The sequence below is a fragment of the Ammospiza caudacuta genome, chromosome 11, assembly GCF_027887145.1.
Source record: "Ammospiza caudacuta isolate bAmmCau1 chromosome 11, bAmmCau1.pri, whole genome shotgun sequence".
Lineage (NCBI taxonomy): Eukaryota > Metazoa > Chordata > Aves > Passeriformes > Passerellidae > Ammospiza > Ammospiza caudacuta.
In genome coordinates this window covers 9930392-10074570 of record NC_080603.1, presented here as the reverse complement: position 1 = coordinate 10074570, position 144179 = coordinate 9930392, and positions in this window count along the sequence as shown.

The window sequence follows — 144179 nt, the reverse complement described above, 5'->3', positions numbered from 1 at the left end:
TCAAGAGCACTTTAGTTCCATTAAGTGAGATACAGTAATAGACTGGGAAAAGCTTATGAATGATTTTCCAGTTGCATTCCTCTCACTGTCACATTTTCTCTGCCAAACCTGTGATTCTCAGAAGAGGTCTTTACTGACAAGAATCAAGTCCCACTGCAAATGACAACTGCATTTTCTCGATTTCATTAGTGTCTCCAGCCAGCCAGCAAAACTGGCCACTTTGTAGTTTGTCATAGTCTTGGAAACTAATTTAATACTGCCCTGTGAAATGACCCCTCGCTAGAATGTACTGGATAACTCGCATGGCACGTGGATTTTCCATCCCAGCAATGGCAGAGATCATATAATCATAGAGGAAATAGTGAGAGTAAAGTCATGTCAGTCACGGAGGTTATTTTAACTCGCCAAAAATGCATTGTGTCTCCAAAAGAGAGGAGCATTTTGTCTCTCCTTGGACATAAAAGAGTCATTGGTTTAAAAAGAAATCAATTATACACACCCACTGTTCATCTGTTGTCACCTCATCACAGGGTGAAAATTAGTTTTAGCAGTTCACTCCAATTGGGTGGAGGGCAGGCTGCAAGGATTTGGAAAAGCCAGGGAAAGTAAAACAGATAAAGGCATTAAAAGGCAATGTATAGAGCCACAATCTCACTTCGGTTTGGGAAAAGTGCTGCTGTTTGAGGGAGGCATGTTTGCAGTGGTTGTAAATAGCAAAGTGGGACAGGAAACAGATGCTTGATTCATCCCTACATTTGCAGAGAAATCCTGAAGCTAGCTTGAAAGTTTTTAAAATTTCATTTTATTTTCTTGAGTACAGTGTTGCAATGCAACACTCATCTAAAATGTTGTACAGTTATATCACTGATACAAGAAGATAGCAGGGGGATTTAACTGGAATTCTGTAGACTGAAAAAAAGATAATTAGGCAGTGGTGTGAATGTTTAAAATGCTCTATAAGATTTGGCATGTAAGTGAAAATGAAGATTTGCTAGAGATCGATTATTTGAATATCTCATGGTACTGTCAGTGTCATCAATAACATATATATTACTCAATATTATTACATAAAATACAATGATATAAAATATACTATTATTTAATTTTCTGGACAAGTTTTCAATAGAATCCTGAAAACCTATGAATCAAGCATCTATCTTTGTCTTGCTTTCTTTCTTTTTAATTTGTTATTATTGAGGCAGAGAGGAAATATTCTGTGCCCATTTCCTATTCTCCTGGTGGAAAGGAAAAGCCTCATGTCAGAGTCACTGTGCTGTGCACAACAGGTGACTGTGTATATCTAAGGTCCCATGATATTAATTCTGTATTGTAACAAATAAATCTTATACTAAAATATCAATATATCTTTTCAGATGTTGTGGAATCGGGTTTGTACTCTATAAAGGACAACTGATAAAATTATTCCAGCCAAAGGGAGAACTGCGCACTTCTCCAGTCACTGCTACTTTGTGGATGATCCAACAGGTGTTACCTTGTTGTAAAAATGTGCATTTTATTAAATATGTGTTTCACACAGGAGGTATTGGACTTCCTAAAAGGTCAAAGTGGTGAAGAGTCAGGTCTCAGTAAAATGCCAGTCAGCATTTCTCTGAAAGCTTTGCTGATACACACTTGAGTGTGAGTACACTTGGCACTGAAGGAGAGAAAGATGGGAAGTGGAGTCAAATCTCAAAATGTTCAAAGTTTTAAGAAGCAGATGTGCAAACCTGTCCTAATGATATAATTTGTACTAGAAAAGAGAATGAGGTAGGTAATAATAATAATTTCCTCTCCACTTGAAAATGAGAAGATCTTAATGATGGTGAAATAAATGCTAACTGATGAGGCCAAGATTATGAGTATTTTGATAGATTAATATTAGAAACTTAAAACCAGTTTAGAATGTTTACCATTAAGGAAGACAGCAGCCAGGCAATAATAGGAACTACTTAGCAATTCTTTCCTATAAGCATGTAAAGGAGTATTGATCTCTGTCCAGGAGTTATGTGTGATTTTGCATTAGCTTGTCTGATCCTGTGTTTCATTACAGCAAATTTTAACCCCAGGACACTGGGGTATAGGGAACTACTGATATTTAATAGGGGAAGGGAGGGGGGAAAAGGAAAGCACAGTATGTTCTCTGTGAGCTTTGGGAAGCAGAAAATTCTGACTAGAGTACTAGAGTAAAAAGAATATAATTGCAACTGGGAAAAAAAAAAAAAGCCTGACATCGTTCAACGAATTCTATTCTATTCAAATACTGCTACAAGGCTGATGGCATTGAATAGAGTTTGATTCTCTCTGAAAGCCAGGAAACCCACACTTCTAAATCACCCAAGTGCTTTTGAATGCCTCCACTCCTGTGATTCCTGATTTCTCAGTGATCTGCCTGAGGCTTCAAAAGAACTTCTGTAACTTTCTGAGCAGAGGGCGAGTCAGGCCTCTCTTTGACGAGAGGTGAACTCCTTTCAGACGAGATTAGAGCGCTTTGCTGGCAGGAGCTGCAGAAGAGAGAGATCCCACCCCACCCACCCTTTGTGATGTGCTGCTGTATCTGCCCTGCGGGGCAGAGTCGGGAGCAGCCGAGGAGGGAATCAGCAACAAGTCCTGGCACAAACAGAACTGGCATTTCAGGCTCACACACTGGCTCGGAATTCCGTAAAGCAGAGACTTCCACTGACTGAGCGAATCATGGAAACCATTCTCACTCTCAGTATGCAGGAATCCAAACTGTTCGAAACCTGACAACTAAGGTCAAATTCACCTTGATGATTCCACAAAAAGGAAGGACTTCTATTCAGGAATAAAAGAGGCTGTTGGACACAACCCTTGAGACTATCTGAGAAGTGTTAGAAATATCTACCTGATTAATTTTTGGAGAGTTGCATTACCACTGAATCAGGTCTCTCTCACACTTCTAAATAGAAGCAGATGCTGGGGAAGCCAGCACAGGGAAGGCATAAAGAGAACTGCAGTGAGACTTGCCAAAGGTTCATAAAGGTTGACATCATTTACATATAAGCAACCTTTTTTGAACACATCCATGAAGTGCTCAAAATCACTGTATTTGTCCAGGTCTGATCATCTCCTCCACTATTACACCAAAAGAGCTGAGATGGTGCAGAACACACACACCAGAGATTTATGTGGTCATTGAAAGCAAGACATTTAGGAGTTATTTTCTTTTGTTTTGCTAAAACCTCAAATGGGCTCAGAAAAATATTTCATTTTATGGATACATATCACAGATGTTTCATATGGCTATAGATTAAAGAGAATCTTACAAACAATATGGGCAAATGGGCATTTTTTGATTTTTGCTATTTTTCCCTAGGAAATATCAACTCAGACATTGATTAAGGCTTAGACATCCTTACCTTCTTCCTGGGAAAGCCCCTTCTGACACTGGTAGCTATTGCCTTTCAAGTCTCAAGACTCAAACGTTATTATGTGTGCTGTGCTTTAAAAAACTTCCTAAAATCAAGTACATATATTTAAGCCTTTAAAAAAAGGTTATTCTAAAAGTATAAATAAAATAATGATTGCTAGACTACACTAAATTTTTTCCTGGCATTTGCTATACCTTGTGCAGTTTAGTTAACCTTTCCTTTATTCTGAGCAAAGCTTTTGTTTGGACTTAGCATCATTTAACTAGCCTTTACTAATAATTCTCTATTACAAACCTTTCTTCTTTTTTTTAATCCACAGAGAAGGCAAAAGTAAATGTTATCAGAGTCAGAGTACATGGTGAATAGTCTAGGATACTACAAAACCCAGGAAATATGCAATTTACTCCTTCCAGACTCTTTCTTCCTTTAACTCTGGGTTTGGGCAGAATTTTATGCCTTCCCCAATCCACACTAATTCTGCCGGGGACTGAACCTTCTTGTGGACACCCAGTAGGGCAGGGTGGTGTTCACTCCTCAGCTGCTCTTTGCTCCTTAAGACAACTGGAAATTTGGTAGTTTTTTTTTTTTTTTTCTTTTCTTTTCTTAAAGCTTTAATAAATCTTCAAATCAGTTTTGGCAAGAGTAAGAATGTGGTGTGCACCAGATATTTCTGTGATATCTTGATCACAACCCCCTCTCACAGTTGGGTGCCCTTCAAAACTGGACAGAATCTCAGCAGTGTTTGGAACTGTGAGGAGTTTCCCTGTAAAGCAGAACTAATGCTTTGAGTTCATCACATTTAGGAAAATTTAGAGGGAAAGTGAGTACATCAGCTTTTGTTACCACAGTTTCATACAAGTAGCTGGCACTCAAATAGGAATTTACTGTAACTTCTGAGTGTGGTGATCTGAGTTCTTATAAATATTGAAAAATATGGAAAAGGATAAGTAATTGATTTAAGAGGTGAAATGAACATTTTTTTGGTCATACTCAAAAGAATGGCACTGAGGCCTTGAATTTGTGTTCTTGGTTTCTCACAGCAGAGGACAGAAGATTATTGGAGTTTGGAACATAGTCAGAATTAGGAAGGGTGGAAACTAGGTTAGAAGTGTCACAATTCAGAGGTCTGGATGTGGGTCATCTGTCTGATTGCTGCCAGACTGGTCTCCATGTCCCAGGCAGCCCTTCCCCACCGTGCTGCAGCAAGGGGTGCAACCACCCGTGCTCACTGACCCTGCCCTGTGCATTCTCTCTGCAAAACAGGCTCTGCACAAGCTGGGGTGAGAGCACTGTATTTTGGGAACAGAGGCTTCTCTATCTTGCCTACACACTGCTGTCACCTAGAGTTCAGGAACATCTGCTTATCTCCTGGAGGCCTGACTCAGCAGGCCCAGTGTGTCTCAATACTCTGAAATTCTGAGCACAGAAAGCACACAAGTCAGCAGAGTTTCATTCTAAAATGCTAACTGAGGAATTACAAGTACACTTCCATGGCATAACCAGCCAGCAAAGTGGTGGATATGTATATGAGCCTCTTGCAGGCCTCCCAGAGCTCAGCCCAGGTTTTCCATTGCTCAAGAAGAGTGTCCTAACCTGGAGTTTAAGGACAGCTCAGGGATCTGGGATTTGTTTTGGTAGCAGAAAAGATGTCTGCTTTTGTTAAACTCAAAGAAAAATCTCTGCAAGGACCAGACTCCAGTCTTTCCATGGAGATGGAATTCAGACTGTGATAACATGTAGCCTTCACCTCACCCCACTACCATGTGAAAATCATGGGCAGAGGTTTATCCTGGGTGACCTGGCTGATGAGGCAGAGTTTGTGGTCCTGTAGCTATAACATTGCCAAGGCCTGACCTGGTATCTGCAATGTTTTGATGCACCTGTTGAGGCTGGTACAGCCTGCTGCACTGGGCTCTAATTAGCTTCAATGAGAAGCTAATTTGATGATAATTATCAAAGCATTGTCTTCTCAACTCTAAGAGCAGGACACACTCATGGCTTCCACATGAGCTTCCAGATCTGATCATTCCCTACCTACCTGGGGGCCTCGCTTTAACCGTGTACCACAAAATTAAATAAAGTGGTTAATAGTGCATAAATGGTATATTCAGCTCCTTAAAAATGCTCAGATCTATGTTCAGGAGAGTCCATACAATTGCATTTCCAAAGCTGTAACCTCTACTCCCTGTGAGTGCCTCAAGGTGGAGGTGGCATTTAAATTCTACTGTGAACATATCGTTTTCCCCGAGGCCTAATGTGTAAAACAAAATCTGTGGGTACAGAGCCAGAATTGAAAACCAAACCCCAACAAGATGATTCTCAGATCCCAAACAGTTTGCAGAGCTCAGATTGGATACAGTCCCAAGTTACTCAAAGTTCTCACAGGTGACTCTGCTGGGAGGCAGAGGTTGATGGAGATCTCCTGAGAGGTCTTCACCCGCCTGAATTGTGACTCTAAACATGTTTGCCACGGGATCCCTGAGAAATGGTAAATATTTACTTGTCAGAAACAGTTTTACATTTACTTTTCAAAGTAAAGTTGCACGTCAAAATGTGCTGTCCTTTCCCTAAGTACAATTTCCCTACATCCGCACATCATTGGGCGACTGAAATAATTACCTTCTACTTTCAATTAAAGTCTAACCTATTCAGCACTCTTCTCTGGAATACAACTCAGACACAAACTGAAATGAAAACAAAATATAGGGAAACAATATCCAGTGGTGGCACAGAAGAGAAATATACTGAGCCTCCCAATCCTTCCCCAGAGCCCTGTTAAAAGTTCAAGGCATAGAACCACTACAAAATAAACAAGCACTACTTTGCAGTAGGTAGGACCATCTGGACCCAGGTAATGTCACCCTAAACAATCTGCCGTCCAGTTGTAACTGGGGAGGAGATAGAAGTCATTTGTGACTCAGAGCTAAAAGGCTGAGATGACAATGTCGCTTGACTTCCTGATCCCAGTACAGAAAATAATTCCCATTTGTTATTTTATTATTCCAGATAATGCCAGTGGAGATGGTCAAGCAGCTTCTCCTCTGCTCACCTTGTCTGAATTGTGCCATGTACTTGAAAAATGCCAGCTGAACCAAGAGTTTTGTGCTGGCTTTCTCTGCTATATGTCTGCAGAGCAAGCAAAGCACAGTCCAGCTTTTTCCCTGGCTTTCGTGTAGAGCACTGGAATGATCAGCAAGCACACAGTGTTCTGTGCCTCATGATCTGTTCTAGAGACAGGACATGGATGGATCTGCTTGTGCCCTGTGAAAATCCCTCTCTCCTTCTGGCAGAACTAAACACACCACCCTGAATGAGTCTGAGAGGGAGCTGTAAACCTACAGTGAAGCAAAGCAGAACAGTTCTCAGCACCCAACCATGGGCATGATCCAGTCCCCTACAGCTGGCAGTGTCTTCTGATTTTCCATTCTTAAAGTACTCCTTTAAAGTGCCCTTTGAAGGGCAGATAAAGTCACTGTTGAAACATTTAAGCAGGAAGCCATAGGAGCATTACCAAGAGCGAGGCTTGCTCACACCCTGGAGTTTTAAGAGCAATTTTGAAAATGTTCTGAGCAACATTAGGAAATAACACTTAACTTTCCATGCAAGAACTGTCTTGTTGGTGTCATTAAGTTTTACCACACATAAATTATTACCAATTAGGGACTAAAGCTGCTTCAAACCCCCCAGAATCCTGACTGACTGGTGGGAAAGCAGGTAATTCATTTGCAGCAACAATAGAAATACTGTAGGATTTATGTGGTACCTTGCTGCACTGGTCTTTCAATTGTGTGATTCATAGTCAGAATTAGAAATCACTAAAGAACACACAAAGACAGAGAACAATGCCAGATATTCATCTGCTGTCAACTGATGCCAATTCACTGTGTTTCCTGCTATGAGGCAGTGCTACATGAAGATAGGAATGTTTGCAGCAGACCCACAAAATCAATGTACTGTATGAACCTGGACTGTTTCAGATTGCAGGTCATTTGTTTCTCAGATTGTGTGGGTGTTTTTGGGCACAAATTAGAGACTCTAAGGTTTACTGGTATAAAGTATTCTGAAAGGAATGGGGAAGCATGACTGCCTTTGCAAGATCTTCCTGCTTGCTGCTTAGATTATACTGCTTTGATAAAAAATACTTAAGCCCTAATGGGGAAAGCAATTCCAAAAGTATTATAATAAAAAGATAGTACTTTTACCTTGAGAGAAATGGTAATATTAGTGAAGACAGGAGGTAAAAGCAGCAGGTGTCAAATCTATTGCAAACAAAAAAGATAAAGCAGTAAATGAAAGAATTGAAATAAGGGTTTCATTATGTTCAGATTGCAAGGGTGAAAATTTCCTTTTTCTGTACAGTCTCAAGAAAAAGTCCACTCTAATAATCTTCCCAGCTAATCACCAAAGCACATTTCACTGCTTCTACCTTCTCCTTTGACTTTTTCCAGCCCAATGGTTGAAAATGTACACAATTACCTATTTAGTTATCTGCTCAAAGACATTGGATCCAGTCAGTAAGCTTCGACCACATTCACTGTTAGAAAGCTGCAGATGCCTCTGTGCCTTGGCTGCTGCACTCCATTTGTGAGCTGGCACACACAGGGTGCAAATAACAAAAAAATCCAAGAGATACTTTGAAATAAAACAGAGAGATCACAGCACAGTGTGTGCATTCCTGTCTCCTCTATACTGCCCACTTCCTCTTTGCATTCAGGGAACTATATTCCCCTGGATTCTTAGTTTATGATAAATATATAATTGGACAAGCTTTTGTTTTGACTGCAACTTGTTTTTTCTACAGTGTCCCCTGCAATTATAAACTTATCATTATTTTAACTTTAATGATATGCTAATTTATTTGTAACAAATAAAAGGTAAGGAGAAAATTACTGTTTCATCTTAGACTAGTTAGAACTTGCACTGTGTGTCCCTGCAAGGATGTTCCCTGTGTTTCATTGCCCATATCACAGGCACTAGAAGATGCAGTACCTCTATTTTCAGTTCTCCAGTTGTCACTGGGAAAGAAACTCCCCAGGCTCCTCTGGCAGGTGCACTAATTCCAGGGTTACAGAACCATACTGGAGATCTTTTCCCTTGCCTTTTTTCCCTGAGAATACTAATGGCCTCAGATGAAGGAGAATACACAGACTGCTCAAGATCCTGCAGCAATTCAGTGGGAGTGGTGTCTGGGGAAGCAGGAGAACAGGTTTATATCCTTATCTGCAATCAAAGAGATACAGTATTGTACACCTATTTCATAAATTGCTTATCAGGTTAGGACAGGGGCTGTAATTCTTGTATCCTCTTTTGCAGTGTTATCTTCTTTTTGAAGTTCCAAAGGGACAGTCTGTAATCAAGGCTGCTTAGGGTTTAATGGCTGAATGTTTGAACCCAGGGGCAAGAATATATGTTGTTTGTACATGTATCTCTATAAGGATAAAATTTCAGTTTTCCTGGTGAGATCTTTCACGGAAATCAGCCTCAGTTGGCAGTAGAGCATCAGCTGGACAGACTTGGGCCTGAAAGTTTTAGGAACTCTTAATGCCAAGTATCTTGAAAGATCCATGTTTTAATTATTTCCTTATTTGATTCTTTAAACATCTAAGCATGTTAGGTAAATATTTTTGTGCTTAATCTGAACCTTTCTTCAGTTGTTGTCTGCAGCTCTTAATGGTAAGGGCTAGTCCAGGCCATAAAGGTTATTCCTTCTTCCCATCACAGATATTCCCTCTTGTTAATTAACCTTATATTAAAGGATAACTACCAAGTGGACTTGTAGTTCTTTCTCCTCCTGTCATATAAACACTTGTTTTTTGCATTCTGATGCATTTCTCAGAAATACCAAAATATTTTTATTTGAAACTTGGAAGGCCAAATTTTTTTCCCCTTTGAATTTGGAGCACCAGGAAGGCTGAGCATCTGAATACCTGCCAAGTTTACCTGACAGGACACAGCCAGCGCTAAAAAATAAGGAAGCTGCATTATCTTGAGATACTGAAACAGTACCATCTCTGAGATACTGAAACAGTCAAAACCACACAGTTTGTGCAAGATCAAGGTCCAAGACATGCCACGTGGTCTGTGTAACACCTGAAAACTTGTGAAAAGCGGCTTGAGCCTGCACATCCAGGCTTGCTATTTGTTGTCTTTCCACTGCTGTTCCTCAAACAAAACTCACCTCTAAGCAAAAACCTAGAATGTTACATAGTATTTGATATGAATGACTGATATAAATAATTTATATAAATATTTGACATAAATAATCCTTTTATTTTTCAAAAAATAAGATATAATTAAAAATGGAAATATTTGGGCTGTTGTGCTGTTGTTTTGGTGAGTTGTTTGTTGTTTCATTTCTTCTTAAAGTCAGGTACAAGAAAGATATTACAACTACTTCCAGCACTTCAGGCGTTGGATTTAGTCCAAATTTATGAAAGATGCAGACCATCATCTTAGCCAAAACACTGCCTAATTTTGTCTTTTTGCTAAAATGAGGCCACCTAGAAGATTCAAAGCTTTCTTCTTTGTTTCTGCCTTAAAAAACATAATTACACCCTAATTTAAAACTCTAATTGAGTGCACTTGTATTGGTGAGATGTTCTTTTTCCCTTTAGGGACAATATTCCTATTAGTCACACAAGCTGTCTAATCATTTCATGGTCTGTCCATTTCCCCACCCTACACCTCCATTATAAATGAGAAAATTAAAGCATCTTTTTTTTTTTTTTGTTTTTAAGAGTATCTCAATTATATCCCCATAAATTCAGCAACTGAACATTTCCGTTGAAATAGTAAGCCATATCTTTAGCCAGTGTAAGTTATCATTACTCTGCTGATTTCAATGAAGAAAAGATAACTTGCATCAGCTGAGACTCTGACCCATGAAGACAAACTCACTGAAAAAATCTAAAAGTAAATTATTTTTTCAAGCTTAAGAACTCGTGTCCTGCTATACATGCACACCAGGTGCATTATTATCTTAAAGTTATTAATGTTACAAGTTTTTTTTACATTAAGAATGATTGATGAAGTTGCACAAAATAACACTTCACTAAGTACTATGATTACATCTTTCCAATCAAGGAGAGAATAATTTTTAAAGACATTACCTTTCCTTTGTGATGCTCTTTGAACTTTGATTTTGCAATCAGATCAAGGTGAACACTTGACAGTCATTCTTTGCCCATAAGCCCATCTTTGCTATATTTTAGCTTAGATTTATAGATCTCCCATTTAACCAACTGGTGATAGTGGGATTCTATAAAAATATGTCTTTGAAATCAGATCTTAGATTTTACCAAGTGCTTTGAGATGGCCATTTCCACTTTGAGTCAGAGGACCATTTTAATGATGGGTTTTTAGGAAACTACATTGTTTATCTTCCACCAAATCACCCATAATTCTGGTAAGGCTTGGGGAAAACAAGTATGTGAATATTCAACTGATTTTCTAAAGCCTAAAAATTACCTCTGCCTTCTACAGCCATTGCATAGTCTTTGTAAAACAAAAGACATTTTAGCATCTAAGGATTAGCTTTTATTATTTTCCATGCTATGCCTTCAGGCCTTCATTCATAAACATTATCTTTGTTCTAGGTTTAAAACTTGTAAGAGAAACAAACTTAATTACATATAATGTATGGAAAATGTGGAGTTTAACCACTAATTGGGATGGAAGGAATTCAAGGCTCTGAAGTGTCATGTTTCTCATGCTTGTCTGCATTGACTACAAGAGTTCTACTTCTTCTCAATGAAAATCATAATTTGCTTAAATAAAAGGCAAAGGAGTGAATCTTAAAAGTTTTTGAAATCTGTATCTTTCTTTTGCAAAAATCTATCTATACATACTTCAAAGAAAAAATTAGCAATGAAAGATTTATTGAAATTTATTGCTGATAAACATTCATTTCTCACTATTTTCTACACTGGATGAATTAAAAAAAAAGGTGCAGATCACTGTTACTTCTATTAATCCTGCTTTCATTGGTTTTTAGGTATAGAAACAAAAGATAAACAGAAATACACTTCAGTGTATAGGACCATATGATGTTGGTAAACATGTCCATAACTCAGGTAACATCAGACTTCTTGCACAGTTTCCACTAGCTGAGGATCTAGTTCAGGAAATGTTACTTTTCCAGTGCCAGTAATCATTATCCCTCTTTCTGCTCTGTCAGATTTGGAAATATTTGGTCTTATCTTAAACAAACACATCTGGTGGTGAATCTGAAAAGATAGCTTATTTCAGACCCTGAACTTCCCTTCCTCACATTCATGGACCCTGAGGATGTTTAATACAATTAAGGAAAAACTCCAAGGCTGCAAGAAAGGCTCAAAATGAATATTATTTTAGAACTCTAGCCCAAGGCTGCAGTATTTAATTGAATTTGTTAAATTTCAGCTAAGTAGGCAACTACCTTTCTGACCTGAGGGAGGCCTGTATGTATTAATAACAGCACTGTTATTAGAAAAAGCACTAACAAAGCACTGGAGACACCACAGTAACTTTTATATCTGTAGATGAAGAAACACCTCTGATCTCTGTGATGGGTCACTTTCAGCTCAGTGCTGTGACCTTCCAGTTCTGCTGCAATAAATTAATGGACACAGTGTGTACCCTGTGCCAGTCATCACCACACCCACAGTACAGGGGCTGCTTGTCATCTGACTGTGCTTAATTAACAATACAGAATCCTAACTCTACATCCAGCTCTGATTGCCTGAGTTCATGAGGAATTATTTGCTTTTTAGCTGTTATCCTGCTGTGCTAGTGACTGCCTGGCTCTCACATTAGAAGAACTGGCTAAAGCACGTTGGGTGTTTGTGGTGTGCCCCATGCACAAACTTAGCAGAATGGTTAGTAATTAAAAATGTTGAAATGCCACCAATTAAATATCATTTGGGCATCCACAGGCTCCATAAGAGCCATTTAGAGGAACAGTTTAATTTTCATGTGTGAACACACTCCTCTCAGAATTCCCTTGAAATCCACAGAAAGTATTTTTTAGATTAAGTTTGATAGAGGATGAAATACCAGCTGAGCTTGTGTCAGAAGCAGCACTGCGTAGGGAATTTATAGGGAAAAGATAACACGTTCTAATACTCTGGAATATTGTATTGTTTTCCTGTAGTTATCCACAGAAAATAAAGTTAACTGCTACAACCAGTAAGAGCACAAAAGACGAAGTCTGGGTCTCCTTTTAAATACAGCTTGAAAACTTGCAGGTACTCTCTCCCTATCAGCCCTCAAAAAATGCTTTCCAAAAAAAATACAGTGCAAATGCAGCGCCTCGAAAAACTATTGTAAAAAACACCCAAAGAGCTCCCCACCAAAATTCTGAATTGGCAGTAAAAGAAAACAACAAAGAACGGGGGAAAGTGGACACTTGTGTGCTTCTATCTCAAGCAGATGAAACTGGCTCACTCAGTGTTGGACTCTCAGCCACATCTGTCTCTGCAGGTTTTTTTGAGTTCCAGAGGAGCAAAGCTCCCAGCTAAAAGTGAAGACCATGGCACCAACACCCACAGTGCAGCCAGCCCAGAGAGCAGCACACACAGGGGGTCTCAACTACACTGCTTCTACTACTGAAAATCAGAATCCTTAATAATAGCTATATATGGCTTCCCAGGCACACTTATTATCAAGAGCTTATACTTTCCAATGTTTCCTTGGATACAACAATGAAAACTTGGCTTGGATTCCATGAGTAGGAAGGGGTAGGTGAGAATAATTTGGAAACATAAGGAGCAGCATTAAGAGGGGTTTTGACACTGCCTGTTCCTATGTTGTTCCTGTAACATTAGCAACCCTTTAAAATAACCACAAATAGATTTTCAGGCTTGATCTTCTGGCAAAGAGGTGGCAGTCCTGTCATTTTTTCAGACTGAACTGGAATTCCTAAGGCAAATAAAGTTCCTGTAAGCCTGGTAATGGCAGAGGCAGAGCATGGAGGGGCAACGCTCCCCCCATGCCAGCTTCAACAGACACATCACAAATCATGTGGCACTGGGGCTGAGTTTTTCTGGCATCACCTCTCTCCTCACTTAGGCAGCTCTCAGATGGATTCAATGCACCTGGTTAACATCTATTTATCACTGTTGTGATGGTACAGAAACACACTAGCCAGTTTGGCACTGGCATCCTTGCTCACCACACAATATTTGTTAAAGCCTTAAAATTTATCAAAGAATCTGTCTTAAACTGCCATATTTGCTCTACACAGCAGACAATGATTTCAGAGAGCAAAATAGAACTTTTCATTCATTTAAAATACACAAGATTTCGTAAGCAGAGATCATACAGCTGAGATCCTAAAGGTTTATGCTGTACGTGCAAAGCTGCATTCCTGCATATCTGAAACAAGACTCAGCTTTAAGTTCTGTGCTTTATAATATCAGAATACTGTAACAGTATTGAAAAATAGCAAAACTGTGGCATTGCCTTCATCATGTGACTTCTGTGTGTTGAAACTGAATCAAAGAATAAGGGATTATTGTGTCAAGCAGATACAAATTTCCACCCCAGAGGTGTGACATTCAGTGGAAGTACTGGCAGTGTGACTGCGTCTGCTCAAATCCACTGTACTGTGAGGGCATTCAAATGATGGGCAAAAGGAATGGCTGTGCAAAAACTGGGAAAGAGGGTGGCTTCTGCCACAACCCACTCCATACTACTTTTGTTTATCCTGCAAAGAGCAGACACTGTTTTGAACAATATCATTAATGCAAAGTGGGACACACACACTGCAGTTTTGGTATGGTTTTGGTGGTGGTTGTTGTTGTTATTACTAATGATCCAGTCAAACTTATTAGATAATTATCAGTGAGGCTAACATTTAATATTTTAGAGCAACAATTGGCCAGTTTCTAATGTTATTCCTTTGACTGTTTGTTCCTCATGATGTCCAGTTAAATCCCACCGTGGCTTTACTGTCCCTCTGATGGCCTGGGACAGAAATTGGGGGCAAAGAACACACTGTAACACACACTGCACTTCCCAGATGGATTTGAGCCAGAATGATTCACAGCTTTGTTTAAGTTGCTTTGGAGAGTCAAAGCATTTTCATAAACCTGCAGCAGTCATTCATCTCCTATCTAACAACAAATAAGTAAACATATAACCACAAAGGCAGGATTTGGATATCAATCCTGAAAGTATTGTGAATTGTTTTTTACCTTATTTAGCCAGTCCTCTCTGCATGAAGTTTCTTTATAAATATTCCTCCTGTAAAAATGAAGGACCAGCAGTTAGTCACAACTATTCACATTTTTATTAGCTTTAGAGCTTTGACTGATGCTTACATATTTGTGTATAGCATTCTCCCCTGCATCTGCACAGACACATTTCCTGTGATTCATCAGTGTAGAGCAATCTGCCTCCTAAAATAATTGAAATTACTAACTCAGTGTTTCTGATTCAGTTGATATGCTATTTTTGTTTTGTTTATTGATATTTTCATACCTTTTGAAATAAAGACAGGCTAATAAAGTAATTATCTTTTTTGAGATAATTGGTAGCTTGCTGTGATTTTTTTCTTAATTTGTTTGCCAGAGCAATATTTCCTGTAAAGATCTAATTCAGCAGTTTGATTTCTTCCCTCGATCTCAGGCTAGTCTGCAATGCTGCCAGAACAGCATGACTGGGATTACTAATTCAAAATTTTCCTTTTCCAGCATCAACCTAAGCAGGCAATCTAGGTTCTGTAGAACAGCCATATTCCTGAGCTGCTTGATACACTAATGTATTTTCATTTAGTTCATACTCTTGCAAAACACCGAGCCCACATGCAAGGCCACCTAGTAAAAAACTCTATGAATTTAAATAAGGCTAGAGAATAAGGTTTCTGAGAAGGAGGGTTTAATAACTGTTCTTTCTGTGAGCAAGTAATTTTTAAGCAAAGACACTTTCTGTTGTAAAAATGCTTTTAAATTTTTTAGGAACTTTAAAATAAATTCTGAAGCTTGAGCTAGTTGTTAATCACTCTTCAGTTTAGAGGGATTTTGACAAAGGTGGCAGTGGTCAAAATTTGGTCCTGATCTCTTTCATAATGAAAAATATCTTGCTTGATACAGCACATCATTAATTTATCTCTTTTACCTCTCCTTGATGTCAAGAAATTACAAACTTTATTTTACTTGTGCTAATGAAAACAAAAAGTAGTAGAGTAAAATTGTCAGCAGCTTTCAATCTGCTAGTGAGAAATAACAATCTCATTATTATCAATATTTCAAATTAAATTTTCCATTTGTGGGTTAAGAAGTAAAATAACTACAAAGCTATAAACCCAGGTATAACACTGCTCTTCTTAGAGTGACTCCAAACAATCTTCTAATCTCCATTTATGTATTCACATCTCAGGTATAAAGTACACAAATTACTGACTTTTTTCTCCTGCAAGAGTAGACTTTGTTGCATTATGCTAAAGGAATTCCATGAAAACTACAAGAGAGTAATAAAACTATCATTAAGCATTGACAGCCCTGAGATATCTGAATACCTTTACAGATTATCAATATGTAATGTGACTGAGGGTCGAAGCAGCACAGGATGGAAAAATTGCACCAAGAGGAAAAGAGATTGTTTAGACATCAAACAAACCTAGCAGATTTATCACATCTAAATTCCCTAGTGAGAAATAAGGGAATGTCTTCTGTAAATGCAACCAAGGAATAAAATTGATTTTTTGGGTTTTACTCTTGTGTTTTTTACTAAATTATCTTTGATCTATAGCAAATTAAAACACAGAATGAGAACACTTGCACTGAAAAACCATATAAATACATACTCCTGGTTTATAAGACAAGCTCTCCTTCTTCATATATATTTTGGCCATTTCTTGTAACTTTCTTGAGACCTAAACCAGTACCAGCCAAAATTAATAAAACCAAACCTGAATATCATCTTACTAGGGTTGAATATGAGAAATAAATATTATAAAATAGCTTCTTAGACAGTTATTAATACGTCCTTTACATCAGAACTCTGAATATCTTGTTTCTTTTCATTTGAGCTTAGGAATTTGGGGCTAGGTTTCTAGAGCTACCTGGATACTTCACTGGGTACATTAATCTCATTAGATCACATTGAATCCAAACACTGCACATGGTTGTTTTCTGTTTTCTGAGCTTCCTTTTTCTTGTCTAGACAGAACTGGACGTCTTAATAGATTTCTAATGACTGCAACTCCTAATACTAGGCAGGCTGCTTGTTTAAGAACATAAACTACCAACACTGTGTAAATTTCCTCATTTCATGAACAATCTAGAATCACTCATTTGTATTTCTATTTTATGCAACATTTCACAGTGCCCTGATTCAGTGATGCCTCCATATTCCTGCACTTTTCTCTTTTAACTCAAGCATCAGTTACAGTCCAAAAAAATAAAAACTATAAAAAAAAATCACAGATGTCTTAAATGGAATTTTTCTGTGACTGTTCCTATCTCCTTGCTCTGACAGCCTCACCAAAACCTGTTGAAATACACATGGGCACTTCCTTTTAGCCACACCCCTCCTTCTCCCCAAGGAACATGGGCTCTGGATAACCACCAAGATTACATTTTGGATCACAATGTGATTATTTTCAACTGGCAGAGTCCCTCCCAGTCAGTATTGCCATCAAGTTGTTACTCAGCTGAAACCTCTGCTTCAGATTTTAACCAGTGCAAACTGATGAAATCCCATTAATGTGCAAATTTAAACCTGCTTAGAATTTATTTTTGGGACCACTGTGAGGAAGAAAACCATCATGACTGAAGCCCAAGGTATGGTAATGGAAATAGTGTGAGTGCTTTATAAATAACTCAAGTTAGAATTGTGTTGTTTTATAGCAAACACGTTTACAAATATCTATGGAGTAGTGGTGTTGTTTTCTTTGTTTTTGTTTTTTTACTTTTTAGCCATATCTAGTAATCACAAACACAAACATTTACATGCCTGAGACATTTTTAAAATATAGCTGCATACAGATTTTACAGCTTACTCAGTGTTCATATTGTTTGTCTTAGGTCTGGTTCTACTCAAGTTCCTTTGGAATTTACAAATCACATCCCTCCCTTAATCAGATGACAGCATGAAATAAACTAATTCTATATTGCTAACTGTGATGTTTAAAAATCAGAAATGAAACTCAAAGGTATGAAATTGGGGTGTGAGACGCAAATAATTTAAATTTGTGCATATTTCAGGGTAGTGTTTTAAATGCCCTGGGGCTGTGGCTATTGAAGCCACAGGCTGTCTCAGGAGCAAAGGGCTACCCCCACACAACAGAGAGCACAAATCACCCCTGCTCTACTTGTACAGGATTTAACCTTTTGTACCTTAAAATAAACTCTGGAAACAGTAAAACCTCAATTCCATTACTATCCTATTTGCTTATGGAAGAGTTCAAAGAGTGACTCTATCCTTCTGAAGTTCTTGAGGTTTCAGCTGGATATTTTCTTTAAGGAGTAAGAGAAATTGTTTATAGAACAGATGTATTCATTTTCTGTACCACTGTTTCTTCAAGTTCTACTTGTTTTTTGCTGCTACTGTAGAGATATCACTCATATACAAACCACTGTCAAAATATTTTTCTCCAGATATAGCGATGATGAGGAGAGCAAGTGGTTTGAGAAGGCAGAGGAGAATTGTTTAGCTACATCTGCATTTGTAAACTCCTGCACACTGTGAAACTCCTTAGGCAGCTGAAGGGATCAGCGAACTGAGAGAGATCTGGGTAGGAGTAAAGCAAAAAACAAAGACAAGCAAGAAATTCACATCTAAATGGAGAGGGTTTGATGGTAGCATAATGAATGTAGCCATCTAATGGAGATTTTATAGCAAGGGAAAAGCTGTTTGTGCGAGTGAGAAGATAATTCTGACAGAAAAAAATGGGGAAAATTCTTCATGATGAAATGCACATATCCTTTTTGGTCTTAGCTACTCTAATGGATTCTAACCCAGATATTCATCTCCTCCAGGGTCACGTGTAATTCTTGTGTCAGTGTGCGTGTACACACATATGTGTGTTTGTGCATACATACACTTCTGAAAATAAATATACTGGGTTAGAAAGTTACAATTTCTTTCCTTTATTGGCTCATGCTGGCAGATACTTAATGTTTAAAGGTCAAGCTGCTGGAAGATACAATGCTAACAACAGTAGCAGAAACTGCTGAGATAGCAGAAGTTACTAAAATAGTTCTCTAAATGCTTCTATTTGTTACCCTGTCTAGTACACAAAAGGTTCAAGAAAATCTCAGAAAGATGAGTGTCAGAGGAAGGCAGCTGGTGTGCAGGGATGGGTGTTTGAGGCTCTGCTCTGGATACAGAGGTGCAAGGCAGAGAGACTGGCAGCACAACAAAGCGTATAAACCTCTCAGGGACTGATCCAGCCTTATACACTTGTTCCTGACACACACTTTTTTCCCAGCATCTCTTTACAGCTTTAGGATGCATTTTCTTTCCCCCAGCACAATGTCTGTTTCTGTCTGGTTCACAGCAGGTGCTCTAAACTCAGTTTAGAAGTGCTCAAAATCACAGTGTCACAGGATGGTTTGGGTTGGAAGGGACCTTAAAGATCATCTATTTCCAAACCCCTTCCCCAGGCAGGGACACTGCTCATGAGGCCAGGCTGCTCACAGCCCCATCCAGCCTGGCCTTGAGCACTGCCAGGGATGGGGCAGCCACAACAATTGAAATAGGTCACCAAAGTGAACATATTACTGCAAGGCAGTTCTCTTATTTTGGAGGAGATTCGAACCTCCTCTAATCTCCTCTAATCTCTCCAATTCCTTTCTGGATATAATATAAAAAATCACAACCAACCAACCCTAACTGAATGCCTATTTCTTTTGCCAATTGTTCTAACTTTCCTAAAGACTTTTTTCTTCCCTCTTTCTTTCATAATATGACATTATTTAGATAATTAACCTGGGGAAAAAAAGGTCATTGTTCAGAGCACTGTACTCTGATAGGCTGAGCCCTTGTGGAACTAGCATTAAAGCCTTATTTCATAGTCATTCACAAAAATAAATGTTTCAGAACTTTCTAGAATTGATGTAAGAATATATAAATATCCACCTAAACACAAAACTATTGTTTTAATATAACTGATAAAAGAATAGTCCTGATTGCTATAGAAATACTACATGGAAGACTAACAATGTATCTGGGTCTGAATAATAGGAGAGGGTCATCTCTTTCAGATTTTGCATTCTTAAAATTATTTAGCATCTCCAGGTTTGGACTTAGGAAAATTAATGAGTACTATAAATAAATCTGTGAATTTTTCTTTCTTCTTCTGCACTATGACAAATATTGGTAGCACTGCACATTGTCAGCAACGGCTCTGAAACTCATGATCTTTATAATCCTCTTTCTGACCTTTAAATGAATGAAGGATTCAGGATACTTCCTAGAAAATCTGGTTTAGGTATCAGATAAGTTCATAAATATTACAATGCATTAACAGATCAGATAGTGAATTATAGAAAAAAAACCCATTCTGAAACTATGTTAGACTTCCTAGAGCTCAACAGAAACTTTTCCTTTTGCAGAAGCCACTGAACTTTTATTTTCTTTTAAACTTCTCCAATTTCCTTTGCTCATTGCCCTCTTTGAAAAAACTTCCCAGCTTTTTACAAATACTGTGGAAAAAATGTTTCTATTGGATATCTTTTAAAGTGAACACAGAAGACATCTTGAGAAAAAGAAGAAAATAATTTAGCCAGTAGTAATTTTAAATACATCTGAAGGGATCAAATAAGATACTTGATATGAACCTAAATGATTTCAGCAAAGTTTCCTGAAACAATGAAGAAATCCCTATGTTAAACAGCAATCTGGAATTTCAAATTATATGTTCCCAAACAGACCTAATTCTCCCAGTTCTAAAGCAGATTGGGATTTGATTCAGCCTTTAAACCAGTCCATTTTCCAAGAACTTTTTGTTCTGCTTAGGTAAGGATGGACCTAGCTATGGAAAAGGTCCAAAGATTTACAAGATCCAACAGAAACTAAGGGAATTCCAGCTTTAGGGTAAGGGCTCTACCAAAATCGCATAATGCAAATAAAATGGTTTTCTTATGCTGATATACAATCTATGATTCTGCATGCATGAATATGTATAAACTAGTCTTAAGAATATTGCTGTTCTGGGTAATTGATTTATGTCAAGAAGAAAACAATTATTTATAAAAAATGTTTAAATGGAAGAATTTAGTTATTTCATTTACAGCTGGTAGAGCAAAACTTTGCTGACTACAGGTTTTTAACTCTTTGTTGTTAGTTTCTCTTGGACAACGGAACAATTTATTTTACAAAAATCCATTTAACTGATCAGTATGTAAATCAAAAAAACATTTTATCCTCTGAATTCTAAAAGCAAAGGTGCTGCCCCATGTTCTACAGTGCTGTAAATCTGAAATAGAAAATGTTTGCTCTTTGATTGCAATTCTTTCACAGACAAAAAATATGGTCTATTAAATAATGAAAGGTATTGGTACAAACAAAGTGGAAATTAATGTTTTAAAATGGTATATGTTTACCGATGAAACAGGTTTTATTTAATGTCTATTAAAAATTTATTCCATAAACAAAACATGATAAGTTTGCATGTTTAATTATTGTGAAAAGCATGAATATAATCCTAAATCTGAGTGCTGAAATTTGTTTTGAATTATTTACACTGTCCTTGAAACATCACTATGCTGCCTTTCAAAGAATAACACAAAAAATGGATGTCCTTTCAAGATAATTTTACATTTTGCAAAAATACTGCTGAAATCAAATTACCTATTCCCCAGTCATTTGTCATAAAAATATGCATGCACACATTGACACACAGTCTCTACATATGTCATAAAAAATAAAAACGTCATGCTGCAAAGCCTGGTAAAACACAAAGGGACTGCATTTTCAGTGTTACTGTGAAACAATGGGTTCAACAGGACAGGAATTAGCAGCTCAGAAAGACCAGATGTAAGCTGCCTTTATCTGAATGACTCTTCTAAAAAAAGTACTTGTAAAACCAGACACAGCAGCCATCTCTCCCTCTAACTGGAGGATTTAGGAGGCATCTTATCCATAAGTGTCACAACACTGTGGGAGCATGGGCTGCAAAGTGAGGAGAGTTTTATTATTGATTTTATTGGTGTTTTTTCCAGCATTTCTTCCAAGCTTTGCTACATGGCAAAAAATTGAACAATCTATTGTGCATATACAAGTGTGTTAATAGTTGTTAATAAGGCAGTAATAAAGAGAAAGGGCAGTGCTGGAGGTATTCCCATATACATATATGGATACACATCTCTGAGCACAGGACGTGCCCAGTGACACCCTTGCCAGTGTCACAGAACCACAGACTGAACAAGGCTGGAAAAGACCAGTGAGATCATCAAGTCCAACCTATGACCTCACACCTCCTCTCCAGGTAACCCACAGCACTGGGTGCCACGTCAGTTTTTGATAAACATGCCCAGGGAGGTGAGTTTAAGGGTTTGTGCAGCTACAGGGGCAGAGTGTGCATGGGCAGCCCCTCCACTGCTCCATGAGCTGAGTGCCCAAGCAAAACTGCTGGGAAGCTGCAGTCCCCTGTCCCTGGCAGCCTGCTGTGCTCCCTGGCCACTCCCTTGGTGTGATGGGAGCCAGGATTGCAGCTCAAGCTCCAGAGGAACACTCAAGTCCCCACAGGACCATCAGCTGGGTGACACATCACTTCAGCTTTCCATTTGGGATCTAAGTGTAGATAAAGCCCGCAGCCCCCGATTCCAACAGCAAAACACCCAGTCTGGAGTGATCTCTGAGGAATTTGCTGGTCAGCAGGAAGCTGCAGGGGTGATGAACCAGTTGCACTTTGGTACCTTTGCTCAAGACTCAGGCTCTCCACAGAGTTAAGGTACAAACAGCAGCACTGCCTGGCACAGTGACTGCAAACAGCAATCTTAGGAGCTCTATCCAGTCTCTGGCACTTTATCCTGTCAGAAAATCCTTCCCAAGGCTATGAAATTAGTCAGAAAAAGTTAGGAAATTTGATTCTGCCTTCCTGTACAGACACAGTATTAAAAATCCTTGTACTTCTGACCACATCCTGTCTTTTCTTACTTAAATCAATTCACAGGATAGTCTCAATATTCAACAGATAATAAGAACACTAATTTATTCTTCCTCCTCATCCTCACTATTCTGATATTTCACCTATTAGAGAAACCCACCACAGGTCATCTTCCAGTTTTCTTGCATCAATTTTTAGTGTAAAATCTACTGAATGGTGTAATAAAGCACATATCACTATAACTGTAAGCATCAGAGCATGACATTACATGCATCTTAAGCGGAATGTGCGCTCTGACAAGCAAATAAAGACTGTGTTCACTTTTCACTACCCACTAAAATGTTGTTTAAGTGTTTCCTATTAAAAATAAACTAGTTTTTAATGAAAAGATATTGTAAATTATTGATAAGGTCTATGGAAGAGCTCCTTGGACAGGGTAAATATGAAAATTGACAGTTTAGAGGAGTGTCTTTGAAGTATTCAGATTATTAATTAGATAATAAAATAACATATAATCACATTATATGTAATTATTAATAATGTTTCCCCACCACCTTTTTTTTTCCACTTCTAAAAGAAATCCTGAGAGGGTAAAATTTTTAGAGAAGTAAGGAAGACACTAAGGCACTGAGCATTGTCAAGTAGTATCTTGGAAATATCTGGATTTGCTCTTCTATACAGCCCCCCAGTGACTCCCCTCAGAGGGATATACGTCCTTCTTAATGTGAATAATCTTAATCTACAAATAATAAAGACAGTGTGAGTGGCTACGGTCAGAAAGTCACTTTTATTTCTCTCTCCAGATTATGTCTCCTTCCCCTTTCTTACAAGGGGGGAAACAGAAAACAGAGAACTCCAAAGGTTAAAATTGGTGTAATTTTCCACAAATTCTTACCTGTTTTTTTCCAGTCTCACTTTTTATTTACTATTTTACCATTTTATGCTATCCCTACCTTGTGAAGAGATTCCTGGCCTAGGTAATTGTTAAAATACCAAAATGGGATTAGTTGGACCTGAGAACGCCACAGTCTCCAACATTAAGTGAATTTGAGTTCAAAGATTTTCTATTGGCAAGACACACAGGAGAAAAGTGAAAGCACATTGACAATGCTTTGGAATACATTGATTTTACTTGCAAATATTTTCTGCTGTGTAGCCTTTAACACCTTTCAAATCTAATTCAAATCTTACTGAAGTTAATGGGAATTTCTGCACAAATATCATGCTTGCATTCAGCCATTCATAGAGCTCACTAATTTACTGCATCTGACCCTAAGGATTTTAATATTTCTACTTCTCTTTTCAAGAGCAGATATAAATTGGGGAAATTCATGCTTTAAATGTGTAATTAAGATGTTCACTTAAGGTTCATGTCTTTTTTTTTAATACAGTGATCTCCATTTAAGAGCATTTGTCAATAATTACAAATGTAAATTTAAGAAATACATTCTTTTCTCATTCTTTAAATATAATTCCTGCTGAATCAATGGAGGCCAATTAAGAGAAAGCATTATTTTAGTTCTTCTTTACTAGAATTTCTTCAAAAGTGTGGAGTCTATTTAGTGGACTAGATTCAGGATATTTTATGTTATGGCAAATTTATGAACTTAAGCAGAGATGCACTGATTTAAACCAGTTAAGGTCTCTCTCTGTCTTGCCATTGACTTCCATATGTCTGCCAATAAAAAAGAAAATAATGACATTCCAAAATATGGAATATTTTTATATTCCAATATATTCCTGTCAGAGTTTCAACTTCTCAGAGGAGGCTTATTCTTATAACTTATCCAGAGTATCTTCTAATCTTTACCAAATGTAATCATAAAGATAGAGTAGTGCCAATACTCCATAGGATTCACTTCTAAAAATGGCAATTTGCATGTAATTACTGACTTCTGACCCATGCTTGGAACTGGAAGGTGAAGACTCCTTGTGCCTTCAAGCATTTTGCTCACTCATACACAGCTAGGAAGAGTCTCACTCTGAACACTCCTCTTGTTCATATTCTTCCATTAAATGACAAAATGTTACTTTCCAATTTTCATATATGCATTCTAAATTCAGGAAGTGATAAGCTTAAGAAACAGCAATGGAAATGGAATTTTGGTTCCCCGAGGGTTAACATTTATGGTAACATAAAGTGAAATTAAAATGGGTCAAATCAACTGCTTAGGGAATGATCGTGCCTTTTGAACAAATATAAAGGAAATAGACTTGTTTATTGTCTAATGAGAAAAATCAGTGTGGTCCACTTATTTCAATCAGGAATGTGAGAATAGAACCTGGGCTGACACTGAGATGACTGAGGCAAAAAGCCGCTAAAAAGTGAAATCAGAAGAGCTAGATATAAGGAATAGTACAATTAATTTGCATGTGAAACTAAGACAACTAAGAAAGAAGAATGATGTATGAAATGAAATTAGGCAGCCCATAGAGTGGGATCAAAAGACCCACCAGATAAGTGCTCTCCTGAAAGGCCAAAAAAGGGGAGTTGAAGCATGGATTTGATGGATGAAGGCTTGCAATGGAGAGGCAAGTGCAAGGTGTAGGAGAGTGAAAAGGAGATGGAACTCAGAACGTTGAGTACAATAAAAGAAAGAGATGAAGAGATAAAGATCAAAGAAAGGGACAAGGAGAAAGCATAACTTGGGAGACCAGGATCAAAGAATGAGGCATTAAAAGGAAATTAATCAACTACAACTCACCTGGAAAATTTAGTGACACCTAGATGTACAGATGATTCAAGAGGAAATGACAAGACATTTATCTGAGTAACTTCCATGCTAATATGAAAATATGGAGAAGACAACTGAGGAAAGTCAGTGAATTAAAGACACTCCAGATGGATTGTCTAAGTGAGAAACTTAATTTGAGAACTGAAAAAAACTTTGTAAAACTGAGTAAAGTCTAGTAATAAGATATATACTGATTAAAAAGACTAAAGAAATATGAATTTAGTACATAAAGAATGTCTGGAAAACATGAAGGAACAAAACCCAGGAAGGACAGAATATGGTTGAGCGGATGTAGAAAAAATTATATGGTATAAAAATATGTACAGACTAAAACCTCTATGAAACTGGTACAAATCTGAAAGCAGCAATGATTATATTTGGGTCTGCAATAACCTTTGGACTGCTAGAGGGGGTAGAAAAAAGAAAATAAACCCCTGCAGGAATGGGATGCACAGGAAACAAAGTTGCTATCTTGTCTAGACTTTTTCTTTCATTAATACTGCGGTAAGCACATTCACCAAGATCCCCCAGCAACCTCACCCATTCTTTACCCTTCTGCAGCTTCAGGAACAGATTAAAAGTAAAGAAAAAAAAGGCAAAGGATTTAAAAACCTGAAAAGTTCACATCTAACATGCTTATATCATTCAATGATTTCCCTAGTGGCCTTTAAGTTCACTCTGGGTGGCATATTTTAAGTTGAGGGCAAGTCTTCTGCTGGAGGTCAGGGCTTTAATTTCATATTGTGGCTCAACTCAATGTTCAGTTTGGCTGCTTTGCTGTGTAATCTTCTGCTAAGAGCACTGTATATTGTTAGTGTTAAAAAATATGTTACTCATGGATATATAAGGCATAAAATTCCTCTATAAATGTCTCTTTTGCTAAAGGTGTTGAAAATGCAGCCCAGTTTGTCAAAAACACAGCTGCTTTCCTTGGAGTTTCAGAATGCTCATAACAAATAGACTTTTTATGAATTTGTGAGAACACCCTGAGGAAAACAGCTGCATTATTAGAGAACCCATGAAACCTCAGACGAGTCTGAACTATTGTATTTTAAAGCACTGCTACTTACAAGCCTTTTTAGTTTTCAAGTAATAGCATTATTTTATTTGACTTCTAGAAAGATATTTTAAGGAATATATGGTGGTGATTCTTTCTAGTTGACTGGGACAAACTGTTAACTCTGAAAAATCTCGACTGTTTGAATGGAGACAAAGGAATGCGCTACACACAAAAAATATATCACACAGTGGTAATTTGAAGAATCACTGAATTGTTTAGGTTGGAAAAGACCCCAACGATCATCAAGTCCAGCCTTTGACTGATCACAACCTTGACAACCAGGCAATGGCACTGAGTGCAACATCCATTGATGACTCCACCACCTCCCTGGACAGCCCATTCCAATGTTTAAAAACCATTTCTATGAATAAATTCCTCCTGATGTCTAACCTCAATCTCCCCTGGCGCAACCTATAGGCTATGAGCAAGATGATAAATATTCAGGAAATAAATTAATGCTATTTTACTTATATAAAACTTATTTAATTAATTTACAGCCAGCAGGAGAATTAAATATCTGTAGGTCTCCCTGCCTTGTCAAACATGAAATTTATTCAAGAACGGTGATCCTGAGTCTGATTGTTAAAATTGAATCAACTAGATATCATATTGAGCTGTTACAAAATCTGGCATTCCATTGCCTTTTTGTGCTGAGGTGCTTATTTAATCTTTGATACCAAATACAATATAGATTTGGCAGGTAGATTTTATAACTAGCACAGCTGAAAATTCCATGACCTAAATTTCCATTGTAATTCATTGCCTTTTTTGTTGTTGTTGTTTTAAGCCTATTTTTTTTACCCAGTCACAGATTATTTTGCAAATATATCTTTGCAGATCATTTTTTGGTTCCTAGAATGGTTTCAGAATGCAAAAGTCCAAGAAGTTTCTGAACAGAAGAATTTGTTGAAGGGAACATGGTGGGCAAATGCCCTGAAATTGTTTGAATTTTCCTAGAAAAATTCCAGGTCATGGGATTCTTACAAAACGCACATAACACAGAAATCTTAGAAAGTAATAAGTAACCTCAGAATGGTTCCAAACAGAAGTCCTAAGAAAAAGCTTTAAAATCCTCAAACACAATGAGAAATCCCTCAAAAATGCACTGAAATTCCTAAGTTGTTCATTCGGTGAACTTCCCAACAACCATTCAATGACTTTTAGAACTGTTCTAGAATTTGGAACTGCTAGAGAGCAGTGGGAAAATTCCAGAAATGTTGTGGACAGAAAAAAAACCCCTCAAAAGTATACGGAAATTCAAAGAGAAAACAAGGCACATTTCCAAACTAATGTGTTGAAATGGAAAATTCCTGAAAAGGGCTAGGAAATGCCTAAAAAAAAAAATAGATAGAACATCTAGAAAATAGAGAGAAATTCTTGGAAATCACAAATATCTATAAAAGTTCTAGAGAGGAACTCATAGAAAATGCTCAGAAATTCCAGAAAAGACTCTGCATAGAAAAAATTTCCCTTGAGTCTCCTGAATCCTGGCCTTATACAGCATTTTTAGTTTCACTGCTTCTTCATTAGTGGGTACATATATATTAGAAAAGTTCTGAGACTCAATTAAATGGAATTATCCTCAGAGACTTTATCACCTGAAGGATTTTTAAGATGGTTCCTTTTTTGGACAAGGCCTTTGTACAGACACATTCTCTTGGGTAGCTGAATTTAATCAGAGTTTTATCAAGTAGACAATAACTATTTTGTTTAATTATTTCTTTCCATGCCTTATTTAGTTAAAGATTTATTTCCTTACAAGGTGAACACTATTAAATTGTAAAAACAGAGTAAACAGCACTACCTAGAAATAGACCTATCTAGGAGAGGGGTGAAGGAAGACTGTCCCAACTCTGTTTGTGCCATGGAAGTGATAATCCAGTGGAGGAAACAGTGAGCTGAGAGGAAGGCATAACTTCAGTTCAGAATGTCCAACAATTCCCTGAATCTCTTGAGCATCATGATCAAGTACTCAGGAAGACAGACAACTTTGAGCAGTTATCAGTTAAAGAACTGTTAAAGAACAATTTTAACTTAATTCTACCCAATCTTTTTCTGTCCTTTTTAAGAAAGATTGTCCAACAAATTTAATTTCTAACAGTAATCAAATGCACCATTCCTGCTATCTATGTCACACTTCTGCAGGCAGATTAAAAACCTCAGTCAAGATCTCTGATCTTTGGCACAAAAATGAATTCAGAAATAAAGTATTTTATTAGTTTTAATGAATGGAAGTGCAGAGAGGTCAGGTGATTTAGAGTGCCTTGCCTGCACAGTGAACAGCAGCCACTAACCTGGGGAAAACATTGCTTTGAGAGCTGTGAATTTAAGACAAGGATGCATTTTCACTGTTGCAATAGATGCTGCTAAATTTCCAATTTCTGCATCTCTAAGGGTTCATAGCCATGAAATTAGACAGGTGTGGCATTCCAAGATTCCCTGGATGTTGTCTCTGGCTCTTTCTCTGCCTTTCTTACAGACTTTCACTTTAAACCCCTCCATATATGACTAAAATCCAAATGGAAGATATTTGTGCACCAGCAAGCATTCAAACTTGTATGTCTGCAATAAATCTACAACTGCACAGCACTAAAAGCCATGTCATAAATCTTCAGTGCTTTAATATCTTCCCACCCTGGTAAGGACATGGAATTCAGCTTTAAGCCCTTACACAAGTTATACTTTGTTTTATTTTAATACCCTTTTGTGTCTGAGTAATTTGTGGGGAACTGCCTATTTCTTTAAATCCCAACACTGCAAATATTCACTATACTGAGAAACCCTGTGTGTTTTGCAAATATATAATTGGATTTCATTTATTGATAGGATACGTACAGAAGGCAGAACAGATATTAAAAAAGCATGCAAACAAATCTAAATGTAGCCATTCTGCAAAGCATTTTTGTAGAGAAGCTGTGCAGTGATAGCCCTGTATCCACATGTGCTGATCTGTTACCAGGTTTTTCAGAATAGAAATGTAATTTTTTTAGGCAGAGTTTAACTGTGTCATTTCAGCAAATATTTTCCTCTTCACTTTACTGAGTTGGATGATAATGCTTTAATTGCATGATATTATCTGTTTTTCACATTTATAAATCTGATAGAAATTTATATTATAATTCTCTTCATATTTTTCTTTTATTCATTATCTGCTGTTTGTGAAATTCATATTCTAATCAGTAAACTGGGTTTATTTATTTGTCTTATTGTATAATTTGTATAATTATATTGTTTGATGTATATTATATTTTTATTGGTCACTGTTAGTGTAACAACTGGCATTCAGTTTGATTTTGTACATATCATAAAACTGTCAGGTCACCTACTGGTAATTGGAATTTCTAGTTTTGGGGAAATTTGTCTATTAAATATAGATTTCAGATGTACGTAAGAAACGTAAACACAACATGTAAAATTAAATAAATTAAATTTTTTATGTATGTAGAAACACCATAAACAAAACGTAAAATTAAAAATCTACCTTAATGTGTCTATATATACATACAGTGTATATTTACATACAGTATGTAACAAGAACTTTCCTGCCTCCACTACAGGCAGTTCTATAGGAATTTCATAATGCAAAACTTCATGTACTTACAAAGAGTTTTGCCATAAAACTTGTACTCATTCTTTAGTGTATTCCAAGTGACCAATAAGAATATCAGTTATCAGGCTGGAATAAGGCACAGAAACAAGGCTGGAATTTGAGGCATTCAGGAGGAACCTTTGGAGTTTTCCAGTGGGGGATCAGAGCTCTCAGTGCAGGGCAAGCTGGCCTGGGCAGTTTGCCCACTGTAAATGTCTGGAAGGTAACCAAGTGGCCTGTGTGCCTGCTTTCCATCATAAATGCTAATTGATTCAACACATTCCAGCAGAAAATTTGCCCTTTGACTTTACTATATGTAGGAATCAAATGGGAGGATTTGGTAGATGCTGTGTTACTCAGTCTGTGCAGTTTCACTATAGCACTGAATATCCTCAATTTTTTTTTTTTTTTTTTTTTTTTTTTTTTTTTTTTTTTTTTTTTTAATTTTTCCTTGGGGGAGGGAGTTGTTCTTAGATTCTGTCCATACACCTAATTCAGACAAAGACCTGGGCTGGTAAACTTGGTGTAGGAATTGAAGGGAGGTTATTAGAAAGAAATGAACATGAGGGTAAGAGAAACATTTTTTTCCTCTAGATTTCATGCCAGCTTTAGCCTTATAATTTCCCCCAAAAAGTACTCCTGAGACAAAAAAAAGCTCATGATTAATATTATTGTAAATTTATGGTTATACAGAGCATCTTTTCCTCCATGGCACGTTGAATCAAAACCTAAACAACCCTTTAGAGAACTTGACAAATAACTAAAAAATTAATTATGTTTTCTCAGTTGTCATTCAAATAACCATAAGGTTTCAAAATAAAAAGTTAATTAATGTGAACATGGCCTACACTGCTGCTGTGGGAATAGAAGTAGCATAAACCTATAAAAAGTATGCTGACACCTCTCAGTGCCATTCCACACTCTGCCTAACCCAGCAGCAGACTAAACAAGGCTGTAGAATTAATTCTCACTATGAAGTTTATCTCTCTGTGGAACTCAGGGTCCATTGAATTCATGGAGAAGTTAGAGGACTGTTTGCAGCTTCAGTGGGATTCCCAGACACCTGTAACTGATTTAAGGGCACAGGTCCCTTTGGCTTTTAAATGCAAGTCATGCTCTAAGTCACCCGGACATTTTGTACTGACCTTCAATCACACTCAGATCAAGCACAAAAAAATGATGAAAAGCATAAAAATCCCACACCCAAAGGAACTGCACAAGTAACTGAAACCAGGTGGAACCCTCTATCTGCTCTCCTGTTTAGTTACAGGATCTCATTTCCACGTGCAAACATGAAGAGTAAATTGACAGAGCTGCAGGCTGAGGATTGCTGGCACACACAAGAGCCAGTTCCCGGGAAACCTGGGGCTTCCAGGAGACCTCCAGCTCCCCAAAGACTCCTAGTTCTGGAGGTTGCATGGGATGAGAAAAGGGACCTTGTAGAATATCTTATAATATTACACGAACTCTACATTTTTGAACTACACATTTATTATTAGTATACTATCATCCTCTCTTAAGTCTACTGGTTCTTTTTAAAATACACAGCAATTTAACAGTAAATCAAAAGCTAACAAAATTGATGGAGACTTCTTGCAGGGCAGAAAGAAACTTATTTGTCAAAAACTACTTTAAAATAATTATTTAAAATAATATTAAAATGTTATTTTAAAAGAACCAGGTACCAGTCCACTTTCAGTAAGCCTCTAGTTTAAAATATTTTGGGAAGGAAATGAAAAAGAAAAGAAAAAATGTAAAGACTGAAAAGAATCGTTCTTGATTTTTTTTTAATGTGAAAAGTTTATGTGGGACTCAGACTGCATTTGCATTCAAAGTGTGTAAGATATATGATAAAACAGTAATAAAATAACATTAGAAATAAAAAAGAAAACTGAAACTTCTCTCCTTAGAAAAAGAGCTGGATTCTTCAATCCATTTTAATTCACCTGCCTGAATATCACTCATAAAATATCAGGATTTCTTTCCCCAACTTGAAAAAAAGGCAGGAGGAATGTCAGTCAATAACTCTGACAGTTATTGCCTCCCAATATGTCTCAGTGAGTAAAAATGTGGGACAGTATTTTCTACTATTTGCTCATATAGGTCTGTAAGTCCGTTTTTGAATGAAAATCAGTATCCTGAAGTATCCTGAAGAAAAATTAATCTTCATTAAAAAAGACTGACTAATGGCAATAAAACCAGGAGCTGACAGCAAATTATTTCAACCCAAGAAGCTCTACCAGCCCCATCCATGCAGTGGTAGGGAGTATAAATTAGTGTGAAACCAACAGATCCTCTATTTTATCCTTTATATCCCTTCATGAAGTTTTCTCCAGGAAGAAATTACTGAATTTAAATTTTTTGTCCATTGTTTTCATCTTGGTCAGCATTGGTGTAACAATCCAATTGTTTGCAGACATTATGAAGGTGTGACATGGTTTAGTTTTATGGAAACACATCCTTATGAACAAATGTGGTGGCAGAGCCAGAGACAACCTGCCATTGCTCTGCACTCAAGGTATAAATTTATCTTTTGGAGAAAACTCTTTAAGATGGATGCTGCAGGCAAAGAAACCTCAAATCCACCAAGGAAGCACATGAGAATTTGGCAACTATCAAGACATCCTGTGCTTTATAAAAGACATGGACAAAGTGATTAACTAATCAATAAATTACAGTTAGCTTGGTCCAGTTAGAGAGGAAAGGAAACTTCTTAAAAATGGTGGGAGAATGACTGGGATAGAATCCCAAATTTCAAATGTTTCAAATTTAATATGTGAAGAATGAGAGCTCCAAAGAAAGCACACTGTTTCCAGAGGTCTCTGTTAAGACAGGAGAGGAAGCCTGCCACTCCCCAAAACCATATTTCATTGTAATTCTTTTCAGTCTGTCATAATTATGTGACAGACTGTAAGGCAAGTTCAGGGTCAGTGATCAGAAACACTCATGAGTTATGGTCCCTCTTGTGCCCTTGCTGGCCTTAATTTCACATGGCCTCACAGTCACATTCCCCAAACACTTAACTTTTAGCCATCCACCTCAAAAGATAGAGCCATTAGTGATTAAAAAAAGGGAAGAGAGAACGGATGCATTCCAGAAACATCTGGAGGAGAGGCAAATCTCAAGAAGATTTGCAGACATTGGGATGTCTCAGATGAAAAAGAAAGAAAAAAATATGGCTTTGATTTGTATGAAAAGAAACTTTTTAACAAAACCAATTCTATTATTTAAGCAAAGTCTTTCATATCAATGAATCATAATGCTGTGTTTAAAAAGTTTTACCTTTGTAGACAATTTATGACTTTGATACATATTTTCAATAAATTGCTGAAAAAAATTACTGAATAAAGTCATATCTAATAAAGGGGAAAAAAACCCTTGTTAGTTCATTAAATATCATTCTCTGCATATGCAGATTGTCCTTTATACTGAAATACACTTGTCCACACTAAATTTAGGATTTAGGACTTCCATTACTTTTTGGGAAGGAAATATTATTCTATACTTTTCAATCTACAGACAAGTTTTGTGATTTCTTTTTATTGCATATTTATCATTTTCCATTAGTAATTTCCATCAGGTTTTCTTCTCATGTGTTACTCTTATTTCCCCTATCATGGTACTTTTTTTGAATTCCATCCAAATTTTTATTATCTTGGCAAAAATGCATCACAAAGGTGTGAGTCAGTCCAGGTATGATGGCACTAAAACAAAACTGTGTGATACTGCCTCATGTTCTTATTGCTGCTGACTATGCATTATTCCTGAGAAATTCACTGATCAGCTGAAACTTCCGGTTCCATTTGAAATGTCACTGCTGATAGTGCAGTGACCAACAAGATTATGGGATCACATGTTTCAGTATTGCCTAGGTCAGGCATTAATTAATGTTAAAATGAAATGCTAAACAATTCTACACAACTTCGTTTCTGGACAATAAACAGACTCATACAAACATGTTCTGATATGATTCACCTGAGTATATGCACAGTGCAAAAATCTCCACAATTTAGCTCAACTCTTTGCTCATAAAAAAACTGCTGTTTGTATTGTTGTGGAAATTCAGAAGGAAAAGCTTAAATTAATTTTTTTTTTTTATTTGGGTCAACAATCATTTAGAAAGAAAGACATTCTAAAGAATTTCTACCTTCTTTTTTCCCTGGTTTAATCCTAGTAGGTTTTTCGACTAACAAATACTTGCACTGAATTTTCCAACAAATTTTTATTTAAATAATTGGAATATTCTCTACATTTTGTTCATATAAAGCTTGGCTCTAGAGACGTTGAAAAAAATATATGCACCTTTTATGTTTGTGTATGCTGAATCTCAATAACAATTTTTTCAGACCACTAGAAATGTAGGGTTTTATTGCAGCTGTCTTTTGGGGTTGCAAATTGTTAACATCTGCCTTTTAGTATCATTTTTTACAATAGTCTGCTCTCTCGATATCCTGTTAATGACTGTAATTTTCTAGTCAGCTGCTATCTGTCAAGGTAGTTTAAAGGTCACTTTTTGCTATGTATTAGAGAACCTTGTGTAGAAAGTGGGCCTGGGCTCTTTATAGCAAGCAAAGCTTATGCTTGGATTTGCTTTGTGCTTGAAACCAGGCACTCAGCAGCCCCAGGTCACACTGATCTTTCTGTTTCTCTCTTCTCTGTTGCTTTAATCTTTGGTCATACCCTTTTCTGTATGCATTTTTTCTAGTGCCAGTTTGCTTCCTCTTTTGTTAGCCTTGCTGTATTGATAAGAGACTCCTTACCCGTCTCTGACTGTGTTAAACCAGAGACAGGTTTCCCAGCCATCTTTCCCTGCACAAGTTTGTTTTCTGGAGTTTTTTATTCCATTACAAATGTCATTGGACACATGCAATCTTTTCAGTGGTATTTACCAATGTTATGCCGTAAAGTAAAAAAATGAGTTTGTGTATTTCTAGCTTTTTTATAAATCTTGAATTCAACTTTTCAGTGATAACTAAAAGAATGATTGCACATGTGCCTTGGAAAAAGCATTCCCCCATCCCAGATATTTGCTAGTATGGCTCAAACTGAAAGAATGCATTTCCTCCACAGCTAAAATTATACAAAGATAATGAGAACACATCTAACCACCTTTACCAAGTGCAAAGGCTGCCTTACATCAGGGATTTCATTCACATTTGAGGCATACTTTGGGGAAGGAATCAGGACACTATCCTGTCTGAAAACATTTAATTGAATCATGGAATAGTTGAGGATGGAAGTTGTTGTGGTGTGTTGGTATGTTCTGTTTCTTCCCCCCCTTTGTTACGATGGTTCTGTCCTCCCAGTTTTCCCCACCCTAGTTTCTGTCTATTACTTAGTTGCTATGGTTGCCCCCATGTCATGTAATTTCCCCACCCTGTATCTCCTAATATGTATTATTTTCCCTCCTCCCTGGGCCCAGTCAATCACTCCCCACCACTCCCAGTCTTCCAGAATGTTCCTCTCAGTGGGAGTAGTGATTGGCTGAGGTCCCGGGGCCCCTCCTTTATAATGTATCGATTAGTTCTCCCTTACAGTCTATTATGTTAAGCACGTCCCCTGACTTCCCCTGATTGGTTTTTTGTAAATCCCACCTCCAGTTACCACCTCCCTTTATAATCCCATGCCCAACTTTTTTTTCGCGCGCGGTCACTCCCTGCTGGTCGCCCCCCGGGACATTAAACTCGTTTGACCCCAGAGAGTGTCCGGCTCTTTTCTGCTCCGCCCTATTCAGCAGCTCTACCCCGAGACCTCGTCCTGCAGGCACAGCCCAAGGCTATTACTGCCGAGGAGTGCTTGAAGCTGCCAGCCCTGGGGCCTTGCCACCGGGGCTGACACCCCCTGCTGCAGTGGGACTGTTGGCCACCTTCTCAGCTAGCCAGGTCACAGGGTCTCCGGCCAGTCATCGCTGCAGATTGGCGCCCACCGCGTGGCCCTTGCTCGGACCCCGTGGACGAGGTCATCGGACCTCTGGACACTAATCTACCACCGGTCGCAGCAGGCTCCATTATAGGAGCAGCGCTCCCGGTGGACCCGGAGCTACAACTCCTCTCACCCAAGGAGAGCTCCGAGGGCGGAGTTCTGCCTCTACCGGATCTTCTTTTCGCCGTTCGTCTGATTGGTAAGCCCCTGCCTTGGGGGTCTTCCCTCCCACCTTTTTAATCTTCCCGGGACCTGAGCCCTGCTTTGGGGACAGCTCCCAACCCCTCTTTTCCTTCACTTTCCTGCTGTCTTGCTGTTGGGGGCTCATGCCTGCTCTGGGACCAGTCTTCTAGGCAAGCGGCAGCGTGGGAGCGGGCGGACGGGCAGTTCTTGTTTTAGTTGTTTTTTTTACTTCGGTTTAGGCAGTCAGTGTCATCAGAGGAGTGCTCTTTTCTTTACTTTCTCTGTCGTTTTCTTTTAATTTACGCGATGGGTGCGCGTCAGAGCTCCCCTCTAAAAAGAGCCTTTCACCAGGTTAGAAGTTTGTTGCTTGGGGGAGGTTTAGATCCCCCGAAGGTTGCTTTAAAGAGTTTAGTAAAGTGGATTTTTTCTCAGTTCCCCAACACTACCCCAGAGCAAATTAGAGACCCTCTCTATTGGAAAGCTGTTTTAGCAAAATTAGATCAAGAGGTCAGCTCTGGGGAGGCAAAGCTTTACCCGGCCGCTTACTGGGCGGGTAAAGTTTTGCAATTGTTGTCTCAGCAGAGGGAACTGCGAAAAAATTCATCAGTGTCGCGGTTGAATCCCAGTTCCCCCGGTTCTGTTGTCCCTACCCCGTCTACCTCACCCCGTGTCCCTCGGTCGGAGCCCTTGAGGGGGGTCCTCAAGGCCAACCCACAGCAGAGGCTCCATCTTCCCTCTGCCCCCTCTCGATCGGTCCGACCTGGCCCTCCAAAAGGAGGACTCCGAGGAGATCCTGGCCAGACTCCTCGGAGCAGGTTTTCCTACCCCTTTTCCCAACCTCCCCAGTACCCGGTTGACATTCCCAAGAGTGTTCTGTTTAATGTCCCCCCGGTTAATGTCCCACCGCCTCCACAAGATGGCTCCTATGGAGCCCAAGATGGGGGCGGCCACGTGCATTTTCCCGCCGATTTTTCTTCTCCTTCCCATAATCCCTTCACCCCTCAGTCAAATCCTTTCCTATCCCAAGATCCACCCTTTCCTCCCCTGCCTCCACCCTCTGTTCCTCCCTGCGCTCCACCCCTCAATAGCTCCTCCTTCACCCTGCCTCCTGTCTCCGCCCCGCCTCCGGACTCCACTTTGGAGGCGGAGAAAACCCAGCTGCCACCTCCAGTTCCACCATGCCCATCAGCTGACCCCTCCCAGATGCCAGGCCCCGCCTCTGCCTCCCTCCTTTCCGGTTCCCACGCCTTCCCTTCCGGTTCCCACGCTTTGTGTTCCCGGGGGGGGGGTGTGGGTAACTGGAAGCCAGGGCGAGCCCCTGTTTTTGAAGCTGCCCCGGTTACCTACCGCCTGAGCGGGGAGGGGAGCTCCCAGGCTCAGTGGGTGCCAATTGCACAAGATCGGATCAAAGATCTGTGCAAGGCCCAGAGAGAGTACTCCCGGGAATCGGAGTATTTCCGGGGACTTCTCTGTTCGGCCCTTGCACCGGGAGATCTGATCCCTGCTGACCTGAGAGCTCTCTTTTCCAGCCTTTTAGGACCTATGGAGTTTAGGGCCTGGGCGGTAGAGTGGGGGAGGGAAGTCGCGGAAGTTCTCCCAGCTCTCTGGGAGAACCAAGCGACTGCACATGACGCAGATGGCCAACTGATATCCACGAATCATCTGGTGGGTACAGGGGCATGGGCCAGTGGGGCGATTCAGGCGCGGGTGCTCTTCCCGACGCAGATCACCGAGTCCTGTCGGGCTGCAGAGAGGGCCTTTTTCAAGCTCCCAGCGGTCTTCTCTCAGCAAGACGAGGAAGAGCCCCAGCAGGGGCCACACGAGTCCTATTTACGTTTTTTAGAAAGACTTTACAGATACGTGGAGACTCAAGCTTCCGAGGAGGGAGAAAGAGAAAACCTGTTGCGGCGGATGGCGTTCAAGAACGCAAACTCTGAATGCCGGAGAGCCATCCGAACCCTCCCCCGTAGTCCACGACCTACCATCGAGCAAATGATGGAGGTCGTGGCACGAGAAGTCCCACTGCCAGGAGCGCCTGACTCCAAGCTGAAGAACAAGAGGAACTCAGTGGCGTTCGCGTCGACCTCCAGCGCCGATGAGGAGGATTACAGCGCGGCAGCAGCTGGAACGTCTACCCCAGGAGCTGCAAGGAGACATCCAGAGACCCACCCGTGTCATCTATGTGGAAAAACGGGGCACTGGATGCCTGACTGCCCACTGCGGCAAGAATTTTTAACATTTAAAAGGAAGGAGTGTCCTGCTGGGAAGCAGGAAGTAAAACAACAAAAAAACTAGAAAGCGAGCGCAGCCCCTCCCTGCGCCATGATACAAATAAGGCGGGCAAGGTTGCACCAGGCAGGGAGGAGGGAACAGGGAGAAGCCCGCCACATGCCTCTACTGGACTTGACTTTTCCTTACCGGACTTGACTTACTGTACCTGTTGGCTTCAGCCTCAACCTGCTTTAACCACCACCTCTTCGTTTTCTCCCTTTAGGCTGCAGCTGACCCGCGAAATACATCTCCCGGACACTGATTTCCACCTGGTGACTGCCGACATTCAACATCCCGGCAGCTGGAGGAGACTTGGACGTAGCAGGTGGATCATTGTTGGGGACACCAAACACACACCATTCAATCTTCACATAGTCCCGGGGTTAGTAACAACTGACCGGGACAGATTTGCATTAGGGCTGTACTGCGTCCAGCCCCCGCTTTCTCTCCCCAAGGGCCAAATCATCGCCCAAGCCATTCCAGTGCCGGAGGAGGTACAGGATTCCCAGTCATCTAAGGGGTCCTCACCTCCAACGGTTGCTTGGGCCCAAGTTGTGGGAAGAGAAAAGCCCAGGCTGACATGTCAACTGTCCCTGGGTTCAGACCGTAAAATCGTGCGGGGGTTACTGGACACAGGGGCAGATGTGACGATCATTCCCTCTAGGGATTGGCCGTCACATTGGGATTTGCAAAACGCAGCCGGACACATACAAGGTGTAGGGGGTCTAAAATTGGCGAAGCAGTCAAAGAGCATTGTACAAATTACGGGGCCAGATGGGCAATTGGCTTCTGTACGCCCATTTGTTTTAGATTACACCGAGCCCCTGTGGGGAAGGGACCTGCTAGCCCAATGGGGAGCCAGAATTGACCTCCCAAAGGCTCCCCAGGTTTTTCGGGCAGTGGCCACTGAGGAGCGCCCTACCTGGAAGCTGGACTGGCGATCAGATGAGCCAGTACAGGTAGTGCAGTGGCCACTTAATAAACAAAAATTGAAGGCGCTCAATGAGCTCGTTCAGGAGCAGCTGCTCAAAGGCAACCTGGTGGAGACCATGTCACCTTGGAACTCCCCAGTGTTTGTTATCAAAAAACCTAATAAAGACAAGTGGCGGCTCCTGACCGATCTCCGCCAAATTAATGAACAAATAATTGACATGGGTCCCCTCCAACCAGGGATGCCATCCCCTACAATGCTCCCCCAAAATTGGAATTTGGCTATAATCGACATAAAAGATTGTTTTTTCCAAATTCCTCTGCATCCTGATGATGCCCCGCGTTTTGCGTTCACGGTTCCCTCCATCAACCGTGAGTCCCCGGCCAAGCGCTATCACTGGAGAGTTCTTCCGCAAGGATTAAAGAATAGTCCTGTGATCTGCCAGTGGTATGTTGCTTCGCTGCTGTCTCCTGTCCGTACAGCCCTCGGGGATGTCATCCTGTTACATCACTATATGGATGACATCCTCATCTGTGCCCCAACAGATGATCTACTTGCCCATGCGCTTGACCTGACAACCAGTGCGTTGGTTGCTGCAGGGTTCGAGCTCCAAGCAGAAAAAATTCAAAGGATGCCACCTTGGAGGTACCTGGGCCTTGAAATCACCAAGCGGACCATTGTTCCGCAGAAATTGGCCATCCGGACGAAAGTCCAGACCCTAGCGGATGTTCACCAACTGTGTGGGTCTTTAAATTGGGTGAGACCCTGGTTAGGTATACCAACAGAAGACCTAGCCTCCCTTTTCAATTTATTGAAAGGGGGAGAGGAGCTGAGTTCTCCTAGGGAACTCACCCCAGAGGCTCAGGTAGCCCTGGAGAAGGTTCAGAAAATCATTTCGGCCAGGCAGGCCCACCGCTACCATCCGGGCCTGCCATTTAAATTCATTATTCTGGGGAAGCTGCCACATCTTCACGGCTTGATCCATCAGTGGGACAAGAGTTTAAAGGACCAGGGTCTGGGCGACCCCCTCTTAATCATAGAGTGGGTGTTCCTCAGCCACCACAGGTCCAAAAGGATGACAAGGCCACAAGAGCTGATGGCCGAACTGATCCGAAAGGCAAGATCTCGGATCAGGGAGCTGGCAGGCTGTGATTTTGCATGCATTCACCTTCCAATTCAATTGGTTTCGGGCCAACTCAAATTAAAGACCTTTAATGAACTGCTGGAAACCAATGAAATGCTTCAATTCGCATTAGACAGCTACACTGGCCGCGTTGCGGTCGATCGGCCGGCCCATAAACTTTTTAATTCGGAGTTTAAATTATCAATCAAGGGAATTCAGAGTAAGAAGCCTCTAGATGCTCTGACAATATTTACCGACGCGTCCGGGGCATCCCACAAGTCTGTAATGACTTGGAGGGATCCTCAGACTCAGCGGTGGAAGGCTGATGTTGCCATTGTGGAGGCCTCTCCACAAGTAGCTGAATTAGACGCAGTCGTCCGAGCATTTGAGAGGTTTCCTGGTCCCTTCAATTTGGTCACAGATTCCGCATATGTGGCTGGTGTAGTATCTAGAGCGGAATCAGCAGTTCTGCAGGAGGTCTCTAACCAAAAATTGTTTAATTTGCTCTCAAAACTCGTAGAATTAGTCTCCCACCGAGAGCATCCGTTTTTTATAATGCATGTAAGATCACACACTGATCTGCCAGGGTTCATCGCTGAGGGCAACCGTCGGGCTGATTCTTTGGCCGCGGCTGCTGTCACGGTGGGCCCGCTCCCAGATGTGTTTGGCCAGGCTAAGATCAGCCATCAGCTCTTTCACCAAAATGCACCAGGCCTGGTCAGGCAATTCCATCTCACGCAGGATCAGGCCAAGGCGATTGTGGCCACATGTCCCCAATGCCAAGCCCATCAAATGCCTACCATCGCAGTTGGGGCAAACCCCAGGGGCTTGGCGAGCTGTGAAGTGTGGCAGATGGACGTGACACACATCCCATCCTTTGGGAGGTTGTGTTACGTCCATGTCTCCATCGATACCTTCTCAGGAGCTATCTTTGCCTCTGCCCACACAGGTGAGAGGGCGGCGGATGTCCAGAAGCACTTGCTTCTGGCATTCGCTGTCCTGGGCATCCCTAGGGCTTTAAAAACTGACAACGGCCCAGCGTATACCTCCAAGGAGCTGCGGAGCTTCCTGCAACAATGGGGAATAGAGCATAAGACCGGCATCCCCTATTCCCCGACAGGCCAAGCCATGGTGGAGAGGGCCCACCAGAGCCTGAAAAGGATCTTGGAGAAACAACGTGCGGCAGTGAAGGTGGAGACCCCCCACGTCCGGTTGTCGAGAGCTTTGTACACCTTAAACTTCCTAAACTGTTCTTTTGACAACCTGAATCCTCCAGTTGTCCGGCACTTCGGCAGTCACCAACAGCTGCAGCCGAAGGCCAGGCCTCCGGTTCTGATAAGGGATCCGGAGACCTGGCGGATGGAAGGGCCATATGACCTGGTTACCTGGGGGAGGGGATACGCTTGCGTGTCCACTCCCTCAGGGCCGAAATGGATACCATCAAAATGGGTCAAGCCCTTCCTCCCCAAGCAGGCAAAAACATCCGAGACTGTGCCACAGGTGCAGGAGGCATGTTGGCGGCGGAGGAGGAAACCTCTCACTTTCTCTCACCTTTATTTTCTCCACAGGTTCCCTCCGACCGGGTCCCCTTCCTCTCCACCATTGATTCGCGCCCCTTTTCGAGTCGTTCTTGATTCCCGACCTTCCTCCCCTGTCTCAGATTCTTCCCCCGAACTTAATTTACTTTTTGAGACAGAACCATCTCTTTAAGAAAATATTTAAGTTATAACCATGCTTGTTTTGTTTTTTCAGTTTGTCTCCCTTTGCCTGGCCCACACCACGCCAGAATGGCCCAGCTCAGCCCTCAACTGTGGCAGCGCCCAAGCGCTCCTTTACATCTCCTGATTTTCTGCCTCCTCCTTCCACCCTGGGCAGCGTGGATCGTCCCTCAGCCAAAGGTGAATGTCTGGCGTACCTTGGCTCAGGCGTTAGGGCAAGATCATATCTGCCTCGACGCAGCATCAGCAGAGGACCCGATGTCGTCGTGCCTTGTGGGGATCCCTTTCTCTCCAGGTGAATTCCCCTCCGCTTTTCAGTCAGCCCTTTCCCCGATTTTGGCACGGAGTCTTACTATCCTTCCTAGTTTTGATTCCAGCAACGCTTGGAGAGACGGAGTGGTAAAGCTGGATCCTTTGCCCTCCGAGCCCACTGAACTCCACCTGCTCGGTTCCGCCAATTCCTCTATTTGTTTTCAATTTGAGTATACCTTTTCCTCTATTGAGAAGGGCAGTGAGGTGGTGCAACAGAATAAAGCTGAATATCAAGCCTACCAGTGGTGCAAGGCCATTTTAAAGATCAGCGGCCCCACCACCACGGGCCGCACCCCATACGCCCTTCCCAGGGGAGCATTCTTAATTTGTGGCGACCGAGCGTGGGCAGGCATCCCCTCTGGTCTGATCGGAGGGCCGTGCACATTAGGCAAGCTGACGCTGTTTACCCCCAACATGACTCAAATTGTGAATTGGAAGAAGACTAACATCACAGCAGAATTGGCCAGGTCCAAAAGAGATCTTAAAGATCTCCCAGAAGACTGTGATGATGAAATTACACATTGGTCCCATTCCAAAACCGTCGCTTTTACCATTCTGTTGCCGTGGGTATCAGTGGCGAAGTCTCTAGGTGAATTGGGCCGCCTAGAGTGTTGGGTGGTTAAGCAAGCCAATTTGACTTCGGCTGCTATATACGACCTCCTCACAGACGAGGAAATAACAAGGAAGGCGACACTCCAGAACAGGGCAGCAATAGATTTCCTATTGCTGCTCCATCATCATCAATGTGAGGAGTTTGAGGGCCTCTGCTGCATGAATTTGTCATCAAGAGCTGAGAACGTCAGACACACCATCCTGAAGATGAAAGACCAAGTCCATCGGATGGAGCAAGAAACATCAGATTGGCTGAGGGACATTTTTAAGGGCTGGGGCTTGGGCAGTTGGGCCAGTTCTGTTCTAGAATCGGTTATGAAAGTTGTTTTAGTTTTATTTTTACTTTTGATTTGCTTTTCGCTGGTCCGTGGGCTGGTCCAAAGACTCGTTAATAAGATCACAGCTCCAAGTGTCAACCAGGTGGTAGCGGGAGAATCTGCAGAGGGAGACACCTATCCTTCGGAGGCAGAGGAAACCGCAGATGAAGAAGAGCTCGCTGCGCCTCCCTTATACCACCAGGAGCTGTGTTTCGAAGAAGAAGACGCCTGGACTGATCAGCCCCGGAATCCAGCCTTTTGAACCTTTTAGTACAGATTTTTCCGTTCTTTTCAATTTTATTTAACAAAAAACGGGGAGATGTTGTGGTGTGTTGGTATGTTCTGTTTCTTCCCCCCCTTTGTTACGATGGTTCTGTCCTCCCAGTTTTCCCCACCCTAGTTTCTGTCTATTACTTAGTTGCTATGGTTGCCCCCATGTCATGTAATTTCCCCACCCTGTATCTCCTAATATGTATTATTTTCCCTCCTCCCTGGGCCCAGTCAATCACTCCCCACCACTCCCAGTCTTCCAGAATGTTCCTCTCAGTGGGAGTAGTGATTGGCTGAGGTCCCGGGGCCCCTCCTTTATAATGTATCGATTAGTTCTCCCTTACAGTCTATTATGTTAAGCACGTCCCCTGACTTCCCCTGATTGGTTTTTTGTAAATCCCACCTCCAGTTACCACCTCCCTTTATAATCCCATGCCCAACTTTTTTTTCGCGCGCGGTCACTCCCTGCTGGTCGCCCCCCGGGACATTAAACTCGTTTGACCCCAGAGAGTGTCTGGCTCTTTTCTGCTCCGCCCTATTCAGCAGCTCTACCCCGAGACCTCGTCCTGCAGGCACAGCCCAAGGCTATTACTGCCGAGGAGTGCTTGAAGCTGCCAGCCCTGGGGCCTTGCCACCGGGGCTGACACCCCCTGCTGCAGTGGGACTGTTGGCCACCTTCTCAGCTAGCCAGGTCACAGGGTCTCCGGCCAGTCATCGCTGCAGATGTGACCTCAGGAGGTCATCTGATTCAAACCCCCTGCTCAAGCAAGGTCACCTAGACCAGGTTCCTCAGCACCTTGTCTTCTTGGGCTTAAAGTATCTCCAAGGATATAAAATCCAAAACCTCTCAAGTGCTCAATCTCCTTTCCAGTAAAAAAGTTTGTCATACGTTTAGAACAAATTTCCTGCATTTCAATGTTGTCTAGAGAGTCACAATCATTTAGAGTTATGCAATAATGTAATCAGCAGTCATTAATAAGCTAGGGTACAAAATACAGGAACTCAGAGCCGAAAGAACTCTATTCAGCACAGTTCAGTTCCTTATGCCTTATCAGCAGGGAACTAATCCAGGTGTCTTTCCTCTTCAGTAAATAGAATTCACCTGAACCCTTTGTGCAGGGACTAAGCTGTGAGATGACTGAATCCTACAGATGAAGGACATGACAAATAAGGGAAGGGAGTATGGAGTTTTGTTTTTTAAAAAAACACCAAAAAAACAACAACCCAACAACTTTAAAACTACACCAGACTTCTAAAACTCTGAACATGTAGTTAAACAATGAAAAATCAATTGCCTTAACCTCTCTAGAGCAAGCTCAATAGGTATGGGATTCAACCCTTTGGCCACAGGGCTGACACAGCAGGTTGAATCCCATACACTGAAGGGAAAAGGAAATAGAGAGAGGATTTGATCATATTCACAGCCTCACTGTGCATTCTCGGAAAATTAGATTGAAATTGGAACTGGTCCAAAATAAGGTGGTCTTGGAACCATCATATTACATTTTGGTTAAAATCCTTAAATTGGGTCTATATATCTGCTATCAAGAAAATAGGAAAAAAGATTTAATTCAAGCTCCTTGAATTCTATTCAATACCTTGAGACTTCTGTGCTTAAAAACTATTTCAGAGAGTCTCTATAGAGGTGGACATAGAAATATGTCACAACTCATAAAAGGAAAGATATATTTGCTATACAAACACCTCTATTAGAATGAAAGGTGACAGCACAGGCAATTTCTAAAGGAAAATCAGTCACTGTAGAGGACAATCAAGGTAATCTAAGACAAATTATCACCAGAAAGAGAATCACCTCAGAAGTGTTCTTCTGTGGGCTCCTATCTTTCTGGAAGCTGATTCATGTAAGCCACTGACCAAACCTTTCAGCATTACCAACAGCAGCAGTATGCAGAATTCTTTTCCCAGCAGTTACTGGAAGTGATGAACAATAATACATTTTGCATATTGAAACTAATATATGCAGGGGTTGGTGCTCTGGGACTCAAATGAATTGCATAAAAATGCTCATTTGTTAGAAGAATGGCATTAATGCCTGACCTCCTTAATCCATATTCAGGAACTCACAGATCAGAAAGGTCATCCCTAACCCCACCACCTATTCACATGTATATTCTACATCACCCTTACAAATGGGGTTGTTGTCTTCAAATTACAGAAAACCAACAACAATGACATCATTAATTCCCTGAATACACTGTCTAGAGAATGATACAAGTTTTTAGCATAATAATAAGCATTTGAATACTCCTTGCAATAGCAGCTACAGCCTGCAAAGCCCACTCAGTGGAAAGCAGTACACTGAGTTTTGTATCACAGAATGCTCCCAGTAAAAATACCAGCTTTCAAAGGCAGCATTTTACTAGAGATTTAGGGGAAGAGACATATTACAGCGACCTGAGTGGGCCGCTGCTGGTGAGAGAGAGACGGTGAATCTTGTATCTTGATCAGAAGGCTTGATTTATTAATATATGATATAATACATTATAGTTATACTAAAAAGAATATAAAGAGAGGTTTGCAGAGCTGCTAGCTAAGCTAAGAATAGATAGAAAAGAATCCACAACAAAGTTGTGTCCAGGGACTCAGTCCCCTGGCTTGCACTGATGATTGGCCCTTAATTATAAACATAGAAAATGAGCCAATCAAGGTGAATCCTATTGCATTCCACAGCAGCTGATAACAATTGTTTACCTTCTCTTCGGGGGCCTCTGGCTCCCAAAGACACAGAAATATGAAAGAAAAGGATTTCTGTGGAGAAATGTCTGCGACATCTCACCTTTCTAAATTGTATAAAAATAAAAGAAAAATGCTGATGTGGAATGAACAGGAAATTCCTTCACCTATAAAATATAGAATACTAACAATTCACTAAAACAATCCTACAATATAAGAAAATTGCCAAAAACAATGCAAAGGAAATTGAAGTCCATGCAGCTGAGTTTCAGGAACAGTCCAAGAGCCGAAGTTGTTTCCCTTCGAATATCTGAGAGTCCTTTTGGTCCTGAAACAGACTTCTGCAAAAGAGTTCCATCAATAGTTATCAAAAACCATTGACAGTCTTAATACAATTTTAAACAATTTGAACAATTTTGAAATGTCCTTTCTGCTGGCCTTTCAGTGCTTCAACGCTCCAGAGCTGCTGCCCAGTATTTTCAATCTTTTTTATTTAATTTTTAAATTTTTTTTTTTTTTTTTTGATCGAAAAACAAAAGAGCAGCAGCCGGGCAGAGCAGTGCCAGAGAAGGAAAGGCCCTGGGGGCCCTGGCCCATACTGGACCAGGAACCCCAAAACTCACACAGGGGGACCCGGACCGGTAGGACAAACCACAATCCCCAAAAACGTCAAGAGGCCTCGCAGTGGGCCCGGCCCAGGAATTTCCTGAGCCCAGCATCCCAGGCCAAACCCATAAGGAAGGCTCTGCATTCCCGCAGGCCTGAACCCTGCTGCCAGCACAATGGCAGCACGGGTAGTGAGACGCTTCCTTTCCCCTAAACCACTGAGGCATGCCAGCAGCAGGGAAATAGAAGCTGCCCCGAGAATCTTCATCTCGGGTCTGGGAATGTTTGTTTCCCACAGCAAACCAGCTATGGTCTCCTCCAACTGTGCCCTCTCCCTCTGCAATACATCGGGTTTGTCTCTCATCCGCCCCCTGGCTTCATCCCCATCCCCTCCGGGCTGGGGATCAGAGGCAGAACTCTCTGGATGCACCTGCCCCCCCATGCCACTAGGACACAAAAGAGGCGGCGGCCTCCATGGGACAATCCCCGAAAAACCACCCCCCAAACCGCCGAGAATGCTGATCTTAAAAACAGGCAGCTGGACTGCCACAACAGTGAGCTGGCGGGCAGCCCCCGCTCCACGGAAGGAGAGACCCCCTGCCGGAGCGACTGCTGGGACGTCCGGTGGAAGCATCGGGGAGGGAGCCGGAACCGGGGGGGGAACCGCGCTGAGCGTGGGATCCGCCGCGGGCTGCTCCGAGGGTCCCGCAGGTTCAACGGCGTTTTCAGCCCCATCCTGAACAGGAACTGTCTCGGCTGGAGGCGGCGGCAGACACGGCACGGGCACCAGCGGATCCTGGAGAAGCGGCGGAGCGTCGCCGTTGCTTAGCAACAGGTCAATCGGCGGAAGTGCTGTCTCTTCTGCCTTCTCCGACACAGGCTCTGGCGGGGGCAGGGAGGCCGGTGAAACCGCGGGCGGGACCTCCTGGAGAGGCGGAGACGGGATCTCCTGGAGTGACGGCTCTGGCAGGGCCGTGGAGGAAACCTCGGAGACCGGTGCCACCCCCGTTTCTGAAGGCGGAGTCTGAGAGGCCGGCGCTGGCTTGAGCGGCCGCTCCCATCCCCCCGGAGAGAGAGAAGGGGGGGAAGGAGAAAACTCCATCTGAGCATGCTCCAGAGCAAGAGTAAAAAAAACTTCTTCGCGCCGCGAAGTTTCAGCCCCCCCCGCCGCGAAGCAGGGGGGGGGAAAAAGCCCAAAGTCCTCCCCCACTGGGTCTTCTGCCAAGGGTGGTGGAAACGGAGCTTGGCCATAACAGTTAGATATCCATTGAAAACAAGCTGCTCTGCGTTTCAGGACAGGGAAAAGCTTTATAAATGCTGGGTAGATAGAAGGCAACACGCGTCCCTTACTGAAGACGCGCTGGATAATCGAGTCCATGCACTCCCAGACAAAAACATCCAAAGCATACAGAATATCAGTAAAGAACCCAAAAAGCTTTGCCCATCGAAAGAACCCATAGATATCTGTTTTTGACAAAAAGCAACCATCTTCTCTGCACCAATGTTTCCAGAGGGCTATGATTTTTTCCTCTGCAGAGGAAAATTGAATCTCTTCTGGCAAGGCATGGGTCTGCCATACAAACAGCCACAAGCTACGAAGGGCTGGTTCATCAGGGATAGAAAAGTGAACAGTACCTTTTGAAAGAGTCCAGCTTGCTCTGGCCAGCTCCACAGGTCTGCTGCTCTTTTCCATCATCTTTCCTGATGGTTTTCCAGAAGAAAGATTCTCTTTGTGGTCAGCCTTGGCTGTGAACTCTGTCCAAATCAGGATCTTCGGTTCTTCAGCTCCTGGCTTGAATCCACTTTCTGAGGTCACTTCAAAGCAACCCTCAAATGCTACACATACAGGATTTTTACCCAGTGCAGCAATTTTGCTCCTCTGGTCTTATCAGATTAATTTTTGCTCTGACACGAGGGGTCACCAGATATTACAGCGACCTGAGTGGGCCGCTGCTGGTGAGAGAGAGACGGTGAATCTTGTATCTTGATCAGAAGGCTTGATTTATTAATATATGATATAATACATTATAGTTATACTAAAAAGAATATAAAGAGAGGTTTGCAGAGCTGCTAGCTAAGCTAAGAATAGATAGAAAAGAATCCACAACAAAGTTGTGTCCAGGGACTCAGTCCCCTGGCTTGCACTGATGATTGGCCCTTAATTATAAACATAGAAAATGAGCCAATCAAGGTGAATCCTATTGCATTCCACAGCAGCTGATAACAATTGTTTACCTTCTCTTCGGGGCCTCTGGCTCCCAAAGACACAGAAATATGAAAGAAAAGGATTTCTGTGGAGAAATGTCTGCGACAGAGACACTCATTAAAGCATAGCATTTGGATATGCAATATGAAGCAGCTCTTAGTAAAACTGCTCTTTCGGCTTTAATGTAGCCTTCAGTTTAGTGAGTCATAGAATTTCAAGAATAGCAAACAGACGTATCCTGAAGTTCACTATATTACTTGATACCACTGATTATTTTACAGGTAAACTAAAACAAGTTGCAAAAATGAGGAAATAAAAATAGAGATTTAAGTTATTGAAATAAGTGTTCTATATCAGTGCTATAAATTAATTTTTTTTCTCAGCAGCAAAAGGAAAAGATGCATAATATTAACAAATTTGAAAAAATCTGAACAGCTCCAATAGATAAATGTAAGTAAAAAATGATGGTATCTTTTAAACTATCATAGTGCAAAGGCAGATTAAAAGCAGATGTTTATGGGTGAAACAACCCTTCATAAGAAGTAGCTATTATGTTACCTAATAAAATTGAATTTACCATGGCTGTAAACTTGGCAGAAGGGTTTTTTTTTTTTAGTATAGAAATAGGCTGTTATTTATTGATATTTAACCTGAGAATGATAGACACTTCATAAACCATTAGCCCAAATTCTACAGTCTATGTACCAGAACAGTGACTAATGAAACAAATATAATTCAGACTGAAGAGAATATTTCAGACCTAAAAGATGTATGACACAGTTGAAAGAAAAGTGCCCTTCAGCCTCCAGCATTTTGTCACATGGAATGGCCCCCTAAATGTATCTTCTGGGTGCCACCCTTTCTCACAATGGTGTTTGTCATGAGATCAGAGTGATGCTGGTTTGGTTTTTGCCTTTTTTCCTTTTATATGTTCTCTGTGTTCTTCACAGATATATTTGTATGTAGCCTATTGTATTAGTTGCTAGTTTTCCCAGTAATTTTCCATTACCTTTCCCTAGGCAAAAAGAAAGACAAATTCCAGAGCTCCAAGCCCCAAGGGGTACAAGGCTCCTATCCTATCTTGGCTCTTCCAGGGAACCAAGCCTGAGAACAACTCTTCCAGATACATTCATGGACAAAGCTCAGCCAGTGCCAAGGGGGGACTCCAGAGAAGGGGCTTGACCTGGAGGGAGTTCCATCACCACTTGTCCTCCTAATTCATGCTTTTTGTCAATTATGCTCATATGCTAAATGCATAATAACTGTATTCATCCCGTGTGCGTGGGCTTTTGTGGACCTCTTTCCATGACTGTTCCTGAAAGTTTTCGATAAAGATCCACTTTTACATTACCTCCAATAAAGATCCATTTTATATTACCTCCTCTCTAAAATTACCTCGGGTCTCATCTCCAAGGTGGGAAAAAGGCAACAAGAGGAACTTGGATGCATGGATACATAGGTTGGTGGACAGGGTTTGCTCTCCAAATAAGGAATTTAAGCTTTAAGTTTTATGCTGTTATTTGTCTTGTGAATTCAATGATTGTGTATTAAAAGTGTGTATTAAACATAGAGTAAAACAAGAATAGATTTAACCCAAGTTTGAGGGAGGGATGTCTTCATTATTAGAAGATTAGTGTAACATGGCTGGTTAGTATCTGTAATAAGATAATATGTTGAAGAGCACTCTATAAATATAGAATTCCTTACACTCTGCCATTAAATACTTGGATAATATTCAACATCTTTTATAATGACATCTAGCTATGCACATAGTACTCTGCTGGTCCAGAATTTTATTAATCATCATTTCCAAATATGACTCTTACTTTACTTTTTACTTATAGCAGCATAAGAGATATACTTAAGTATATCTCTTATATTGCTATAATAAGCCAGCACAGGGTGAAAATCCAGTCCCCATTTGACTTTTGCATCAAATGCAACACAAAGTGGGTTCCAGCATTTTTCCTACCCAATCCCTTCTTCCAGTGGCTATGCCAAGGTGTCTTTCAACAGAGCAAGCTCTCTGTGGAAAGCTTTTTTCCTCCTATTGGGGTCCATTATCTTTCTTCAGTAGACTTTCTAATGCTTTGTAATATAAGGAAATGAAATTTATTCCCTCTTTTACAACTAGAAAAGAAACTCAAACCGTGAACATAAGTTGACCAACACCACCTAAAGAATTTCTGAAAGAGAGGTGAAAGATATTTGCTACAGCTGCATGGTATTTATAGTATTAAACCAGTATACTACAAGATTATGGAATGTGAGGATAATTTCAATAAGACACAACCAGATGTAATCAGTAAAATAACATAGGCAAATATGTAAAAGTATTATGGATATGATAAAAGGGGGGGGGGGAAGGGCATAAATTAATGGTGTTTGTGGGAATTTGAGCATCTCCAGGAGACAGAAACTGTTCTGTCCCTGCCCTTTTGCCTGCTTTCAGTAACAGTCTGCACCAGGCACAGTCCGTCCGTGTAACATTTTTCCCTTTTGGTTTAGAAAGAGAATAACAATCTGTAGTGTCATCATATGTCTGGCAGAGTCCCATTGTTCCAGGCTCTGCTACTTCCTATGAGAGAAATGAAGCAAGTGCAAAGGAGCATGACTATATTTTGCAGTGCTAAACAAATGATTCAGACATCAAATCACTGTCAAAACCTTCTGCCTTTTTTTTTTTTTTAGTTCTCTGAGTTGTCCAACACAGCCTTCAAAAACCAGATTTTCAAAAATATCAAACTCCACATTTTATTTTAGAATTTAATTTACTATTTTCTATTTTATAATTGAAAATCAAGATTAGTCAAAAGTATGCATTGGCTTTTGTCACTGCTTTTGCAAACACAGTGTTAAGGAATGATTACCAGCACTTATTAGAAATTAAAGACTTTGTCTAAAACGTTTGGTGCATCAGAAGGAATTTAATAAAAAACCAGATGCCTTTGATTTATTCTTATTGGAAGTTAGAGATTACTTATTTAAAAATTTTTGAAATATTAAACAAACGTCCAATCAAGCTGTGTTAACTGTAATTTTTGCAAAATGTTCAGGCAACCAGCACTGCCCAGCCCATTGGAGTAAAGCAGTAAACAAGAAAACAGGATTCCTGTAATGTCTCTCACTCAGGCAGGTAATTGCAGCTCCCTGCACTTCTGTTGTACATTACTGATGTTGCTGATTTAAACTGAGATCATCTGCCTTTTGTTAGCTGTGTCTGTGGTATACAGCAAAACAAGGTAACAGAGTGAGCAGTTTTATCTGATCTACATAAAAAGTGATAATGTAAACAGAGACAAATTTCTCCAAATTGCTCACTGTCCTAAGAACAATGTGCAAATAAAGATAAAACCTAATTTCTCACCATTTAGCTATGGAAATATGTATACAACACTACAGTTTCAGAGTTTAAAGTATACTCCAAGCATGAAATTCATGGAGACAAATAAAATATCCAGTCTTACAGCCGACTGAGTTACTTGCTGTAACTACTTCTTTTTAGAACAATTTTTCTTCCATATATTTTTATTTCATGACTATATCACTATATAGTTTAATATTTTCCAGTGAAAAATGTATTCCGCTATTTCACTCATTACCCAATCAATTTCTGAATAAATTATTCATGAAGAGAATTAGTATCTTTGACCTTTGGAAGATGGAAGATACATAATGACCCAAATAATTAGGAACTGCAATTAGGAATATGGCTGAAATAGAACATAGTGTGATTGTACTTCATAGGCAATAAACTGTTTAGAAACAAAAAGTTCACATTTGATTTCCTTTCTGCCACTGGCCAATTTAATATTTACAGTAACATTTCACTCATTGGTGACAATTTGTAATTTCAGTACACCTTTAATTCAGAAAAACAAATCAATAATCAGCTATTTTTTTTTTTTTTTTTTTACTTTATCAGTCAAACTTCAAACAAATAGCTGTACTTCCTTTCTAGACTCAATTCCCAAAAGAAATGGGACTAAGGTGAAGAAGGGCAGAGTGCTGAAAGTCAAACAGGTATTTGTACTGGAAAGCTTTGTACACATTTCTCTTTTCTCATTCTTTACATGTCTACTTCTGAAAGAGTAGAAAACTAAAATGGTGATTTCTCCAATTCAACACTAATCATGTGGCAAATTTTACAAACTGCATATGGTGGAGAAGGTAATGGGCTTTCTCAGAGATCACCTCTAACAGTCACAAAGAAAATCCCATGCTGCTGGTCCCTTCTCCCTTTTGCCAACTGCCCCAAATGGGAAATGTCCTCAGCTACTTTTGCAAAGCTTTCTGAAACATTACAGTATTAAAATAATCAACCCCTCATGGCTTGTGGGGCTGGATAGCAGATAGAAGTTAAAAGTGTGTCAGTCCAAAGGTGCTGAAATGTGAAGGCCAGTGGAAGTTTCCTGAAGGAAATGTCATCAGCATTAGAAGTTAAATTATGGGCTCCTTTTCTTAAAGAGTAGTCAGTCTAAATTCACTGACAGGCTGGGGGTTTTAACATGGTTTTGGATATCAGAGTTCTTGACTGAAAAGCAGGAGAGCATCTTTCTGGATTGTCTGGTCAATATTCCACTTGAGCTGAGATACTTGCTGCTAGTTATTGTACCTCCTGACTAGATTTTACTGCTTCCTGCTTTGCTGCTTCCTGTTTAAACTGTGCACCTATCTAATGTAAAACCAGACACAAAAAGATGTGGACACTCTTTTATTCAGAGATTCTAAAGCATTTTTGACTGCTGTGTCTATGAAAAGGTTTGCCTCATAAGAAACTAAAAGGGACTGAATTAATCCATGGAGTAATTCAGAAAGAAAAGAGCAATGAAATTCACTTAGGTCAGAGCTTTCAGGTGTGATTTTCTTTGTTGCTGCAATGTTTTGGAAGATAGAAAGATGACCTCAAAGCCCACAGCTGGGTTTCAGAGGGTCAGGAGCTAATCTGGCCCTCATTTGGACTAATTCTGCTAAGCTCCATTGAGGGGCTAAAATGACAACAACTGAGCTGCTGGGTGCCAGTTCTGCCAGGGCCTTAATTTTCCAGTATCATTTTGGGCACTTGAAAAAAAATGACTCCTGCCTCCAACTGCTATTCTTTAAACAGAGATATGATTCATGGTGAGCTCAAGGTACAGAACAATGTTTACTTCACTAAGGACTCCCTGCTCTGAGAGTAGAAAACTCAATCTATGGTTAAAATTAAGGCAAGGTCCATCACTAAGATCAGCCAATAGCAGAAATGTTGGTACATTACATTGTCAATATGATAAGAAGCCCCTTTTGGAGAATCAGAATTTAATGAACAAATTGATACCAGTACCACAGAGACCAGCACTTTCCTGCTTCTCACTGTGTAAACTGGGAGAGGTAGAAGTGGGATTGCTTGAGGATGGGGCAGAATCAGGAAATTAGACAGGGAGATATCTGAGTGAGAAACCTTGTTTTGTAGTGAATTATGCAAGATACAAGATTAAGAGAGGAGTTTTGCAGTGTTCTTAAGACAAACAGGAATCCTGTGTTTATATCATCACTCTGCTGACACCAATGGCTCTCACTGTGTGAGGAGCCTGCAGGAGACTAAGGAAAATGCCAAGAGTAGAAGAACTCTTTAAGTTATTGTACTTGAGTTATTCTACTTATTCCTCTTGAGAAGAAAAGAGAAATATTAAAAGCAAGTGGCTGGTGAGGTTAGGGTTATATTCAGAAGCACTAAGAAAAGCAGACAACAATTGCTTTGTCAGGAGAGCTAACCAGCTGCAAAATGTTCTTCTCTGCTCAAAGCCTGCCATGTGGCCAGCTACAGGTTCCAAAAAGCTTTTTGCTCTAAGTCCAAAATGAATTTTTGCATTTCCAAATGAATCAATAGATGCTGGGACTCCACTGGACTAGATTATTTGCCTGCTGTAATAAGCATGCTTGATTTTCAGGGGCTGCCATTCCAGAGGCCAAATTAAAGATATTATATTAACTTCTTTCAATGATGCAGCATCCAAGGCAAGAGAAGAATGCAAATAAATCAATTCTACATGCTTAAGCCCATCTTCCTTTCATGTGTGCCTGGTGATGGAAAATGGGCTTTTTTTCCACCCTGCCTTATCATTCTGAGGTTAAAAAAAAGAGATTTTGTTGCAGTAATGAAGCACAGGAAAAGAGAGCTTGTTATAAACTGCTTGTAGTTTAGCATGAAGTGCAGGTTTTCATTAGCTTTGTTACATTGAGCATCATCTCTAGACTGGAGAAATTACCACAAAAAACTTCATAAGAGAAGGTGGATCCAATGTACTATTCAGGAAAGCAAAATGCCAAGATCTAATGATCAAAAAAGAAAAACAGAAATTCTTCCCTCATGCGAAGCTCAAGTTACACCACAAACAAATGTTAAACTGCTCTGTTAAGAAACTCAGGAAGGAAGTCAATGTCTTATTTGAGTAATACAGAATTTATTTTGGTTGTTTCTTGCTGCAGTTAGTTATTCAGCCTTTGTTTCTCCTAAATGTCAGGCACATACATCTATTTTCCCATCCACAATTACTCAAGCATTAGTAGTAGGGATACAAGCTACACGGGTGGTTTACTCAGTCAGAAGTACAGTGCACACAGCTAAACTTGGCCTTGGTGAAACCCCATGCATTTATTTGCTTCCACAAAGTATTCTTTGTGGAAACAAATAACTAAGAACTTTGTCTAAAATAAACAAAAACTTTGTGTAAACAAATGGCTACAAATTTTATTTCTTTCCTCGTGAAAAGACCAAACAAAAGATCTTTATCTTAAATACTTGGAAGAAAACGTCAAAAAAATTTGCTTACTCAGAAATATTAGAGAATTTCCTAAAGGACAAAGTGTTCATAAAAGGAGAAGCAGTTTTCTATAAAATAGATTAAAGGCTGTAATGATGGTATCATTAATTCTCTTACAATTCAATTTCATCTTTATAGAAAGCACCAACCCTCTCCACTCTATTATGTTTTAGGACCTGATTTAAGAAATAATCCCAGGATATTAATGATGCCACAGGTAACAGTTGTAATATTTCAGGTGGTTTACAGCATTGCTCCAACGATGGAGCACATTTAGTTTGAACCCCATTGCACTTTATTGTGCAATACTTGCTTTGGGGAGCACTCAGGATACATACATGGCTTCAGTTACAGTACTTCATAAATCCCTTTCCTCCACAATTTATCCTGTTGCTCTGCTCTCCAGTGGCTGCCCTGTACTCTTCTCAGTCTCCTTTTTACACACATATTTATCTTGCTGCATATCTGAAGAGAGTCCATACACCAGATGTCTTTCTCTAGATTCTTTACCACATCTCCCAAATTTTTCTCCTCTTTAATGATACTCTACAGCGTCTTTTCAAGTCTGGTCCTGTGTATGCTGATTTTCTACTCCACATAAACAATTCCAAATGGCATTTTATCCTGACTCACCTTGAAAAGCTCTAACCTTAAAGTACAGCACAGTTAAGTTCAGAACAGCTAAAGGGATGATCTTGATTATGTCATGTGCTTAAATACCCTTCATTACACCTAAATATTCTTACCCACCTTCTTCCCATCTCTCTCTCTCTCATAGAATGATAGAACAATTTGTTTGTTCACTAAAGAGGCTGCTGAACAAAATTATATCCATTTGCTCAGTACATGCATGTAGCTGGAGGACCTCCGTGCTGGATAATGCACTTTGATGAGGCAGCAGTCTGAATCCTTCACAGTAGAAGTTATAAAAGCTAAGATGTACAGTCATTAAGAGGGCAGACAACTTTAAAGTTTGAAATTTCTTCCTTTTTTTTTTAAAGTATACTTGTCAAAACTAATTTTTTTACTCTTGCCTCAAGACTTCTTCCATATTCTTGTGTAATACAAATACCCAGACAGGCAACTACATTCAAACCTGAACTCTTTTTACAGGAAGAACATGAATAACACCAACATTGTCCAAAGCAATACCTTTTGTCCAGTGAGTTAAGAACTCTATATGTCTCAATTAAGCCTCAATCACTCCCTTAGTTTTGAGAAACATCATCATATTCAAGATTTGTAGTTTAGATCACCAGAAGTGAATTTAGCAAGAGAAAAGATCTCGATTCTGAATTTATCAAGTGTGATTTGGTTAGTCAATGTCCAGCATAGAGGGATTTCTATCAGCTTGTGCACCCACTGGGGACTAAGACAGAAAAGCACCCACTGCAAAGTGCAGTTATGCATTTGTTCATTTCTATCTGTTTTCACTTGATTAACAACACCACACTGCTTGTAAAGCAAGAATTTGAACTAATGTTGGTAAGGATAAAGTGAGAGATTAAGATCCTGTTTATCACTAATACTAAAATTTGCATCAAAGTATTTTTGAAAGACATTCTAAAATAGTCAATACAAATGATCACACACATGGTCACCCCATTTTACTTGAAAAACAATTGAGAGAAAAAGTGTTACCTATTCTTCTACTGCAAGTTTGCATGATAAAACCTCTGTACTGATTGCCACAGACATCCTCTTTCTTCCTACTGCTGAAGAATCAAGTTCTTAAAGGTTGCTGGAAGAATTTAACCCCAATAGATCCTGCCATCAAACCTCACTTTTTCGTGGTTTGTTATTTCTACTGTGCTTGACACTGTGAAAGCAGAGGTCAGGGTCCTATTAAGACAGGTTATGGAAAGCTGAAGGAAAGCGAATTCATACTACCATCACCATTATATGCAGTGGCTGAACTGGCCTCTCACTGCTTATTGTTTAAATCAAAGCTTGACCCAACAGGAAAAAAATAAGAAATTTTACTTTTTTCTTTATTTCCTCTGATGGAAAAGACAGCCATGCCCTCTATTTGCAGTGTCATAAACCTCATATCCATTACAAAGAATATTTTGCAAAACATAGACCCTAACATTTAGACCTGGATTTATCATATTAGGCAAAAGTACTCATAGCCATGACAACATACCTGAGAAACAGACTCAGTGTCCACTTGCATCTTAGAAAAGAAAATATTAAAGGCTGGAATCCCTTCATCAAGGTGTCTAGGCCTGCAAAACTTTGCCACTGGGTGTGAAAGTGGGACACAGTTGCACACAAGGTTTTTACTTTTCTGTGTTATAATAAATACTCTATTAACCAGTCACATGATTGTCTCCAGCTCCCTATCCACAGCACAGCACTGACCTGCACCAGAAAATGCAGATTATCTGGGCCTTCTCCTTTCTTGAGCAAAAGAAAAGCCAGAAGGAGACAGAGAACAGGCAAACCAAGACACCTCAGCAAACAGGCTGAGGATCAGCTCCTGGGCCAGTATTAAGGAAGAAGAGGAATATGCATCCTTAAAAGGATAAGGGGGAGGGTGAGGAATTGTAATGAAGAGAGTAACTCAGATATAAGCAGATCTCCACAACCAGTTTCAGGGCATGGAAAACATGCAAAGAATTTACTGTGAATTCTGAGCAAAAGGAAACAAAACAGGTAATACAGTGGAAGTAGGCTGCAAGAAGCTTAATTGGGGTAACGAGAGGAATTATTAGTCAGCTGGAAAGATGGGAGGCTCAAAGGCTTCCTTCTGCTTCTTTGCAAAAGATCTTCTCATTGAGTTCCTTGTACAATAAGGCTCGAGAGCCCAGGTGCACATGGAGACCAAGGAGCAGAGACCCATCAGAAAAGAGAAATGGGGGACAACTGGAATGGTCAAGACAAGACTGAGGAAAGGAGGTGTCAAAGGAGATGATATGTTCTTCTTGTTCTCCTGAGTTACTTGAAATAAATCAGCCTTTTTGGTTTGTTCAGCTGTGTGATCTATGGCATAGACACACAAAGTTTAGATGCAAATCTGACAAAACTGCAGATGGAGGTGTTCTATTTACAGAACTGCCATTCCAATTAACCAACACGCATTGCCAGCAGCTTGAAATCAGTCCTCTAAGATTAAACAGAGTCCCAAGTAAGCATATCTTGATCAAGTATAGGGCGCAATGCAAGTATTTTAATATTATACACCTGTAGGTGTTTTGAAGGGTTCAAGTAAACAATTCCTAATTAAAAAAAAAAAAAAAAGAAAACTCCTCCATAAGGATCAAAAATAGTGTAACAACTTGATGCTGTTTCATTTGAGAAAAAGGCATTGAAAGAGCCTGCTGATCAAGATGTGCATCTGTGAAAGATTTACCATATACAAAATAATGTCCTGACAGTGGCAGTATTGGCAGATAGTACTAACAAATTAGTGCTTAACATGTTGATTTATTAGATATTACTTGTAGCTCTCAACATTTTTCAAGCATGAAAGATTTGGAAAGACTCTGGACAACAAAACCTCCATCATTTTATAAAGATATTGTGATTTTATTATTATGTCAATGCAAGTTATTGTCTCTCTCATTTTCATATGCTACTTCATATTTTCCTCTTATTTTCTCTGCTGACATTGATTATTTTAATTTATTTTCACAGCCAGATCACTAGGAAGAGCATAGTATTTATAGTACAGAGATAAAGAGATCTGAACCCATCCCCTTTGCCAATCACTGAGTAAGGAAAATAGATATTTCACCTGATGCACAGATTATAGCCTGGGTTTAATAAACCAGCAAGAAATGTAATGACCTTTCAGCTATCATTCACTGCAGGAGAAACCAAGAAGGCCTTAAGCCTCCAGCAAACCTTTTATAAACAGTAATGTTCATTTCAGATAACTCAAAAGGCAATGCAGAGCATAATCCTTAATAGCTTGAGTAAATGGAAGCATATAAATCATGCTGTGTATATTTTAATTTCTAAATAATTATTTAAGGCAATTTACATAAGAATTTGGACTACATCTCAATTCTCTACTGCAATACAAAATAAATTGACATAACATTACCGGCATTGCTATTTTAAAACCAACATTCATATTGAATTGGGGCAATCATCCTCTAGTCACCCCCAACCTGATTAAAGATTCTCCAGTGCTCTAGTAACCCCCACCAGCTGAGATGCTCCAGTTTGGCACAGACCACTGCTGTTCCATCATTATGCTGCATTTCACCACTCACTGAGTGAACAATTTCACATCCAGTCAGCAATTCCACTGAGAGAGACTTGTTCATGTTTCTGACCACACCACCATTTTAGGAATGGCTACTTCCATTCTTAAACTGAAAGAACTCCCTAATATGATCTGCTGAACTGGACCCTACAGAAGCAAAATCACCTTGTCAAGCCCTTGATCTCATGGGCCATGATTTCTTCCCCTTACACCAGCCTTTTCCCAGCATAAGTGCAGAGCCTCTTTGATCATAATGACGAAAATCTCAAAAAATAGAGAAAGTTCAAAGATATCTAGAATAGAATTTAAACAATATTTACCTTTTCCATAGGAATAATACCCTCCCTACTAACTGCAATTCTGAATCCCAGTTCTTGAAACAAGAAAATGTTTTCAATTTCTCTGATAGCAAAAGAAGAGAATGCTGACTAAACCTATTATCTTCTCTGTGTGCTTATTTTCACTTTGATGTACAATAAATAAAAAATGAACTGACGATTCCAAAATATGAAGACACCATATCATTGTCACTGTGTTCTTACAAATCTGACCCATTCATGCTGTTTAAGCTGCTGAAACCTTTGAAGTTGGAAAATGCTGCCATGAACTTCTAGCACTGGTAATTAAGACATAGTGTGGCAAATCAAAGAAGACGTGCTACCTTGCATCTCCAGTTCCTTACCAAAAAAATGCAAGCTGAGAGTCACGATAATAAATCAATTGGTTCTGCTTTTCAGTAGGAAAAGACCTGTAACTTGTTATATTATAACTCAATTCCATCTTGTATCCAAGATCAATTCCTCTTTCTCTTCATGCTTTATGATCATTGAATTTCTTTTTCTTAAGGCTAATTTTTCTTATAGAAAGCGAGGGAAATACTGCAAGGTTTGAGGAGAAAAAGAAAAAAGAAAAAACAAAAGTCTCTCATCATTTGTCTTCTCAGTGGGGAGAACAGGACCATTTCCTTTTCCCTCTACTATCACATTTTTCTCCTTCAAGCTGTTGTTGTTTTCCCATAAATTTCAGCAGCTTGAGCTTCTGAGGCTGTGCTAAAGTTTGGGCTGGGGAAACACAGCTTATAAAGGTTTATTAGCACAACTGGGTTAAGCAAGATGTGTGACTGTGAGGGAGCCTTGTGTTCTGGGTAGCAGACTCCTTTCACATTTCATAATGTATTAAAAACACAAACTATGAAATATTTCAACAAAAATAAATCAATATGAGCTCCAGTTGGAAATCTCACTGCCATATTAATTTGCTTACTGCATAAACCAAATTCCTACATACAAGGTATGGAATTGCCTGGGCTTAACTCATCGGTTTCACTAAAATATTTCATTTTTTCTACCTCTATTCTATTTTATAGTTAAGTTTTTGCTTCAAAGTGGGTAGCAGGATAAGGACTTATTAAAAATACATTAATGCCTAAAGGGCACTGAGCAATTTGTTTGATTCTAAGAAGCAAAATAAGAAAACCTTCTGCATAATGATAACATTATTCAACATTTTCAAACATGTGGGCTTTTACATGGCCTTTCCCGTCTGTTTTCATCACTGATCTAAAGTTTTTTATTCCTTCCCAGAGCTGTGAGCTCCTCCAGCTACTCTAAATCAGTGTTATCCAGCCCAACCCAGCAACATAGACAAATTTTCCAAACCTAATTGCAAATGTAGGGATGAGCTCATGCTGGTCATTTCCCTTCTCTCCACCTGCTTGTGCTGCAGTGGCAAAGCCTCAAGGACAGATCTAAAAGTAATCAGAGAAACTTTGACCATGTACAGCCACACATGCAAAAGGCAGATCTCATACACACACTCTATCCATTATCTTGGACCGCTTTTAACATTTATCAGCCAACTGCTGTGTAGCTTGTTAGCTTTTTCTTACAAAACCACATAAGGGAAAGGTGCAAATTCCTGCTGCTGTTCATGGGTACTCTCTGAATTGCCCTGAACTTTGCTGTCGTGGCTGTGACACTTCCTGAATGATCCTGCATGAATCATTTGTCCTCCACACCAAGGAAATCACCTTTATTGCTGTCATAAGACACTCTGAGCACACTAGGTTCCTCATGACACATTTATACAGTGGTTTTTGCACCCTGACTTAACGATGTTATAAAAATAAGTATGGAAGCTCTGTCCCCAAATGTTGTGCACTTTGTTAGTCTTCCACCACAAAATTTGTCTTCTCTTCCAGCACCATCAACTTCCTTGTTTTTATTTTTCCACAATATCTGAATTAAATTCTCCCAAAATGGCAACAAAAGATTCTCATTTCTCTTGACATCAGAGCAATGATAATAAGTACAAAAGGTTTCTTTCCAGTGGCCAAATATCTCCTTATATGTCACATAGGAAATACATAGAGCAGCTGCTACAGGAGTCTGTCACTAAAAATCCTAAGGGGCAATAGCTGTCATCCTAATTGTAAAACATAAGCATGATTTTGAACACTAGTAGTATTTAAAAAAAGAGTTAAACTACTGTCATATTTACATATAATCCCCCTAATTTTAAAACACAAACATGATTTTGAATACTATTGGTACTTTAAAAAAAGTTAAAATACTGTCATATATTTATATAACATATAGAGATTCAAGTATAAACTAAAAACACAAAAGAAAAAAACTTTTTTTTTTTTCCTTAAACCTATCCCATTTCTGATGACACTTTGTCAAGGAGACAGTGAGACTCTGCAGAGAAATGAACCACCCAATCAAAGCCCCTCCAGTGCACAGAAACAGCCACAGCATCCATCCAGGTGAGTGTGTCTGTAATAACACACATTCACTTTGCTGGCTGGGCACCACTTTCAGCCCAGATTATTCCTGCTGCTCATAAAGGGGGAAGTGCATGGGACTCACTCCCCACATGTTCCTGGGTGAGATACTTGACCATCCTCCACAGCTACTCTTGGATAGACAAATTTAGAATGATATTTCTCAACATAAACAAGACCACTTTCCCACTGATTTAACTAGATTTAAGGAAAAAAAACCCCACAGAACACATTAACTTAAAGAGACATTTTGAATTTATATTTGGAACAGAAAACTTCATCCCTTGCGCTTTTCAGGTACCTTCCCAGCCCAGAATTAAAGAATTTTGTTTAGCAGTGAGACTTATTCAAATAAAAATAAAACAATGATTCATAACTAATCAGGGAAACTCACAAAACAAATGAAAGAATGTGTTTCAAATTCAGCAAAGAGACTGTAGTGATGTAAATGTTTCCAATTTCTGATTAATAACTGGTAACAGCAAGCTGGTCATTCAAGCTTCCTCAGCTGCACTCTGTTTACCTCAAAGTCCTAAATAAACTTTTAAGGAAAATGACAGGAGCACTTTTCTGTAAATACAGCAAATACAAATAATTTTCAGCTAAAAGTCAGAAATAAATCCAATGAAGACCTGTGATGCCCATTCAATTAAAACACATTAGTACTTAATAAATCAGTGAAGACTTACTAGTCTTATGTATTTTGTGTTGAAAATTACTTATCCTAGTTAAATTTTATCCCATAATTCCCAAAATAAAGGGATTTTGTTGCATCTGAAGGTGAATATATGCTCGCACACAGATACACATCACCGTCATTCATTCACCAAGTCCTGTGATTTTATGAGTCAGAGATTAAAACCTATAAATAGGAATAATAAAACACCTTTAGTTTATTTTTCCTCAGTAATGCCATAAACTTAGATTATATTTGTGAGATAAATTTGAATTCAGTTGGTTAATAGGATCAAAAAGACCCTAAGATTTTGAAGGCCATATTTTTCTCCAATACACCTTGAAAAGGGTATGTAGGTAGATTTCAAAACCTTGAAAATTTTAGAGTGTTTGTTAAGAGAAAATATTTCTAACAAAAACTATTATTAGGGTTAATTTGAATTAAAATGAGAACCTTGGTCAGATCTCTGGTTTTCTGATTTTTTCAGCCACGGTGGAACAAGCTCAATCCTAAAATCACCATGACATAAAATGAGGCTGTGTTTGAGTGAATTTCTCCAGCCACCAGCCTGATTCTCTCATCACTTGGGAACAACTGAGAGGTGGCTGCCCCTGATACTCATTTTAAGGCTTTCTTAAAAGAAATCCCATTTTCCTGATTTTCATAAATAGTTTTGGCGCAAGCCTTATGTATACAAAAATATCAAAATGTTGAAAACCGATCTTCTTTTTTTAAAGGTAATCTACTTCGCTCCCACTTCTAGAAAAGTATTTTTCTTTAAAAACAAAGATATTGCTACAAATACACATAAAAGAGCATGGTATAACATGCCACAGATAATAGAGCCTCATCATAGTGAAACTGTATTCAGCACAGTAAGAAAAAAATCCTTAGAGAAATGAGTCACTAAGAAAAAGCCCAGTGAAGGCCATATAGGTCTCCATATAGGTCTCTGGAAGATAATATTCAGTCACAGCATGCTTTGAGAGATGACAGCACTTGTGAGTAAAAAAAAAAAAAATAATAAATCAAGGCTGCAAACAAGATGAAAGAGAAGAACAAGCCAGATTTAAACACATTTTAAAAATCTCCTAAACCAGATAATTGCTCTCACGAAACTATGTTTAATATATTATATGGAAAAAATATCTAATTCATTACAAAGATTTACTGTGATCCCAAACCAAAAAGGGGAAAACACCCACAAGCACTCCAAACCAAACAAAGTTGAACTGTTTCATTACCACCATCAATTCATCTCAGAACTTGTGGAAAAAATTCATTCAGAAATTGCACAGAAGGTCTTGCAGCAACACGTGTTTATGCTTCCTTCCTCTCTGGTTGTGAGTAGAGTATTGTATGCTCAGGCACTTGCAAAATCAGATTCTAAAATAAGAAACCTTCACTGCACCAAACTGAATTCTTCTGTGCCTATTCAGCTCTTGCCCTCCTGAGCAGCCCCCATTTGATCTTTCATATGCCACTTTTTACATAAAAGGACTCTCTAAAATGAGAAAGAAAGATAAAAGGACATCCTCATGATTTTCTGATCCCTCTTCTCTTCCCTATTTACAAACAAGGAAATGGATCGATGTGGGCATTAACAAATATCCACATTTTTCCACTCAACTTACCAAGATCCTCCCAAAATCACAAGTTGGGGTGTGCATTTTTTTCAAATCAGTGACCACCCCCAAAATATTCACAGATATTCCCTGCCCCAGTGATTCACTACAATCATTGATGTCTGTGCAAACTCTGGAGAGTCAGAGCTGCAGCAAGTCCCTAAGTTTTATCCTGGAGTTCAACACAGCTAAGCTCAGCCTCATAAAAATATTTCTATTTTATTAATACCACATAAATTTTCTAAAATACCCGTGGCTTTGTGGAGACAGGCTTTGTCTAAATTCAGAGGATGGTTATTTATTGAAAAGAATAAGGCTCAAGTTTGCTGAGCTACTTCCCTAAATGAAGTTAAATAAGAAAGTGCTTTACTTGCTTTCCAAATCTAGAGCCTAATCAGAAGCATGATGTAGGAGGAAATCCTGCTTAACAAAACCCAACAAACAGAACAGCTTTTTAAAAAATCTTCTTTTCCTGCACTGGATACTGATATGAACACATTCAGGATGTACAAACAGGAACAAGATCCTTTAAATGGCTTCCTAGATACAGAGGAGAAACCAGAGAAATGAAGGTAAGATATGTACAATTAGAAAAGAGAATAGGAACAGTGAGGATTACTTCTAGTCTGAGGAGATATGAGAGAAGCAGAGGGAAAAGTTATAAAATAATCTGGGGAAATTAGGAGGATGTCTCTTTGTAATGACAATTCAAAGAGACTGGGATTTTTTTTATCGTTATTATTTTGGAAAAGGAGCTTTTTTAAAGATGTGGCTGTGAAGGTCCTACAGTTTTGGCAATTAGTGCTCTGCTAATTAAATTGCCACATCAAAGAGATAGACATTATAGGGTAGCAGGATTAAAAGACACCTATAGTAGTGGACTTTTTTTTAAAGATGGCCAAGCCTGGAGCATCTCTTGAATAAATGCTGCAAATACCCCTGAAAAATACTTGTCTCTACTTCCTCTCAGTGGCACAAAGGCAACAAGCAGAAGCTCAAATCTGAAAAAATATAAATGGTTTGATAAGAATCTAATATTGTAAGGTTGCATTATGGTACTGAATATTATCTTGTAAATACAAACTGATTTTCCAAGTCCTCAGTTGTCACCAGCTTGGATGAGCTCCAAAATCCAATTTTCTTCCAGAATTAAAGACTACCAAGTATACTAAATATAGAGAACAAAGTTTTTTCAACTATAGTGATATTTTCTTAATTTCAGAGACTGAGCATTGATAAATAATACCATTTAATGGGCTCTGATACTTCCAGAATTGACTGCAAATTTATTATTTGCATCTCACTTCCATACAATACAACAAAAATTTCACAGTGGGCAATTCAGACCAGGTAAGACAGGAAAAGGGAGAAGGAAAGGGAGAGAGAAGCAAAGTGAAAATAAGCAGGAGGGAGAAAGAGAGCAAGAGCATATGAGAGGGAAAATGCAAGTGTGGGACAGCACATGTGAGTATACGAGCAAGAGAACATGAGTGGGGAGAGGAAAGAGCAAAGAGAAACAGAGAGATGTGGGGGAGAGAGAATGAGAGAAAAATTTTCTTTTTGCCACATCTTGAAATGTGGCCAAGTGAAAAAGCTGGTGAAATGGACTTAATGAAAGGAACACCTGCTTCTAATAGATGAAGTAGGATGATTTTTGTATAGTTGATTTATTGTGTCAGAATTGCTGGTAGGAAATTGCAATTAAGAGCAGATCAAAAGTGAGGGGTGGTGATTTCCTCCATTCTCCCTCCAAAGGATTATGTATTTTAAATAGATTTTAATCGTTACTAGGATAAACATGTCAGAAGTGTTTAGTTCTAGCAAGCTTTATCATGTGGTCTGTGGTGTGAGGAGCTCCACTGAACCTCTATGGACACCAACCCTCACTTTTTCCACCCAAGATTCAATCTCCTGTACCAGAATTGCCAGCTGATGTGCATGTCCATGTGTCACACTTTTCACTTATCTGTTCAGATAATTGGCTTAAAATTAAATTCACTTTGAAAAATTCATTTACAACTCTATAAATTCTATTTTTCCCCCACACCTTTTTGTACAGAACCAAAATTCAATCTCTTTTTGCTAAAACTTACTTTGACACTTTTAGAAGGATACAAGCATGATTTTTTAAGTCTTTCCCTAGGAAATGCAGGTACTCTGACATATTTCTACCTCTGGCAGGGAAGGGTTTACCCCTCAGAACAACCCTCAGGGGCTCCCATTTACATAATGAAACTAATATGCTACAACACACTCCAGCAATTCTTCTGGATCAGATACTCCACATTTATTATGGTATTTTGGTGTACTTTTAGCAGGGCAATTTAATTAGAATTATCCATGGATAGTTTAAAAACTGAATCTGCAGATCATTTATTACTGGCCTGTATTTACTGATGCAGCAACAAACCCATCTGGTTAGGGCTTATTCTTTAATTAGTTCATTTAACATTTTTGTCCAAAGTGAATCGACTACAACTTTATACACGGCACAGGGCATAAATCAGCCTCACATAGCGAGTGACTTAATGGGGACTGTTCTCATTGAGGGCAGTTTTTATACATTTCATTCATTGTGCCAGAACTGTCAGGGTGAAATTGTGACAACAGCTGGCTAAAACTGAGGGATTATGACCTTCTCACAGTGATTACATGGTAAAAATTAATTGTGTTTCCCCCCCAGCACTGTGGCATTGTGATTACTCCAAGCGGAGAGCGTGGGTGGGCGTGGGCGAGATGCGTGCAAGAACAAATAGATTACAAGGCACACAAATCAATGCTTGTTATTGCTAAGTCATAAAAAATGGTTTCTAGCTAACCAATACTGAAAGAAAGAAACAACAAGTTTAATTTAATTACCAGTATATCTGTTTTGTACTCTGGAGCAACTGAACTAAGATAAATTGTGAGACTAACATTCATCTGTATGTTATATTAAGATGCTGGTACAGCCATATCTTTCAAAGACGTGAGTTTACTCCACAAATCATTTTTAAAAAATACCTCAGTCTTTTTTATGCCATAAGTAATATAGTGAATCTTGTTTCTTTTAATGTTACAGCATCTCTCTTCTTGATGCTACTTCTTTTGCCATCATTTGCTGCAGGAAATATTGATCTCTGCTTCCTCAAAATGAGTTTTCCTTGTACTCTTTTTTTATTCAGTGGACCCTACAGTTTGTATGGTTGATATTGCACATTCTCTCTCTGGGGAAAACTGTTCTGCCACTTTGCAGTTTCTTTAAGTAGAATTCTTTTCACACTTTAAATAGCATTGCTCTGTGCCAATTGTGAAAAACAAAACAAAACCAAACCCGACCAAAGCCTGTTTGGTTCATTGTATAAATTTAGTTACACTCAAAACCATAAGCTGGGAGCCTGAAGGCCAAATCTGGCATTAAAATATCTCAGATTTAGTCATATACTTTCCCAGAGCAGTATGGTAGGCTAATACAAGAGCTTCAAAGAAGTTTCACATATTTTTGCAATGATCAAAAGCCTATGAAACATCTTAATTTGCAAGCTTGCTCACACCCACAGGTAGCAGAATTAATATGGGGAAAAAAAGACTTTTGGGCCAAAATTCAACACAATATATAAGGACATTCCTAGTAAAAGCACATAGCTACATCTCTGTACTTTTTAAACATATATTTCTTTATTATTTCAGGCACTTCTTTCAATAACCCTTCATTTTTGGGTTCAGATCTCTAAGATCTATGGGTGATCTCCATCTATGATTCACAGATGGTGCAGCTCAGCAATACTGTTACTTCCTATGGATTGAAACTTGGCTTTTTGCTCAGTACAGAACAAGCAAAAGAAAAAAACCTGTAAATTATACACACGCATTTCTTCATCTGACCACCGAGGCTGGTGGTTGGAAATATGGCTGTGAACACTTGTTTTGGTTGAGGAGAAAGACATTTTTTCCAGTTGCCACATCCTATTAAACAATTGTCTTTATTTTCCAACGTCTGCATGTTTATTTTCTTTGCTCTCAGCATTACATGAGCTGCTTTCTAATGTGTGACTTCTAAAAAATGCCCAGTCAACACATTTTCCATGACATCAGTGAGAACTGCTGCTCTCTGAACTTTTCCATATTTGTTTGCTTTTCTTTAATCAAATTAATTAAACCTTTAGGTCCCCATTTTAGGAATGTTAGTAATAGTACTATCTGTGGGATCTTTTTCCAGCAGAATGAAACAATAACAAGTTTCAGAGCTCCCCTTTGAAGAGGTGTGCTCTCAGTGCCTCATCCAGCTGGATTTCCACTGCCTGTGAGCACATCAGTCTGTCCAAGCAGACCAGAGACAGATTATTTCTTTCTTTCCAACTCTGAGAATTCTAGTTTGCCTTTTTATGATAATTTAAATTAGAACTCAAGGTGGACAGAGCATTTTTATAAAAGCAATTATTTTGTTAGTTTTTTTTTCTATCAGGCCACTGGGGAAGGGAATAGGGAAGCTGAGTTATTCCCTATGATTAAAAAATAAAAAGTCATTTTAAAAATTTGTAATTGAAATTACAATAGAAAAATCCTATGAAATATTGAAAAAAAACCCCCAAAAATATTTAAGTTCACTCACAATGTTCTTGAATCTTCTATTTGAAGAAATACTAACTAAAATACTTTTATCAGATCAATATCCTGACATAAAGCAATACAGCTTTATTAACAAGCTCTGCAAAAGCATAAAATTACCCATGAGGGTTATTTTTTTTCTGCTTTAAGAAAATATAGTGTGCCTAAAACAACTATTCTCATCACCCAAATTTCAAACTAGCTTTTAAGCAAAAAATATTCCCAATTGCCAGCTGGCAAACTAATTCTAGTCATAAGAAAATTAGACCCTATAATGATTGTATAAGGTGGCATATTTGTACTTTATCTCATTATTTATTTTGCTGGTTATCTGTTTTTTCTTTACAATTGGTAGAATGAACATTACCAATTTGAAATATTGACATGTTTTAATGTGGAAGTTTTTTTACTTTTTAAAATAAAATTAAATGGTTTTAGATACTTCCCCTATGCCTCCATTTAATGTCTGCTTTTATAGTTCTAAAGTAATTATATTTTTATATCTAGTCATTAAATTCTGAAATTATTCCATGTTTAATCTTTGCTGGATTTTGCTAAGCTAAGTAGTAAAGGCACATGAACATTCCGCTGTACCTCAGTGAGTCTGCTTGGGCTACATAGGAAGAAATGAAAATACAAGATACACAGCACAGCCATGTGCTCTAAGTAACATGTTCCCTGATCTGTTATTAGCAATGTCCAATTAGTGGTGTGTATCTAAAAATTAATTTTTCCCCCATTCTACAAGAGGAATGAGTTTAAGTACTAACCCATGGAGGAGAAAAGGGAAAGAAGAGGGAAAGAAAGAAGAGGGAAAGAGAAATTTCCTTTAAAAAAAGACTTTTTTTGCAAATATGAAATTAAAACCAATGCAATTACAAAATTACAATGTCCTAAATGCACATCCACGTGCCTATACTAGTGACACAGGAGAATAGCTGCGTGCCATTGACTTTTGTAGGAGCCTGCAGGCACCCATAAGCATGAACGGCCTTCCCACAGTCAGTACTGGGCAGATTCCTGCGGGACAGGATTTGGGTGCAGCTGAGTATCCAGGCCATGGCTTTTGCAGTGGGACTGTCCCCAAGCCTGCCTGTGGCTGCACCTCTGTCTGTGGCTTTGTCCCTGGCTGTGGCCGTGCCCCTTCATATCTGTGGCTCTGTCCCTGGCTGTACCCGTACCCCTGGCTATGCCCCTGTCCCTGGCTGTGGCTCTGTGGCTCTGTCCCTGGCTGTGTCCCTGTCCCTGGCCATGCCAGTACCCCTCACTATGCCCCTGTCCCTGGCTATGCCCGTGTCTCCCTGGCTGTGCCCCTGTCCCGGGCCGTGCCAGTACCCCTGGCTATGTCCCTGTCCCTGTCCGCAGCCGTACCTGCCCCATCTCCCCAGCTGTGCCCCTATTCCTGTCCATATCCCTGTCCATGTCAGTACCCCATGGCTGTGCCCCTGTCCCTGGCTGTGCCAGTACCCCATGGCTGTGTCCCTGTCCCCAGCTAAGCCCTCTCCATCCCCCAGCCGTGCCGGCCGGAGCGCAGCTGCTCGCTGCCTTATCTCCCATCTCCCGCGGTATCAATGGAGGCGTGCCGGGCTCCAAGACCGCACAAATCACCCCGGGCGGAATAATAATTGCACTTGTACCCGCAGCCAAGCTATTTCACGGACATGTGGGGCTGGCAGAAAAGTGAATCAATTTATAAGAGTGTGCAGCGTTCGTTAAAGCCCAAGCCCTGACAGCTTGATCTGATAGGTTCAGTTTGTTTTTTTAGAAGTGAGTAGCCCTGAGGCTTTTTGCTGACTTTTATCGAATAGTCACTTTATTTTAAGCAACAACAGAGGTTTAATAGGAGGGAGGAACATGCTGAAAGGTCACCTGTAGCCAGGTATTATCATCTGAGCAAATGCAAACTGTACGTCATGGAAACCTCTCTACAAACTGACAATAAGCATTCATCTCCTAGGAGTTGTTTCATCCCTATGCTGAATTTTCTTCCTTAGATATGATTTTGATATAACTGACATGGACATAGTAAAAAGATATACCATAATCAAAAAGAGAGAATAAAAGAGAGTGGAATTCAGTTAATTCAGTAAAGTTCTTTCATAGAGCAATATATTTTAAGATAATCTCTGGAACAGCAAATTAAACAGACATGGAAACAAACTTCTATACATCTCAAAATTATTATGATCACACAAAGTAATTACCACTAGATGCTAATTTCATATACTGCCAGAAAAAATCCTTAATTAAACATTGGAGATGGTAGAAAAGATATGAGAAATGAAAGGAAATTTCAGAAGTTTTAGGGACTATTTTCCTCGGGTTTTTTATCCATGCAAATGGTAAGAAGTTCAGAGTTAAAGCAAATGTATTTTGCATTTAATCTAACTACAGAAGCAGAGATCCTTAGTTCATTGAGCCAATCCACAAATTATATGAGGAAAGCTGGAAGACAAACGACTGCAAGAGCATTCAAAGACCCTTTCATTGCTGCTAATTTCAGTTGCCCATTTCATTACAACAACAAATGTAGAAACACTACACAGAACTGGTGGTATGGGGAGGATGCATTTCAAGAACAAGACCATGATTTGTCCTGAATACCATCACAGCATTGTTCTATTACTTGCAGAAACAAGTCAATTAATAATTATAAGAAGATACACAAAGACTATGTTTTACCCATGAGAAGATACTCAAAGACTATGTTTTTCTTGTAGGCTAGAAAAAAATTCCAAGCACACAACAAAAATATTCTGTAAATTATAAGTGAAGGCCAATGTTTTAAAACTAAAAACACAGAGGCTTGCATCTCAAACAATATTCATGAATCAACATGAACTTACTTTAAGAAGCCACAAAAATTCTAAGCAACTAAACAGGGATTTTTTTAAGATTGATGAAAAATAGTGATCGATGTTTAGGAAACTACAGTTTTGAGACTGGGTCCCAAGAACTGTTAAATTTCTTGCACACTTCTTTGGAAAGTTTGAGGTTCCCATGGGTAAATACTCAACACTAATAAGTTGCTTCTGTTTACTTGTGTTCGAGTCCCCAGGAGCCCCAGAGACCAATCAAAGACAAATTCTTCTGCTGTGTTTCCTCACATATCCTTCTTTAAAAGCTGTGCTTTTGATGAAAGATTTTTATTTGTCTCAGTGCCATCCAGATCCTGTCCATGTGAGGATCGTATTTCCACTTTAGAAAGTTAAGAGAATTAAGATTAATAATAAGTATCATTTCAGACTCTGCAAAAGCATAGGGATACCATCACTTAAGTCAACAATAAACACTTCAGATTTCTATTCAATTTAATCTAAAGATCTAAAAACATTTCAAAATGTAAGAGAGTTGTGCTTTCTACTCCTCCCAAACAATATAACTGCATTTACACATAGAGAAAGTAAGGGCAGATGGGAAGGATGTCAGCAGTGCTGGCAGAGCAAAGTCCTGCTCTCCTCATTCTAAACATGCAGTCCTTGCACCCCAAGTTCCAGGAAACCTGAGCTCTGCAGTGCTCCAAGTATTCCCTGCACTGAAGAATTTTGAGCTGTGCTGTCAGCAAAGACACACAGCAAAGGATCTGTACCATAGACATGTGGAAGGAGCAGCAGAGTTGAGTCCCTTTTGTCTCTCACAATACAATGAGCTTGGAATATTTTGTTTACTTGGTATCATTGTGCAGGGGATTATATTCTTTACAAAATAAAAAATGTGTCTTATTTTATTCAAAGACAACCATGCATTTATTTTCAGGTATCTTAATAGAAATTCAAAGTATTACATTCTAAGGATTACATTGCATCAATTACATTGATTACTATACTCAAGAACCTAAAGAGGATAGGGAGGGTTAGATTTTTAAAATCTGATTTAACACATTATCTATTCAGAAGAATAATTTAAATATTCATAGAAACTCTTTATCTTTAAAAATCAAATTTCTCATTGGGTGTGGGGGGTGGGCATAGGGCAATGGGAAACACCACAAATCTCAATTCAAAATCCAATTTGTCAACATGTTCATTTTTTCCCCACAAATATGCCAAGACCCATGAACTATTTAGGTTGTACTTTTTGATACCCATCTCACACTTTCTCAATGTTGGTTATCCATTAGCTATGAAACACTGCAGCACCTCTCCCTCTCCAGGACCTGCCAGCTCCCTCCATCAGGAACCAAGTCCCCCAGAGGAAGGGACTCTATCAGCACCCTGCCTCCAAACAATCCCCAGTGTGAGCTCACTCTTTCTGCAGCATTGAGGTGCTGCTGTCTGCCACAACAGGATTCTGAGCTTCAGCAGGAGTGATGCACAAACTCAAACCCTGTTTGATCCATTAATTGCCCAGATCTAATTACCTAAGTTGTCAGAATGATATATATATGTAGATGACTAGAGCAGCCCTGTTCATTTGGAGTACAGCACTGGATTTTGTGATATGCCAGTGCACTAGAGTGGAAAATGAACAACATCCTCAACTGCTGAATAATTAATTATTTTACTGAATTAAATATGAAAATAGTACATGTCATTTAGAATTTCTTATACTTTTTAATAATAGTCTCTTCAAAACCTATCACATTTCTCAACTTCATATCAACATCTATTTTATTTACTCTCCATTTTTAATATGCAGCACGCTGCAGTATTTTGTACAAACAGCCATATAAAAATATCAGATGCTGTCAGGTAGGAAGTGAACGTTTTGATACTACTGGGGTGCCTCAGAGACAGCTTGGTATTGTGGGCTAGGCTTCATAGTTCAATTTCCAGAAGTGAAGGTAGTAAAGTAATTAACGAGAATATTTATGTAGTAAAAGGGGGTTCTTGGGGAAAAAGTTGTTTGCATATGCATGAAAGTATATGCATCTGTCCCTACTTCTCAGCACTAACAATAGGGTCCTGCTGCCTGTAGAATGAAGAAGGGAAATAACCTCACAACAAACACTCCTCATCACAACCAAAGCCAGACAAATGCTGATTTTTTTTTCAAGGAAAAAGTAAGCTTATTTAAGTCTGAGGCTCCTGCATATATCCTCATTAGTCTCACAGCACAAAAATCACTTTTTCTGAATGATGAGTTGAATCTGTCCTTTCTCCCCAAGCTTTGCTATGGGAAGAGCTGTCTCATCTATGGATGTGGCAGATTTACCAACAATGGAAGTCCTGCTTCTCTAAGCAGAACCTGCTCTGAACACAACTACTAGGACTCACAGAAAGTGATTTGATACAAGGCGTCCTAGAAATCTGCCCCCTGCCCTCAGTTTACACATTTTGAAAATATTTGGTTTTGTACAGAATAAACCGAGCACCACATCTCTCCACAACTTGACTCATCCAGGACCACAGGGAGTCTGCTGGGGAAGATTTAGTAAACAGAACTATTCTTCAGAAAATCCAAGATGAGGTAAAATTAATTTCATTCCTGGAGATATTAAGGAGGGTAATGCCAAAAAATTTAAAAATGCTTAGATTTGATAATACAACAGGGCCAGCTATAACCATGCAAGTGCCAAATTTAAGATTTGCACAATAGCCCATTTCCATCTCTGAGAAACAATTATTCAATATTTGCATAGGGGCAAAGATATAAGACATTTAGACAGAATCTCTTACAGGCAGGAGGGGGAAAGTGCCAGCTTAGAACTTAAAAACTCTTTTCTTTATGAAAACTTGAACACTGTAACTTGCTATAAACTGTCGTCAAACACTTTCTATTTTCTTCCAATTCATCCACTCATATTTCCATTGAGAGTTTTGAGCTTTTGATGATGGTCAATTAAACAACTATTATAATATAGTTGTTTATGCAAATAACAAACACCAGAACAGCATGTATTTGATGGAATTCATATTATTTTCCCTTATGATCAAAATACCTTTGTCCTTAAAAACAAGCAAAATAACAGTAAAACAAAACAAATGATGTTCAAGTGATCTTTAAAGGATGAAGGTCATACTTCAGCAAAAAAAACAACAATCCAACCAGCCCTTCTGCAGTCTTTACAATTAAACTGAAAGCAACAAAAATGTTAGCAATGCAATGAATTCAGGCTCTCTCTGCTTGAAGTTGAGAATCTGCCAATTCATATAAAAAATTTGCATTTCAAAATGAAACATAAAATCCTCCTTCACCTGCTTGAAATGAAAAGAAATCCCAGTGGAGCTTGCGAAATACATGCCCATTGTTTAACGACCTTCTAATACCAGTGAAAGAACATCCAAGAACATTGCAGATAATTCTGGTCTAATCAGGTTAATGACGGAAGCCAAGGCCAGGACTACAGCAAGCTGTTCGTTAGCATTTGATATTTCTGGCAAATAAACTCACTGCTGTTCATCCATTAAGTTCTCATCCAACAAATGGTAACAACTGCTCCTGACATTCAGTACAGAATATTCTGCTCCCATATCAAATCCTGTTGCTCTAAAGATGCCACCAATGACATGAAGGAGGAGGCCAAGCTTCTTCCAATGGTTTCTGTTAAACCAGCACAGCAATAAAGTTCCAGCTGAACAGGGCAAAAACAAATAATAATTTTTTACTTTTTCTCAGTGTGTGAAGAAGTATCTGGGGAAATTTTGCTCTTCATTGAGATGCAGGACAGGGGAAATAAAACAGAATCACATATTGTTATGTTCTCAGCCTTCATACTGAGATCATGGTCCTGTGATCACATACTAAACATGATATTTTTCATAAGTACTGTTCAACCTACCATGTGCAAGATTCCAGATTTCTGCTGGCCTTTAAATCCCAGTTTTATGTGTCTCTCACAATCAGTACTCACTGGTGAGCTACATGGACATAATCAAGCTTGCTCCAGCTGATTACTGACCAGCTTTAGAAGGCCCTGAAGAGCTGTTTTCTCCATCTGGAATGTTGATTAAAGATATCTCAGCAACATAGAATATACAAGCATTCAGTTTCCAGCCATTCACCTAGAGACCATCCAAAATGCAAGATTTGCTGAGATCAAGCTTAGATGTGTATAAAACTAATAACTTTGGCCAGAAGGGATCATTTCCCTGTTCACCAAAGGGGTTCCTGCTCTGCCAGCCAGCAGTCCTCATCACAGGTTGGAGCTGTGAAATGCCTCTTCAGTGTCCCAAATCCTTCTGCATCCAATACAACCCTGAAAGGCATTTGTCACCAGCCACTTTGGGGAGCTGCTCAAGTAACTCCTAATTCCTCAGGAAGGGATGGACTCTTCCCCTTTCATGGGGAGATCACTGAGGAATTGGAATTACTTTCTTAAATCCATCTGAGGACACCACTGTGCCAGTGCCTCAAGAAGCTCTGAGCTGCCTTTCCCTCCCTGGAGTTGCTTTCCACTGTAACAGTCATCCTGCTGATCTGTCCTCATGTATTTTTCTGCTGTCTTGAAAAATATACTGGAGGTAAGCACATACACAAATTCAGAAATTCAGACAAAGGTTTTTAAGAAGAATCTTAAATATTACTCAAGAGTTTGCTTGATTTTTCAGAAGAACCTGGACTCCTCCTTCCAGCCCAGGTGGAGGCTGGACATGGAATTCAGCTGAGCATATCAAGCAATATCTGAATTTCAGAAGTTAACAAGACTCATAGAAAAGATCAAGACTTTCAGGTCAGCTGAACCATAATTAAGAGCTGTAAAAACTAATGAAAGATAACCATCAGCCAACAATAGATATCAAAAAGCAACAGTTCCTGAGGTAAGAAAGGAAGCCATTTCCTCACAGCTGGTTGTTCCCCAAAGACCTCTTGTCTGAAACCTCAATTTTCCAGGAATGAGCACTTACTAGAAGATGGGGTACAATGTTTTCATTCTGCTAAATCTCATCTATTTCCAAACCACTGAAATGTTCTGTTTCTTGAAGTTTCCTTGGCTGGCAAATATTAACTCAAGCTGGTCTACCAAAGAAGGTGATCAACTTTTTGCTTTTCCATTTCAGTGCTCCAAATAAAGTCTGAGTACAACACAGAGGATGGCTGCACTGTCCAGGGAAGGACTTTGTGAGAGGATCCCACTAGATTCCCATGGAGGGCAAGACTGAAATTTCTTTGGGATCCAAGCTGTCACCTCTTTAAAAGTGACCTATTTTTTTCAACTACATGATATGATTTTTGCTAGTTAAAAAGACACATTCAGGTTTTTCACTGACAGTTGCACATCTGTACAGTCTTACAATTTCCTTTGAGGACTCCTGGATAGTCTTTACTACACATTTTGAGTGGTTACAAATATTAACTCTCTAAAACTGCAACGGTTATGTAGCCAACACACATATAGAGGCACATATAACAAGCAGGTGAAAGACTGGGAATCTAGGAGAAGACAAAACACCACAGCAGCTCTGACTTTCTCCATGACAGCTGTAAAAAAGATTAGGAATTATTTCACATCTACTTAGACCATGCTTAGATAAACTGCAAAGGTCAGCTGATATTTACAGCTCCAGCTCTCAGTGAGAGCAACCTGGCTGCTCTGAATTCAACAGTCTGGCTTGGATCCTCAGGGAAATATGGTCCAGCCATCTCCTGCTTCCACTCCAAAGTGATGGATGTACTTCAGCAGTTGCTGAAGGAGAGATATGAAAAAAATTACCAATCTATTTAGAAGAGCCCATCATGGGGTCTTTTATGTGTAAACATTTCCTGATTTGATGACAACTTATAGGATAAATTGTCTCTCGCTATGTTTTTAATTACTCAGTCTAGACAAGATTAATTGCAATTTATTTCAGTTGAGGTGAGCAGGAGTATCAACATCTCCTTTTGAGCACACATCTCCTATGGGGATAGTCTGTATCCTCTTTGTCTTCTCTCCAAACTCAATGGATACAAATTATCTCCTGCTCAAGGTGCTCCTTGCTTATCATCCCCAACAGCTTCTTCTAACCAAGTCCCATCAGGGTTCTGAAAGCCCTGAGGCCTAAAGAGCTCAGTCCCATGGGGCACTTTTTCCACTGTTTCCAGTCTGCACTTCGATGAAGGAGGCACCTCAAAATGTGGAGAGGGGAAACAGCCTGGAGCTCTGAAAGGCTGCTCCAGTTCCCCATGCCAAGGCACTGACAGTGCAGGTGGGAAGGGAGCAGCGCAGAGGCAGAAAGCAGAAATGATGGAGCTGGCACTGAAATCAGGTGAGAGTAGCAAGACACAAGACCACACACCGCTGCCATTTTAGAATGAGAGGTAGGAAACGTGACTGGATTGTAAAATTAACTGATAGCAATAAATAAAATAAGGTAGAAAAGGCAGATGGAAGTAGCAACATACTTGGGTACATTATAAGACATTCATTACAAGACCGCCTGCAGCAGAGGCTGAAACCTCATTAGTCATATGTACTTCTCTGCACCAAATGTGTGATATTTACAGTTATGATTAGTTTATAGGCTAGTTGTAATTTGGACCAATGCCTGGGTTTTGTTCTTTCAGAAGCACTTGAACTATCTTCAGGGTAAACAGATATAACAGAAAAAAATATATAATGTAGAGTGGCTAAGCAGTAGCTCACAGAGCAAAGACAAAAATAATCTGATATAGAGATAGAAAATCAGTATGAAAATAAGAGATGAATGCGGATGGATGACAAGCACTGCAGGTGTATGGGACTCATTCATATCCAGTCAGGCAGTTAATGAAATAACCTATAGAAATAGGACTGTCTTTTAAAACAAAAATTTCTGCCTGATATCAGCTGAATGATTCACTCTCCAACTTGCTGGAGATTTAAGCAGAACTGCAGTGTACACAAGCAATAAGTCTCTCTTAATGTTGATTTTATGGATTACCATGAAGAAACTGGGAAATAGTGGGCCACATTGAACCCTAATCAGATTTTAGTATTAGGGGAAAAAAAGAAAAACTTAAATTCTTTAAAATATTTTCCTAATGTAGCTCAAAGCATTTGTTCAGTGAAGAATTGTTCCAAATAGTAGAGTTTTAGACTGCTGCTCTCACCAAATCATATATGCACAAACTGGCAGAGGCTTCTCAGTTCCAAACAGAAAAAAGCATCAAGATTGCAACTGCAGCAGGGAGAGACTGCAAAGGAAGGGGCATTGGAAAGGTAGAATAAAAGGGATCAAAAGAGATCATCTGGCTTCTCAGGGGAAGAATGAGACCAAGATACAAAAAGTGAAGAGTGATGAGTTGTGAGCAGGATGAATATTGGTCTCTCTGTCCCTCTCTCTCCCTCCCTCCTTATCCCAGCTCGTCTCCCTTGACTACCTAGAGTACAAACCTGCATTTGCAAACTCCTACATCAGGACTCCTGCTTTGCTTCTCTCCTTCAGCCTTCTCTACTCATCTCTACCTCACTAGGGAAGAAGAGACCAAGTAGGCAGTCAGTCTGTGCCCCAGCAGTGCAAAAGGCAAACACTGCAAAACCAGAGGCAGGGATGAGCAGCTGAAGGTGGTCCCAGGGAAGGGCTTTCTGCTCTTTCTTAGAAGCTGAAGCACACTGTTGCTGGAAGAACACGACCCCTGGAGTACATTTAATCATTTTTTCACTGCTGGTGTGGTGGATAGAAGAATCTCACTGTGAGGACACATGAGTGCCAGAGGGGCACCATGAAAGGGACCATGGTAAGATCAAGAATGAGCCCAACTACCCCTCAGCAGCACTGAGCTGCTGGATCAGCTCATACTGGAGCAAATGCTGTCCACCCGCACCTTAAATTTGCCTGCTGCTCCCCTTCCAAAGCTGCTAAAAATGCAGATTTGATCACAGAAGGCTAAAACTGCTTAGGTGAGACCTGCCTGTGCTGAAAATCAGCTCTCTTTTGAGAGATTTCTGATTGAATGCCTTCAGCCCTTTGGATTATTACTTTTAGGAGCAATTGTCCCAAAGATTATTAACTAAAACTTCTCCTAAGTCTCAGTGAGGAGTTAATTAGTTTCTGTTAGACAAACAAGTGTCATATTGCTAGAATCTTGCCAACCCAACACAGAGCTCAGTGCATCCTGTGAGAACAACCATCAGTTCAGCTAGTTTTGAAAAAGACACTCTAAATTATCCCAGGTTATCTGAGTTGAATTTTATTTTTTACTGATTTATGACTGACCATTATTCCCATGCATTGTTTTATATCAGCATGTGGCAAAAAATTGATAGGTTTTTACTTTTTCTCTCTTATATTTTCCTTGGAATGTTTCATACAACAAATCTAATAAGGTGTTCAGAAAGTCAGCTGATGTATGAAGACATCAACAATCTGAGGAATATCAAATTGCTTGGAGACTGAAGAGCTAAACAAAATAAGGAAAATTTCTTGGGAACAGATAAGCACAGAAGAAAATATAAAATTTGCAGAGGTCTACAAATTACTTTAGCATATGTGTGTATATTTATGTTATTTCCAACAGAAAATGTCAAAGGAATTTTCCACAGCTCTGCTAAATGAACACAGACTTTTCTACAGGTGAATACTTCTTAAGAGTTCAGGAGTCTTAAATAATTATGTACCCTGTTAAAACAGATGACATGTTCCATGCAATCCTGGCAGCCCTTAAGAGAACAATTACAAAGTTTATATTATCTTTTTTAGGTTCTATTTGGTTGTTTCTATTGGATATATTCTGAATTTCTTCTCTTTAACAGTGAAGACAAAGGGGGTCTACATGTACAGAAATAAACCAAATAAATCCAAAATGTTTAAGCAAAAGTAAATCAGTGTTTTCTGTGTGTATAACAGCAAATGGACACCTGAAAGAATTGATGGGGATGCTGAAAACAAAATGAAATGGTAAAGTCTACTACAAGAAGCTACTGAAGACAAAAATTGAGATTCAAAAGTATTACAAACATATATGTGGATAGCAGATTATTATGTACAGTTGCTCTAATTGAGAACGATCTATATATTTTGGAAGAAAGATTACAACTTGAGTAAGCCCTGAAGAAAAATCCCTGGTGAGATCAGGATTTAGACATAAATGGAGATGTGCCATAGGGTGTCTGCCTGTTACAGGCACTTTCAAAGAATCTGGGTTGGGGCACTTCATGGATGAGATATTGGATTGCCTGCCTTTATCCAGCATGAAATCTCTGTGTTCCTATAAATGTCTAAACCAAATCATAACTTTTGCTTGAGGACAATATTTTTGAAATTATTTACTGCATCCTCTTTATGTTACTGTTTAAACACTACTAAAACAATTGGTATATGCTTATTTTTACCAGGGAGCCATTTATAAACTCAGCTAAATGTAATTCATGCCAAATATTTCTTCTTTTATTAATTGAATTCAATGGGTTTGAACTACACAAATGCCTCAAGCAGAATTATAATCTGCAACTCCAAGAATTTATGATAGTTGTTAATGCAATTAACAAAAAGTGTTACTTTCCCTGTTTTATATTTTCTAAAATCTTCTATATTTCACTCCTGAAATTCATATATAAATCAGCTACATATGCTTCTGTGTTCTTTTAAGACAGATCAGCAAACAAAGATGTGATCTTAGAGATGCACCCTCAAATGCATACCATAGGTATTAACAAAACAACCAACCAACAAAACCGAAACAAACAGAAAGCCAAGAAAAAAATCATTAATCTGAAACCTAATCATGCTGGGTTCAGGACAGTCTATATTTTCAAAATCATGATCCTGAGCAACACATGCTGTAATACTCTGAAGGCCAACTTGATCTTTCTACTTATACTTGATAATTTCCCCCAACCTCAGTTTCAGTCACCCAGCAGATGTTTACCAAAAAATAAAGATGACTTAATATGTTCTGACATGAATTCTATGTCAACCAGTTCTACCTGTGCTCTGCTTCACATGGTCCCTTCCAGTGTAATTATTCCATATCACTTCACTAATGAACAATGCCCCTCACTGTGGAGCACAGAATTTCAAATCAGTTTTAGAAGGTCTTACAGCAAACTTTTCTTTGCCTATATTTAAATTAAAATCATTACACTGACACAATTAGCAGGATGAGCAGTTTGATTGACATGATGATCAGGTTGTTTTTTTGAGCCAGAGTAAAAAATAAAAAAGAGAGCAGAGCAGTACAGCACAGCTATCATAACATCCCACTGTCATACAAAACCTGACAAAGTGCAGGCTTTGAAACAAAAAAATCCCAGAACACCACCCTATGGAATGTCCAGTATTTCACTGATTTTTCTTTTAATCATATTATCATAATGCAAGAAGACTACTGAATATATTCTGTACTATTTTAGTGCCCAAACACATTTCCAAATGATTATCAAGCTCAAAACAAATTGATCCTTACTTGCAAAAATTTTATAAACCTGGTTTAACATTGGTGGTTTAGTGAATACAGAGTCATCCATCCTCTAGCATTAGGCTTTAGGGATAGGAAGAAAACCATACAGATTAACATCAGCCAGTGCTCTCACCTTACTGGAAGTTTAATGTCTGACAAATATATATGAGGGGAAATAGATGTTTAAGAATGTTCTGCAGGAGTTTTTGGGGACCAGCTCCCAAGAATTATGTCCCAATGAGACAAAGTTACAACACACTTAAATTTACAGTCATATTGACAAAGGAAGAGTGATCAGATTCAAAAATAAATAGTTTGGTATGAACAAATGAGGATAAGTTGGGTGGGGTGACAATCTTGAAAGTGAGGACAAGTGACTTCTCTTTGACACAACAGAAAATCATTGGAGAGATATGAAACCTCAATGATGAGCTAGAAAAATGAATTTATACAGATATGCAGAAAGCAAGATTGCATTTCTCCAGGCAAGAGAAAGGGAGTTTACAGTAACCAAGATGCAATCTGATGAATCTAGACCACTATTTTAGTATGAACTGACTGAAAAGGTATAAAGTTAGAGCTGCAGGGCAGAATGGGACAGCATGGCCAAGGCATTCGGAGGAGGATCTGCAGAAATACCTAGAGATGATGGCTGTGGTTTTCCAAACTACAAAACCTCAAAGTCCTGCTTTAAACTGAACTAATTTTAAACAGAAAAAAACATATTAAGGAGGAAACTGAAGAAGGGTAGTAGACCACAAAAGATATGAGATGTCAAATGGAATTCTGTGGCTCTCTCTTGGAGCAGACAATGCCAACTTTCAATCAGTACTAAGGTAAACATCTCTCTTCCTCCTCAAAAAAAAAAGCACAGAAGAATTGATATAACCAAAATAATTTTTAAAATAAGAAATAATTTTTAGTATGTGCTGATGACTTGCTGCCTTTTATATACATATGTTTTTGCTATGGCAAGACCATGTTTTTCAATTAATGTGACAGTGTGATTCAACGTAATCCAATCGAGGAACATAAAGAGAGCTGTGTGTAATCAGAAAAGTACTAAAACAGAACTCTTCTGAAAAGGCATTTGGTGTGATGGCGAAACTTCAGGAAACTGAATCAGAAATCTGAAGCAGGAAACAGAAATCTAAAACAGTGCTACAAATCCCTGTGGGACAGCCATTTGTAGATGTGAAGTATTCCCACCACAAATCTTGGTATTCGTGCGTTACATAAAAGTAAGTGTTCTTCTGGGAACAAATAGAGGAGAGAAAAGAACCTTAGATTGTTCTGAAACACTGGAGCACTATTATTCATTCCCATGTAGTTTAAAATCTCAGAGCATTCCTGGTTTGAACCTTTAGTTTTAGGGATCCTACCATCAGGCTTCACTATGCACGTTTAGTTGCAATTTGGAATGCAAGGTATAAGCCCAGAAGTGAAATTATTTTAGTTAATTGAAGGGGGAATGTAATCAGTCAGATTCTTTTTTCTAATTAAAAACTGCAAAAAATAATTAATTCCAAATGCTTTCTTGCACAAAATAGCTCCAAATCAGATAGGGATTTAGGATGCATAATTGAAGCTTGAATACATGGTTGAAATACTCTCCAGAAATTTCCAGGGTATTTGCATCCAGATTTTGGACTGGGAGCAGTTTTTGTTCAGACATTCAAAAAGATGTAAAACAAGATGGCTATATAAACTATACATACTGTACATATGTTCTGATTCCTATAGGGAATTTGAAATTACAGTCTGAGTAACAGACCCAGGGGCTTAATTTGGATTTGAAAGATCCACAAAATTACAAACATATCAATGTATAACTACTTCATCCACATAACAAAAATACAGACCATAGCTGCAAGAGGAACTTTGAGAGGTAAAAACAATTTAGTCAAATGCTCCATAACAGTTTTCACTTGGAAGTTTTCCTTGGTCTCACTTAAATCTTCCTTACTATATTTTAAGATCATATTTTTTCATTTTACCCATCCTAGACAGGAAGAATAAGTTCCCTATGTCTCTGCATACTCACTGGAAAACATTTTCGCATCACCCCCTTGTTGCTAAACATTCCTATTTCCTTTCTTCCTTCTTTCCTGTAAAAAAATTGATGAGTTCCTTTTCTGTTTGTTCAAACAATTTCTATTTCCCTGCGCTGGAGCGCCTAGAGTTGAACACAGTAGAGTCTTCCCAATGTTAAATACAATGGAGAACAATTTCATGGCTTTCCTGGGCTGCAAAATATACCATGGCTCTGGGCACACATACATGCCCTTACTGTGATATATTGTACGGATACTTATTCCCTTGTGACAACATGATATTTGTTACTTGTGATTTATGTGTGATTTCTTATAATTGTCAGGTCCTGTTCTGAAAGATTTCCAATTTTACCTCTTTTGGTGAATGAACAGCTTATTCCTATCAAAGTGTTGTACACTGGCTTTCAGTGAGCACAAATGCAATGTATTTTTAATCAATATTTTGACTTTGCTGTTTTGAGCACAAAAATAGACTAATGCTTTCAGTGCTTTTACAGAAATTGCAGTTAAGCTGACTCCTTTATAACTTGCCTCTCTTCTCCCATTTTTTTTTTAGCTTACAAAGTTTCCTAAAATTCTGCTGTATAACCTATGTTCTACACATTCTCAAGATTAGGTGTTCATCTAAAAACCTCATTTGTCCAACTGATTTAAAAAATCCCAAAACCAACCAAACAGTGAAAAAAATCCAAAACCAAATAAATCCAGTGAACGTTCTGGGGAGATATTTTGTTAGAGGTATTGTTCTTTGCACTCTGCTCATAGCAATTGCTTGTGATCTCTTAAACTAATTTTGCTCCTTATTATTGTTGCAGAAGTGACTTTACAGGAAAAACATCAGAGGTACTGCAATAATTAAATCAGGAGTAGGATTTCTATCACCATTTGGTTTTATTGTACTTAACAGTATGGAGGATGAGAGATCAGTATTCACCCCTCTAGAAATTTCCTGGTTGTGTATCCCTGAAGGAAGCAGGACATTGTTTACAATTACTTGTTTTATGGCAGATTTTAAATGTCTCTAATACCAACAGACCTGCATTGTGCTGCACTGTCATACTTTGAGGCAACTTATGACAGACATTCTTTGTAGGCTGTTTTTTAAAAATTGTTCTAAAAGATGATAGGTCACTTGAGTTGGTTTCCACAAAATTCTAGTCTGACACATTTTTTATATATCTTTCAACTGACATTTGCTTTTACCACTATTTTCAACTCAACTAGTCTGTGGAGGTGGCTACAATGCTTCTACAAGTAGATGTACTAAGATTTTTATTTTCATTACACAAGTACATTTAAGGGTTCCCATTTCAGAGTTAGCACTGTCACCTGAAAAAAGTCCAAGTGATAATGTTTCTGTGCAGCTAAAGCCCTGCTTAAAGCCCTGTTTTGGAGGCAGGCAAAAGTATTTTGGCCATGAAATAGCATTGCTAAGCAAATAAATGCATTGACAACCTCACGCCAAAGCACCAAGTCATCTGCTCATGAACCTACAGCACTTTCCAATAGCTTTACTCCCTCTTGGTGGCATCATGTTCACAATGAATCATTCCCTAGATAATCCCAAATCTGCACTGTGGGATCTCAGCACCTCAGGATGGAGGTGCAGAGTGGCCGAGACCACCCTTGGGGGGCTCGGGAGTCCTGGAATGTTGCCAGAAGTGTCTGGTGGCAGGGCTTTGATCCTACACAGGAGATGACACCTGTATGAGGACTGGGAGGAATTCACTGGGTGAATGGTGAAGGGCTAAGTTAATTAGAGTGTAAAACACAGGGTTTAGGATTTTGGTACAGGGGGGTCTAAAGAAGTAAGATGGAGGAATTGGGGCGTGTCCTGTCCTTCTTCTTCTTCTTCTTGGCCTCCATCTTCTGTGGTGATGGTGGCACTTTGGGATTGGTTATTACTAATGCACCGGTTAATAAGGGTAGAAGGTATTGGGGAAAAATGATAAATATTGTACACGTAACTTCGGGTATAAAGATAAGTGACCGCCCGGGGGCTTGCGGATTGTGCCCATGGCTGACTTGCTGTGCAGACCTCTGTCGGGCTGAAAGAAAATCTTTTAGATAAACAATTAATAAACACCAAGACCGAGACAAGATCAGAAGTCTCTCCTCGTCCTTTGAAGCGCCGGGCTCTTCAAGGCCATCCCTGGGCCTTTCCAGGCCACCTAAACAGCCTAAACAGCCGAGAAAACTTACAAGTGGCATCCCTGAGCAATCTCAGGACATAAATCAGCAAAGAGAAACATGAAATCAACACTGCACAAAAAATACTGACTGAATCCAACCCAGCAATGCTTGACAGGAGTTCGAACAAACAGCCCTGGTTGTCATTCTCCATGGATCTAGGTACAGAGCTCCAGCAAGGTGAAAATCTGACAATCCCAGACTACAAAAGACATTGAATGAAAAGTATCCAATACTGAAGGTCCAAACATTGAATATTCGAATCTGAAAAAAGCCCAGCAAAGGGACATGCAAACGAGCAGTCACTGTCTCAAACACAATCTTTGGAAGTGTGTGCTGGGATTAAGGAATTTCCTTGCTTTGAACACTCTGCTGAATAAGGAGTATGTGCTTTAGCATTAGAGGATCCCTTTGATACAGCCCACAACAACAGCATTCAAAGGGAATGTGCACCACCCTGCAAAATTAAATCCATGCCTAAATCAAGTGCTAGGGAAGAGCCGTAGTGAGAGATCAGTGTCTGAATTAGTGTGATATTAGTGCGATAAGCTTGAGTGTGGAGTTTCTTCCTGTTTTCAAACTAAAATTTTATCTGATGCTTTGCTTTTGAAGTTTGTGACTAAGTGTATTATCCTGATAGAATAAATTGTTTTCTTGCTGTAGAAAATTAATTGTAGGGTTATCACAGACTGAAAAATTTGGTCATTTGAGACCAAGGAGAAGAACATGGTTTGAGTTGGCTTTCAATTAAATCCTACATTAACATATTACGTAAATTCAGTGCTGTGCTAACTTAAAGCACCTGCAGGGCTTTCCTAAAGCACTGGTTTACTTCTAACTGAGGCAGAGGATTTAATTCTGTTTTCAATTCTAGAAGACTCGGGCACAATTTACATTTGCTCAAGATTTTAGAGGTAAATAATATAACTCCCCTGACAGGTTATAATTAATGGTTGTTTGAGGTACATACACACTATCAGATGATTACACTGTAGTGACAGAAGTGCAAAGCAGGATATCTTTTAAACAGATAGATTATGAATGAATATTAGCATAGGGTGTTTTTTTCCAGTAAAAGCAAAAGTCCTGTACAGTTTGAAATCAGAGATTTTATAAATGGTAGCCCTTTGTGCCTTGTCAGAAGGTCCCTTTCACATTTGCATGTCAGCTTGACTGCTAGAATAAAAAAATAAAAATTAAATGTGCTACAACTTGCATGAAAATCTCATGTCCTCTCTCAGTTGCTATGTAGTAAGATTAACCTCTGTTCAGTGCTCAGGTACCTAATTCTTTAGGGGTATCAGAGAGAAAAACACAGGAACCTCCATAGTGACTGTGAGGTCAGGAGTTGGTTCAGTCCCACATCAAGAGGCACCTGAGGCAGTTTGAATTAAATTGCCCAGCTTATGCAGCAGGAAGCTTTTGTGTTCACAAAGCAGAGGTGAGCTCTGGGGGGCTGGGGGAGGCTCTCATTGTGCTGAGCCAAGCCCCCATCCCACACAGCCCAGGCTGGAGCATGAAATGCACCCTCAAGCTGTGCGAGGAGGGCCCTCAGCAGCTCTGTGAACATGATGAGCACAGCCCAGGCCCTCCTTTTGTTTGACCTTCTGTTCTTACATTTGTTGGCAGGAGAAGCTTGTTAGAACAGAAACATTCACCACATGGGATAAGGCAAAGCAAGGGTTTTCTTTTTCTTTCACTTCACTCCACTCCTCCTTTATAAATTTTTTTTCTCCCTCCAAAGGGAGACATTGTTTAGCTTTGTAACTAAAAACCACATTGGTAATAAGCATGTTAAATATATTGCCTAATTATATTGTAGTTATTTTGTGAAGAATTCTGTGCTTTTGTTCAATTTTATCTTTTTTCTTTTCTTGTCTATGAAGACTATTTATGAATTATGTATGCAAACATAATTAAGAATAACAATTGGTGAATGTTACCCTAGTGACATTGCTCTTTCAGTCTCCCACACAACTGTAACTGTACTGGGTTTTTGCAAGTGGCAAAGGTTCTCTGCTAAAACCTGGAGTAGTCTGTCTAAAGTTCCTTAGAGTGCAACAGCACTAAATGTGGGAGAGTGGTTTTGCTACCTAGTTCCTGCTTATTTCTGTGATTAAAAGGCTGTCCTCTGGACCAGAGAAATATTGACCAGGTATAGAACTGACTTAAATTCTAGTAGGGGTGCTACAGGTGGGTCTTAGGGGAAAAAAAAGGGCTTCTTAGGTTATAAATATTTGATCAATATACTGCTGCTAGCCTGAATTATGAAATTTCCAAACATGAAGTGAATTATTCACAGTCATTCTATTTGATATAAGGAAGGTAGCTGCATTCTGAGATTCTTAATACAGAGTGTTTGTCTTTTGTCCTCTTTGTTTTCTCTACTCACACAGCCTAAGAAAAGAATTCTACCCACAGCAGACCTGAGATCAGCGCCCTGAAGTTTATCAGAAATTATTCTGAAAATGACAGATCTGAATTAGTCTTCCAATAACTCTTACAGTTCAGTTGTATCAGAACTATAGTTTTGTTCAAGTCCTTTTAGTATTGGAAGGCTGACAGCTTCCAAAGAAATCACTCCAAACAAACACTTTCTGTTAGCAAGCATGTGTAAATCAAGAATAAAAGACTTGCCACCTATGCAAGATAGGCCACTAGGAAAACTAGACTGTTTTCCCACTCTATGTGTGAAAGAGGTCTAATATCTTGCCCTTTATTCCTATTATTTAAATATAAACTTGGTTTACACTATATAAAATACAAAAAGTTATTTTAGGCACTATAGGAAATAAATTTATTTGCTTGTAATGAATGGGATGGACAAAACCTGAAAATAAACTTGAAGTGCATGAAAAAGTTGCTAACACCAGGCATAACAGGCAGACTTTAATTCTGAAAATGGGCCTGCACAAGTGCGCTCCTCAGATCTCTGGGAATAACACCTCAGGGCAGAACTGGAACCTTATTTAGGACAAAACAGGAAACACTGACCCAAACAAGGCTGGGTTGAGAAATCTTTAGAAAAATACAATCTTGAAAATAATCCAAGACATTTTAATAGAGACTCTTCAATGATGTGATGATACAGGGGGATATGCGGTGATCAGATCTGTATAAGTTACAAGTCATCTTAAATCAATGCAGAATTTGCAGATTGACAGGGTTTAGTGGCTAAAGTGGTATTTTGTTTCATCATTGCATTAATCCAGCACCTCATCACTTGTGCTTTCTTTGCCTTACTCATTCAAGCTCAGCTTTTTTGACTATAGATTTGAGTCAGTCTATTTTAATAGAAATACAGAATGTCTACCACACCCCACAAAATACTGATATACTCTTTATATTGCCATTGCACTGATCAATAGTGGTTCAATAGTGAAAGAGAAGATACAATGCTATTAATTAAGAATCTAGATTATACTTCCTCCCCTATTTCTTTATGGTCTTCATAGTTTCATAATGTCTCACAGATCTGTTTTTCAGAGAAAGTTCTGCTCTCTACTAGGAATCTACTTTCAAAGATGGTTTAAGAATTCACAGAAGCATAGGAGAGGAGTAATTAGCCTGAATTCTGGGTGTAAGCACATGGCTAGAATTTTTTAGAGCTGTGCTGTAAGCAGCCTATTGCTTCCAAATGCAAAGCAGTCTATTCAAACTGACCAAACATTTATGAAAACAGCTCCTATTTTATTAACCTTTTGAAACAGTTTTCAACAAAAATCTCAGCATAAGGTTTAGGAGATCAATTCAGAAGCTCTGGATGGAAATAGGCTCTGATGAAGTAATTTCCAATGTAGTTTATTCTGTTATGCTTATTTGACTACATAACTCAGTTTTTATTAGATGTATGCCTCTTTTTTCATTGTTTCCTTTATTTCCTCTTCACACTCATCTTTTTTTTATCACTAAAGTACTCAATAGTGGGAATAAGACAAGCATCTTTGAACCTGAAACCCCTTCAATCCTTTCACCACTTAACTTGTACAGGTTAATTGATTTTTCCTCCCAGCACAGTGCTGATGCCAGATTTACATTTCCTCACTTTCAATCTCCTGCTACACCTAACCATGTTCTTCTATTATTCTGTCCTGTCTGTAAGAATTTCCTACCTAAAATGTTTGAGGAAGGAAGGGAATTTGTCATTCTACCTCTCCCTTTGATTTCAGTGGTTGTCTTAGAGTATTTGAGGGTTTCTCTATATAAAATGTACTGAAAGAAAAAAGAAAATTACATTATATAACTTCAGGGTTACTGGAAAGTTATATTAAAAGGGAAGACAATTGCTTCTAAATGATCTTCACATAAATATATATATACAAATGCACACATATATTGAATTACCAATTTATAACATCTTCACTTTAAGGAGAATACTTTTACTACACTGAAGTACTATTATTGCTACATCAAAGGCAATAACTACTGTCTTTCAGACCAAGAAGGAAGGTAAGGAAAGAAGGCAGAAGAGAGATTATTACAGATCTGGATTTTAATTTTTTGGTATTGTTTGGGGTTTTTTGTATAGGAAATGCTAGAGCATCAAGATTTCTCGAGCTGGAATTAAAATGGATTTGCAACCTCACCCTTCATGGCTTGAAAATGAGTGTTTTTAGGAGACTTTAGACTGAATAGCTCCATCAACTCACCATCTGCCTTCCCCTGCTAAGCCCTATCCCTTTCTCTCTATTAAAATGAGGATTTTTTTAAAGTGACACACAGAGAACTTTAATTTGATTGATGACTTCCTGTTGTCATTAAACTGTGGCAGTATAATAGCAGAAAAAATTTTTGAAAAAGTAGTGCTATTCTGTCATAAACCACCAGCAGGAATCTATCACTCACAGAGTTGTAAGGTTTACTCTGAAGAATCTGAATTTGTTAATTGGCACACAGAATTAATATGAGAAAATCAGGCACTACTAAAAACCTTCCTGTCACTGAACGATGGCATTGAGTTTGGGATCATGAAGTTTTGGGAAAGAAAAGGCAGTGTGGCTTTTCTCCTTCAAAACCAGAGAAGTTTACATAGAATTATAAGTGTTAAAAAAGGTAAAATAACTATTCATATTTAGATAGACACTTTTCTAATAGAACTCTCCATATGTTGTGTACATATACACAATATATAATTTATACCCAGAGGTAATACAGCATTTGTTTCTAACAAAGAAGTTTAAAAGCCCCATATAGGATAAATTTGACTTATGCTTACTGGTAAAACAACAGGGCATCAAGATTTGTCATGGGAGAAGAATTTCAATGAACACCTGAGGTTTATTACATATTGACTAACAAGGATAGTACTCGTATTGAGGAGAGAAATGTGAGCCTTCTGATTTTTCTGATTTACATTAGCAGAGGATGCAGTTCACAGAGCGCTTCTCTCAGTGTATCACCTTGCTAAACAAAAGCTATTTAAAAACCCTGACAGGTAGCTCAGATATTTTTGCTTGAGAAGAATCTCCCTGACACTGTAAAAGCACACAACGTCCAAAGGTAAAATTTATACATGGCTGGAATGAGGCAAGGAGTTTACAAGTAGAAAATAGAACCACAAATCTTTCTATACTTTCATATAGTCCTTCACCATTATCAACCCACAAATCACACATTAAACCTAAAGCTGATCTTTCAGCTTTACAGGGACACTGTGTTGGACACATATAAGGATTATTTCATTTAAGTGTTTGGGTTTAAGGGGAACACTCACGAAGCAGGAACCCTGAAGGGTCTCTTCAGGAGCCAGAGAGGAAGAAATTAGTGCATGAAAGTGTCCTTGCTGTGTTTCCTAATGATACTGTATACAGTGCTCTCCATTAATAGCATGAAAGCAGAGCCCTCAAGAGTTATTGTGAGCCCAACCTCAAAACTAGAGCAGCAGAATGAATCCAGGTCCCTAATGTCACACTCCTAACATGTGATAGCCACCCAGTGCTAAGGTTATACTGAAGCCAGGCCTTTTCTATCAATATTATACACCTCCACAGAGTTTATTGTTCTGTTTCCTAGAGGAACATGAGATCATCCATGGAATGGCCCATGATGTGCTCCACAAAACGTCTTCGTGTTTCTCTAATCTCTTAAGTCCCATTCTCAAACAGCATACCAAGTCTGTGAGTTATATGTCATTGACTGTTATCATAGATTTAATTCCATTTCCATTGAATGTTTTTATTTCTACTGAATAGGGTATGAATTCATGACACTATCAATAATTGTTTATCAGACTAACTCAGCCATTCAGGAATTATACTAACAATACTCTGAGATAGGGCAAGACTACAGCAGGATTTAACCAGAATTTTAAACTTGCAATTTTTCAGAGAGCTCTAGACACATTCAGTATAGCATATATCTATTTTTTATTTCATATTGATATCTCTGTTTAAAAGCAGAATATCAAATGTATTAAATATTTTTTTCCTCAAAGATAGAAACAGAAGGCTCAAGCACTCTGTAGTTCAAATGCAGTAAAACATATGGAGATGTTCCACAACCTAGAAAAACCTTCTGATGTCCATCTAACACAGAGAAATTCAGCATTCCTTTCATTTTTTAAAATAGAGTATTAGAAAGTATAATTATTATAATTATAATAATTACCTGTAAGAAAAGTAAGGCAAAAAAGATCTCTAATAATTATTTTCTCCCCATATGGGTTCTTTGAGTAACATATTTGAGTATATAAGGAATCATGAATGGCAACTGAGAAAACTGTACAAACAGAATAATCTATCAGAGAAGAAAAAAAATCCCTTAAAATCTGTGAAAACTCTTGAAAACCTCACTTTGACAATTCCAAAATGAATGAAACGGTTCTGGCACAAGATTTTGACAAGTTATCTGACATACTATGATTTTTGTATCCAAAACTTCAAAACAGAACTTACAATCAACTGCTTCAAATAAGTTTAAAAAATTTAAAAATAATATCATTTGCTATATTTCAGAAACTGCAGTATTGCTAATTTCAAACATGAAAATCTTTTGGCACAACCTATAAATGAAAAATCTTACAGTAAAGCTAATTTGAAAATAATTTTTCCAAGGTATTTTCCATTTTTCTTACCTGAAAACGTGTGGCAGCAGCTCTTCAGCCACAGAGAGCAAGGCACAACTTTGCTAGGCATCGTCCTGGGGCAGGCTGTGAGAAACACAGGTTTTTCAAGACATAAACTTCATCTGGTACTAAAGAGATCTGAGAAAAAGGCAGGCTTCCACCACAAAATCTTTAGTTGTTAGACATGCCATTACTCCTGAGTCAGCATACATTTTCCTTTCTTAATTAAAAAAGAATAAATAAAAATGCACAAAATGCACATATACACTCCTCTACTGCAGAAAAGTGTCCAGATCCTGATGTAGGGTTCTTCCCTGCCTGGTTATTGTTGTTGTGGGGTTTTTTTTTGCTTACAGGAGGGGGTTTGTATTGTTTTGCTTTGGGTAGTATTGGTTGATTTGGGGTGGGTTTTTTTTGGTTTTTGGAAGTGGGTGTGTTTGGGGTTTTTTTCCAGATATTTTGTTTAGGATTTCTCTACTGATAAATAAAAAATAGTTGCCCAGTCAGTTAAAGAGAGCAGGGTCTCAATCAGTTCTGCAGAGCAGATGACTGACTTTTGCTTCCATGAGTAGTGATTTTTTTCCATCTTGCACTTTAAAAATTCAAGTCCAGTAAAACCATTTGTACGAATTTTTAACTCCCTATCTCAGGCCAAAGCTCTCTATAGCCCATGTTGTCTGAACTCTGGCCTGCATTAAGGTAGAGCCTGTTAAAAAATACAAAACACAAATCAGCATTAACCCAACCCTGACAAATCCTGTAGTTGCAGCACAGCTCTCAGACAAATGAATATTCTAGAAGTAAATACATTACATAATAAAAATGCACATACCAAATGGTGAAAGATTAATTTAGACCCCTTAATAAATTCATTCTTCCCCAATTTATGTCAATGATTTGCATATAATAAAATTGTCCTTGAGCAAATATCTGATAAAGTAATAAACCTGTCAACTGCATAAATTGACTGCTTGCTAAGGCTATCTGGCAGTTGGTTCATACAGAGGCAGATGCTCTGCTATGACACAGTAGCTGCAGGAAACATTTGTCTGTTATGTGATAAGAGGGGAAAACAGAGTCAAGATTAGCCTGGATTTTCCTCAAGCTCAATATTCATCACAGAAGAAAGGAATATGCTCTTTAACCAAATCTGCATATGTTAAGTCCCTTGGATTAGACTTTTTCAACTCGTCTAAAAAGGATAAAGGTTTTTGCTAAGTATGAGAGGAGATTAACAAACTGATTTGCAACTGAGCATTTATTTTTTCAGAATGCTTCATGTTGATCACATTACTTAATGAATCACCAGCAAGTAACAAAGAGCAGAAAAGGAATCTACACAGACAATATGTTAGACTAGAAAAATCTAAATCTAAAATCTTAGTCAGGATAGGTCATTAAATACTCATGTTTTCAGAACACGTGTTTTAAGGATGATTAAACTGACACATTTGCCCCAAAATTCATGTTAAAACTCCTGCTGCAAGGTGTTCAGCAGATCTTTCAGCCAATAGCACACGTAGATGAGGAATTTCTTGCTCAGAGGCAAGCTTTGAAAACAGCACAGCCCCTCCTAGTATTACATGAGAGCTACTTCTTCAGGAAAAAATGGGAAAATACTGAGGAAACACAGGTGTCAATTGGAAACTATTCTTCTGCCCCTTTCCTTCCTGTCCTCTCTCACCACATAGAAACTTGGAAGACTGTTCATACCAAGATTACAAAGTATGAGCATTTACTGGGTTAAATTATTCAGGGAAAAATTGTATTAATTTAGATATGTAGTTTCCAGTGATGATCTCCCTGAAATAATCTCCCTATAAATCATGTAGATTGAAATTAATTTAAAGGAATGAAAGCAAAAATGAAATGTTCCTTAAATTTGATCAAATAAGAAAAGATGTAAAATTCCCTTCTTGCCTGCTCTTTCATTTAAAAAAACAGAACAAAACAAACCAGAGGTACACATTCAAAATCCCACTCTAACTTCATCTTTAAGATACTGAAATTCAGACAAAATTCTATGAAGCAGATGGATTTCTTGCAGTTAAATAGAAAGCACATTAAGAGCATGGCAGACCTTCACTTTTCAAGCTCCTGGGAAGTGAGACTTTTCAAGGAGTTTGAAGTGATAATTGCCATGCACGATGCCAATTATTTATATGGCCGTGTCCATTTGGAAAAGGCAATTTTCAGCATGTCTTTTCCTGATGCACTATGAGAAAATATGCCTCACAAGCAGAAAAATCAAAGCTGTACAAGAATCTGCTCCTGGTAGAAGTGAGAAGAGGATGCTTACACATAAGGAGCTGTCAGAGTCAACTGAAAAAGTCACCTTATCAGCAGCAAAACGACAGAGTCAAAACTGATCCTGTCCCAGGTCTATTACAAGGCTCAGATTCCCACACTCAAAGCTTAAGCCAGTATTTATATATATATATATTTAAAAAAAGGCAAACACAAAATGTAAAACAACAAACTGCACTTTCCAAGAAATAATTATTGCAGAAGAAAGATGCTAGTTATATATATTTTATAATAGTTATAAAACAAGATGCATGATATTTCCTATTGCCTGTACTGTACAATATTTGTATTATTGAAATTTGAATCCAAAGCAATCAAGTTTGTATATGTAACTGTAATTTATCACTTCCAGCAATAATAAAAAAACTGCTCTCAGTTCTCCAGGGCTTCTCAACTGTGTTCACATCATTGAAGAGTTTTAACAGTCATGTTTCAACACATCTCTGAGAAACAACAAGACTGTTAATATTGTCTCTTCCTTTCTAGTCATTTTTCCCTGTATGGACAATGCATTCCCAGCAGCTGTGCCAAAGTTCTTACCCAAGGGGCAGAAACCACGGAACCTAGGGGAAAGAACCAAACTCCAGCACCCAGGGCACACGTCAGTATTCTCTTCTCACAGAGCACCAGCTCAGACATTGCCAGTGAACAAGAAACACAAAGGCTCCAGCACAGCCCTGCAGATGACAATGCCAGCATCTTAAGGCTTTTTTTGGGAAATTTCTTTCTTTGCATCAGGCTCTGTGATCACTCTTCACCAGCACTGGAGTAGGGAACTTCTAGTCAATGCTGTACATGCTGATTTTTTTTTTTTTTTAAGACTAAAAAGCACATAAGTATGGACCTCAACTTAAGGGTGTTTCAGCATCATGGTTATGCATCTTTGAGGATCTGCCCTTCATATTGTGCCCATGCTAGTTATAGAGACTGAATACCCCATAGGAGACTGGTTACTGCTCCTTAATTCCCTGCCAGACCAAGAGGCAAATTACAAGTCTGCCTCAATCTGCAACAGCTGTCTGCAGAGCCTCTGGAGTCAGGCAGAAAATAGAGACTGCAGAGTCTATTTCAGCTTTCCTGCTTAACCCTTCTGCTTCCCACTATGTCCCAAGGGATCCTCGTGTGTCAAAAGTCAGCACAGCAGCTGGGGAATTTTGTTTGTTAGGTTTTTATTATTATTTATTATTAATTTTCTTACCACTGTTTCAGATTGTGATTTTATTCTCAGTGCTGTCAGGAGAAGTGGGGTGACACCTGAAATTCCTAAAGTATGTTTGAACAAATTGGCACTGCAATGAACATGACTTACATAGCAGCAACAAGTGTTTAGTTAAATAAAAGGGAACTGAGGTATTTCAAAAATCTTGCTAATGAAGGTACAGATAGATACAATTTATCTAATAAAAACAATATATGATCTAGCTGAAGACTCCAGGGCATTTTCTAAGCAGAATAACAGAGAGTAGTTTCTTATTCTCATCTAGTACAAGAAAGCAAAAAATTTATTCAATTTATGGAATTACAGAGGTATGTGAAAAATTAGATCCCAGTCTATTTCCTGAGGTGCCTAAAACCCAGCACTGAAAATCCTGTTAATATGATTTAGCAGCTCCTCTGTGAGCAAGTCTGCATTTGTGAGCAATTCCCTGGGTGTTGCAGCAGCTGCAAGTGAGCAGCTTATAGCAAGATTGGCTGTGCAGTTCGTATGGGAGGAGAGACAAAAAGAGATATGAGAAAAATCAGAGGGATAGGTGGGAGTGGGAGATGCTTAGGAGTTACACCATTGTGCCTAGGCTAGATTCATCTTTGTAATAAAGTACTTGGAAAAAAAATAAAGACTTAGACATAGTTCTTGCTTAATAGAAATGTCATGCTTTCAGAGATCTGTCATGATGCCTAAGCTGACAGAATTCCCTCTAACTTCTGCTACTGAGAAATATCTCTTCCTCAAAACTAAGGAGTCACACATATGTTTGCAATAATGTAATAGACAGCCACACGTGATTAACTGTAAGTGATAAAAAATCCTATTCATCTGTCTGAAAAAACCAACAAAGCAAACATGGCCATTATGAGTCTCCTTTCACAAGTCACCTTTTTTAATTGCTATCATTCCAGCTCTGACAATAAGTCAAAATTCAGCATCAAATTATGAAGTAGGAGCTTCTTCACAAAATGTAAAGAATTCTGAACTAGTTTTCTCTCAGAGTCTTTGCCTTTCCTCACTTATTATTCTCTCATCTGGCATGCAGTGGTCGGCCACCTTCACCAGCAGAGAAATCATCACAGGTCACATCTCCTGGTGCTCCTAGAACCCACTGGGGTAGGCTGAAGGGTCTGGGGAAGCACTTCCACGTGTCCTCCACCTCTCTGATGTTTAGCAGGGGATTTTCTTTCTGCTGGGTTTTAACATTCTTAAGCTCTCTGTCATGGACAGTAAAAGTTCATAGCAATTACAGCAAGTGGAACTAAAACTCTTATTTCAGGAGAGACTTCAGGCTAAGAAACCATTTATTTAGTCTTCAATGAACTTAAAGGGAAGAACATTTCTTCACAGGTTATTACATGGGTCTGGGACTCCAAAATGGTCAAGTCCTGATCTTTAAATCCCTGGTCTAGCAGGTCACAATGTCTCCTGACTACATTGGAACTTACACAAATCAGATTAAATCAAGTGTTCATGGCAGGTGACAATCCCCATGACATGCTGAAAAATCCAGAGAGTCACCATTACAGGAATGTTTTGTATACACAATATGTCACTTTTTATTAGAAACCATTCAAATTTTTGGTAGTGAAAGCATAATAAAGTGAGGATGTTCATAGGGCCTATAGAACTAAAAGCATAAAGCACGAGTTAGACTTTCAGCAATGATGGTTTCTTATGCTAAATATATGAATTACAATTCCAGCTTCATGCACAGTGAAAATTTTGCACTAACTACAGAAGCCCAGTTTATAGGTTCTCAAAGGAAATGAAAGGCAGAATTAATCCTTTCCTGACCACACACCCTGAACTATAGCTGCTATATTTAAGGAATGCAAGCAAGAAAGGTGTATGGTTTACAAACTGCATAAATTCCAGCTCCTTAAAAGACACAACTTACTAGACTGGGCCAGTACCAGGTTTCAGCACCACAAGGTTTGTAACCCTGAAGTGATAAGGAGAATACACAATGCCACACACTCACTGATCCCCCACTGTCCCTTTCATGTGCTTAGGAGCAATGAACTCCAACCCCTGGCATTTCAGCAATGCTTCTCCACAGGCCCTTTAGAGAAACAAGAACTCCTCACACCTCCTACCACTGAGATAATAGCTCTTGGTTTACTTCCATGTTTCAATTGCTCTCTGAATCAGGAATAGCATTTATCATATCAAGCAAGTCTCAGAAACCAGAACAGCTCAGTCAGACAGTTTAAATGATGCCTCAGTTTTGTGTTTTGCTGTCTTATGTGAGGGCTGGCCCTGTACAAGCCATTACTCAGAGGCCTGGGCCTAGGCTGGAGGTTTAAGTTGAGCCTTCCCACCAGCAGCTGGTGGATATTTATTGCTTTTAGAAAGATTTACCATATGACAGTGCAGAGAAAAAAGAAACTTCACCCAGAACAATGACAACAAAAGAACCCCAAATGTGTCCATGATCAGAAAATCCTCAGCCTTCAAACTTTTTGTAGCCGGCTGAAAGGGGCCATGCTGTCCCTCCCTCAGGCACCCTGCATTGGCCACCATGACTGACAGGGTTCAGGGCTGGGATGCTCTGTCTGACCCAGCTCGGGATGGAACACGCAGTGAGTTAGCAAGATTTTACAGCTGAAGAGTAAAAATGAAAGCACATGGGAGAGAGCCTCAACTGGATGGAAAATGATGCTGCAGTGCTTTACACCACTCAGGTCTCACTCTCACACATTAGTGGCCTTGAATCAGTTCATTGAAATGGCTCCATTTAAAAGTAGGGTTCATCAGTAGAAAAGAGCAGCTTTGGAAACAATGAGCACTTTTTTCTAATCAATATTCTAGATCTTCTATCAGCTCTGACAATGAATCAGTATTACATTGCTTTGGTTTTAAAACCCCTCAAACAACCTGATATACAATTCTTAAATATGTTGGAATGTAATAAGGATGGAATTCTTCAGCAGTTCAGTATCCCACAGTTCTACAGTATTTATTTCTTACTATCAATAGTAAGAAATAGTAAGAAACTCATTTTAACAACACAGGTAACCACTGTTTTAATGTTTATTCTTCTATCTATATATATCCACAATGATCTCAGGGGTAAATAAAGGTAAAATTATTATTGCATCAATACATTTCCTCATCTGCTATTTTTAAGGATGAATGAATTAAGTGGGGGGTGGTTCTGTAAAAGTAGGATATCTGGGGAATATATTCTCCCATAACCTCTTTGACTTGGAATTTAATACACAGATGTAAACACACCTGGTTTGTGCTGGGAATAAAACCAGGGCCATCTCACAAGGAAGGCAAGGGGCCAGGGCCAATAAAGGTCTGCACTGCCTACAATTTAGGCATTGCAAAGTCTGTACTTAAGGAAGTTGGCTCCAAAGTGAAATCCAAAACCATGAGAGATTTTTTAGGCTTTCTACACATTTGGTAAAACACCTAAATCTCCCAATGCTGGTGCTGGTTCAAGGTCTTCAGTATGAAACACTGAGCACAGACATACCTCTGGAATCTAGATCATGATATCACAACTATTTCCCATTTTTCTCCAAGAACTGTCTAATGTAAAATACAGAAATCACTCCTGCCATCAGGGCTTGCCAGCAAGGACTTGCTGCTTTCACTTGGGTACTTTAAACTCAAAGAAGTCCCTGATGGTTGTTCCCCTTTTAAATATTGCATTGCTTGTTGTACAGTGACCTAGATTCAACAAGATAGAAGTAGAATTGTTTTGGATGCCAAAAGTGCTTTAAAAGAATGCCCTACTTGGACCCAAATAGCTGTTAACTCTACGTCAGGGCTCTCCCCTGAGAGATAACAGTGGGGATTTAAATGTCTCCAGCCTGAGGGCAGCAGTGAACTGTACTGCTCAGCTTCTTGGGCAACCCATTTTAGCTACCACAGGATGCTTAAAAGAAGGCTAATGCTTTTTCTTCAATTTAAAGACACTAAAACTGCTGGGTGAGATGTGTGTTTCTGTCAGTGCCTCTGTTGAGCTCAGAACCTCCAGTCAAATCAGACCTTTCACTAGAGGGAGGGTGGAGTTCAAGCAGGAGACAGGTATTTGGTCTGAGGCAGACTTGGGCATATGAACATGGACATCTGTTCATTTTCATATGAAATGAGGCACAGGGGAGAGCTGTCTTCTGGAGTGATGCTTGGGCTTCCAGTTTTGGTCTTGGACACCTGAAGCCTGAATAAAAGCCATGGATTAAACACAGTGGAAGCAAGTAGTTTGGTTGTCATTTCCTCCTCTCCCTGTTAATATTCAGTTCTTGCCATATAATTATTTACAACTAAACAAAATTTCCTCCACTGCAGCTGTTTGCAGGCAGAGCCCATTGTCAGAGTCTCAGTCAGGAGCTCACCTCAGAATTCTTCTTCTTCATCTCTCTGAATTTGATTAGGGATTTTATTGTTTGAGAAAAAATTCAGCTGTCAATCTTCCCAATCAGCTTCTCTCTTTTATGTTCATCATCCATTCTTATTTAACAATATGTGTGATCTTAATATGTACAAATGTGAAGTCCTTCACATTTTAAAGATTAAATGTAGACTTATGCAAGCAAAAAAACCAAAAATACCCCAAAACAAACAAACAAACATCTCCAAACAAACAAAAATAACAAAAAAATACCCCACCACCACAATATATCTACCTATTTCTCATTCCATCAATAGCTAAGATAGAATATTGCCTAGCTAAGAACACAGAACAGATGCAGGCCCAACATTATTGATCTGATGTATTTGATTATAAGATTGTGACCCAAAAGTTGCTCATTCTTCTGATAATCTGATAGGATTGCTCTGTTTGTCTAATTGCTTCACTGAAATATATGGTTTTACAAAGTAAATTGGAATGAGAATATAAATGATGGACCCATAAGATTTTTTTTATTTATAGAATCAAAAAGAGCTATAATATGAAACCATGAATCAAAATATATTAATGTAAAATATGAAATCTAAAATTATTTAGGATTTTGGTCTCTATATTATAAGAAGATAAATACTGGGCACCTTGATAACCACAGCTTTCCCAGGTAGCAAGATTCAAAAAACCTAAATTACAACACTCCCCTCCAAGAATGTTTTGATCCATTTTTCCATGAGAATGACTGTAATTCTAATCTTACAGATCTGTTCAGATCTTAATACTGGACTGGAAAATTTGGTAAAAAAATATCCTCAAGCAGCTATAAAATGTATTGGTTTTAATGCTTTATCAGAAGTAATGGATGAGTTTGTTATCTTTCAAATTAATATCGCCAACAATGTAAATACAAGTTTTTGCAAAACACATAAACACTGACAGCTTACGATTAAAAATATTCAGGAAATTCAAAGACCAGGACCAGACATAACAGAGCTGCCCTGATCAGATGTAGATGAGATCTGCCAGTTGAACATGAGGTACTTATGACTATGATATATAGAGAAAACTTCAGTGAATTGCACACCTCAGATTCAGGGTTGTGAATGTTTCCATTCCAATTGTTGTATCTTGTGATGGCCTTAGGTCCCCAATACAGACATGTCCTTAGTCAAAGGCAGAGATGAACATGCCTGTTCTAATGGTCAGCTTTGCCACCACTGAAATTCCTGCATTCAGGGAAATAGTCTTGAGACACTGAATGCTCACAATCTCCCCAGTCCACACCACTCTGCATTTCCTCACCTTTACAAAGGTAACAATATCTAACATGGAGCAGTTTGGGGACACAGCTCACACAGAGTACCTGGCTCTTGAGGGTTTTATTTGCCAGCTGGCCAACTTCAACATGGATATCAGTGAGACACAACCCCCACAGTGCAGGAGTTATCCAAGTCATTTTTAGGGGTTTCCATGAAGGTACTTTGCAATACTTTGATACTGCATTATTACCTCCATGGTGTCTGATAAAAGGACATAGCAAATAATCTGCAATGGAATACATCCTATGTTTTTAAACACACCAGCCTGTGGTTGCCATAGTTACTAAACATACTGTAAACATTGTTATTTGCAATATGTTGCCCTTTAAGAGAAACAGAGCAATATATGTAGCACAGCTACACAGAAGTCCCACTGAATGTGTGCAGTTTGAATTGATAGCTTTTGTTGGCAACTTGCCCTTCCAGAGGAAGGGATGGTGTTCCCTGCTGTGGAAGCAGTGCTCAAACACTCCAGGAGACAGAGGCAAGCAGGCCCACAGTGGCAAATGGGATCATGATATCAACTAAGTAGGGAGTGTTGAAAAAAATTATCATGGCAGGACTAAATTGGTAAAGCAGCATTACATAAGTAAATTCATCAGATTGGTATAAAGCTCTTAAATGTTCCCCGTTCCTTCTCTTTGAAGGTCTGTGCATCTCCCTGTATTAGAGATATCTGTGCATTAGTTATTACCACCCAAAGTGTCTTGGCATCTGATTAAACAGATGAGCAACTCTATTCCTCACTCTTACAAATATCAACTGAAGGCAGCTCTAACAGTGCAGTCAATGTGGAAGGCACATTCCCAACTGAAGACTGCACACAGATTGCAGCAGCATTTTAAACTTGCAGCCCTCATTGTATGAAAGTTTCATTTTATGGTACCTAGAAACAGCTTTGTCAGGGTTCTTTCTCATTCTTTCAAAATCCAGATTCACATCTCTCTACCAGGCAGAGCCCATGTGATTCTTGACTAGTTCCACCACATTATATTTTTCCTTGTTAATGATCATGCAAGGGGATGTGGTCAGCCTTTGAAATATTTTTGCCTGATGATACAAGCCACAATTGGACTATCTCAGTTAAGCTGTTGGAAACCATAACAGTTCACAGGCAGATAGAAAGAAGACAAAATTTCAGCTCATTTGCAAGCCACAGTTAGAAATCAATGTCTCAATAGATAAAAACCCTAAATACCACAAATCTAATTTTAGTCAAATTTCCTGTGCAGCACTGCCCATTCCTATTCACCTCTTTACTGATGCAATGGTTACAGCATGAGCTTACCCCTTACGAGGAAGAGGATGATCCCCGCAGAACAGACATTCATAGCCCAGCTATGATAAATGATTCAGAGCCTGATCCTGAACAGAAATCAAAGAACAGCTAAAAAGCAAAAAGAATAGAGAGTTTCAAGTGGTTTCATCCCCCTTAAATTTGTTTTTTGACTAAAAGTCATCATTCAGAATAGAATCATCCTTAACAGTCCTTCCAGCACTTAAAGGGTGTTTTATAAGATGGGGACAGACTTATGTTCATAAGAAATGTTGTGATTATGAAGGGCAATGATTTTAAAATAAAAGAGGGTAGATTCAGATGGAAGATGATTTTTTTTACAATGATGGCAGTGAAGCTCTGGCACAGGTGGTCCAGAGAGGCGACAGATGCTCCGTCCTCAGTCCAATCAAGGCCAGGCTGGACAGGGTCCTGAGCAAGCTGATCTAATGGAGAATGGACCTGCTCAATAGAGGGGGGTTACAGCAAACGGCCCCTTCCAACCCAAACCATTCTATGATTCAAGATATTTTCTGGAAGTATATTTTATTTGAAATCCAATTTATAACTACTCAGATATACTGCTCACTTTTGGCCTTGTGGAACCTGTGAAAAAAGCACCTTGGGTAAAGCTGACATATTTCAGACTCCCAGCAAAGACAGCCTGCTCCAGGGCCCTCAGCCAAGGAAATACAGAGAAGCCAGGGTTATACTGCCAAGATGTGTCCAAGGCAATATTTCTTGTCAAAGGCCTTGGTGCATCAGGGCCAATGCTTATTATGTGGCATCAAACCAATCCACTAAGACTAAAAATCAGAGAAGCATTTCTCTTCTGGGGGAGAATACTGCTGAAACTATCGTTGATGGGGGAAAAAAAATCAGAGAAAAACCTCTGTTGTTTTCTTCCCTTAAGTTTTTTTTAGGTACACCTTTCTAAATATTTGAATGGGAACTAAACAGAGTTATCTGTCCTAAAAGGAAAAGAACAGACTTAGCAAATTATTTTCAAAAGTACATGCTGCGTTCCATTTTCACACCTGTATTTCTCTGTCTGTTATGTTTCTAACTTGATGCCAGAATGAGTTCTCTGGAACCAGCAAAGTCCCCTGTTGTACAAGGGTTGTGTAGGTGCAACAGGGTCAGGAACTTCTGATGGAGCTCACTTGATACTGCTGCTACACAAGGACACCAAAATGAGCACAGCATGGTTTTACACATCATTACTGTCACTCTGATACTGCTCAGGGCAGTTCTCCTTTTAGAGAGGGCATTTTGGCTCTATGACCAATGAAATACAGAGAACATCCTGAAAAAGTTTGACACATTTCAACAGAAAAGGAAAGCCCCTCTTTACTAGATAGCAGTAAACTTTTATATTTTAACCCAATTTTTATACTATGATTTTAACTAGTATTTAACCAACCCTACCCATAAATAAATACTTGTCTTTTGAAGAAGGAAAAGTAAAGAGCACAGATATGTCATTATATCTATGATTTTGACTACACAATCTAAACCAAGCCCAGACCAGACCAACTCAGTCCTGGCACAGATGAAATTAAACTATTATTTGTGTAAAAGGCTAGAGTTTCAAAGCTGAAATCCAGTGTCATGAGAGCATAATTGATGTCACCTGGCATTTGAAGTTATACTATTCATTGAAACAATTTGTGGAATTGTTTCAATGAAGCACAAATTTAACATCTCAAAGAGCTGAGGCTAAAGAACCACCATATTACACAGGAATAAAGATATTAACTCTGGTGTCTAGGCCAAACTGCAATATCTATGCTATCTCCTCTCTCTGTAAAAATATCCCAGAATTTTCAGGTGGAAAATATTATTGAGTTATACTGCTAAGGATAGATCCTCCCTGTTGATATCAGTTTTCTGATATGTAAATGAAAGGAGTGCCTACCAGGGGATTCAGACAGATGTTGAATAAAGCCCACTGTAATTCACATTGTGTACCATAAACTTTAGAAGTGAAAAAGTACTTTTTGATTAGGTATGAGAAATTAAACGGCAGCCAAAGAAACCTCTGAAGCGTAACAACATATTTCTTTTGGGTTGTTTTCTGTATCCAAGTGAAAAAGAAGTGAAACAACCATGAATAAACAAATAAACTAGCAATGCAAACAGTCTCCTGAAGCTAAACTGCTTTCTGAAGTTTATATTACCTGAGATTTCCAAGCATAAACTACATCAGATTTATCTGGCAATAATCCAACCACAAGGGAAGGGAACAGGGAAGAAATAATGTTTTAAATCTTCAAACAATAAGATTAAGTATCCAAGTTAAAAACATGTCCTTGCACTGGATTTGAAGTATAAATAACCAGAATCAGTAGCAACTACCAATATAATTTTGTGAAAAGTTCTAATGAAGAGTTTGGTCGAGCGTAATGCTTTCAAGTTAACCACACACATTTTTCAAATTATCAGCTCTTCATAATTTTTTTATTATTATTTGACTAGTCAGCCTAAAATATGTCAAAATCTGTCTTCGTTTCTGACAGTGCTGAGCTAATTTAACTCTAGACAGACTTCCACTAATTTAACCCAGTGCCTGACAGGGTTCTGTACATGGAACATGAAAGGAAGAGGGTTCAAGTGGGAATAGAGTCAATTTGGGTCACTGGCTCCTGAGGAAAGGGAATAATAGAAGCTGAAAGATCATTTAAATTATTTCTTGAATGACTGTTTAAAAATATTTCACCTCTAGAGAAGAGCAGCTTCAAAAATTGGTGTGGGATATGGAGCTTTTTGTTGCTTGATTATTGGTTAGAATCCCAAGCAGGTCAATAGTGAATTGCAGTCACCTGCACTCAGCTCTGCAAAACTGTGAAATGAGCAGGTGATCTGGGCAGCTCCTACAAGACACATCCATTCCCAAAAACACATGAGATCTGATGGATGTACTGTCATCCTCCAGGTAGCAGGACTGAGGAACTGTGGAAACTGAACAGAAACTGCTCCATCAGAGCACATTAAACCACAGTGTAGGAATAATGCCATTTAGATTTACAAGTTTTATTCTCTAATTCTGCCAGTATGGCACTTTCTCAAAACCTATTTAGGGTGCAAATCTCCAAAGAAATTATAAAAGCATCAAAATCTCTAAAAGATCCAATTAATGATGCTTTTATTGTGCATATTTGATGTAGCACAGTCCATCTCTTGCTTTCCCAACACATTTTCAGCTATTTGTCTCATAAACCAGGATGCTTTGAAGGCAAGAACTCCTGCACAGAGAATCTCTTTATCTGCCAGGAGTTTTGTGCGTCACTGTGTTACAGTGAAGAAACAAGGTTTTTTCATGCAATAGTCTAATGTCAGTCATTTGAAATAGGGTTATGTCCCTTGGCATTTATTAATTACACTGAAAATTCCCTTGACTATTTGAACACACTACAATCACTTTTTCTTATGACATTCAGATAATTGAGGCAGCACTGCATTTTATATTGGAAAAAATTAGATATTTTTTTTTAACTACCTAAAAACTGCTTCTCTCTTTCAAAATAATTACCTTAGGCCATATTATACTGTTTCAGGACAGAATGAATCTAAGATTTTGATAAATAGACTATCAGACAAAGAATATTGGAAAACTAGAGAAAACCCTTAGGAAAAATGTCTTCTCTAGGATGCCAGTGCAGCACTGCAAAAAGTTATTTGGGGTAGCTGAGGAATCTCCAATCTTAGCAGCCTTCCAGACTCAGGTAGGCAAAGCAATATCTGACCTCAACTAGTGCTGGAGACTGTCTTGCCTTGAGGGGGAAGCTGGACCCCACGAGCACTCCAAAGGTCTCTTATGGATGATATTTCTGTCATCTTTCCTTCACTGAGCTATTATTGCTGTGATTGTTTGGATTGAATTAGGGCACAGAGGCTGCAATTCAAGGAATCACCTAAAAGCAGGCAAGGGGACATGGCCATTAACAGAATGGATTAAAACATTTGTTTAAGGAATCTCAAGAGACAGGGCCCCTGTACACAGACAGTAATGGTTTTGCTATCACCTGTGGAAAAAAAACAACTCAAAAAGCAAAAACCTGAAAGTGGAGACCAAATATTGAAATAGAAAATTACAACTTAAAATAGAGTGAATAAAGGATTAAAGGTTATAATGATCGGGAGAAAAGCACTAAATAAGGGGCTGAGGAATTAAGACACACAGACAATGGATATGGGATGGGATACCAGCTCTGTACACCACAATTAAACTACAAATATTATGAGGAAAGGGAGACAGAGAAACATGAGAGGATATAGAAGTAGACTTCAGCAGTAATATTTATCCTCACTAGAGGCAAAAGTAAATTCTAGAAAAGTTGATAAAGGATGTTTGAACTGCATCAGTAAGTTCAGGAGAGTTTTTTCCATTGGTAGCAGTGTCCTGCCCACGTTTAAGGTTAATTCAGATGTTTGCACAAGTCTGCTGTATAAATAAACAGAAAGAACAAAAAAAACCCCAAGATAATGGAAAAAACACCAAAGCCAAACAAAGCCTCTGGGAGTTGTAAACAGCAAGGGAACTGAAGCTGTCATTTACTTCTTGACTGAACATTAAATAAAGCACAAAAAAAAAGACAAAAGGGGGCATGCTGTCTCATTTATGATTAAAATAACCCATTTTCCCTTTCTATCAGAAATGCTCTATGGGGACAATTCTTGTGTGCCACTTTCCTGCCCATTGGTGGCTGCCTCCCATTTGGGAGACAGCATCAGGTGCAAACAGCTTCGCTCTTCTCAACTCTGTTACCCTCAGCTGTAAAGGCAATGCCCAATTTTTGCCTACAGGAGCTTAACTGTGAGACTGCTCAGAAGGTTCTGCTTGCTTGTCCTGAGGGAGGCCTTGTTCTGGCCATACGTCACTGCTACATTTCAGCCCCCATGCAGAATCACAGACAGAATCACGAGGTTGGAAGAGATCTTCAAGATCACTGAGTCCAACCCATGCCCCAACACCTCAACAAGACCATGGCACTGAGTGCCACATCCAGTCATTTTTGGACACATCCAGGAATGATGACTCCACCACCTCTCCAGGCAGACAATTCCAGTACTTTATCACTCTTTCCATAAAAAAACTTTTTCCTAATATCTAACCTACATTTCCCTGGGCACAGCTTAAGACTGCATCCTCTTGTTCTGGCAGTACTGCCTGGAGAAAAAGACAACCCCACTTGACCGCAACCACCATTCAGGTAGCTGTAGAGATTGATATGGTCACTTCTGAGCTTCCTTTTCTCCAGGGTGAACACCCCCAGCTCCCTCAGTTGCTCCTCACAGGGTTTGTGTTCCCAGCACCTCACCAGCCTCATTGCCTCCTCCTTTTCCAAGCTATTTTCCATTTTTCTTACCTGAAAACATGTGGCAGCAACTCTTTAGCCACAGAGAGCAAGGCACATCATCCTGAGGCAGGCTGTGAGAAGATTAGAAAAAAGAATGAGAAACAATTCTTATCTTCAATTGCTGCACCTGTTGTGCACAGGTGGCATGTGTTATGGAGATTGGTTTACCAAGGGGTGGTTTCTTGATTGGCCAATGGTGTTGGTGCTTGGATTGAAGGACAAATTGGATCCACCTGTATTCAGTTGGGTCCACCTGTATCATGACTGTCTGTAAGGGTGATGGGTTTCTTAATAAGTATAGTATAACAATAAATATAAGAATAAAGTGATTGATCAGCCTTCTGAGAAGCATAGAGTCAATGCTATTTATTATTACCCGGCTGGGGGCCTGCAGTGAAAAATAAAGATATTGAACAGAGCTGGCCCCAGCACAGAGCCCTGAGGGACAACACTGGTGACTGGCCCCAGCTGGATGCAGCACCATTCACCACCACCCTCGGGGCTGGCCATCCAGCCAGTTCTGAGCCCAGCAAAGAGTGCTCCTGCCCATGCTGTGGGCTGACAGCTCTTGCCCTTTCATTGCAAGAAATTCTTTCTTTCATTGAAAGAAACTTAACTCTGATTTCTGTGAACCAAGTCCAGATTTACAGCTACACACTTGCAGCTAGGAAGCAAAGCCTTGGTTCTCTTTCAAGGCTTCTGTGCAGTCCATACTGGAAGCTGTACAGTGCATTGTTTCCAAGTCCTCTTCATTACATGCCAGTCACAAAACAACCCTGTTCAATCTTTTGAGGATGACATGCAGAGAACAAAACATAAAGAACAGAGAATTCTATCAGGATAAAAAGTCATAAAATTACTGCTGTTCTCAGTCTTGCAAAATAGACTTCAGCCAGGTGGCTTCAGATTTTTATGTTTTAGTCAATAGAAAACTGTTCACTATATACGCTTAAGTGTTACCAAGTCACCAGGTATGGCTCAGAGAACACAGCAATGATGTTCTTGTGTTGGACTCTTCGCTCCATCATTGTCCCAAGCTCCCTGGATGCATGCCCACTGGTTTTTGTTCCTCTGTTCCATAGGCATAATATTAAATAAAATTAAAAAAAAAAAACAAACAACAAACCAGAAAAGCTGCTAAAATCATTACTGGTCCACTGAAACTACCCAAGGATCATTTTTGGATGGAAATATATAGACATTCCAAGTCCCAAGCCTGCTCTGACCCTTGCTTGATTGAAAGCAACATCTGTTTTCCAGGCTTCCAGCTGTGCTTGGCCAGCCAGAAGTAGCCAATTGCAGACATGTGTGACATTTCCTCAGCACATTAGGTTGACATCACTGACATGCACCTTATTAGAGCAATGAACAGCAAAACTTCTCAACACCTTTTAAGTCTCAAATAACTCCATCCCAGGAAATTCAAAGTGTTTTTTTCTTTCTTTCTTTCATTTTGTCCCACTCTCTTTGGAGATGTTCTGATTTCTTAAAAAAAAAGTCCATTGAGAACTGTAGATGCAGAGATTGATATTCAAAAAAGCTGGCATAAGTTAACTTGTACACACCAAAAGAAGAAAGGAAACCCCACATGAATGGGCTTAGTGGGAACAATGCAGAATCAAACCACTGCAACCAGATATTGTTTTACTTTTCCTTTCGTAAACTGAGAAAGTACAACAGGAAGGCAGGAGTCCACAAGAGAGTATTCATTCTGTAGCTGCAGAGAACTAAACCAAAAAAAAGGGCAGGTTAGTATTTCAAACCTGTACTTCTGTTAAATTTGAAATTAGATCAGGAAAATAAAGATTGAAATGTCAATACAATACAGATAGTTCTGAGGCCCTTAATAAGAAGTAATTTTAAGATCAATACACTACTTTGTTTAGCAGACTGCTGAAACAGAGGTGTCTGAATAGAAAAAATACACATTTTGGTGTAAACAGCAGCCTTTTCAGGAGAAGCCATTTGATAGCCTCACCCGAGATGTGAGATACTATCAGGCAAGTCACAGAATGTGTGGTGACAGTAATTTAATTCAGCAGTGAAAGAAAAAGAGATGTATGAAAACTTTAACATTAATGCCAGATGAGACCCAGTTCACCTTCCTCTGTGTCTCCATAGAGAAGGCAGCAGGAGGTGGCAGCCCAGATCCTGAGATACCCAATACTGGTAGCCTGGATACTCCTCCTCCTCCTCCTGGATACCCAGATTCATCTCCAATAAAACAGTTCTGATTTACCTTACCCTGGAGTCAGTAGTGTCACTTCAGCCCATACTGCCTGAAATTCACTGTGAGATGCAAAGCCCAATTTAGTTCTGCACCAGGAATTGCTCAGCTCTTTATCCTGGAATACCAATTTCTGCCACTACTTAGCCTCTACTTTTGGTGGTAAAACTCAGGCCATACTCCCTGTTCTGGCCCTGTCTACCTAAACATTCTGGCTCCCCTGGCTAACATTATCCTGCACAACCAACTCCTCACATTGCATGCAAACTGCAGAGCAGGACAGTGAATTGCATGAGCACCTTTCACACATGGCCAGATGAATAAAGAATGTGCTTTGTGCCTAAATTGCACACCTATGGCAAAGACATAGGCAGAACTCAAAGACTTTTGTCTTTTAATGACAGTGCACCTAAGGAGGGAAATGGCCAATGTAGGCAGCTGGTTTCTGCCTGTTTAGACATTATGAATTCCACTTTGTTTAATTGTGGTGACTGACTGATGTGGATACTTCTTTCAAGCCTTCATTGCTACTCAAGCACATGATAATATGTAAAATAGAGCTGGATACAAGTAATTCTTGTCACTATGCTCTTGTTAGATCTAGTTGCATCAGTCAAAGACAGCCTTGCAGTTAAAAATCAGACACAGGAAGTCTGAGTAGAGTTTCTTCTAAAAGTTTGGGCCTGGTATAAGTAACCACATTCAGGTATGTAGCATTTCCAAGTTTTGGGTTTCTATGGAGTTCAAGCTACAGGAAATATACCAGGCTTCAAAAATGTAACCAAAAAAAACCCCACCATAACCCCCCCAAACAAACAAAGAAAAAACATCCCAATATAAATGTCTTTACTAGTACTACATACATCATCTTTGATTAGTGAACTTTCTTTAAAGTTTTAAATTGACCTTCCATTTGATCAACAATTCTGCTTGCTTACTTTTCCCATTTCATCAGAAGTGAAAATAAACTAGCCATTTATACATTTGTTTAGACTTTTGAACGAGTTTAATTTTCTGGTTCTAATGCAGTGCTTGACATATATGCACCACATGGGAATGCTTGTTTAAAAATTCATTTCAATTGGAAATTTTATATTCTGGAAGTTGTACAGGAAAACCTGTCTTGGTCTTCAATTAAACAAAACTGCAAGTCTAGCATGATACTTACTGTCCATTTAAATTCCACTTTCTGAATGCTGTCTTATTGTTTATAAAGCATGATGCAGTTAATGAGTAGGAGAACCAGCTCAATTTATCTTCATTACTGAGCACATCAGCAGTGCACCCCATGGACATCACCCAGTGCAATAGGGGGTGGAACAATCATCTGCATTTCTGTGCTCACCAGTATCAGAAAACCCTGCACTATTCACAGGTGGAGCTGCCTCATACTGTAAAATGCTCTCTTTTTGCAACCATCTTCAAAAATAAACAAACCAGCCTGAGGGATAAAGGCACAGGATATGAGTAATGATATTTGTGACCCCATCAGGGATTCCTTAATTGACCCTTAGGGCAAATCATTATTTTCCTTTAATTATTTATTTGCATATGTGAGAAACAGTGTTGAGCAGTGTTCAAATATGTTATTGAAGTATGCTCTAGTTAGAGATTTATATTTGATTCTGAAAGAGAAGTTTGTTTAATAACAATTTTTCTTTCTGATAATAGTGTAATTTATAGGGACTTCAGCCTTGAATCAGTTCCACAAAGATAGATATCATGTTACTTCAAAATAAAAATTGGAAAAAAAGTAATACCCTGCGCTAAGAAGCAGTAAGTGAGCACTGCGAACAGATAAAAGACAAAAAACCAAGTAACAATCCCAAGGAATGATGGTAATTGCAACAGGCAGTGATCTTAACACGTTAGCCCTCCAATCACTGCCAAGTTATTTATGAGCATCAATTTATTTACAGGCAGCTCTGGGAGAGGCAGCCTAGGATGAAGTTGTTATGTTTTGAGAATGGTACATGAGTGACAAAGCCTAGCAGAATGCAGGCAGAGGAAGGTTACATCATCAGAATCTGAAATACGACCAAACCTTACCCATGTTTACTATAAAATACTGAGGTTATGGATTTGGGCAGATATTCAACTGCATCAATATTGAAAGTTGAGCACATACTGTGGGATCTTGTTCACAAGCATTCCCAGAAGGTTTTCCCAGCAATACATTCTCTGGAGCTCCATTCTTTCTACTGCAGTTATTGAAAAGAATAAAAGGAAGAAAACAAAGCAAGGAACTGGAGCAAGTGTCACAAACATGAACATGGGCGCAAACAGAACCCATATGTCAAATCTGTGATCTGGGCTCTCTGTAGATACTCTGATGTCACACAGGCACACCTGTACTTACAGAGGAATAGTCACTGCACAGCTCACACACAGCAAGCTGAATCTCCAGGGTTAAAAGCATGAGTCAAAGTCATTGTTTGCTGCCCCTGACTGTAACAGGCCTTCACATCCTGGTGAACATGCAGAGAAAAGACACATGGCTCAGATGTGGTCATCACCTGAGTAGGAACCACAAACAGCAACACACAATTCTGCTGAACAATAATTATTCTCCAAACTGTTCAAATTGTGACTATAAAGTATTCAGATAACTGTGCTCAGTCAGTGTAAGGAATTTAAGAGATTATTGAAATACTTGCAATCTGAAGACAGTCCAGGTTCAAGGAATAAGGATAAAAATCACTGAGCTATCTGCTGAGTAATAACATGGTTGAAGGCTTGCATCTATTTTGTGAGCTGAGGAAGAAACACCATTTACCAGTAAAATCTTGGCAGAATTTGTTGGATTAATGACTTTCCCTCAAAATGGTTCATATTTTCTGCCTCACATCAAGCATTTTGCTGTTGTTCTGACACCTTTGCACACTGGGTCATGGAACAGGTATTTTTGCAGACTGCACATCAATTTCCATTCTTAATGCATTATCTGAACAAATTACTTGCATCTAAGGTGCAAGTGCTCAAAACAGGTGTCAGTTGTAGTGGAAATGCTATAACACATTTGAACAAATCAAAGGGCTGTGTGATCTAATTGTGCTAATCCAAACGCTGAGAATTTATTAAAACAATTCAACAACTGACTATAATTTTTAGACAGCTAAATAGGGGTGCTGTCTAAAAATAAATCCACAGGCTAAAATTTATTAGAAAAATGCTTACCAGAGACAGGTCTTTCCATAAGGCCTTTTTAAAAATCACAGCCTAAGCACAGAATTTTCATCACTTGTATGTATTGCAGTTCATCTGGGCAAGTGTAAAGTCAATGAAATTAAAACTCAGAACAGAGATGATCCCACAATAGCCCATTAACACTGATGTTTTACTGGAAAATTTAACCAGGAAATATTTTCCCAAAAAAGCAAGTTAGCAGTGCACAGTTAAGGCTTTGAAAACTGCCCAAGAGATAAACTCTTCAGTTCCAAATTTCCCAATTTCAAATAAGCTTAAAGGGAATTCTCTCTCCCACTAATCTATTCAGTACAAATTGTGCAGCAATTTGCAGAGTCTACAGCCATCTGGAGACAAGTGGGCTCTCTTGAGCCACCAATTCTCTCCAATTATTGAGCCATCACTCTTGAGAATGACACCTCCAGTCCATAATCACTTCTTTCCTGATACATGCCTGTGCAAATCCCAGCATTCTGAAATGTCCAAGTCAGAGGTAAAAAGGAATAGTATCTCTAGAAACCCACACCTTGTTCACCATAACCACGTAAATACAGAGGGTTTGTTATCAGAAGCACTTGTCAGTTCACAAATGTTTAACACCTTTTTGTCATATGAAAAAATTGTGCAAGAAATACAGTAACGATTTATTTGTGTATCATAAGCAAGGAGTAAAAACTTCCTGTGGCAAGGAAAAGCTATAGTCCATATTCACATATTTTTTTTAGCCAGAACTAATTCCCTAAAGACAAAATTTTCAAAGTAGAACGTTGTTTTCTGAAATCAGCCCATCCAGGGGATGGAAAAGAAGTTAAGAAAAAACCCAACAAAACAAAACCTTCTTAATCTTTGAGTATAAATTCTTCTCAAATAAAAATACCAGAGTCTCTGCTACTACCCAACCAATTATTATTTACAGAGACATGCACCAAACACAGCTGAACTCAAACTCAGTAGATCAGGGAAGAGAATAGGTTTGATGTAGCCTTGCAAGCACTGGACTAAAGTTGCCTGAACTGCTTTGGTTAAAAGGCAGCTCCTTGACATTTTCCAAAAAGATCCTATCATGGAACACTAAATATATGTTTCCTCAATAAGACACATTTTTCTGATATTTTCCATATCAGGATTTACATATGCACAACTAGTTTTACTGTCAGTCCTTAAAATAAAGCCCCAACCTCAGCCATTACTGCTGCTGGGGCTTTGGCCATTCCTGAGATTATTCCTAACAAGCCTTGCTGCTACAGCTGCATAGGCTGGACAAAATTTCAGAGTTCTGCTGACTGGGCTGATAAAAACAGAAATATTTTTCAAGCAATAGAGTAAAATCATAAACAAAGCATCATACTCCATGGCAGTACTAGTCCTTTGGAGTTCAGAACACTGTCTAAGAGCATTTCCATTTATAGAAAAAATACAATAAGACTATAAGACATACTGAGAAGTCATACAGACAGTGAACATTATTTGGTGGGAGCGTGTTAAGTAGGAGCTTAGCTAATTGTCAGATTTGCTGAGATGGAAATGAAAATTTGTCCCTTCTTTCAAAGGAAAGGAAAAATAAATCTTTTTGGACCATAGAAATTAAAGGAAGATGTTTGCATAACAACATTGCTTCGTTCTCACTGCCAAAAGAGAAGCTGGAACCACTTTAATTCCATGATTTTGTACAAGTGCCAAATTATTTGGATATAGCTAGCCTAGAAATGAATAAATAAGCTGTAGGATCAACTTTCCAAATTACTCCATAAACTCTAATAGAAAAAAAAACAAAGGAAAGAAAACCAGTTTCTATTTTCTTGCACAGGCTTTCTTAAATATTTTATTTCAGAGAAAAATCCCTATTATCCAATTTTAACTACCTAAACTAGTGAGCTGATGTGCTATGTCAGTAAAAGCCTTTTTCCATGTGAAACCCAGTTTCCCCTGAAAGGAATGCTGTCTGCAGAAATGGACAGGCACAGAACACCTAAAAAACTGTTCAGGAGCCAGGAGACCTAACACTTGTGAATCCTTACAAGACAAACAGTTGAACTTACTAACAACTTTCTATCATCTTCAGTATTGGACTGAAGCTTGGAACATTAGTTTGACTATCAGATAAGATAAGACAAAAAAATTAAATACTGACATCTTGATCAAACTGCTGAATAAACACTACTGAAAATATTTGCACTTACTATGAGAATTTAACTGTTCCTACAGCTAAGAGAAATAGTATTTAAGACCAACCTATTGTGACTGACTCAAATTTTACATTTTCATGAGTTCAGGTTTTCCTCAGGTGCATATATACATATAAATAAACAACTGCCCCTTTAACAAAGGCTGTCATCTGACTGAACATCATTATTACTGGCAATGTTCCCATTCCAGAGGATCCATTTAATCCCCCAGTGCACAGCATTCATGAACGTATTTTTTTCCTCCCTACCCCTCTATATCTTTATGGAATTCCCACAGGAGACATTCCAGCCCTATTGTGCTGCTGCACTCCAGCTGCAAAAGGGCCGGGAGTGGGGCCAGCCTACGTGAATGCTCCAGGGGGTCACAGGGTCAGGAGGAACTGGCTGCTTCTGCTCCTTCCCTCTCCTCTGAGAAACTGCTCCACACCTCATCACTGAGAAATACACCTCCCACGGCTGCTCTTGCCTCATGCAACCAAAACGCACCAGGACAGAGCGCGAGGTTCTGGGAGGCTGAGGTCACATTCCAATCAAACAGATGTTGAAAAGGAAAGAAAGTACCTTTAGCGAGACCTTGGAAGAGTAAAAACATTTTTATTCCTATTGTTCATATAGATGTGCTCTACTAGGCAGGGAAGAAAAGCCAGGACAGAAAAGCTCTCTGTGCTCAGACATTAAGTATTTTCTGTGTGTTAATGCTTTTCTGTTTGTTTGCTTGTAATTGTTTGGAAATAATGACCCCAGAAACCGTGTTCTTTGACTTGATCATACCTGACTCACAACAACAGTGAAAGTAAATGGATGTTTACTCAAATTCTCCTGTGTCTTCATTCCAGTCCTCTGCCTTCATTATGTATTTTCTGAGAGGTAAGTCATTAGTGTTTAAACTGGTGGCTTCTCCCTTGGGAAGTAGAACCCCATGGATCCCCATGTTTTCATAAAAGCAGTACCAATTAAGCTCAGCAGTAATCTGAGCAGGTTTATATCCAGAAATCAAGTACATGTGGGTCTATTTATTTTTTCTCATCAGTGAAGGATAATGAATCTGTACTAGATGAAGGAATGTGGCGCCTTTCATCTTGGAGGTATATTTGGATTATTTCCAGGGGCTCATTCTGTAGGACTTTGCCTAAAGCATTGAGATGGATGCATTTTAATCATACAGCCATATCCAAAAGACATTTTTCCCTGTGTATTGGATCATGTATGATCCTCTCCATGAGTTCTCTGGTTTTCAATTCTAGAAAGCTTTCTATATATATGTATTGGAAATTTTCTTCTAGCTTGTTTAGATCTTCACCAGTACTTAGCATTCAATATATAATCTATTTTTTCTTGGACTTACATCCAGGAAGGACAAGATAACATTCACAGAAGTTTATTAGTACTATTTCATTTTTTCCCCAGTTTGATTTCCATTTTGGCAACAGTTTGTTTTATTGAAGACTAAAGTTGCCATGTTTGGGTCTTAATACAGCATGACATGAATCCTGCATATATTTGCAGCCACAGACAGAGAGAGTTCCTTGCTGAGAAAGCAGGGCTCTCTGCTAGGCTAAATGTTCACAAATGGTCAAAACAGAGTAGATATTCTCCTGCTCACACATTTAAAAAGGAAAGGGGTTGGATAAAATAATGTAACTGCATTTATGAGTGCAAGGCAGGTTTTAAATTGTACAACAAAAGACAGACCCTTCCCTTCAGATTGTGCTTAATTAGGAGACTGCCACAGGAAAAAATGCATGAAGTAACAATACTACTGCAGTAATGAAATTAATGCATTAGTTTGTTAATGATGCAACTCATGAGCACAGCAATGGGACCAAAGCCTTGCTGTGGCTCAATGGGCAAATGCTTTTACAAGGCTGGTCACCCCTCAGCCTAATTGCAGAATAATTCTGCTAATCCAGAGCTACCTGGTTCCAGTCACCATCTGGGTTTGCTCTCACAACCACTGCAGAAACCTCTGCCTTGAGTGCAGCCTGCACCATCTCTCAGATGGCTGTCCTCAGTTTCCAGCCAGAAGTTACCAAGGCCCAAAGTGCCAGTGCCAGTTCTTGTGGATTTTGGCACAAATACCCTTTTGACATTAACTGGAGCTGAAGCTGATTCACCCCACAGCCGATTTTTCAATGTGATAGAGAGAGGAGTCCCTGTGACATGAACTACTCCTCTCCAGACAGTGGCACAGTAACTTGCAGTTGAGAAACAGTGACAAAGTCCATCGTGAAGTGGCACTTTCAAACTGTCAGAGCTGTTTTCACCCACATGTGATCACACTGTTGGTGACAGAATAATGTCCCTAGCTGGACCATTAGACTGCCTCTAGTACGGTCATGTCAAATTTTAATGCCTAAAATGACAGATCAAAAAGGAATTTGAGATTGTTTCTACTGGTTTGAAGGTATTGTTTTGAAAAAATATTATAAAAATAGCATCCAAATGCAGATCCAGGTACATAATCTGAAAATAAAGTCCATTTAAATAAATTATGAAAAACAAGGCCTTCTTTCTACACTACCATGGTCAAAGTATATTGGCAACTGCTTGTTGACAGCAGATGATTTAAGCTTACTCAAATCAGGTCTCTATACAGTACTTTCAGAATGGCATAATTACACTTTTCCTCCTAGCTTTTAAAGCTATCTTCTGAAGATATATATTTTCAGCTGTAGAAAGCTTAGTTTAAATATTCCCTATAATTTTGAAATAATTCAGTGGAAAATAACAGCGTAGAAAATATATAATTTTGAGCAGTTTAATTTTTTGCCACTTAAAAAGAGGGCTATGCAAGCTGCTATACTAAAAAATATAATTAGAAAAGCAGACATATCCTATCCTTCTCCCTGTATTTCAGGCAAGCTGGCAACTACTCAAGAGTGATCAGAGACTGGCCTATTTCTCAAGGACCTCAAGAGATTATAAGACTTTAAATCATAATCTTAGGAAAATGCCTGAAGAAATTTTTAAAATTATCTTTTACTATGGGGGAGATTGGGGGTGGGAAGAAAGGAAAAAAGAAAGCTTTCTGCTCTCCAAACTGGCAGAGAGATTATAAACAATGGTTTGAGGAAAGCTTGAGACACCCTACACTGACATGGACTGAGGCAAGTCTGAACATCTGCCAGAATAAACAGATTTTATCTGGAAGAGAATATCTAAAACAATGTTTTTCATGAGCAAAAGTACAGCAGTTCAAGTGGTCATTAGTCCCAACCAGTCTTGGTCATTATGAACAGGCTAGAAATGAGGTGTTGAGCTTCCCAAATTCCACATGACTGTAGGAACACTGGAGAAAGCCAAGAGAAGGCTGGAGAGAGGAGCTCTCAGTGCTCTTCACACCACAATGAAAATGTTCTCTCAGGGGCAGAGGCTGGGGCAGGGCAGGATGGGAACACTGACAGCAGGAAACTCCACAGATTAGGGACTGGCCCTACATTTAAACATTATCTTTAAGGTTCTGCCCCCTTTAATTCAGCCCCTACACCCAATAAAAACCAAACTTTCTCTACAACTTTGCAGCAAAAAGGATTTTCTATCTGTCATGCAGTGCATGCCAAAAAGCATCCATTAACATTTTTTGCAGAGCCTACACCACTGAAGTATTTAGGAACCAAGCAGTTTATGAAATCAGGGTCTTAATTCCTCTGTGTTATGTTCTCTCTAAATAAAACAAAACAAAAAAAAAGACTTGAAACCATTTATCTTCACAATAGCTTTGTGAGGTTTAATACTTTGAAGACCCTTTAAAGTCCTCATATAAACCTCTAACATGTGGTCTTAAAATGTTGTTCTTTAATTTCTTTCTGGGTTTGTTGTTACTAATTCCTTTAGCACAGAAATTCTCAGCATGAGACACCCACATAATCCGTGGAATGTTAAAACAATTTCTTTTAACAGCTAGAAAGATCTAGTTTGGCCTTTCATGTAAATGTCTAATACTAAGTAGTTTTAATTAGATCAGGATTGATAAGCATGAATATTCATCACAGGCTTTCTGAATGCTAAAGTCATAATGTATGTACTTTTTCCAGTGGATATAAATGTACAGATTCTCTCCTAGTCTGGCTTTCACTATGTGTAGCAGTCAAGCATTTTAGAGTAGACAAACACAATTTTGGTATCTCAGTGTCAGCATATATTTGCATGATAGGAAGACACAAGTAAACAGAAGGGGAGGACTAAATGCCTCTGTAGTGTTACATTTCAATGAGATTCAGTGATGGTAGATTTCAGATTGTCCATTGGGTTAAAAGTACAAAAAACCCCAAGGGATCTTTACATTACTTCAAAATTACTTAGTCTGTTCAAATAATCTGCATCCTCTCAGCAAATTTCTGGGGGGTGGGGAAATGATATTGAAGGGAGAATGTATCTATTTCATAGTAAACACTTTAATGTCTGTGTGCAAGCAGGGAGAGGAGGATGAATTTTCTTCTCATTAACCCAACTCACAAACACCTTCTTTTACAAATTCAGTCCAAATTAGAGTCATCAAAGGAACTGAGATATCCTTCAAAATAATTGGTTATATTCCTCTATAGCTGCCCAATTATATGCCATTTTAGTTTCTGAACATTTTTAAGAGAGTCTGATGCTGCAGCAATCAGTTTAAGATTATTTTTTCCAGGGCAAACTTATGTAATTTGTTGAGATGACAAAAATAAAATATTCAACACATTTCCCTTCTTGTGTAATTTTTGATATTTAAAGTTTTTCAGAAACAGTAATAATGAAGGAAACTTGCAGAGGAGTTTGTCTTAGGCCTTACATTGTTGAAACAGAGGAAGTTCATTATTTTTGTTTCTGACTGTTATTGTCCAAGCTGATAAACCACGTGAGTGATGTTTTTCCTTGGTAAGCCTTATTTATTTTATGTTCACATATCATGTATTAGTATCAATATAGTTTAGGCAGTAACAATCAGAATTTAAGATAATAAATATTTTGCCAAGCAGTTTAAGATTAAGGTCTGAGAAGGTTAAAAATCCAGCAAAAAACACAAACAAAACCCTTTGCAAAGGTTCTGCCTTCCCCACCCTCACTTCACAGAGCATCACTAGGTCTGACTGAGGTTAATGGTTTCAATACTATTTTCCATAACACCCACATCTGCTTTTTGCTATTCCTGTGACATTAAACATTACATCTTCCTATACATCTGTGCACACAGCCCAGTCAAACCAGGCTGCTCAGTCCTGCAAAGGGAAATGATGTGGCTCTCACACAATAATGTGCAGCCTCATTCAAATACCTGAGCAAACTGCTCATGACTAACAGCCCTGTAGATCTTAATAAGCCTTTGAGGAACTATCTCAGGTTTATTTTACGTCCCCACTTCTGATAGTTCTGACCATGAGCAAAATAGCAGGCCAGAAAAACAGAGACATGAAGCATTTTTCTAGGTCAGTCTCACACATATAACTCCACAGCTCAGTCACAGACAAATATTTGCTTTCATTCTGCCATCAAGAAGGGATTGAACATATTCCTTAGCCAAAATATTATTATATATATATCAATATTTTATGTAATCAGAAATCTCTTCTTATGAAAACAATGCTTTGTGTTTTGGGGCACTAAAGCACAGCAATACTAGAAAACTCATCAGAGAGGTGCTCATTTTAACCAACTCCAGTTTCCTTGTCAGACAGAATTCTGTTTAACTATATGAAAACTAGTTACTGTATCTGGCAGAGTGAGGTGTAATACAACAGATTTTTATAATAAGTATACATTAAAATGAAGAAATAATAGAAATCTATAAAAAATCTATAGTCTCCAAATATATAGGTTTTTTTCAATGACATTGAATAGTTGAACTTTTTGGTTTGTTCTTCTGCAAGCCAAAATTCATCACTGATTTTTCAGACACACTCCAAGAGAAACGTGTTTACCTTTCTTTTTCAAATATACTGCATGTTTGCAACCATGGCTGTCTCTCACTGTCCTTTACAAATTTACACAATGGAAGCTGGATGCAACTGTGCTACACCACCACTAGCACTGCAGAAAGCATCAAAGCAAATTGTTTCCAACCATGTTTTACTCCCCCAGTTGCTGAGAGTTTTGATCCACGCATCTCCTTGGCCTTAGGCAAGATCCAAAGCAGCCTCATCAGTGTGCCTTGAACTCTACACAAGGCTTCTCTTCAGCAAGGTAGAAGGTTTTGCTCTACCAGCTGCCCATGACAGAGAAGTTCTCCTCACCCACTGCAGCTGATCCACGGCAAACTGACTGGAAATGAGGGACCTCTGAACGAGTTCCAGTGAGATGGAAGAGCTGACCCACAGTAACAGTGGATTTATTGGATCCCAGAGGATTCATTCAAGCAGCAGAAGACTCTGCTATTTTGGATTATGAAGTTTGGCAGGACTTGAAAGGTTTTTCCTCTGTGTGTTTCTGTGCAGCTGCAGTATCACAATGTGTATTAATGCTCTTCAATATTAACTCTCTATTATTATTTGAGAAGAGGGGATCTTATCAAGGCACATGCACATTTCCAAGGGGTGTAAAAGAGCCTGGTTCCAGAGTCTCTTCAGTGGTGCCCAGTGACACAACTAGGAGCAACAGCCATGAACTAAAACAGAATAAATTCCACTTCAACACAAGGAAGAACTTTACATTGAGAGTGGAGAGCCCTGGCGCAGCTGCCCAGGGAAGGGGTGGAGTCTCCCTCTCTGGAGACATCCCAAACCCACCTGGACACATCCTGTGCCACCTGCTCTGGGTCACCCTGCCTGGGCAGGACTGGATGGATCTCCAGAGGTCCCTTCAACCCTAACAATTCTGTCACTCTGTAAACTCTGATACTGTGCCTTGATTTCAAAATGTAGAGGCAGCATCTGAATACAAACAAGCAGGAAAACCAAAAGAGGAGCACAATTCATGTACTCTCTGTTAAAAAGTGTGAAAGAAAGGTAAGGTATCCTGAAGTTTGTTCAAATCTTGACATATATTGCTGAGAAGAAAGAAAAGTACACGACAAGAGAATTCTATGTGAATTAAAATTACTGAGCTAAAGTATCAATAAGTGGCCAGCTCAGGTCCTGGCTAAACCTAACATGCCACAGTAAATCACAGAATTCCCTGTTCTTTAATCTCTGCTCTCAGACAATTAGACAAAGTACCCCTGGGAGACTGTGGCCCACTACAGAAGAAGTTGACATGAACTTACTATTATTTATAACTCAGGTAGACAATATACTTTGAGATTTTTTTTTTGCTGACACATGAAGCATGACTAGAGTGGGTTTAAGGAAATAACTCCTGCCCTCAGCATTTAATTCATCTAGATTCAGTATGCAGAACAGACTATAGAGAAAGCACAGACAAACATGTTTTGGAAAGTATGATTTAGCCTCCTTTCAAATATAAGGAAAAAAAAGATATATGGGGAGGGAAGCAGCAGTCAGGTACAGTGCTTTTTCAATCAAAACAACACTGAAAATGATACATGTAAGAGAACATGTAAAACTTTTCATTACTTCTTTTGCTATAAGTCAGGAGAAAGCCAAACACCAGTTATTGTGATTTGAAATTTATGATCCTGCAGTTATATGGAAGTATTGGTTAAATTGAATAGTTACCACAAAATAAATGGTAACTCCAAGGGTTGAATTGGCTCACTTAGGATGGACACTGCCAGAAATGCTTTGCACTTGTGCTGGGCCCTTGCGCAACAGTGGTTTAATCAATAATCAAATTATTGACTTCAATGTGAAAAGGCAGTTCACCTTCTATCTGATGAACTCTTGTGACTGAACCCCAAAGTCACTCAGTGAGACAGCTCCTAAGGAAAAGGGGTACCTGGGCAGAAATTCATGTTATGCCCTTCCTCAGGAAAGATGCACAGACCGCTGTGGTGCAGGGAGCACACGTGGCTTAAGGGGTGCCTTTGCTCCTGTCTGATTTTCAGACAATGGCAGAATCTCCTCAAAATAAAGACCTGCTGATTAACAAAATTTTAAACCTTGGAAGCTAATAAACATTAAAACCAGACCACCTCTCTCCTCAGCTGGACCTGCAGTCAGTAATACCATACGGAGAACAGGATTTGAGAGTTCAGCTTAAGGTTCAGAGTCCTTTACAAAGTACAAACTTTGTAAATGATTTGACATGCCCTCCAAAATATGAACTGTGACAGTGGCAATCATTGCCTTGCACACCTATTGTATATCCCAAGTGTTTTTCTGAAGGCATAAATTCCCAGAAGTTCTTGTCCTTGAAAATCTGCTTATTAAATTTAGAGGAAAAGAAAAAAATTGAAAGCAACTGATAGTGAAATATTTTGTAAAGATTTTTCCAATTTTGCCATGTTGCAAGAAACGAAACACAGGTGAAGAGTTTGACTTAAAGAATGTATTTGTCTATGAAAATGAAGGCAGATTGAGCAGTATTTTTCCTTGAAATGACACAAATATATACTCTATTGTCATACATAATCAATATCATTTGTGAAAGAGATTGGTAACACACCAAACAGAAATAGACCACAGTCTTAAAGTCAAATCATATGACAAATAAAATGCTTACATAATAAACTGAATGTACCCTAGATCTTATTCAAGAACAATTACATTTTAGTTAAGTAAAAAAATAATCAGTATTAGTTTTCATTTTTTTTTCTGGCTTTCCATTTCTTTTGTAATAGAAGTGAGCTGCAGAAAGAGGAAGACTTGAAAGACAGGAGCATGATGTCATTTTGGCAGTATTCTTAAAAATATTTTATCCTTTTCATTTTAAAGTACAATCTACAAAATTGCTTAGAGTGAAGAACAGAAAAAAAAAAAAAGAGATTGTTCTTCATCAGGCTAAGCATGGTTCTTTTTAGTGCTCTAAAAGCTTTCATTGCATCTCTTTTCTGATCTTAGTTAGCATTAAAAACTACACAATAGAGAGTAACAAAAAGGATCAGCTCACCCACTCAAAGGGGATATACAGAAAAAAGCAGCAGCAATGTACATGTCCTTGAAGCCATGAGAATTTCTACTACACCCTCCAAAAACTGAGCAAACACTGATATGTGCAAGGTGAGGTGCCAGTGAGGTAATCACACAGTAAACCAAAGTTAAGACTTGTGATGTAGATGCTCTAAATCTCATCATTTTAATTTCAGGTGCATTCAGGAGTATGGTTTTTTAATTTACAGTTATTGAAATTCCATGACTGGTGTTGCACAAATGTAGATCTCAAAAGAGGGCAAAAGCAACACCACATTCATTTTGAAAACATGAATTCAGATAATTTCCCCAAAGGCCTTGAATCATCACTAGTTCTAACGTTGTCATTTGGGGTACACCTGTTGATTTTAACACAACAGATTCCTTTTACCTGGAAAACCACTTTTGTCCTCACTTTTGAGTACTACTAAGAGGAAAGTCACATGTTAATCATTCAGTCCCTTCTTTTTAATTAATAATGTACACTTGATTTCTCCACTGGAATCTGTTAAGTTGAAACTTATTCCCCTCCTTGTCCTATCAAGATTCTATTATTAGTATGTGCTGCCAGACCAGCACCTCTCCCAGACATTTGGGAAGTGGAATAGATATTTACCTGTGGGATATGTTGGTATCATTGATATTCTTATTTTGCCATTCAATTTGCCATTTTTTGCTGGAATTAAATTATGCCAACCACCCTCTCAGTAACTCTTATCAGCATCACTTATGGTACCTTCTCTAAGCAGGTAATTTCCAATTCATTTTTTCCTGTTATTGCCTAAGGTCTTTCCCCCACTACCTTTAGAGCAGATGGACTGTTGAGAACACCACCCAGCTCTGGAACAGCTGTCTGTGGGGGTGGCAGAATGAACCCTGATCCCCTCCTACAGAGGAAATCGGTGGTGCCTGCTTTCTCTCTTTAGTATCAGAGAACTGGTAATCAAATATTGATACCTGGTACAAAGCAGGAGAAAGGATTTTCTGAGTTTTCCCTCTTTCACAGCAGGAGCCCTGCACTAGGGAAAGCATGCCCAGCTCAAATCATCACTGCTAGAGGTTAGAGTGAATTTATTTTAAAGGTTGTTCCTACAGCCTACTGATAACTATGTATTTCATCCCATTTTCTCTGACCATTCTTAGCAGACTGACAAAATTTAAGGATATGAGGAAAAAGCCTCAGAAGTCAGATCAGCTTGAAGCAGAAAAGTAATTCCAGAACTCACACCAAAATTTTATTAGTAACCATATATTTTGTTGGAGTGGATTGCAGGGTTAATTAATAATGCTGTATAGCTAATAATTAACCTCTTTTAGGTTTGGCATTGCATCACTCAAACAAAGACATTGCTTTAGGGACCAAAAATGTAGGTCAGAGAAGTACTCTAAGGACATTCTTTAAGGAATTCTTGTAGGCTTTCCATTCTCTGAAGTGAACAGATCTATCACCTACACGATTCCCCCTCCCATCCCCTTTTACCTCTAGTGGGTATCTTCAAAAAGATAGGAAATCATTTGCTCCTTGTCTTTTTGGCCTTGAATCTTTTTCCACTGAAGCCATAGGCAAAATTCCCGCTGAAGAGAATAACAACGAGTGAGTTTTACATCTCCATTATTAGACTGTCACATTTAACATCACCTTTCCTGGCTCTCATCTGCCACTGATTATCTGGGCCAAAAAGTGCTCTTTTTCATAAAGGTGCTGCTTGCATGGGTCTATCTTTAGTGAAACAGATAATGCAGTAAACTACATGCAAGCCTTAGAAATATATTGTGTAAATAGATCTCCACTACATAAAAGCTGAACTGGGAACTTTTGTTACATTTCACCACTGTGTCACAATCCTTCAGGACTGTTAATGTTCAAGCTAAGAATCAGGTAATAATCCTGAAGAAATCATTCCATTATAAGTTAATGGCTGGATTTTCAGTTAATGGACCAAGCTGAAGACAAGGGCAGTTAACACTATAACAAACTATAGCAATATAACCAATTTCAAGGGGATTATTGCTACCATAAACTGTATTAAATGGTTTATAAAAGGAATGGCATGGACTTTCTTCTTCTTTTTTTTTTTTGAGTTATGTGAAGAAGAGTAAATGAGAGACGACTTTGTTAGCTAAGTTGTTTCCAAGCAATTTACAAAGCATTTTGGACAATGGGAATGCTGCTAATAATGTCACAGAATGAATATTCTAAATGCACCAGAGGTTGTTCTTCACTCTAATAAGTGGGGGAAATCATGATCTCATTTTTGTGATGAGATTTCAGTGAAGCTGCTCTATAACTCAGCATAGAAAAGCACCAGATTCAGTCTATGTTCGGTTCCAGTGTCAGAGCCCATTGCTTCACCATTTGAAAATTTCATCATCTGTCAGCCAATTACCTTACAAGGCCAAGAGAGAATGAAAATGAATATATTGAGAGCCCTGTTTTACATTAAGTTCTACAAGTAAACACGATAAGTAACTGCCAGGGAAGAGTCAAGTTATATGTATATTTGTATTTTTACCCTTTGACCATACAGTGGAAATAGATTTTAGTGGGGTTTTTTTCAGGTATGATGCATTTTTTCTTCATGTATAAATTTATGCTCTGAAGAATTAACACAAGATGTAAGTCATTTATTCAGATAAAAGTGCTGGGAATTTCACTAATTCTTCTTCTAATTTCAGTGACCAGATGTATTCTTAACTCTCATTTCACCCAAACATATGAACAGCAAAGCTTACATGCAAGAGGATGGGAGGAAAGGGAAGAGATCCCTATGGGATGGTCAAGCAAAACAAAACAAAAGGATAAAGGGGAGGGAAATAGTATAGCCCTCTGCCTGTACCTCCTCCCCTGATGCCCGAGTCCTTGCTAGAATGTGATACAGCAGTATACACATGCAGAGCACTTAACTTCAGACTTCCACCCTTACATCACCACAGGTATTGGGGAATTTTTCACAGGAATAACAAAATGTTCCTATCCTTTCTTTGACCTCAGCCCCTCCTCAACACCAGGAGCAATCAGAGTTGATGTTGTACAGTCTGTGCCACTTCCCAAGTTTCCTGAAGTGCACTTTCTCCCTTCAATAGTTGGAATTTGCCATGGGCCTGCCTCTCTTTATTGCTCTAGTCCACCACAGATCATCCTCATTTAGATTACCATAATTTAAATATTATGAATTGCACATAATGATTTAAGTTAATATAGATTTAAACCTCTTTCCAATAAATAAATCAGAGGCAGCATCCAAAACACAAAAACACTTTATCATTAAGAGGCTAGAAATGAGAGAGTGGAATGATAATGTCTCGACTTATTTAGATAACTTGCACATAAAAAACCTTGGAAAACTAAAGGTCCTGTGACCATAGACACTTTAATTGGAGTGCAGTTAATCATGTTCTTTTATATTATCAGCAGCCCAAATATTTTCTTGGAGTGTCTGTTTGAGTAGTTGCAATAGGGAATAGCAGCAAATGTCAGGCTGTTGCAAAAGGGCAGTGCCTGCAGTGGGCTGTACAAACACGAGCACAGCCTGACAGATGCACAATGGCTTTCGCTCCTCTCAGAGCTGATAAGGCTCCACTGGAATATTGCCTGCCAAAGGAGATGTGGCCCAACAGCAGAGTCCAGACCACAGAAATTAGAGTTTTCACTCACCCAGAAGATGCAACCAGCGAGGAAAAATAATCAGACTTATTTGACCTTTAACTTTCCTTAGGCTACATACTTCAAGTTCTACTCAAAATTTCTATCACTGTACCAAATCTATTAAATGGAAGTTCAACTCAAGAACAGGTTGGAATAATAAGCCAGTTATACCAGACTCTCTGAGGCATAGGTGGAATTTATCAGTATCACTGCAAAGGAGAATAAATACCCCAAATGTTTCTGGGCCTCATCAAAAATTGTACAAAATACTTTTAATGTGAAGGAAAAGCACTTCAGCAGGGAGTGATTAGAATGGAAATTCTATGAGCTTAAGGACCCTCTGTAACTTTCACTGTGATCTCTCACATGACCTTAGGCAGTTTTGAGGAGATGTTTAATCAACCGGCCTCAAAAAATCCCCCAAACTTATCCATAAGAGATACAATTTAAGATACAGCTTACATAAACCAACACTTGTCCATTGGAAATAAATTCTTATTTTAAGTAACAGCATCTTCTAATAGAGCAAATAACTGATCACTCAGGTCTTGCTTCATCAACCAGCTTTCTCCACACCTACTTTACTTGACATAAGCCTGTTATCAAAAAACCACTGATTTATGAATTTGCCACTGCCACAGCAGGAGAGAAACATTTTTTCCTTCTTTTCACAGGCTAAATAAAGATATATGGACGGAAAAATATGTGCCTTGGTTTCCATGTTTTCATGTTCAGTAATAGATCAGGATAAATAGGGAGGAAAAATGAAAAAATGGTCACAGTATTGCATCTCATAAGTTCTTAATTTGTCAGATGGTAGTTTCTCATCTTCATAGGGAAGGTAAACATTACTAAAGAACTGATTTTAAATTAGGATGACAATTATCTACATATGCCACAGAAACTAAACATCAGTATTAAAGATTTTAGTCCTTCTATTGTCTTCCTCACACAGTGATATATATTGAAATGGACTTTCTGCTAGTGTTATTTCATTTTAAAAGTCTTCAGAGTAGGTTTCTTCCATCCTATTCCTCAAGCAGCTGGTCCATGTCCTTAGTAGGTTTCACATATTAACCTTCTGGTATCCATCTCAGATTTCCTTTTATCTTCAATTTCTGTCCCTTTGGCATTGTTTAAGATTTATACCTTCTAAATAGTTGTATAAAATTCATGTTCTCTCATATCTACAGTAGAAGTAACAGTTTTGAAGAGATTAGTTTAATCTGTTCTAGTTTTTTATCATCTTCATTAAGAGTTACAGTTAGTTTATTAAAAGCAAGGTCCCATGATGTCTCAATTTATGCTGGGATAAGCCGGCCATGAGGCAGTCATTCCTCTTTCTCAGGGTTTGAGAACGATGACAAGTGGTATTGACTGTACCAGCATTCCTCTCCTCAAAAACATGGGGAGCCACAGGGATGCTGTGCTTGTCCACATCCAGTGCGCTCAGCTGCAGGCTCTGGCACACTGCAGGATGAGATAGAAGGAATTGCTGCTCACATTGTGATGGTATTTCCTGCTGACAAAAGGTCTAGCACATATCACACACATTCACTAGCAGCCCTCATTTCAGCCTTGGTTAGTAGTCAGCTTCCTTCTTCCCACAGAATAGCCATGCAAAAGATTATTTTCCCTCAAACAGAGGTCATCCTCCTCTTTCTCACAGATCCCATTTTGCTCTTTTGTGCTCGTGTTCATAATTTCACTGTATGAGTTTGCTCTGTCCAAAGGGCTATTTGCAATTTCTTCAATTGGAAGTGTCATTACTATGCTGGTTACTTCTTTTTAATCACAAAAATGGATTTAACCCCATTACCAGCAGTACCCCTTTGAAATACCTCATCCCCAGTGGAGGTGCCTTTCAATTATGGACTGTGAACACGCACATCAAATTCCCTCTTTGTGTACCAGGATAGATCATTCACAATCAGAAAGCTCCTTTGACTTTCCAAGTATTGATTAGGGGAGATTTGGACTGGTTTGATGCAGCATTACATCCCATATATCTAACGGGCTCACAGGAATGCATCCATTTCACTGCAATCTGATTACAGCAGACAACTGGCTTTTGAGTCTCCTTGCTATTATTTCAAGGCAACAAGCAGTGAGGACCATATGGCACCATTGCTACAGGACTAAGAGATTTAAGTCTTCTAAGGAACCAGCCGACCTCTGACTTGCAAATAGTAATTTTCTGATTTTTAAAATCTCAGCAAGCCTATACTGCATAAAAGCTGTCAGTTAGCTTAACAACCTGTACACACAGAGCATAATGTCTTCCAATAACACTGCCTGCCAGGACTCACCATCTGCACTTCCTCTGCTGGGAACAGCCAAACTGTTACACACAGTTGGGCTAACACAGGGAGAACATGCAAGATTCCTCAGCACAAATGTTGGGGAGCACAGGAAGGCTGCGCCTTCCTTCATGGGGATGAGAGGCTGGAGAGCAGCTCCATGGAAAGGCGCCTGGTGTCCTGATGCATGGCAAGCTGAATGCCAGCCAGCAGTGCCCTGGCAGCCAGGAGGGATGTCCCTGTCCTGGGGGCATCAGGTACAGCATGGCCAGGTCAGGGAGGGGATTGTCCCGCTCTGCTCTGAGGCACTCACATCGAGTGCTGGGGGCAGTTCTGGGTGCCAAAATAAAAGGAAGATGTAAAGCTGTTAGAAGCTGTGAAGGTGCTGAAAGGCCTTGGGAGGAAGCCATTTAAGGAATGGTTGAGATCACTGAGTTTGTTCAGCCTGGAGAAGAGGACAATGAGAGAAAACCTCATCACAGTCTGCAGCTTACGCATGAAGGGAAGTGGAGGGGTGGTGCATATAGGTAAACCCTTACAAAAGAAAGGCCTTGTGAAGCATGGTTTAGGCCCTGCTACTCTGGCTAAGGTAGCCTGATAAGCCTCTCCATGAGAATGGAATCCTGTAACAGTGAGAATCAGTTAGCACAACAATCTATTCTTGTAAAATGGCAGTTTGCACCTGTGAAGATGAGGACTGCACCCCTGAGAATCCCTGAAGAAAATATGCAAACATCTGTGTAAAGAGAGAGCCTTTACACATACACACACAGCACCTTCTAAACAATGAGTTGAGTGGCAAGAAGGCTGCAGACCAATTGGATGACTGAGAACTCTATAAAAATGAGCTGTCACATTAAATTGGGGCTTTTGCCACTGAAGCTTTGAAAGTGCTGTGACCATCTTTTCCTGATTCTCATAGCAACAGAGGGGCAGGCTCTAATCTCTGCCCTCGGTGCCCAGTGACAGGACCTGAAGGAACAGCATGAGGCTGTGTCAGGGTCAGGCTGCAAATTGGGAAAAGGTGTCTCACCCAGAGGGTGGCTGGGCACTGAACAGGGCAGTGGTCACAACACTGACAGAGCTCAAGCAGCCTTTGGACAATGCTCTCAGCCCCTGGTGTGACTCTTGGGGCTGCCCTGTGCTGGGCCACGAGTTGGACTTCAGTGATCCTTGTGGGCTCCTTCCAGCTCAGGATATTCTTTTGTATTTTGTAAGTGAATATAGATTCCAATTTTTATACTGTTTTCATCTTTAGGAGTGAAAAGCTCTTCAAGGCTGTGACAGGTGGCAATATCTTCATATGACATGTTCTGGGGGAGTGAAAAACAAGACTACCCTGTCCATCAGCCATGGAAAACTCAGGCCCTGATTTAGACAGTGGGGCAAGCATATGGAAATTTAAGTCTTGCTTTGACTAATGTAGGGGCAGCTCCTCAGCTGGTATAAACTGATTGGGTAGTGACAAAATACACAGCTGAGGATCTGCCCACATTCTGTTTTCTCTGCTTCTGTACATGAAACTGTCAATGCTCCCTGTGCATATGTTCCTCTACAGCAGCTATGTAACAGTAGCTAATAACAACATTGCTTGCCCAAAGCTGTCATTGGTCCTGCTCTGCTGTGAGTGGATCCCCAAATTCTTGCCATGCTGCCTGTCGTGCAGGCTGTTCCCTGAGCTGTGCAGCTGAGGGGGGTCTCAGCTAAGCCCTCATAATGCTCTGCTTCAGTCACTTGGACCGCTTTAACTCCCCCTCGCAATCTTTGGTGCAAACAGATATCTCTTCTACCTTCTGCTGTCTCCAGGGAAGGATCCTATTGCACAGATTTTAGCTCAAGCTTTCTTCCTTGGATAAGCTAATGCTTTACATTGCCTCCCCACTGAGCGAGTTACACAATTCCCACATACAGCACACAGCTCTTTCTGGCTCTCAGCATTCTGAGAATTTTCTAACACCAGCCAACAAAAGCATTATTACAAGACTTCAGATTGAACCCTAGAAGGAACAGAGCTGAAAAAAAAAATAATCCCTTGCTTCCTAAGCCTCACTATGGCTGTCCTAAAGAGCCATGGCAATCAAAAGGAGACAAGAATGATGGCTGAACTCACTCATGAATGTGCTATCCTCAGTCAACAACATCAGCTACTTTTTCTGGTGTGCATGGCTGCTTAGATAAAGGAACATGTAGGAACTTGCATCCTGCATTGCCACTGCTTTCTACTTCTCTGGAGAAGATAGTTTCCTCTATGTGTGTTAAAACATCATCTCTGTGTCTGTGAAAACATGTGCACAAAGTTTCTCTGATGCTATCTGTTAGTGAAGGAAGTTTGGAGGAGGAGAAAAAGCATAAAGGGCTGGCTCCAAAGATGTTAGACTCATTTGAGAAATAATACTGGATACAGAGATATTAAGTAGAAGTATTGCAGAAGAATATTTTAATGCCTTTCCTGTACCTGCAGTGCTATATTTACTCAGTGGATCAGGGCTCTGATCACTTACAGCAGTTACCTGTGCACCATGTTACAGTATTCAGCTAAATTAAGCTTCACTACAGCATTTAGGGATTTTTGCAGCCCTGGGTTTCATCCGATTTTACACTTGGGTTGAATGAGGCACAAGTAGGTCAAGCAACTTTTCTAAAGTCACAGACTAAATATATTATTTATTTATAAAATCAGAAATCCAGGACACTAGTACTTCCAGTTCTCTTGCATGAAAAGCTAAGACTTACTAAAATATTTCAAAAAATAATGAGATAAAAAAAAAAACAACCAACCAACATCTCTGTGTTAGTGAATAAGTGTTTCTGTATAAAAAACAGCTTTGCTAGAAAACACTATTGTTACCATACCTATTTGTTGCCTTTCCTACTTCATAAGTCCATGAGTAACACACACATAAGAAACATATGCAACAGAAGCTAGCAGCAGTTCAAAACTTAAAATATAAGTTTTATTTGTGGTCAGTTATGTGGATTTCACACCCTCTGATCATTCACGTAATGGTCCCCAGAGCTGCATTCCGTGTAAGGAGTCACTCATTCCCCCTGCAAGATTCTTTCCCTGAAAGAGGGAATCTTTCAGAACCCTAAATTTCTGTATTCACAGAGCATGTCTGAAGTACTCCAAGTTACAACACAACCAAATTCAGATTTCTCTATCATATAAAAAGACATTTTATTGTATTTCCTCATGTGAAGCTGCTTCTACAAACCAATGCACGCCTCTTATTACCCAGCCAACAGGTAGCAACATATGCTAAAATACTGTTTGCACCTGAAGAGTGAAATTCCTAATCACATGTGGACAAATATATTATTTTCATGCATGTGTTTGGAATGATATCTTTGTGAAAGAAAAATCAGAAAGATTAAGAGGTTCTGAGGTAAATTTAAAATTTGAGAAAGTTAACATAAGCATTCAAATTGTAAGAGACCTTCCCAAACATTCAGGCTCGGAGAACCAGAGTGGAATTAATTTACATGAAATAAATTATTCTAGAAAAAGGCAAGAATAGGAAAAGCAAAATACTCTGGAGTACATCAGAGGGAACTCATAGAGGATTCAAAGAGATAATCAAGGAGACCAAAGAGGAAAGCAGTTCCTCTATTGTTTAATTCCATAATCTAGTTTAATCCTACTGAGTGATACTTACTCCAAGCAAACTGTAATCAAATCAGGTCTCCATCACTTACTTGCTACACTATAAATGTTAAGATGAACCACTCTTACAATAATTTCAATATTTCCAGCCCTTAAAAACAGACACTGCTGGCTGACAGCATGAGCCACCGCTTGCCTTGTTCCCCAGTTTATTCACACAGGCTCCCCCATCTGTGCTCACAGGCTGATTCCAACCTTTGAAGTGACTCTTTGTGAAAGCACTTTAAAGGAAAAAGTTCTGAAGGGTACCATAAATATGGAGATGAGATGGGAAGAATTGTCATGCATCAGAACAGGTTCATTTCTGGCCATTCTTCAAGGAATAGGATTCCTAAAGATAGGGACAGTATGAAGTCTGTATGAATGCTTAGATCCTTACTTGACTAAAAATAAAGAAGAAAATAAAATCTTACATGCAAACATGAAGATGGACAATTCACAGAATACTCATAAACCTCTCACCTTCTCTGGCATCTCTATAACTTTTACACTATTTAAAGAAAGATTTTAATTCCACACGTTAAATACAACAGAGTGTTAGGGAGAATAAGACAGCTGAGCTGATGTCCCTGCCCTATGAAAGTTTTGTACTCTTCTCATTTAAGTTCTTGCCCAGGACCACCCTACATGGAACTGCAGGGTCCTTCTGTCCCAGGGTGCCTTTTCCTTGTCATGGTTTGCCAGGGCTTCTTAGCTGACTTGGCCGCTGCCCTCAGCTCACTTTGGCTGATTCCACCTTTGCTGATTCCCTGTTTGCCAATTGCAGGGTTACTCTGAAACTTCCTAACTGGCACACACTGCCTCAGTCACTGCCCAAAAGCTCTAATTAGCAGCCACAACATCCACAGCAAAGAGAGAGGAAGTATCTTCTGCTGCTTGTTTAGATATCTTGTTTCATATACAGGATTTGTCTTCAGAAAAACTTGTGATGCCTGACCTTGATACATATGGAAAATTCTGCCTGGGCATTCTGCCAGACATTTTGTTTGAGATATATATTTTCTCCCCCTTGGCCATCTTCTTGTTGTATTTTTTTTCCCTTCTGGCTCCTTGCCTTTTTTCATAACTTCTTTAGGGCTCATTATCTTTACCCAAACACATTGGTATTACATATCTTTCCAGTCATGGAAATTTAAATGCTGGTCCTAAGAATATTCTCTGAAAAGCAGAAAAACATTTCAGAGCCATCTAACTGGGGAATTTAGACTTCACTGACTTTCAGTCAGACACCTATGGCAGAGTTGTAGACTCACAGAGACTGTGACAATAATATTTTTTACACGTACAGTTCTGAAAGTACATATACCCACATTTAGTATAATATCAAGTTTGGCTCTTTAGGTGTATTTTTTCAATATTTTAACAAAAATTCCTGCAGTGTGTAAAAAGAAAGAAATGCTCTCCCTGACCCTTTACCATTTTCCATTGAGAATTAGGTTTAACCTTAGGAACCTTGCATGGTTTTAAAATATGTTCCTTTTTTTTATCAACTTACTGCTTTTATCCCCATTTAAACATTGTGATCACATCTTTCTTAGATTGGTTGGTCCTGCCTTATCCTTAATTTTATGAGTTCTACTAATATCAATAACCTGTGGCACTGGTAGTTTTCTGTATAAATGACCAAAGAGACACATTAAGTACAAGGAAAAAAAATCACAAATTACAAAAGCAGGACCTTGAACTGTGAGGAACTGGGAAATATCTGTCATCATCTTGCTAACATTTCTGTGTTGATATGCTGAAGGTACTGTTTTATGCATCCCTAAGTCTGCCAAAAGGCAGACAGCATCCAAAGGAAGGTTGGAGGGAAAAAGGAAAGGGGGGCAGACAGACAGATTCTTAACCAGATTTGAAAGTTTGGCAGGAAAAAGTTTTTGTCATTCCTGTTCTGCAATTTACTTTGTGTAGGCAATTATATTAACAGAAATGCAAGGCACCTACTGTGGATAAGCCAAAAAACGTTTAATTACTTTTCAAAGAAAATACTTTGCATCAAGCTCTAGCCCAAAAACTTTCTCAATCCCATCTACAGGGAAATGAATGTCACCCAAGGTGATCTTGAACTCTGTCTGAGGGCAGGCACACACCCACACTGGGTGCTCAGAGGTCATCAGGGGAAACTGAAACTTCCCAAGCTTTCCACATGGTTGTTGGATTTCAAACAAGGTGGAGTGAAGATTTACTCTTGAAAAAAGGAGGAAGTCTGCCTGAAGCTAAAACAAATTAATATTGTTGACCTTGGCCCTGACTTTGCTCCTGTCTAAGTTAACAGAAATACTCCTGTTAATTCCACTGAGAGCTGGATCAAGCCTCCTGCTGATGTAAAATTGAAAGCTTTAGTTTGAGAACTTTCAGGCAATGCAGGAAGTTGTACTGAGGTACAACCTGATGTTCTAATATTGAAGATTTATTGTCTCGCCCAGGTTGGGTGTTTCTTTATTGATAAGTAAGCTTGCATATTCATCCCAAAAAGACACTGAAATCTAGGGTTAGCCAGAAACTTCATCCAATGTCTCTGAGAAACCTTTTATGTTCTAGTGAAGTTTAAAGGTGTGGACTCTACTGCCATATTTCTGCTGAGTTTATTTGAACCACAGAAAGTTTTCTTGAGCCACTGTGCATAGAAGAACAGTCAGAACTGTGGTCATCTAGCATCACTATTTAAAGTGAATTTAATTTTTCAAAGTAGTATTTACAGCATTTACCTTGCAGATTTTCATGTTAATAAAAAAATAACACAATCCCTGCATGTTTAAAAATCTTGCTGATGGACTTCAAATTATTATATATAATATTTAATATCTACCCATGTTGCCTGCTAAAACCTGGGTGTTTTTCACCATGTTCAAGACTAATCCTGTAAAGGGCCTTCTGCTTAGTGTGCTTCTGTGTGAGGGACAAGCAGTACTCTGAATCCTTTTTTAATCTGAAGAATGATAGGTGTACAGTTGTCCTGTGCCTGTGATCTGAGTGGAGGAAATGACCTATTGTGTGTAAAAATAAATTATCTCCCTTTGAAAGGCAGAACTGGTGCCAAACACTGAAGGTTCCTGAGGGAATAGATTCTTCAGCTTGTATATCTTGATTATCTAGTGACTCGAGGCACAAAGTACAGCTATGGTCAGGGAGTTTAGATAGAAAAAACCAAATTTCTTATTCAATTTTCAGCAGATTTGACTTCCTGTCTACAGAGTATGTGGCTTACAAATTTAATTAGATCACCTGAGTGGTTTACATTAACACAATTCCCTCCATGGTGGGGATATCATTTTAGGGATGTCATATTTCAAAGAAAGCAACTGTTTATTTAACTGCCATATTCAAAACAGGGAAGATCTATTTCCACAGAGAATTTTGTCTTAAGGACTAGTATTGATGTCAGTATTGGGAAATATGAATTGATGGAAAGCCATTAAAACACCCAACACAGAAAGAGTCACTACAACTTGTGCAAGGAGGAACTCAATTCCAGTGACTCATTTCCCCCACAACACAAAAAATTGCAATTTTTTCCAAATCTGCATGGGTGCAGTGACTTCAGTTTGTTTCTGTGAACACTTCAAAGCCTTCACAATAGGTAAGAAACAGGGACTAGAGTCATGAAACTTTTTTTCTTTCCAAAATAAAAAATAATTATGTGACATATATGAAAACATTTCATTATGCAAAAAATAATAAGTTTTATATCTGATTAGTATTAGAAACTTATGACTGAAAAATGAGCATGTAACAGCTGAGAACACATCATCACTAAAAGCTACTTCTTGGAACCTAGAAAATGCAATGTTAAAGCCAAAAGTTCAATGTTAATTCTGCCACAACTGCGTTGTACATTATAATATATCACATGGTTTGAATTATTTTACATTTCATTATTTATTTACATTATAAGAAAAATATTAACTAATATTTCTCAGAGTCTGACACATATACATGTGAGAGCAACATATTCTATATTTGGCTTAGAGTTTCAATCTCACTGAGATCTAATAAGGAAGTCCAGTTTGGAGCAAGTTGATTTAGTAACATTTGTCCTGTATACATTTGATATTAGCTGGTGGAAATTTAGTAGTGGCTCAACCTGACAGAGTTAAAACATTTTGGGCTGTTTTGAATGTCTGCACTCTGAGTAACACTTGAACAGAAAAATGCCGGTGGTTCAAATGCGATAATGGTGGAGATGGAAGAAGTGAAGTGACTGGTACTTTGTTTTCTGTGTCCTTTGCCTCCTTCAGCCCATGCTAACTCCAGCACCCTCCACATCCCACAGCATTCCTGTGAGCAAGAGGAGCTCCTGGAGGCTGAAGCTGCGCTATCAGCTGGGTCACAGAGAGCATGGAAAGGCTGAGCCTTCCTGAGCATTTCCTCACAGGTACTGCCTGAATCCTCCTCCTGCTCGCCAGGAACTGATTCCCATGAAATTACAGGAATTATAGTATAATCCTTCTCCTCCTCCTCCTCACATTGGCTAAATGTGACTTTACAGATCAGAAACCCATACAAAAGACATGTGAACAGAACAGCTTACACTTGTTAATTTGGGAATCATTATGTTTGGAAAACCATCCTATAAATGATCTAATTAAAAAAAGATTAAAGATACAATGTCTGGATTACATATAGATTGTCATGGTATTTTAGATGGGTAGGTCATACACTACACATTTATGAGACAATTACATTTTCAGAAGTACTGTAGCAACCTGTTTCAGTAAAGTATTTCACCTACCAGAGAAGAAAAAAGCACATTGCTGTTTCCTAAGTCATCTGCTATTTTCCTAGCCCATATGAAAAACAAACAAGAAGTTTGAAACACTCATGGCTTCATTCAGCTTATATTTTTAAGAGGATTCTGAAGGTCAAGACTTAAACAGATGGAGTTGTAATTTCTATTTTGGTCTGGTTTTAATTTGGGTAATCTTTCCATTAAATATAGCTATTTATGACATTTGTTAAAAGCCTATGCTGCTAATTTAGCTTTAAAAAAATCTAATGGAGTTGTATTGGAACTTTTCCATAAAATTAATGTTCCAGACTTAATGGATGTCTAAGGTATCGTTATTAACGGGAATATTCCATAAACTAAAATCAGAGTCTTTGAATTGGTGATCTGATACAGTTAGATCAGAACTTATTGAAAGCTGGAGTGAGGCCAAAGTACCCAGGAATTCAATTTAAACACCTTATGGAGGTTAATGCTTTTATGGTATTTACTTTAATTAGTGTTTTATTAAATGCTCAATTTCACTCACATACTTGGGCAGGAGCAGTGGCCAGCCTGTGGGTAAAGCAGGAATGGCAGAGGTAAGATCACTTTCCTCTCTCTACATCTGTCAGAAATACCAGTCTTTTCCATGATTCCTAGGGTTATATTGCTTTTGGCTGTATTATCACATTGCTGAAAATGTCACAGAAATTCAAACTGAGTATCACAGGCTATACCATGGCCAAGCAAAAATACATCACAAGCCACAGGCACCTTTACAAAGTTTTGCTTACAGATTCACCTCTATCAGTCCACGGTCCTTGATAGTGCAAATTTGGAGTATAATTATCTAAAATTCATGGGGTGTTTCCATGCTTTGCCTTCCATTCCATGCTGAATTTAAAATACCCATTTTATCTGGTTAATCACATTATGTGTTTTTATCTGATGGGGAAGGAATGGATTGCCACTGACGCTAACTCCTACCATAAAAGAGGTTATTCTTTTTCTTTGGGGCTGGTCCTAGGCCAAGAAAATCTTATTTTGTCCCTGTTGACTGCAATAGGCTTAGAAACAATTTCTCACTCCTTGTTTTATCAACAGCAAAAGTACTGCAGTAAAAATTAAAATTTAAAAATGTACATAATTTATTTGTATTGTCATTTAAAAAGCAATCAGGAAGAAAAAGAAATTGTTGGTCTATGACAAATTCCACAACCATGGTACATGTGGGGTGACTATATTTACCGTACTCTCATGCTTGATCCCCAGGGAAAAACAAGCTCCATAAATATTTAACCTTCAAACTGATGTATCAACTTAACACAGCCACTGTATTTAGTTTTTTAATGTGAAAAAGATACAAAATATTTCTGTTATTTCTTCCCCTCTGGAGTAGAATTTAATTAAAAATGCATCTACTTGTACCTAGTGACAGTAATGATTCCAATAAAAACCAAAGTCAAATTTTCTACACAGAGAGAACTCAATGGCTGAGTTCTCTCAAAAAAGGGCTCAAAAAAGAGGCATACCTTTGTATGGAAAGCAAATTCTGAGCTGTCAAATATCACCTAACAAAGACAGATGCCATTATATTCTATTCTGCAGAGCCCCTGAACTCAGTAAGCACTTCTGGCAAAACTTTGCACACAGGGAGGCAGAGGTTTTTGCTTGATTCTCTTTTTAGGTTCACTTTCTTGTGTCCAGCCTAGACCATCTGCACACACCAACACAGGGGAGATGAGAGGAACATCATTTAAACCCTTGTTCTCAGCACTGGCTCAACAAACACATGCATGGGTCTCAGCACGTGGACCTCAGCACATTTTCCATGCACTGGACACTTTTCCTGAGGGAAGCTTCTGAGTGACCTTCCAGTGTTCCTGCTATTCCACAGCAACAGCAAATGGTGAAAGAATGAAAAAGTATAAGCTCCATGATATTTACAATGCAATTCTGAATCAGAAGAATAGGCACGTAGGCAACAAAACTGAGTAGTTAATGAAGTCAAGATAAAGTTCACACACTACCTGATCCCCTAGAAAATTATTCACATGCTAGACTCCACAGATACTTTGGAATTAATTCCTGTCTTCACAAATAACTTTTCTAGTCATGATCAAAACACTCACTGTGCTGTCTGTACTCCTTTCATCCAAAGAATTAAGGCCATACCTTTTGGAGAGGAACTGGAATGGGTGCTTCATTCATGGTTATGAAGTGACTATTTACTGAGAAAATACTGTATAAATATGTATATGCCTGTCTGATTTTACCAAGAGATACCCACATACACTAGGACTGAAATGGAAGCAAAATTATAAAAAGGGATAAAAAAGGGATACAAAACTTAGAAAGGATACATCTACAAATTAAAAGCAAGAGAAAAGAAGGAAGCTTTTAAAAATAAATAAGACATCAAGAAAACTGAACAGCACTTTTTACCTAGAAAACAAAATAATTAATAAATGGTATAATCAATAAGTAATAAGATCAGAAGAGTAGAATAGATTATTAGGAAGAGAAAATAATGAACAAAATAATTTCTACTGAGGAACTTTTACACAAAGTAGGACTTTTTTTCTTATCTGAAAGGCTGTAAAATTAATTCAATACTTAAAAAAATCCCCACCCAAAACTCAACCAAAGACACCCTGACACAAACACTGAAATAAATCTCATGTTCAATTCCAGTCCACAAGAAGAACCTTCCAGTAACTGGGTTTTTTTTTTTTTTTAATTTTCCAAGATCTGAGCACAGTGAGTCAGAAATATTTCTAAGTCACTGAGAGAAGCTTCAGGCTCAGACCATTAGAGCAGGAATGCAATGATTTACATAATTCTGGGAGGAAAATGGCTAAGAAAATATGTTAATAATGAAAGAAACTAATCTGGATCAGATTTTTGGCTGCTGAAAATTAGCTTCTGGAAGCACACTGAAGTCTTATTTCTTGACTGGCTCTCCAGGGACCTCATAAGGTAAACGTGTTATCCTATGCTTCAGTTCAGAAAGGATGCAATAGTTCCCAGAAAATGTATTTGGAGGGGATGGAAACAGGAAAATGCATCAGGCATGCATTCACCCAAGTGTTTTGGGGTGTCCCTGCTGCCTTAGCCAGGGAGCTCCAGCTGTCCTTAATGAGGGACAGCAGAGCAGCAAGGCTGGCACAGCTCTGCCTCCTTTGTGCTGCCCATGGCCACAGCCCATTCCCAGCCATGCTGAGCCACTGCAGGGGCCATAAATGGTGCGAGAAGAAGCAAGAATGGTTATGAGAAAAA